The sequence below is a fragment of the Leptodactylus fuscus genome, chromosome 2 (genome assembly GCF_031893055.1).
Source record: "Leptodactylus fuscus isolate aLepFus1 chromosome 2, aLepFus1.hap2, whole genome shotgun sequence".
In the NCBI taxonomy this organism is placed as follows: domain Eukaryota; kingdom Metazoa; phylum Chordata; class Amphibia; order Anura; family Leptodactylidae; genus Leptodactylus; species Leptodactylus fuscus.
In genome coordinates, this window is record NC_134266.1 from 73,710,250 (window position 1) to 73,833,512 (window position 123,263).

The 123,263-nt window shown below is 40.9% G+C and overlaps 2 protein-coding genes across 2 annotated transcripts; both read left to right on the plus strand.

The window, feature by feature from the left end:
* Positions 1–553: 553 nt before the first annotated feature.
* LOC142194712 (amine oxidase [flavin-containing] A-like) lies at positions 554–62,081 on the plus strand. Its single transcript, XM_075264021.1, has 15 exons — positions 554–678; positions 10,232–10,326; positions 16,662–16,799; positions 21,674–21,778; positions 23,384–23,475; positions 27,946–28,087; positions 30,695–30,844; positions 31,910–32,069; positions 32,724–32,820; positions 46,382–46,435; positions 47,787–47,844; positions 48,388–48,485; positions 49,328–49,439; positions 53,467–53,529; positions 59,881–62,081. Exons 1-15 carry the CDS (start codon positions 633–635, stop codon positions 60,034–60,036), a joined length of 1,566 nt encoding a protein of 521 aa, XP_075120122.1. The 5' UTR covers positions 554–632; the 3' UTR covers positions 60,037–62,081.
* Positions 62,082–71,275: 9,194 nt separating this feature from the next.
* LOC142194710 (amine oxidase [flavin-containing] B-like) lies at positions 71,276–116,984 on the plus strand. The gene is made up of 15 exons (XM_075264018.1): positions 71,276–71,410; positions 83,375–83,469; positions 84,131–84,268; positions 88,773–88,877; positions 89,907–89,998; positions 91,446–91,587; positions 96,935–97,084; positions 101,250–101,409; positions 107,033–107,129; positions 108,245–108,298; positions 111,210–111,267; positions 113,773–113,870; positions 114,858–114,969; positions 115,453–115,515; positions 116,700–116,984. Exons 1-15 carry the CDS (start codon positions 71,365–71,367, stop codon positions 116,877–116,879), a joined length of 1,590 nt encoding a protein of 529 aa, XP_075120119.1. The 5' UTR covers positions 71,276–71,364; the 3' UTR covers positions 116,880–116,984.
* The last annotated feature ends 6,279 nt before the right edge of the window (positions 116,985–123,263 follow it).

Here is a 123,263-nt window from a genome sequence, read left to right on the forward strand (position 1 = left end):
TGTGATATATAGTGCATAACTGATATATAGCTGTGTGTGACACGTATAGTGCAGAGCTGTGTGTAAGTGTGTGTTATATAGTGTAGTGCTGATATATAGGTGTGTGTGTGACATGTATAGTGCAGAGCTGTGTGTGATATATAGTGCATAACTGATATATAGCTGTGTGTGACACGTATAGTGCAGAGCTGTGTGTAAGTGTGTGTTATACATGCACAGCTGATATACTGTATGTGTGTGTTGGATAGCTATGGTGCAGAGCTGTGTGTATACAAAGTACAAGCTCTTGTATACCGCTGAGGTCTTTCTGTACCAGTAGGAGATTCTCCTTTCCTGTTACTTTCACCACAACTCCCCTCTATCTGTGCACAGCAAACTTTGTGAGGAGAGACTCCCACTCAAGTCACCCGTATAGTTCACTCAACTGCCCGAAGAGCCAATCCCTTCCATCATGTGGCAGCTAGGCCAGCCTGTCAGCACACAGAGAGGGGAGGCAGCTAAGCCTCTGACTGGAGCCAAACCAATGCAAACACTGGGAAGGGGAGGGGCTGTGCTGGCTTGTCTGTAGTCAGCCTGATGTGCAAATGCTAGCAAGGCTCCTTACGGCCACTGACTGAGGCAGCGCAGCAGCCATGAGCACCGTATATGATGTCATTGTCATCGGCGGAGGCATCTCAGGTCAGATCCTTCTTCCCGCACTTTACTTGCCATCAGCCAGCACCAGCTTTCCCCCACAAGCCCTCACTATTGTTCTGACTGTTCCAGGTTTCCATGCAGCTGACGTACACAATGCCATGGAGAGAGCCATGACCTCTGTGTGCCCAGCTGTCATAGAAAGTCTATAGCAATGTAGTTTACATCCCTATAGTGCAACCACTACCTGGTCTGTACGATCTGATTGTAACAATGCGCTCTTCTAAAGCCATTATAAGGTGCTATGTGGTGCTGAAATGTGGTTGCATCTACTAATGTCTTCTGCTACTTTATGGACTGGTAGGTGTCATGGGAATGTGCAGATCACATATGGTATGTATGGCTTGCTTCAGTGCTTAAGCTATAGCAAGGGATGTAAAGCATTTGTAGTTACTAAAATCTGACATATTTACACGTGTTTTTGGCTACAGTCCGACAGATCTGGCACATTGCCCAGTGCATTGCTGTAATAGATTGGCCTCTTTAAACAGACATATCAAGACACAGTTACTGGAATCCCTGGAGTTTAGATTCTGTGTATACTTAGAATACTGTGTATACTTATTTTACTCAGATCAGAATAGCATGCTATAGTTGCAGTAAATATAGCGTTGGGCACATGGGGCGTTGTTTATTGCACGTATTATGACTTGACTGAACATATTTACTAACTTTTCATAGTTAGGCTGGGTTTGCATTGTGAATTTTTACTGAAAGGGACCCTGTCACCATGTTTGGGACCCCTAAACCAGCCGCACATCATTATGCTGCTACAGTTCAGGGATCCAAACATGGTGATCCTGTCTACTGGTCTCTTTACCTGTTTCCAAAAGTTCTAGATTGCTGGAGAAGAGTCAGGAGACAATCCACGATGCATTCAGCTTGCACAAGTCAATGGGGGTTATTTATGACGACCGGCATATGGCAATGGGGGAGAATGCACGCCATTTATAGCGAGGAGCACATCATCTATGAGGCACATTCTCCGGTCGGTACTGTCAACTTGGTGTAGTCTTCAGACATAATTTAGTAAACTGTAAACTGCAAATATTTCAAGGCCAGCGGCCGACGCCCCCTTTTATTAAAGCGGTGAGGCTGGCACAAAAAAAAAGAAAGTCTCAATTTTTACACGGAAAATGATTTTTGCAAAGAAATTGCAACATTTTTATGCCTTCGCCCCATTGTGTGTACACGGCACATTATGTTCACAAAAGCGCCTGCGGACCCGAAGAACAGAAACCCAATATGCTTAAAAAGGGGTTACCTGCGGAAACCCGTGGACCCTATAGACCATAAAGGGGTTCACCAGGTTTCCGCCTGAAAAATGTGAACAAAAGAAGGAATGTGGGACTGAATCCCTAAATTGTAAGCAAGCACAGATGTGAACACAGCCTAATATCATTATGCCCGTGCAGTGAAGCAAGACATCTCAATACTTGCTACTGTTTTAGGGACTCTTAACCCAGACTCCCTTTAAGAAGTGCATACAGTTTTTAATTCCAGTAGTGAATACCAGACAGTAGGTTGGGTTCACATGGTGCAGTTGTGTTGCTCTTTCCAATCAAAGCATCTCATTGCTGAGGCTGCTTTTTTAGATCCACACTAGTATTTGAGTTACTGTCGTACGGGAACTTGAAAGATGGAGACCCCGTCTATTTAAAAAGTGTTATCCGTCGAGATCTATAGACTTCTTGCAGGACTTTTTACCAATTTTAAAGAGGACCTTTCACCATTTTGCCCACAGGCAGTTCTATATACTGCCGGAAAGCTGACAGTGCGCTGAGTTCAGCGCACTGTCGGTTTTCCCGATCTCTGCCCGGTGTGAAGAGCTTACGGTCCGGTACCGTAGCTCTTCTATGGTCAGAAGGGCGTTTCTGACACTCAGTCAGAGACGTCCTTCTTCACAGTACAGCCAATCGCGCTGTGCTGTGAGAGTCGGGAGGAACGCCCCCCTCCCTCCCTGATAATGCTCGTCTATGGACGAGTACTGCGAGCAGATGGAGGGGGCGTTCCTCTCGGCTCTCACAGCACAGTGCGGTTGGCTGTGCTGTGAAGAAGGACGTCTCTGACTGAGTGTCAGAAACGCCCTTCTGACCATAGAAGAGCTACGGTACCGGACCGTAAGCTCTTCACACCGGGCACAGATCGGGAAAGCCGACAGTGCGCTGAACTCAGCGCATTGTCAGCTTTCCGGCAGTATAGAACTGCCTGTGTGCAAAATGGTGAAAGGTCCTCTTTAAGCAGATTCTGTGGTGGAGTCTCCTACGGACAAGTCCAGCCTTTTTGCAGATTTTGCTGTGTTTTTGAGGCCTTTGGTGAGTCCGACATAACCAAGAGGAATATTAATGTTAGTCTTGGTCTGACTCCTCCCACGATGGTCATTTTTGGTCACTTCAAGGGATTCCCGGGGGGACTTTTGGGTTTTGTCACTGAGTTCTGCATAGCTTACAATGGAGCCAGATAGTCTTAACACTGTTTCCCCAAAAAATAAGTCATCCCCCGAAAGTAAGGCATAGCAGAGGTTTTGTTGAATTGCCTAATATAAGGCACCCCCCGAAAGTAAGACATAGTAAAGTTTTCGTTTGAAAGCATACCTGAACAGAACACACACATGCAGCTGGGATTCTGCTGCAGTGGCGTAACTACCGGGGAAGCAGCGGAGGCAGCTGCCAAAGGGCCCAGGACATTAGGGGGCCAGGCAACAGCCGCCACTGCTGCATTTTTTTTTTAATAGTCCGTTACCGGCTGGAGTTACTCCAGCCGGTAACGGGCCCTACTTACTTACCAATCCTGGCAGGGGCTGGGATCTGTAAGTGACACTACGGGCCCCGCAAACATCATTATTATACTCAGGGGTCTTTTCAGACCCCTGAGTATAATGATCGGTGGCCCGGGAGAGGTAAGTGAACATAACAAACAGTGTTACTTACCTCTCCACGCTCCGCGAAGGCTTCGGGGCCTACTTGTGTGACATCTCAGACGTCATATGACCGAGGCCTGCGTCATTGGACGTCATTGAAGATAGCCAACAGCGGGGAGCGCAGGGATAGGTAAGTAACAGTGTTTATATTTGTATTTATAAGATATATATAATATAATAATTGTTAATGGGTGTCCACAATGGAGCATAATACTGGGTGATGAGGCATAATACTGGGTGATGGGGCCACTATGGGGCATAATACTGGGTGAAGGGGCCACTATGGGGTATAATGCTGTGTGCAGGGGCAACTATGGGGCATAATAGGGGAATGCGGAGGGGGGGGTTAGTCGGGGTCTTCGACGTCGATCGGGGGGGAGCCCCATGTTAAAGGTTCGCCAAGGGGCCCCGTCATTTCTAGTTATGCCACTGCCCTGCTGCGTTGTACCGTATGGGTATGCTGTGGTTAGTGTATATAATAAATGTTCATTTTTTTTTTCAGCAATAAATGTGAATTTTTCTTCATTGAGAAAAATAAGACATCCCCTGAAAATAAGACGTAGCACATCTTTGGGAGCAAAAATTAAAATATAAGACACTGTGTTATTTTCAGGGAAACACGGTAGGAATATGAGAATTACAACATAGTTTAGACATGAAAGGTCCTCTTTAAGGCCAGCTGTTCAAATGTGGCAGATCGGATTTACAAAATTTTCACTGTAGACTTCCCACAAAATTATTATTATTATTATTATTATTAACATAAAAGGCATTCTGCTAATCTTCAAATTAACAGTATGCCTGTAAAGCTGATGCGAAGAAATTGATGCAGTTGTGAATAGAGCCTTATTTTAATCACTATTTCAATTAAATTTCAACTTTGTGGTTGAAGTTTTATGTAAGAACTTAACAGTGGTTACAAACGGTAAATTTCACAAATGACAAGCGTATCAGATTTTATCTCCTCTAGAAACCTTGGACAATGATCTTTGTTTTTTTTTATTATTACAGCTTATCAACAGAATGGTTTCTTGTAAAAATTGACAGACTTATTTCAGTAACCTTACTGGCGTAAGCTTCAAACGCGGGTTATAGTAGAGGACAGCTAGCAACCTGTAGCAGATAATAAAACTCCCGTATGCCTCTAGGGAGAGTCCAAAGTTTTAAAGACTTACCAGTATTTACTTAAAAAATATGGAGCTGCACAGTAGACTATGAACAGACAGTACAGGTAGTCAGGCTGTAGACATAAAAATCACTAGTGCACTCTCCTTTTGTGCAAGTCTTTAATAAGTGTAATATACACTACAAAGTAAATAGTGGACGTGATCGTGGATGTATTCTCAATGTTTCGGCCTATCGTAGGCCTTTATCAAGGTTGCTGCTATTTATTTTTATCACGTCTTGTTTCTTTTTAGCCCGGCTGTGATATATGACTACAGCTTATCTAAATGATCCAGTCTAGTCAACTTCTGATGTCGTCAGAAAATCGATATGTGTTGGACTGGTTAGAATTTGTCAGCCACTGTTAAAGGTGGTTTCTGGCACTATAAAATTGATGATCTATTTTTAGATCACTCCTTTAATTATTTATTTAATTATGATTTAAAGAGGACCTGTCATGTCCTGCACATGCAATTTTATATACCGCTAGAAAGCCCACAGTGCGCTGAATTCAGTGCACTGTCAGCTTTCCTGTTCTCTACCCTGGGGATGGGGATACTGGTGCCAATCTCTGCCCACTGTTAGAAGGGCATTACTGACAGTCTAGATGGGCTGTGAGGAACGCTCCCCCCCAACAACTTTCCCCCTTCTTCCATAACCTTGTACTTTAAGAGGAGGAGTTCCTCCGCCCCTATGGACAAGTACTGTCAAGGGGGGGGGGGGCATTCCTCACAGCTCAGCTAGATTGTCAGGAACGCCCTTCTGACAGTGGGCAGAGTTCGAGGCCAGAACGAACGGCACGGATATCTCAATCACAAGGGCCCATAACGGGAAAGACGACAGTGTGTTGAGTTCAGCGCATTGACAGCCTTTAAGAAGTATATAAAACCGCATGTGCAGCAGGACAGCAGTTCTTCTTTAAAGAAGAAATTTTTTGACCAACTTAAAAAGGAAGTAACTATCAGGTGCTTACTTCTTCATCGTGTAGATGTTTCCAAGAATTCCATGCTCAAATAAAACCAAAGACAAGAAGCCTTGTAATAATCCCTAATTACATCTATGGCTCAACAATGTACACAATGGATGGTATTGAACATCATTTGATTAAAATGAACGCCTTATATGCACAATGTCAGAAAACATTGAGCAGAAATGTTAAACACAGCTACTGACATTTTTTCTGCCTACTGTTAACACCCTTTACTAATACAAAGAAGCATGATATATGCAGATATCTGTTGGGAAGTTGGACATATGTGTTGCATGTTTTAGTTGCTGAATCACACAGTGCTTTCCACTTGTGAATTGTTGCCACCGTCGCTGTGATATTGCTGCTTTTGTAAATATGCAACAAATTTTGCTCCCTAGAGCTCTAAATTGCTGATATCTCTGTGAAGGAGGTGGAAGGAGAAACACTGATTCAGGTGACCCTAACCTATCCATCTGCAGTTGAGGTATTACTCAGATAAAACACACACAAGTCACCGAGCAGAGCATAGTGTATCACCCTTAAACATGAATATTAGGCAATAATAGTAGAAGGTATGACTCTTACCTTATTGGGTTGTAGAAATAGTTAAAACCACCATAAACCATTGGAACCGATTACCAGAGGGTACCTCTCTTAGACAACCAGCAGCAGGCTCTCACCAACAGCCAGAGGCGTAAACTAAATACAACATAGGGACCAGATGATGACCCCAAAGAGTCAGCAACTTTGACCTTCTGTGATTTTGTATAAATAAAGGATCAGTGGATTTTATCATCATCTCTCAGTTCCTGCCGTTGCTCACTGTTTGGGGTCATCATCTGGTCCATACTCTATCCATTTGCAGGGTTGGGTTGATATGCTGGTTTCAGGTGGCAGACTCCTTGTAAAGCGTACCTTTCTATTAATTGATAGTGCATGTGACTATTAAAAATGTATTAAACTCCTCTTATGTTCCTTATCTTCAATCAGACCATTGTTTACATAAGATTTGTCCCCTTATTCAGCCTCACACACAGGTGGAGTAGGACGTTGCTTCCAGCTATTTATTTGATATATTTCCTCATAATGTGCATAAGGGTCCAGCAGCAGCAATTATTTGAATGTCTTTTGTAGCCACATCTTCATCCTCCCTCCTCTCTTCATAGACAAATATGTAGAACATAAGTCTGTCTGAAAAGTACAGAAGAAAACATATTTCTTTAATAAGATATTGTCAAGTATCTCAGTTTAGTTACTATGCCTTTAAGGGTTCCATGCCAACCTGTGAAACTTCTGCAGTCCTCTGATCTCTCCTGTACTGATTCAATCAGCAGCTGAGGAGGGATATTTAAAGGGGTATTCCCACGTCGCATACTCACCAGTCTTCGTTGCTGTAAAATCTTCTGTCTTCCTGCTTTGTTGCGTCATTGGTGGGCGGGGTTACATATGCAAAGCCAGTGGTGAGATGCCGCTGGCCCTACGTTGCAAACTCATAGATGGTGAGACCAGTCTAGCCTTCACATTGCCAATACAGACCCGGCATCCGCTGTAATAGAGAGGCGGATGCCGGGGAGGGTTAGATGCCGGTACAGGTGCCTGCTACGCTCCTGCCCTGCATGAAGCCAGCAGCGGCAGGAGTGATGCTGCTATTCCGCTCCTCCGCCCCCCCCCCCCCCTCCGGAATAGAAGCATTGCTCCTGCCGCTGCTGGCTTCATGCAGGGCAGGAGCATAGCGATGTCGCAGGCACCTGTACCAGCGTCTAACCCTCCCCGGCATCCGCCTCCCTATTACAGCGGATGCCGGGTCTGTATTGGCGGCCCCTTCCCCCCAAAGGGTAAACTACCCCCCCTCCAGGCTCGCTCCCGTGCACTTAGCCCCTCCTCCCTCCCCCCTGAGAGCAGAAGATACATCACTTGACTTTTGAGCAGATAAGTCAGGGCTGTGTCAACAATGAATTGAATAAAGTAAGATAGTGGACAAACAAAGCAGTTTTGCTGAAGCAATATATTTAGGAAAAGTCTTACATCCACATTAACTAGCAGTATAGATAGGATCCTTGTGATGGGACAACCCCTTTAAATCCTGTTCCAGCTCCCTCAGGTTTATTTCTTTTACCAGTTTCTGTGAGTTTAAGTCCATCTGACTTTGCGCTTGGGTGCTTGGATCTACCTCAGCACTGCGTGAAATTTAAACTGCTCGTTCTATTGTTTTTTGTCAGTTCCTGCTATTTCTGTTATTTGCTCTGGAGACACTATAACAGATATATTACAAAATGTCATTATATATTAACCTGTACTATTCATTTATAGAAATGTACACACTTTAATTTCTAGAACAAACTGCAGAACAACCATCAACAAGTTATTCAAAGAGCCACATTTCTAGTGTATGGTCAGTTTTAGAGTTCCTCCTATAGTGTCACAAGATTATAAGACTTAAAAGCTGTCAGTTTCATTTGCTGATATTTTATTCATGTACAGATTTAGTGATGCTGACTATGCTCATTTTGTAGTGGGCCACTCACTTGCTTTGGATTAAAGTGACTGCTGCATGCTACATTAGATGCAACACTATTAGCATTTTGCACCTGTGGTTACTGTTAGTGCTGCTATATCTGTACACATAGAACTTGTGCAGGTAGGATTCTACAAATTAGTTAAGTCTTAGGTTTTTACACATTGATCTAAATAATGATGTTATCAACAAGCAAACCTCTGTAACTGTTCTGTGATTTGTAGAACTAATCTAATGAACAATGCATTCCATCTTTTCAAAACTGTCCTGAAACACCACTGAATAACTAGGACAACAGAAAGAACTTTGGAACACGCTCAATACTACAGAGGAGTGCTGCTCCTTAGTTCTCTTTTACTTTTAGTACAAATTTACTTGTATAAGAAGAGGACGCAAGCAATCCATAGTGTTTTGTAGGACCCTAATCCAAGTGCAATTGTGGAATGAAATATTTACTTTTCACAGTTTCTGCTGTTTTAGATATATTATTTCATTAGAGATAAATACTATATACATTATTTACATATATTCCTGTTGATGTGTTTATTTGTATGGACAGAACACTCATCTACCCAGTCAGATTGTTGCAAAACTTAGGCTTAGTTCACATCTGTGTTGGGAAATTCTGTTCCCCTCTCTGCATGAGAAATGTGGAGAGAAAAGCGCTGCAAGCAGCACTTCTCTCTGGGCATTTTTCATGCAGAAATCACACATAGTGTATGGGGTCTGTGGGTTTCCTAAGGTAACCGCTTTTTTATGCGGATTAGGTTTCCTTTCGGGGGAGGGTCCCCAGGTGGACTCCCCAAACGGAAACCTGAACGCAGATGTGAATCAAGCCTCAGCTTGCAGTTATGTTTCAGGCAGATATGTAATTATTTACTGGTGTGGTATGATTAGACCACAAAAGGTGTATAGTTCCCCTCTGTCCTGTAAGGGTATGTTTACATTGAGTTTTTTGCAGGCGGATTTTAAGGTGGAATCCGGCTCAAAATCCGCCTGCAAAATCGTGTCCCATTCATTTCAATTGGATGTACTCGCTTTTTTTTTCCTGCAAGCTTTTTTTTTCCATTCACCTGGGCCTAACTAGGAGCGGGATTCCGCAACAGGATGTTTTATCAATGGAGAGAGTGGTGTCTCTGCAAGACAACTTTGGCAGAGGCTTCTGTATCTCCAAGAAAAACAAAAGGATTAGCATTGAAATTCCTCAGATTATTTTTTCCTGACATTATCTGTCATAGGACAGTTGACCAATCCCACAGTAACTGGTCGTTTGTGGCTGACATTTCTCTAACGTGTATGTTATCAAATGCAATAATATGTGTTCCCAAAAAGATGTATTTAATGAGGACCTTTTATCACTTGGGGCACATGTGGTTTTATATACTGATAGAAAGCCGACAGTGCGCTGAATTCAGCACACTGTCGGCTTTCAGGATCTGTGCCTCCGGTGAAGTACTATCGGTGCCAGTACCGTAGCTCTTCACCGTCAGAAGGGCGTTCCTGACAGTCAGTCATGAACGCCCTTCCTCACAGCGGCGCCTATAACACTGTACTGTGAGTGCGGTGAGGAACGCCTCCTCAGTACTCGTCTATGGACCAGTACTGTGAGGATAGGGAGTCTCCAGACAGCATGCCCCCAGTGCTGTCTTGAGACTCATTTGCATTTATTGAAAACCGTGAATATCATTGGAATGGCGGCGGGGAGAAGACATCTAAAAGGGGAAGAACAGCCTTTCTTAAGGCTATTCCGACCTGGTAGGCCTGAAAAAAAGGAGTCTAATGATAGAATCCCTTTAACATGTGTCTCTTGCCAAAAAATCTAGCTAAAACCCTCCATATCATATTATTTACCAGTCTGATTATGCATGTGTATTACCAGCACTGCATGTCTATGTCTAAAAAAGTGTCATTTTGTTGTTAGTTTGTTTATACACAGTATGTTGTAACAACGCTACTCTTACTATTTCAGGTCTTACAGCTGCTAAACTACTTGTGGAATCGGGACTGAATGTTGTGGTGCTTGAAGCCAGAGACAGAGTTGGAGGGAGAACTCATACCATAAGAGTAAGTATTCTTGTTGAATAGAAGCCATATTCAGGATGCACCAAGTGAAAAGGTTTTGTCCATAACTTTATTTGTGGCATTTCAACACCACTTCTGTATAAAGGAAACCTATGAAGTTGAAAGTACTATGTAATCCTAGTGTAACCCTATGACTCCTAGTATCTTTTCTATCTGCTATTCTGAGCTTTGTACTGTATATACTTGAGTATAAGCCGACCCGAATATAAGCCGAGGCCCCTAATTTTACCACAAAAAAACTGGGAAAACTTATTGACTCGAGTATAAGCCATGGGGGGGGGGGGGGGGGGGAATGCAGCAGCTACTGGAAAATTTCAATAATTAAAATGGCCGTAATTTTTGGGTGCAGTAGATGCTGGGTGCTGGGAAAGGGGAGGGGGTGTTTTGGTTGTCTGTATTCTCCTTCCCTGAGCTTGAGCTGAGTTTCCCCCCCCCCCCCACTTTGAACTCAGCCTGGCTGAATATAGGATATCTGCAGTGCTCCTATTAACCCCTTCCCGATGGAATAGGAACACTGCAGATAACCTATATTCAGTAGACCGGGCACTTTCAGACACAGGGATACTTATTTTGTATGTGTTTCACAGTAATTTTCTACTTTGAGGGCGGGTTCACATCAGCGCCCTTTCTCCTTTATACAGGTTTCCGTTTCCTGCCCGAGAAACTGGGCACGAGACTGAAACCGCCAGGCAGTTTTCAAATCCATTCATGAGTTTGAAAAGTGTCTGCTGGTGAGCATCTTCTGCTCTCCGCGGCAAAACCGTTTTTTTTTTTTTTACCAGACACAAACTCGGACATGCAGGATTTTGTATCCGGTAAAAAAAAAATGATTTCACCTCGGAGCGCAGAAGACGCTCACAAGCGGATACTGAATGGGGCGGTCCTTCAGTAGGAGTCCAGTGGGCGTTCCTACTTAGTGATTGATAGTATGTTCACAAATAAAGGGGAAGGCTGAATCACTGGGTCTACTGGACTCCCAATCATGACAAATAAAAGGTTTACTACATGGGATTGAAGTGTGCTACCAATTATGAAACAACTTTTCATATATGAATAATACATGTGAATATAAGAAACTTCATACATCATATTAACCCCTTCCCGACATGCGCCGTAATAGTACGGCGCGTGTCGGGTCTGTAACTATGGCGACCGCCCGGGAGCCGGGCGGCCGTCATAGCCGCCGGGTGTCTACTGCTTCAAGCAGTAGACAACCGGCTCTAATGCCTCCGATCGGTCCCCGGACCGATCGGAGGCATTAACCCCTCCGGCGCTGCTGTCAAAGGCGCCGGAGGCGCCATCTTCCCGGCGGCGCATGGGCGCCGCCATTTTGGCAGGGATCGCCGGCTCCTGGAGCATGCTCCAGGGCCGACCCCCCGTTGCCATGACAGCCGGGAGCCTTGTTAAGGGCTCCCAGCCAGTCTGCAAATTCTCTCTTTTGCAGGCTGGTGTATACAGCCTGCAAAAGAGATGATGCTTTTTTGCAATGCATTAGCATTGTAATGCATTGCATTAGTGATCAGACCCCCTGGGGTTCAACACCCCTAGGGGGTCTAATAAATGCAAAAAAAAAAATAAAAAAAAAGTAAAAAAAAATATAAAAAAATATAAAAAGTATTAAAAGTTCAAATCACCCCCCTTTCCCTAGAACAGATATAAAAGTAGTTAAAAACTGTGAAACATATACATGTTAGGTATCCCCGCGTCCGAAATCGCCCGCTCTACAAATCTATACAAATATTTTTCCTGTTCGGTAAACGCCGTAGCAGGAAAAATAGTCAAAAGTGCCAAACCGCCGTTTTTTCACTGTTTTAATTCTGCTAAAAATTTGAATAAAAAGTGATCAAAGCAATAACATTTCCCGAAAATGGTAGAACTAAAAAGTACACCCGGCCCCGCAAAAAAAGACGCCCTATGCATCCCCGTACACCTATGTATAAAAAAGTTACGGTCGTCGGAATATGGCGACTTTTAGAAAAAATTTTTTTTAACACCGTTTTGGAATTTTTTTTAGGGGTCAAAATGTAAATAAAACCATATAAATTTGGTATCCCTGGAACCGTACCGAAACACAGAATACAGGGGACATGTCATTTTGGCTGCACAGTGAACGCCGTAAAACCAAAGCCCGTAAGAAAGTCGCAGAAATGCATTTTTTCTTCAAATCCACCCCATTCTGAATTTTTTTCCTGCTTCCCAGTACATTATATAGAATAATTACTGGTGGCATCATGAAGAAAAAATTGTCCCGCAAAAATTAAGACCTCATATGACTCTGGGAGCGGAGAAATAAAAAAGTTATGGGGTTTAGAAGGAGGGGAGTCAAAAACGAAAATCAAAAAATGCCATCGGCGGGAAGGGGTTAAAGATATATATTTCATTCTTTATCAAGCTGAGTTACTTTTTACATATTAGAGAGAGAAAGAAGAAGCAGCTGGAAAACACACACAATTAAGTGCAATGGTTACAATCTGCTATTCTGTGAGTCAGAGAACTCTTTTAACACTGCTGTGTTTCAAGATATCAGTCTACCAATGCACAGAATGAGGCAATATATCAATTAAAAACCTCCTACCTCCAAACTCTCTGTAGAGTTGTGTGTGAGCTGAGTAGGGATAGGAGTCTGTTGGAGGGGAGAAGCCTAAAAATTGGAGAAATAAACAGATTTCCTTAGGTAGGATTATCACTACCGTTGGTGTTCCCTCAGAAAAAACAAAAAAACGGACACAAACGAACAGTAACGGATGGCTATCAGTTACTCACCATTGCCTATAGACTTCAATGTTAAAAAAATAACGGACACTTGCTGTTCGTTTTTTAAAACGGACAGAAAAGTCCTGCATGTAGGATTTTTTTGACCGCTTGAAAAAACGGACATGGTTGTAAAGGACTAAAAATCCCATTGAAATGAATGGAAATTGCAAATGGACCAGCTAGTGTCTATTGCTAAAATCTTGTATGGACAATAGCCACGGACACTGCTGAGCAGACATCTACAGAAGTGTGAACAGCCCCTTAGTAAGATACATTACAATGTTTCTTATATTCACTTGCGCTAGTCATTTATATACTTTTTTTTTTTTATAATTGAAGGTACACTTAAAGGGGCTCTATCACTGGCAAAAGTCATTTTTATCTAAACACATCCCTGCATAGGCTTTAGAAATGCTCTTTCACACCTACCTTTAGTATGTAGATTGCCTCAGTGGTTTCTGAATAAGTCCGCTTTTTATTCATATGCTAATGAGCTTTCAGCCAGTACAGGAAGTTCCCAGCAGCCTCCTCTCTCCCATTATCTTCTATGTGTGTGAGGCAAACAGGAAGCTGAGTCATCATCATCATCAGCAGCAGTCTCCCATAGGAAACAACAGGAGAGGAGTGCATGATGTATCGTGCACCAGTCTAATTAGCATATGAATAAAAACGGACTTATTCAGAAACCACTGAGGCAATCTACATGCTAAAGGTAAGTGTGGAATAGACTTTCTAAAGGCTATGCAAGGATGTGGTTAGTTAAAAATGACTTTTCCCAGTGATAGAGCCCCTTTAAAATTGATGCACCAAGGTTTAAAAGGTTGCGTTTTGTATTTTTTGTGGTTCTCAATGTGTTACCATAATTCTAATGAAATCAGTACCTCCAGTGGTTATACAGATAATGACACAAACCAGACACTTCTTAAAAATGAAACAGTCATAGAGTCCTATTCAGCGAGCTTCAGAATGCAAATAGGAATTTATGAAGCAATGTTGCATTATATCTTCGAATTCAAGATAACTGTGCAGATTTAGCTGGTATCATCTCAATGGCTCTTGAAACATTTGCTTAGTATCACGAGGATACATATTCAGTTATTCATACAGCTCATAGATAACAGATTTGTTATCACTTGGCTGATTTCTTTCAGCAATGTGTTACATTCTGTATGTAAGAAATATGTTTGGACCAGCCATTAACTTTCCTAGGATATACAATTTACGAAATCTTTACAGTATATATTATCTCAGGCAATCCATTATGCAATGTAGTTTCAAGGCAGCAATATAAGCAACATTTTGTAAAAGAGACATTAGACCTTGAAAAACAAACAAAAAAAACATGCCAAGTTTACAGATATGTCTGAAAGGATCTCTAAAAGCTGATGCAACAAGACGTTCAGCAGAAATCTTGCAGGAAAAGAAAAACCTCCTTTCTCGCAGCCTCCCCCATCTTTGACTGGGGGCTGACTAAGACCGGGTTCACACGATGTATTTTGGCACGTAATGTGGCACGTAGACGCCGTATACGCTCCCATTGTTTTCAATGGGAGCCGGTACTGTATACGCGGCGCTATTTTGCGGCCGCCGCAAAATCATGGCCGCAAAATAGCGCCGCGTATTGAAAACAATGTGAGCGTATACGGCCCGCAAAAGCTCCTGCTGCGTCTACGTGCCACATTACGTGCCAAAATACATCGGGTGAACCCGGCCTAATACGGCAGTTCACATGCATGAGTTCAGCTGTTTGCCTCTTCAGTACTTACCAAGTACAAGGCACATACAGTATGTGCAGCATCTTTGCTTAGTATCGTAGCTCAACCCCTTCACTTGAATGGGGCTGAGCAGCTATAGACTCTGTGACCAATAAATTGCCCGTGAAGTGGAAGTGATGCTCAGATAGCACTGATGCTGCTTCCGAAAGCTAATCCATGTGGTCTCAGGTGTCAGACCCCACCGATCATCAATTAATGACCTACCTTAGAGTCATCAGTTTAAATCATAGAAAATCCCAATAAGAATGGATTCACACAGAAATTTCTGCAACTGAAAATCATTTGCTTTTGTCTCGTTTCATGAAATTGTTTTGATAAGTACTTGAGTTTCTGCTATGTCACGTACGGGGCATCCTAGTATGTGATGCAGGAGTGTCTGTCAGCGGGCGTCTCACTCCAGTAAGTCAATCTCCACTCAGGCTGCAATTTGAACGTAATTCGCACCCAAACACAGTCCATGCACCTCAAATTTATGCCGCCACCACCTGTGATTTGGCTCACTCACATATGCAAGCATCTCAAATACACCTCAAAAGGTAATGGGTTCATAGAGCAACACAAAATAACCTTAAATTTAACAATTTAATACCCAAAAGGTTCAGTGAGACATATAAAGAAAAGTTAACAAGAATGACACAACATTGCAAACAGCTTTGCAAATAAATGGAAGGAAAACAGAATAGTACATAAAAGAGTCTTTGGTTCCAGCCTGGAGCTTGGAGACCTTCTGTAGTGAGAATGGGCACACCCAACTCTCTTAGCTGACTGCATAGATGTGACAAAAGCTGTAGGTCTAGTCTACACCTCCTTGCCAGGGTGCCCCCCCCCCACTCCTCCTATTCTCAAATGCAGGATCCTGCAAAAGAAGAATGGTTTCCTGGCTGCAGGAAAGCTGTGTATGGGGCTCCTGCACACAGTATTATGTCCCACTGTGGACACCCATAAACAATTATTATACTCTGGGGTCTTTTCAGACCCCAGAGTATAATAATCGGAGACCCAGGGGGAGCAAAACATTAAACAAACTCTGTTACTTACCTATCTCTCGTCTCCTACGCTGTCGGCCTCCGAAGTAGTCGATCTTCAATGACGTCAGACATCACATGAAGCGGGACGCAGGACGTCAGACGACTAGGCCGAAGTCTGCACAGATCGTGGAGAGGTAAGTAACAGTGTTTTTTATGTTTCTTACCTCTCCTGGTCCGCCAATCATAATACTCGGGGGTCCGAAAAGACCCCCGATTATAATGATATCAGCGGTAGCGGCTGTCGCCAGGGCCCTGTGGCAGCTGCCTCTGCTGCTATGGCGGTAGTTACGCCACTGTTTGTATATAAAACAACAAATATTGAAGAAAAATACATAAACTGGGGTTCGCATCATCACATGCTAGTTCTGAATGAAAGAGGTGCTTGAAATTCTGCAACTAAATTTGTGTGAATCTACCAGAAAGGAACACTGATACACTAAGATTGTGCTTTGTGTGGGGTCTCCGGGAGCGGCAAGTGACACTGGAATTTTTTCTCACACCCTCAAGATCTGTACTAGGGATAATATAATTTATCATTTTTACCCGATGTATACCTTTAAATATTTTTTCTGATTTTTATTTTATTATTTTAACCTGCATTGCAGCTAAGGATTATCTTTTTTTATTATTTGCTTGCCTGTTCTTATAACCTCAAATGTTCTTTTATGATTATTTATTATATTGTTAGTCATGTTGACATCATGAATATATTATAGACGCTGTATCGAATAATAGTTCTGCCTTTCAAAATTTTGCACAGAACAAGGAAGTTCAGTATGTGGATGTTGGCGGAGCATATGTAGGACCAACACAGAATCGCATTCTACGGGTAGCAAAAGAGCTGGGTATAGAAACCTACAAAGTGAATGTGTCACAGCGAGTTATCCATCATGTCAGGGTAAGTAATCATTACAAGTATGATGTATTTATTCTTTTTCTCAGTTTTCCATTCATATCACTTTGTTATTTTCAGGCTAAGAAGTACTGTGGCTGTCAGATAGTGTTTGCATGACTATTATGAGTAAAATCAGAGGTTGTCAACCTAAGTGAAAGACACAATCTCAACACGGAATTGCTAATTGCAAGAATAATATTTCTAGGTTTTGTTATTAATGATTGAACGTGTCGGCTCTGTACACAGCATGGGAAAGTGAATTATTCATCCAAGCACTGCTATCTTGTTATCTATGAAATGTATACAGTTGAAGTATTCTGTTTATAGAGTGTTTAAACACAATTGGTGGAAGCGTTCATTTCCACTGCTGTGTTAATACTGATAATGGGCGACATTTTCTAGCTTGTTTATTCAAGGAGCCAATTATATTTGGTTTCAGCCAACAGATTGGAGATGCAGCCATGTTAAGTCTAGTATTGTGTATAATAGGAAAAACGACAGGTATATGCATACAGCTCCCAAAGTGTAGTAAAAGTTAACAATATACAAAATCCAAGTAAAAAAAGGTATATTGCACTCACAGAGCCGTTGTTTTTGTGTATATAGTCTTGTATAGGATCCGTAAGCCCGGGTGTCAGGATGATCTCCCGCAGCAGAGACTTCAGTTATCATTGATGAAAGGATATCCAGCACTCCACAGATCCAAATCAATGAAAGTTAAAACATAACTTTTATTGGGTGAAGTTCAAAGCTTCTTATTAAAATTTCCAAAGTGCAGACATGGGAGAAAAATCCTACGCGTTTCAGGGTCTGATTACCCCTTAGTCATGGCTCGTATAACCTAGTAAGCAGTAGCATTTATATATATTATATATTATTATTATTATTATATATTATTATTCCTATATAAGTGCTACTGCCTGCTAGGTTATACGACCCATGACTAAGGGGTAATCAGACCCAGAAACACGTAGACTGTTTCTCCCATGTCCCATGTTTTAACATTGATTTATTGATTTGGATCTGTGGAGTGCTGGATATCTTTTCATCACATTGATAATTGGGTATAATAGTTTACAATATATTTTTGAATTGAAGAGGACTTGGGTCACGTAGGGCATATTAATTTATTTTACTTTTTTACATGTATTTGGTATTGTGCAATAAGGCAAATATGGACTAAATCATTGTCATTCAGAATTTTTCACCCTTTTTTTTTGGGCCGGACACAAAGTCTTATATGAATGGGTTTTAAAACTGACCGCCGGGAAGCCGTCCCCTATGTAGTTTCTCTGGGGAATAGGACGGAGACCTGGTTAGTGGACACGGACGCAAGTGTGAACGCCCTCTAAAACGTGTTCTAACAAACCCAGGAGACGGCTTCCCGGCGGTCAGTTTTAAAACCCATTCATATAAAACTTTGTGTCCGGCAAAAAAAAAAAGGTTTCTCCACAGAGAGGCTGCATATGGACACCAGGGGTTTGCTTTTAAAACCCAATCAAATGAATGGGTTTTAAAACTGACCGCCGGGAAGCCATCCCCTATGCAGTTTCTCTGGGCAAATAGGACAGAGACCCAGCGGGTGGACACGGGCCCAAGTCTGAACATTAAATTGTACATTAAATTAAGGTGTATCGAAGACTTAATGCCTGACTAGATACATTTCTCTATTTAGTCCTGATATGGTATTTTACCTCTATCTATATGCCCTATTACTGCTGATATGGTAGACATCATAGAGGGATGTTTCTCACATGGAATATCCCATGAATCAAAGCAGAGACATGCTCTCATTATGGCAGTCTTTGAGTCCAAGTGTTTGCAGAAAGATTGAAAATAGACATAAGCCAAGTACATAGGAGCCTGCACCGATTGAAACTGGAATTTCTCTCAAAATCTAATATGGAAATTAACCACTGTCTAGGCTAAAAGTCAGAGATGGAGAACTTATTCTGCACAAACATCATTTTTTGCTAACCTTTCTGTCTTCTTCCTTTAACTTGTGGTTTCTCTTTAAAAGCAACATGCAAGTTGTTTCCGTCTTCTGGTGATTTCATAGAAGAAGTGCAATCTATTTTATAAGGAGGTTGAAAAAAGTTCATTTTTCATATTCTCTCCCTTTCATAACCTTTCCTCTAGAGCTCTTTGTGAGGAAGATAAGAAGAAAAGATTGCTATGTGAAGTATTATAGTTCACAGCAAGTTTTCCAAGATATAATGATTAATGGCTCCAATATACAGCCAGCGCTTTTATGGAAACAACAAGCAAAGGCAGTTTATTATATATGCACTGTTGTACTTAAGCTCTGTCACGTACACTGTGGATTCAAGTAGCCTGTCATCTATCATTTCTTTGTCTCCAGTGTGGTTAGATTTCAGCATTCAATAATAATTAACACTTTCAGGAGATAGTCAGTATACTGCACATTGATCCCTGGCTGTCGCTAAATCTTCTTTCCTGTAGAGCTGCATTGACATTTGCTGCTTTTTTAATCAATCACAAAAAGCGTGATTCCTGAACTTGAAGTGGAACAAGACATAACACATTTGGCACAGTGATACAAATTACAGTGTATTGTCCACATTGGGAGACAAACGTTCATCTTCAGAGATGATTTATTGAGCATTTTTACCTCTTTATATTTTTATTCTCCTGGCTAAAGTACAATATATACAGTGAAAGCTACTTTGAGGTAGGAGTGTTTATAAAGGTCAGTGCACGTATTCTTCGAGACACACAAGTGCTTCTACATGGCTGCATTACAGCATATTTTTGAATATATAATACACCCCTCCATGTCTGAGACAGACTTTTTAATATGAAAAAGAAAAGGTCTTATCCCTAGAAACAATTAGGATGATGATGTTATTTCTGTTTGGAAAAATTAGAAAATAAATACGTTACAAGAGACTAAAATAAAACAAACCTGTCACATTGACAATACAGTCTGCTTTACAAATATCATAGTTCTGAGCAGATTCATATATAGTTTTATAGCCAGTAATGAAAGAACATATAAAAATAGGTATACAAAGGCTACATAGTGGTATTGTTGGAATATCAGTACAAGAAATGATATATGGTATCTAGATGTGCTCTCACCTTATGTCCTTGTGATGAGTCAGAATATGCAGATATTACATGTACTGTTGGCTCCATCAACTGGGATGCCAACTCAGAGAGAACATCAGATGTAGAGGCAATGGTTGTATATTGGAGGCTAGAATATAGCCATCCAGGAAAAAATATACACAAGTACTTGGCATCTTCAATCCAAGATGCGCTTTATTTTAGAATTGTAATTTTTATTAAAAATTTGTTACATAGCAAAGCATTAGGGTAATTCAGGGAGGGGGGTGCAGTGGAATATGCAAAATTTATTAGGCAATGTAGACATTTTGAACATAACATTGGCAACCATGACAAATTTAGCTCTGTAAACCAATCTATATTGTCCTAAACTGGTTTTATTATTTATTATGCTTACTTATATAGCGCCATCATATTCCGCAGCGCTTTACAGATATTGTTGGTCACTGTCCCATATAGGGCTCACAATCTACATTCCCTATCAGTATGTCTTTGGTGTGTGGGAGGAAACTGGAGTACCGGAGGAAACCCACACAAGAAGAACATACAAACTCCTTGCAGATGATGCCCTTGGCAGGATTTGAACCTAGGACTCCAGCATTGCAAGGCTGCAGTGCTAACCACTGAGCCACCGTGCTGCCCTTAAGCAACCGCTGCTGATTCAGCTTAAAGCATGCCTCCAGTTATAAACAACTTTATATAAATGAATAGTTCAGGTGAATATAAGAAACTTTGTAATATATCTCATTAAAGAAATCCGTTTCCTTCTTCTCTTTTCAGGCTGAGTTACTTTCTGCATATTAGTCTATGTAGAAGGGGGGGGGAGAGGCTGTTATAAAAGACACTCAAATGGGATCTTGTTACAAGCAACATTATAAATCTCAACTAAATATGGGATTTATATTATATGGCCCGCTGGCCATGAGAAAATGGCCGCTGACAATACTGTGGAAGCGGCCATTTTTCTTGTGGCCATGGGCATGCGCAGTCGGCTTTGTCCTAGGTCCGAGGCCTAGAAGTTAGAAGACACCACCAGAAGAAGACGCAGTGAAGACCTTGTTGCAGAAGAAGATGGAGGCGGTGCTGGAGAGCTCTCTGGCAGCATTGGGGATGCCCCCAGTGTTGTTTTAGTGCTAGGGCCTGCCCCCAGTGCTACGAGAGAGCTCATTTGCATACCGAGAAAAAACGGGATTGCAGGCGAACGGTGGTGTGGAGAAGACAAGGAGAGGTAGGAGACGAATAGCCTTTCTTAAGGCTATTCTGACATGTTAGGGAGAAAAAAATGTGTTTAAAAGATAGGATCCCTTTAATGTCTCTGTGACTAGTTGAGATAAATTTGCATATGCTAATCTAAGGTTTTAAAAGCTTTTAATGTGACTTTCCAGCAACAGAAAGCTTAATAAGGGAGCACTATAGGAGGTGCCATAACAAGAGCTGATCGAGTATGTAACAATGGATTCTGTTAGAGGATGAATGATTATTACTATGACTGATCGGTTCATATACAGTTTACATGTTGTCAGCTCTGTATGACCAATTAACATGGGAATACATACAATTCACAAACATGATTTTTAGGTTTGCATTAAAGAGCCTTTGCTAGTATGTTGGTTGAAGCTTTAACAAGGACACTTGTTTCGATGAGTTTTCTTGCTTTCATTTTCAGAATATTTTTGTTCTGCTTTCTCAATTGCTTAATTATAGAAACGTCTGCATATGTTCTTTAATATAAAGTATTTTCAGTCATATTGGTCTAGCAATTCTTCATTCTGGTTTTTATTTTTAAGGGGAAATCATATGTATTCCACGGAGCTTTCCCTCCGTCGTGGAACCCTTTGGTTATTTTGGATTACAACCATTTATGGAGGACAATTGATGAATGGGGAAAAGAGGTAAAGTATCTTACTAATTCATGTTTTATAGTGTATGATGCATAGCAATACAGATCATACATGCTAAGTTAAAGAATTTTTAATAAGTGGTTATAGGTTTATATTTTTTTTACAATTATTTGAGGACACATCCTTTGTATTGCCACATGTACATGTTATCCAGCTGCTGTACTTTTAAAGCAACTTAAGTCCGGTTCACATCTGCGTTCAGTATTCCATTCGGGGAGTCTGCTTGGGGAGCTTCTCTCCTTTTATGCTAATAGCAGCCACTGAATCAGATGCATTATTTGCTGCAGGAGATGGTGCATTGTCATGCATGAATATGATTTTGCTATGGAAGGCACAGTTCTTCTTTTTTGTATTATGGAAGAAAGTGGTCAGTCAGAAACTCTATATACTTTGCAGAGATTATTTTCACATTTTAAGGGGGCCTACCTGTTCTTTCCCCATGATTCTGGCTCAAAACATGACTGCCTCCTCCTTGCTGTTGTCACAGCCTTATTGTGACATGGTGGCCATTCGGCAACAGTCCACTGCCCCATCTATTTGGACCATCCATGGTTCACATCACTCATCATTAAAGACGACTACTTTAAAAAAACAAACAAAACAAATTGCAACAACAACAAAAAAAACTTCTTTGAGTCAACAGATTCTGATGCTGGTAATTTTTTAATATATTTCTGTATACAAGGATGCATAAGGTATCCTTTTTTGCGTGGCAAGATACCTAATTTGTGTGCGTGTTTATTAATTTTTATATGTATTCTAGGGAGAGGGGGTGATTTGAATTTTTAATTATTTTCTTAATTTATTGTTTTTTCATTTCTGTTTTAATTTTTATATGTTTTACTTGGCGCATCAGCTTCAATACCAAGCACTGTTCTTTTTCATGCATTAAAGAGGCCACAGTGGTCTCCCAAATGCTGCAGTCAGTGGGGATCCTGAGTGCCAAACACCACCAATGTGATAGTAATGATCTTTCCGAAGGATAGGTCATTAATATAACAATCTCGGAAAATCAGTTTGAATAATAAAATCTGACTGCCTTCACCCGGCAGTGGGGGGATCTTACTGACATAGTTTGTCTACGCCTCCCACTGACGTGATCATCCTTAATCTGCCTTTTTGTAATCTTCTATCTTCTAGCTAGTAGTAGTTAAAGGCATCAAAATATGAATTTATTTGCAATTCTTAAAATTTGTCTGTTAAATTTCATCATGCTCAATTTTGTTTTTAATGGAGATAAGTTGTTGTTAGAAGTGTCAGGGGGCAGCTTACTCTCAGCCAGAGTGACTGCTACTAATTTGAACAGGAAAGCAATATACTTTGTTGGCATTCACATACAAAATCCAGTACAACATTATCTTTGTATAGTACAGTACTCAGTGGGATCTTCTGTTACTTTTTTTTTTTTTTCATGTAAAAGTTTTAAAATCCAATGAAATCTTAGTAACAATGTATCAGCGTTGCTTGTAACAGAATGATTGACTAGTAGTCCCTTGTTATCAGTAACTAGGAAAACCAACAGTGCAGAACATACTACCTATCATACCTGTTATACATAAAACTTTTTTTAACCCTTTTAAATCTTTTTTTATTTAGATTCCAGTTGATGCTCCTTGGAAAGCACCACATGCAGATGAATGGGACAAAATGACAATGAAGACGTTTATAGATAAAGTTTGTTGGACAAAGTAATATTTAAGTGTTCCATAAATGGAAAAACATGGTTATTTTTAGAAAATTTATAATGATCGGTATTTAGAAAGCAATTCATTCCATGTGAAAGGGTTAATATCTGTATAGCTTAACAGCAATTGTATTCATGATATAAAAACGTAACAAACAATAGTTACAATTTTTGAAGACTCTGGTAACATTACTGGTGTTTGCTTTACCTGAGGGGAACGCAAAATGCTTTATATTAGCTGCAGGCAGTAGCATGTTGTTTGTAGAACATTAACTGGTTGCTGGAAGGTTCTGGAATATAATTATATCTTACTTTCTACAATCAAAAATAATTAAGACGTTACTACAAATTACATATAAAATAATACAAACAATGTTATAAAAATACATAATTTACTTACTCTAGATTTTAAGGACATGTTGATCCAGGGTTTTTATACTGACTGCCAGATTTTGAGTCAGGAAGGAATTTTTTCCCCTGAAATAGGGCAATTGGCATAAGCCTCATGGGTTTTTTTTTGCCTTCCCCTGGATCAACACTGTAGGGATTGTAGGGTTATAGGTTGGACTTGATGGACTAATGTCTTTATCCAACCTCAACAACTATGTAACTATGTGTGTATTTACAAAATTCCTCGTAGGAAACAAATTCTTGATATAACATTATAGGGCTTGAGAAGGAATTTACAGGGTGTCAGAATGTTTCTCCATCCCAATCATCTGCCCAAGTACTGGAATTCTTGAACAACCCCTTTAAAACATGCTAGCTAGCTTCTCTCTTGTGACAAGCCTCAGAAGCATGCTAGAGAAAGCAAACTTGTTCCTGTGATTGTCCATGCAGCAAAAAGCCCCCAAAAAAGATATTTGCAACTTTAAAGTTACTGGTCACTTTTACATCATATCCGGCTTATTTCAGAACAAAAGACTTTCTGTGCAGTGGCTTAACTATCGCTCTAGCAGCAGATGTTGTTTTTTGGGTTGTTATTATAGGTCCTATTTGCTTACAGATCCCCGCTCCTGCTCACAGCCACCTCCACGTCCCCTTCTGTGCTCCAGTGGACCCTGCTGGAGAGACCCCCGAGTATATTAATGGCAGCTTTAGTTTCCTGCGGCCTTACTTACTGATCCTCGTTTCTGCTTACGGCCACCTCTGCTTCCTCTTCTGTCCTCCATGCAGCCCTATGCTTTGCAATCTGATATCGGACACACGGAGGCAGCCGAGAGCAAGAACGAAGATCGGTAAGTAAGGCTTCGGGACACTGAAACTGCCATTATTATACTTATGCGTCTGCCCAGCAGGTAACGGGCCATAATTACTTACAGATCCTATTATGGCGTAGGTCAGGTATTTCAAAATGGCAGGCACTCAGGAGCCAGCCAGGAGCCTAATGTAGGCATTAACTTTTATTTCAGACTGCTGTAAGTGCCATTAACTTGTAATTCATTGCAATGCAGTAGCATTGTAATACTTTGCATTAGTGATCAGTCCCCCTGGGTTTTAAGGGGTCTCTGCCGTGCAATTTGTGGGATAATCCCCAGATTTGCTAGTGCTGCTGCAACTATTTTTCTTTGAAGTATATATATATATATATATATATATATATATATATATATATATATACAGTCCTATGAAAAAGTTTGGGCACCCCTATTAATCTTAATAATTTTTAGTTCTAAATATTTTGGTGTTTGCAACAGCCATTTCAGTTTGATATATCTAATAACTGATGGACACAGTAATATTTCAGGATTGAAATGAGGTTTATTGTACTAACAGAAAATGCGCAATATGCATTAAACCAAAATTTGACCGGTGCAAAAATATGGGCACCTCAACAGAAAAGTGACATTAATATTTAGTACATCCTCCTTTTGCAAAGATAACAGCCTCTAGTCGCTTCCTGTAGCTTTTAATCAGTTCCTGGATCCTGGATGAAGGTATTTTGGACCATTTCTTTCTACAAAACAATTCAAGTTCAGTTAAGTTTGATGGTCACCGAACATGGACAGCCCGCTCTCAAATGATCTGAAAACAAAGATTGTTCAACATAGTTGTTCAGGGGAAGGATACAAAACGTTGTCTCAGAGATTTAACCTGTCAGTTTCCACTGTGAGGAACATAGTAAGGAAATGGAAGACCACAGGGACAGTTCTTGTTAAGCCCAGAAGTGGCAGGCCAAGAAAAATATCAGAAAGGCAGAGAAGAAGAATGGTGAGAACAGTCAAGGACAATCCACAGACCACCTCCAAAGAGCTGCAGCATCATCTTGCTGCAGATGGTGTCACTGTGGTAGGAGTAGGAGGTTATGGACTAGCATCTTAGTAGTTTCAGGGTTTAGGAAGGAGCATTAGATGTAGATTTAATGCTAGCCTTAAAGAGAGAGCTGGATGGTATTTTGGATGTAGCATATCAGAAAGGCCTTATTGTTAGATATGAATTGACATACAGTCCTATGAAAAAGTTTGGGCACCCCTATTAATCTTAATCATTTTTAGTTCTAAATATTTTGGTGTTTGCAACAGCCATTTCAGTTTGATATATCTAATAACTGATGGACACAGTAATATTTCAGGATTGAAATGAGGTTTATTGTACTAACAGAAAATGCGCAATATGCATTAAACCAAAATGTGACCGGTGCAAAAGTATGGGCACCCTTATCATTTTATTGATTTGAATACTCCTAACTACTTTTTACTGACTTACTGAAGCACAAAATTGGTTTTGTAACCTCAGTGAGCTTTGAACTTCATAGCCAGGTGTATCCAATCATGAGAAAAGGTATTTAAGGTGGCCAATTGCAAGTTGTTCTACTATTTGAATCTCCTCTGAAGAGTGGCATCATGGGCTACTCAAAACAACTCTCAAATGATCTGAAAACAAAGATTGTTCAACATAGTTGTTCAGCGGAAGGATACAAAAAGCTGTCTCAGAGATTTAACCTGTCAGTTTCCACTGTGAGGAACATAGTAAGGAAATGGAAGACCACAGGGACAGTTCTTGTTAAGCCCAGAAGTGGCAGGCCAAGAAAAATATCAGAAAGGCAGAGAAGAAGAATGGTGAGAACAGTCAAGGACAATCCACAGACCACCTCCAAAGAGCTGCAGCATCATCTTGCTGCAGATGGTGTCACTGTGCATCGGTCAACTATACAGCACAAATAGAAGCTGTATGGGAGAGTGATGAGAAAGAAGCCGTTTCTGCACGTACGCCACAAATAGAGTTGCCTGAGGTATGAAAAAGCACATTTGGACAAGGCAGCTTCATTTTGGAAACAAAAATTGAGTTGTTTGGTTATACAAAAAGGCGTTATGCATGGCGTCCAAAAAGAAACAGCATTCCAAGAAAAACACATGCTACCCACTGTAAAATTTGGTGGAGGTTCCATCATGCTTTGGGGCTGTGTGGCCAATGCCGGCATCGGGAATCTTGTTAAAGTTGAGGGTCGCATGGATTCCACTCAGTATCAGCAGATTCTTGAGAATAATGTTCAAGAATCAGTGACGAAGTTGAAGTTACGCCGGGGATGGATATTTCAGCAAGACGATCCAAAACACCGCTCCAAATCCTCAGGCATTCATGCAGAGGAACAATTACAATGTTCTGGAATGGCCATCCCAGTCCCCAGACCTGAATATCATTGAACATCTGTGGGATGATTTGAAGCGGGCTGTCCATGCTCGGCGACCATCTAACTTAACTGAACTTGAATTGTTTGTCCAAAATACCTTTATCCAGGATCCAGGAACTGATTAAAAGCTACAGGAAGCGACTAGAGGCTGTTATCTTTGCAAAAGGAGGATGTACTAAATATTAATGTCACTTTTCTGTTGAGGTGCCCATACTTTTGCACCGGTCAAATTTTAGTTTAATGCATATTGCACATTTTCTGTTAGTAAAATAAACCTCATTTCAATCCTGAAATATTACTGTGTCCATCAGTTATTAGATATATCAAACTGAAATGGCTGTTGCAAATAACAAAATATTTAGAACTAAAAATGATTAAGATTAATAGGGGTGCCCAAACTTTTTCATAGGACTGTATATATATATATTATGAAAATAACATTTCTAATCACTCCCTTTCCATAGAACGCATATAAAGGTAAAGTGAAAGTGAAAAACATACACATTATTTATCCCTGTCATTTTGGCTGCACAGGGAATGTCGTAAAAACCAAGCCTGTAAGGAATTTACAGAAACGCAGTTTTTCTCTAATTCAACCCTATTCTGATTTTTTCTCCAGCCTCCAAGTTCATCATACATAATATTATATGTTACCATTTCGAAGTACAATTTGTTCCGCAAACATTAAGTCCTCATATGGCCTTCTGAACAGAAAAGGATAAAAGTTATGGAGTTTGCAAGGCAGGGAGACGAAATCAAAAAATGTAAAAATGCTTGCGGCAGGAAGGGGTTAAAATGGCATGGGTATATGAAAAATTAAACAGCTACATTTATTTTTAACAGGGCAGCGAAAAGATTTGCCACACTTTTTGTGAATGTGAATGTCACCTCTGAAACGCAGCACGTTTCTCTCCTGTGGTTCCTCTGGTACACAAAACTTTGTGGTGGAACACAACGAATGTTTTCAGTGGAAAATGGAGGACAGGTAATTGATATATTATCATTAAAATGGCAGTTTCAATAGATGAAGGCACTAAGTAGGAAAGTAACAATGACAAGCGTAATTGCTTTGAAGCCGTGTCATCTTTTAAATAGGAGCCTTCTCTCTTAGCTAGCTTTTGTAACCCCTGTTATTTACAGGAAAGTCACGTTTAGCCATACAAAGGATATACACCATTTCATGCTTGCCATTCACGTAAATGACCAACCATTTAATGCAGGGACAGGCTATGACATTCATATTACTAATATGAGTAATAGAGTAAAAGGAAAATGCTTTTTAAGGCAATTATCTTTAAAAGGGGCATATGCTATTACTGGCTTTTCTAATATTCGTCCTGATTTTACCTCTTACCAGAGTAGACTTTCACTATCTTATGTCGTATCCAGAATTTGTGCCACTCGTTAGAATAGACAGATTGGGTCCTTTAGCACATGTTCTGAATGTCACACAACAAAACTTATTTACAGCATCTCTCCATGTGATCTCTCTAATAGGTACTGTCCTTTCAACAAACTTGGCATAAATGAATAGTACAGGTGGTCATAAGAAACATTATAATATGACTTACCAGTAGAGATGAGCGAACAGTAAAATGTTTGAGGTTCGATATTCGTTTCGAGTAGCCTCTCAATATTCGACTACTCGAATCGAATATCGAACCCTATTATAGTCTATGGGGGGGAAATGCTCATTTCAGGGGTAGGCAACGTTCGATCAAATTATACTTACCAAGTCCACGAGTGAGGGTCGGGCTGGATCCTCCGAGAAGTCTTCTCCTTGCAGCGTCCCCACGGCGTCTTCCGGCTCTTCATGCACTCTGCCAGGGATCGGGCCTGGGCAGAGCCGACTGCGCATGCCCGCACTACAAGCGGACATGCGCAGTCGGTTCTGCCCAGGCCCGATGCCTGGCAGAGTGAATGAAGAGCCGGAAGACGCCGCGGGGAAGCTGCACGGAAAAGACTTCTAAAGGTAGGAGAAGAACCAGCATTGATTGGCCGACTGTATAGCATTCGGCCAATCAATGCTGGTTCTGCATCGAACTTTTACATTCGAACAGCGAGTGGTGCTCGATCGAGTACGAGTATTTCGGATACCGTAGTATTCGATCGAATACCTACTCGATCGAGTACTACTCGCTCATCTCTACTTACCAGTGAAAAAATCTTCTTTGCCTTACAGAACTGTTCCTTCTCCCCTGCCATTGCTAAACTGACTTTCATTCTGAAAATCTCTGCTATATCCATCTTTAGGGACAGATTACACATATAGAGGTGTAAGGGGAAGGGAGGGGGAAGAATGAACACAAGCAGAAAGAAACAGAAGCAGAAAGAGAGGCTTAGACTGTTCCTGGAGGTAAATAGTATCTTTTTCTCGCCAGCAAAGTATTTTCCACATGTCCATAAAGGTCAGTACATCTCTGTATAAGTCTTGTATGATCCTGGGACTATGTACTGCGTGCAGTGTATGGCAGCTAATCTCCACCCATCAGGTTAGAGAGAGAGGCAAACTACAGATATAGTCAGTAGAAGTGCTAATTGTTGACAATTCTTTTTTCTTTCTTTTTTTTTAACTAATTTTTATTAAAGTTTTTAAAAATTTGTTACAAACAAGAACAAAAACATGACATGGGGTATAATAAGCATAGAAAATCACAATCAATAAAACAAAAAGGAGGAAGACATGAGACAAGACAAGGGAATGAAGGGAAGGAGCTGGGAAAACAGGGATGGATGGTGCCCCAGGTTCAAGAGATGTGCGTAACACAGTAGGCATCACAGTGCGACCAAATTGTTGATAATTCTAACCCTAGGTTTACACCTGCATTCGGGTTTCCATTTGGGGGTCCGCTTGGGGACTTCCCGAACAGAAGCCTAATCTGCTTAAAAAAAGCAGTTACTCACGGAAACCTGTGGACCCCATAGGCTATGCTTCCATATAATAAACTGGGTAGATTTTTTTTTAAATACCCAGGTAATGATTACATAGACACAAGAGGTGGATGAGATGATATCTATGATTATAGTCCGGTCAACCATACCTGGAGCCCACTTTTTCACCATTGTTGTTGGACCCCAATCACCAAGCATCTTCCTGCAGCCTGAAGTTTGTTTCCACGTCAGCATTTATTCCTGGCTCACAGTGCCAAGAAGAAAGGCAAGAGTCAACAGACTTCTGACAGCGCCCTTCATAACATTAACAATCCAAAGGACTAGGCAATAAGTTACTACTGAAAAAAAGATGTGGCACAGTTTTAAGAACTATTTGCAAATAAGAGTGAGGTGATATTTGCACCAATCACTGGCCTTAGCTGTATCTTATAGCCCCTATAGCAAAAACTCAAGTCATCAAGCATCATAGGCAGGGAGAAAAGGATTTTGTTTTTTTTAATTCAGTAATTGTAAATACCTTTTTGTTCCCTATGTATAAAAGCCAGAGAACCCCTTTTATAAATGAAATATGGTAAAATGTTTACCTAAAAATTGCAGATCTGTATTTTGTAAGTGGTTTATTATGTTATAAACAGATGAAGTGTAACCATTTTTCTCTTATTTTCCATTTATTTGTTATATTGCTTTGTTTTTTTATTAGGAAAGAAAGTTTATCGGGGGTGCTGGTACGGTTAGTGAGAAGTTATTGGAGATTCTTGAGGACCGAGTTAAATTACAGAGACCAGTGGTCAGGCTTGATCAGACTGGTGAAAATGTCATTGTGGAGACCTTAAATCACGAAGTTTATCATGTAAGTAAATTGTTTTTGTTTTAGTGTAGTGCTTTACAAGATCTGGTTTGTAGTAATATGTAGCATAGATCTTCATAGCATAGATCATTTCCTGTATTGTGCCAACATCTTTCTAGAAAGTTATCCAACTGTATTTTCAAGTGATCTAACTTAGGCCCCATTCACATCTGCATTCGGGTTTCCGTTTGGGGAGTCCAAGCAGCACTTTTAGTGCGGAAACCACATGGACCCCATTCAGTATATGGGTTCAGCGGTTTTCCTTAAAGGGGTTGTCCCATCACAAAGATCCTATCTATACTGCTAGTTTATGTGGATTTAAAACTTTTCCTAAATGCATTGCTTTATCAAAACTGCTTTGTTTGGCCGCTTTCTTAATTTATTCACTTCATTGTTTACACTCTGTTTATATGGCCCTTGGTATTATCTGCTCATTTCTCAAGTGATGTAGCTGCCTGCTCTCAGAGGGGGAGGGAGATGCTGGGAGCAGCTCTGAGCTGTCTGAGAAGCTCCGCTACTTAAATGACACAGATAGGGGACGTGAGAGCTCTGGGATTTCTGAGCTCTTATCAGTCGGTTTAATTGAATTTGGCTGATAAGGGCTGAGATAGGGAGTCCATTACCTCTGTATGTAATGCAAACTGACTCAAATCCAGCCTGCTACATCAGCTTCACACTGTGGTAATTCATTTACAACCAATCCCGTGCAAGTGAAGCCCCGCCCACCTATGTGCCGAGAGAAGCAGGAAATGAAGAGAGCACAACAGCCTGCAGGTTAGTGAACAAGTGTCATGGGCATACCCCTTTAAAGTAACCGCTTCATAATGCGTATAGGTTTCTATTCGGGGGGGTCCCAAAGTGGACTCCCCGAACGGAAACCTGAGCATATATGTGAACTGGGCCTTATATGTGTCCAGACGTACTCTAGTCAAGATCATTTATTATAGTGTATCTGTTTAGGCAAACCTATGTCAGCTAAACATGCAGTTCCACAAGTTTCATTATAGAACTATTAGTAGTGTTGGAAATGGTATGAGTATTAGTGAGCGATGTGATTTTTTTTTTCAGGCCAAGTACGTTATAAGTGCTATACCACCAGTGTTAACTGCAAAGATTCATTATAATCCTGAGCTGCCACCTATAAGAAATCAGTTAATTCAGAGGCTTCCAATGGGATCTGTAATAAAAACCATGATGTATTACAAAGAAGCATTTTGGAGAAAGCTGGGTATTTGCACATTCAATTAAATTGACGAATATTGGTTTTATGTTTATATTAATCACAGCCTTCACAAATGTTGATATTGCTAATTACATTATTTCAGGTTATGGGGATAATATCACTCCTTAAGGAGAGATCACCTTCGCAGGCGTATGGAGACTTGCAAAGCCATTTTCGCTCCACTGGGGGATTATGGAAAATATGAAAATCTGTTTTCCAGGATGTATTTAGGAAAACAATGCCTCTGCTTGCTGCCCTCTCGTGGCAGCCCCCTTAAACATCATGTAAAACTTGTGCAAGCTCCGGGAAACATAATGGGAAAATTGACTTTCTAGCATTATATAAAACAACATATGCATGAGGACATGAAAGATCTTCTTTAACCAAATCAAAATATAAGGATAACACATCTGTATGTCACCTTACCTAAACCCTTACCTACAGAACTAAATCAACATTTTACTAATTTGAACCTTTTTGCTTTAGGATGCTGCTTCATTTCAAAGCTTTTACATATATCAAGAATAACAAAGCTATTCTTATTATTTGACAAAACAGTATAAAATTAGTATTCACAAACTTATTCATAAACTTGTTGTTAACAGAAAATAAATGCTTACCTTTTGCTAAAATTCGGATATTCTTTGTCTTCCTCAAAAGATTACTGTGGAGCTATGTTTATTGATGATGAAAACACTCCAGTTGAGGTTGCATTAGATGATACTAAGCCTGATGGTTCATGCCCAGCTATCATGGGGTAAGAAAATTCATCTAACACAGTAACTATAGAAACACAAAATTGTTTAGGGTATTAATAACGTCCACTTCATGTAACTGAACAGTTGACTAATTATCTCTCTGTATCTTATTATTATTATCAAATATTATTATTAGAGATGAGCGAACACTAAAATGTTCGAGGTTCGAAATTCGATTCGAACAGCCGCTCAATGTTCGTGTGTTCGAACGGGTTTCGAACCCCATTATAGTCTATGGGGAACAGATACTCGTTAAGGGGGAAACCCAAATCCGTGTCTGGAGGGTCACCAAGTCCACTATGACACCCCAGGAAATGATGCCAACACCTCTGGAATGACACTGGGACAGCAGGGGAAGCATGTCTGGGGGCATCTAACACACCAAAGACCCTCTATTACCCCAACATCACAGCCTAACAACTACACACTTTACACACTCAATACCACCTCTCTGACAGTAGGAAAACACCTTGAAACATGTGTATTTGGCACTTGCAGTGAGGAGAGCTTGTCACCAGCAGTGAATTTGGCCCTTGTAGTAAGTTGAGGTTGGCACCAACATTTGTTTTGAAAATCAGGGTGGATTGAGCCTCTAACCAGCAGAGTTTGGGCAAATTCATGGTGGAGGGAGCCTCTAAAAACCCCAGTTTGGACCAATTCATGGTGGAGGGAGACTCTAAAAACCCCAGTTTGGACCAATTCATGGTGGAGGGAGACTCTAAAAACCCCAGTTTGGACCAATTCATGGTGGAGGGAGCCTCTAAAAACCCCAGTTTGGACCAATTCATGGTGGAGGGAGCCTCTAACCAGCCCAGTTTGGACCAATTAATGGTGGAGGGAGCCTCTAAACAGCCAAGTTTTGGGAAATTCATGGTGGAGGGAGCCTCTAACCAGCCCAGTTTGGACCAATTCATGGTGGAGGGAGCCTCTAAACAGCCCAGTTTGGGCAAATTCATGGTGGAGGGAGCCTCTAACCAGCCCAGTTTGGACCAATTAATGGTGGAGGGAGCCTCTAACCAGCCCAGTTTGGACCAATTAATGGTGGAGGGAGCCTCTAACCACCCCAGTTTGGGCAAATTCATGGTGGAGGGAGCCTCTAACCAGCCCAGTTTGGACCAATTAATGGTGGAGGGAGCCTCTAAACAGCCCAGTTTGGGCAAATTCATGGTGGAGGGAGCCTCTAAACAGCCAAGTTTGGACCAATTAATGGTGGAGGGAGCCTCTAAACAGCCCAGTTTGGGCAAATTCATGGTGGAGGGAGCCTCTAAAAAACCCAGTTTGGACCAATTCATGGTGGAGGGAGCCTCTAATTAGCCCAGTTTGGACCAATTAATTGTGGAGGGAGCCTCTAACCAGCCCAGTTTGGACCAATTAATGGTGGAGGGAGCCTCTAAAAAACCCAGTTTGGACCAATTCATGGTGGAGGGAGCCTCTAATTAGCCCAGTTTGGACCAATTAATTGTGGAGGGAGCCTCTAACCAGCCCAGTTTGGACCAATTAATGGTGGAGGGAGCCTCTAACCACCCCAGTTTGGGCAAATTCATGGTGGAGGGAGCCTCTAACCAGCCCAGTTTGGACCAATTAATGGTGGAGGGAGCCTCTAACCAGCCCAGTTTGGACCAATTAATGGTGGAGGGAGCCTCTAACCACCCCAGTTTGGACCAATTCATGGTGGAGGGAGCCTCTAACCAGCCCAGTTTGGACCAATTCATGGTGGAGGGAGCCTCTAAACAGCCCAGTTTGGGCAAATTCATGGTGGAGGGAGCCTCTAAAAAACCCAGTTTGGACCAATTCATGGTGGAGGGAGCCTCTAATTAGCCCAGTTTGGACCAATTAATTGTGGAGGGAGCCTCTAACCAGCCCAGTTTGGACCAATTAATGGTGGAGGGAGCCTCTAACCACCCCAGTTTGGGCAAATTCATGGTGGAGGGAGCCTCTAACCAGCCCAGTTTGGACCAATTAATGGTGGAGGGAGCCTCTAACCAGCCCAGTTTGGACCAATTAATGGTGGAGGGAGCCTCTAACCACCCCAGTTTGGACCAATTCATGGTGGAGGGAGCCTCTAACCACCCCAGTTTGGACCAATTCATGGTGGAGGGAGCCTCTAAACAGCCCAGTTTGGGCAAATTCATGGTGGAGGGAGCCTCTAACCAGCCCAGTTTGGACCAATTAATGGTGGAGGGAGCCTCTAAACAGCCCAGTTTGGGCAAATTCATGGTGGAGGGAGCCTCTAACCAGCCCAGTTTGGACCAATTAATGGTGGAGGGAGCCTCTAACCACCCCAGTTTGGACCAATTCATGGTGGAGGGAGCCTCTAACCACCCCAGTTTGGACCAATTCATGGTGGAGGGAGCCTCTAAACAGCCCAGTTTGGGCAAATTCATGGTGGAGGGAGCCTCTAACCAGCCCAGTTTGGACCAATTAATGGTGGAGGGAGCCTCTAAACAGCCCAGTTTGGGCAAATTCATGGTGGAGGGAGCCTCTAACCAGCCCAGTTTGGACCAATTAATGGTGGAGGGAGCCTCTAAACAGCCAAGTTTTGGGAAATTCATGGTGGAGGGAGCCTCTAACCAGCCCAGTTTGGACCAATTAATGGTGGAGGGAGCCTCTAACCACCCCAGTTTGGGCAAATTCATGGTGGAGGGAGCCTCTAACCAGCCCAGTTTGGACCAATTAATGGTGGAGGGAGCCTCTAAACAGCCCAGTTTGGGCAAATTCATGGTGGAGGGAGCCTCTAAACAGCCAAGTTTTGGGAAATTCATGGTGGAGGGAGCCTCTAACCAGCCCAGTTTGGACCAATTCATGGTGGAGGGAGCCTCTAAACAGCCCAGTTTGGGCAAATTCATGGTGGAGGGAGCCTCTAAAAAACCCAGTTTGGACCAATTCATGGTGGAGGGAGCCTCTAAACAGCCCAGTTTGGGCAAATTCATGGTGGAGGGAGCCTCTAACCAGCAGAGTTGGGGGAAATCAGGGTGGAGGGAGCCTAGTATTAGCAGAATTGTGCAACGCTTATGGTGGATGAGTATGAGGATGCGGAGGAATTGGAGAGGTTGAGTACAGACATGGAGTTTCATGTTGGGGTGCTTTACACAGGTGGGCACAAAAATGACGGCTCTACCCAGTGGTGGTTCATTTTTATCAAAGTGAGCCGGTCGGCACTCTCAGCTGACAGACGGGTGCGCTTGTCAGTGATGATGCCACCGGCTGCACTGAACACCCTCTCAGATAGGACGCTGGCGGCAGGACAGGACAGCACCTCCAAGGCATATAGGGCAAGTTCAAGCCACAGGTCCAACTTCGACACCCAATACGTGTAGGGCGCAGAGGGGTCGGAGAGGACAGGGCTGTGGTCGGAAAGGTATTCCCGCAGCATGCGCCTATACTTCTCACGCCTGGTGACACTAGGACCCTCCGTGGCGGCACTTTGGCGAGGGGGTGCCATCAAGGTGTCCCAGACCTTAGACAGTGTGCCCCTCGTTTGTGTGGACCGGTGAGAACTTGGTTGCCTACTGGAGGAACTGCCCTCCCTGCCGCCAACGTCACATGCTGGAAACATCTCCATCATATTCTGCACCAATTGCCTGTGGCAAGCATTGATGCGATTGGCCCTCCCCTCTACCGGAATAAAAGACGAGATGTTGTTTTTATACCGGGGGTCAAGGATAGCAAAGATCCAGTACTGGTTGTCCTCCATGATTTTGACAATACGCTTGTCGGTTGTAAAGCACCCCAACATGAACTCAGCCATGTCTGCCACAGTGTTAGTTGGCATGACTCCTCTGGCCCCACCGGAAAGTTCAATCTCCATTTCCTCCTCATCCTCCATGTCTACCCATCCGCGCTGCAACAATGGGACGATTCGAAGTTGCCCGGAAGCCTCCTGTATCACCATCACATCATCGGACAACTCTTCTTCCTCCTCCTCCTCCTCCTCCTCCTCCATTAAACGCAGTGAAGCGGACAGATGTGTGGACCTACTCTCCAGCTGTGACGGATCGGATGCTATCCCTAACTCCTCTGTGTGATCTGAGTTATCCCTGATGTCAATCAGGGATTCTCTCAGAACACACAAGAGCGGGATTGTAAGGCTCACCATCGCATCCTCAGAGCTCACCCTCCTTGTGGACTCCTCAAAGACCCGTAGGATGTCACAAAGGTCTCTCATCCATGGCCACTCATGGATGTGAAACTGAGGCAGCTGACTTTGTGGCACCCTAGGGTTTTGTAGCTGGTATTCCATCAAAGGTCTCTGCTGCTCAACCACTCTATTCAACATCTGAAACGTTGAGTTCCAGCGTGTGGGGACGTCGCACAAAAGCCGGTGTTGTGGCACATGCAGGCGTTGCTGGAGAGATTTTAAGCTAGCAGCGGCTACTGTCGACTTGCGAAAGTGGGCGCACATGCGCCGCACTTTCACCAGTAGCTCTGGAACATTGGGGTAGCTCTTTAGGAAACGTTGCACCACTAGGTTGAAGACGTGGGCCAGGCATGGAACATGTTGGAGTCCGGCAAGCTCCAGAGCTGCTACCAGGTTCCGGCCGTTATCACAAACGACCATGCCTGGGCCCAGGTGCAGCGGCTCAAACCATATTGCCGTCTCATCGAGGAGGGCATCCCTCACCTCGGAGGCAGTGTGCTGTCTGTCCCCCAAGCTGATCAGCTTCAGCACAGCCTGCTGACGTCTACCAACGCCAGTGCTGCAACGTTTCCAACTCGTAGCTGGGGTCAATCTAACAGCGGAGGAGGAGGCGGTGGCGGAGGAGGAGGCGGTGGCGGAGGAGGAGGCGGTAGAGGAGGAGGAGGAGGAGGGGGGTGTTCTTCTCGTGTCCCTGCCAGGAATGTTAGGCGGGGAGACGAGGTACACCGGGCCAGTTTGGGAAGCAGTCCCAGCCTCAACTACATTCACCCAGTGTGCCGTCAGTGAAATGTAGCGTCCCTGTCCGCATGCACTTGTCCACGCGTCGGTGGTCAAGTGGACCTTTGTGCAAAGCGCGGAACTAAGGGCCCGCCTGATGTTGAGTGACACGTGCTGGTGCAAGGCGGGGACGGCACACCGGGAGAAGTAGTGACGGCTAGGGACGGCATAGCGAGGTGCCGCAGTTGCCATCAGGTCCAGGAAGGCGGGAGTTTCAACAAGCCGGAACGCCAACATCTCCTGGGCCAGCAGTTTAGCGATGTTGGCGTTCAAGGCTTGCGCGTGTGGGTGGTTAGCAGTGTATTTCTGCCGCCGCTCCAATGTCTGAGAGATGGTGGGTTGTTGTAAAGAAACGCCTGATGGTGCCTTTGATGGTGCAGGAGAAGGAGATAAGACAGGACCAGGGGAGGATGAGGTAGAAGTCAACAAAGTGGCGGAGGCAGATGAAGTGGTGTCCTGGCTCGTCCTCTGGAGTGCATCGCCAGCACAGTCAGCAGTGGCAGTGGCAGAGGCAGAGGCAGAGGCAGTGGCAGTGGCGTGAACGGCAGTCGGCCTTTGTCCTGCCGTTGCTGCCTGCCACTGATTCCAGTGCTTGGATTCCAAATGACGGCGCATTGAAGTGGTGGACAGGTTGCTCTTCTCAGAGCCCCTAATCAATTTCGAGAGGCAAATTGTGCAGACAACACTATATCTGTCCTCGGCGCATTCCTTGAAAAAACTCCACACCTTCGAGAAACGTGCCCTCGAGGTGGGAGTTTTTCGGGGCTGGGTACGAACTGGAACATCTTGGGAGATTCCGGGTGTGGCCTGGCTTCGCCTAAGCTGCTGACCTCTGCCTCTGCCTCTAGCTACCCTTTTTGGTGCTGCACCTGCCTCAACATCCACACTACTTTCCCCGCTTGACATCCCCCCTGTCCAGGTCGGGTCAGTGTCCTCATCATCCACCACTTCCTCTTCCAACTCCTGTCTCATCTCCTCCTCCCGCACAATGCGCCGGTCAACTGGATGCCCTGACGGCAACTGCGTCACATCATCGTCGATGAGGGTGGGTTGCTGGTCATCCACCACCAAATCGAACGGAGATGGAGGAGACTCTAGTGTTTGAGCATCTGGATACAGATGCTCCTCTGTTAGGTTCGTGGAATCGTGACGTGGAGAGGCAGGTTGAGGGACAATGAAAGGAGCGGAGAACAGCTCTGGGGAGCAGGGACAGTTTGGGTTATTGTTCTGTAAAGCTTCGGAATTTTGGGAGGAAGGAAGACAAGACTGTTGGGTAATAGGAGGAGAGGAGGCAGAGTCTGACTGGCTGCTGGACAATGTGCTGTAAGCGTTCTCTGACAGCCATTGCAAGACCTGTTCCTGGTTCTCGGGCCTACTAAGGTTTGTACCCTGCAGTTTAGTTAATGTGGCAAGCAACCCTGGCACTGTGGAGTGGCGCAATGCTTGCTGCCCCACAGGAGTAGGCACGGGACGCCCTGTGGCTTCACTGCTACCTTGCTCCCCAGAACCATTCCCCCGACCTCGCCCACGGCCTCGTCCACGTCCCTTTCCGGGAGCCTTGCGCATTTTGAATTCCTAGTTAGAAATTGGCACTGTATACCAGTAGTAAAAATTGTGGGTGCACGTAACCCCAATATATTCTTTGAATTCCCAGTCAGACACTGGCACTATATGGCAGTAGCAAGAAATGAGGGTATTTGTATTCCCAATATACTCTTTGAATTCCCAGTCAGACAATGGCACTGTATACCAGTAGTAAAAATTGTGGGTGCACGTAACCCCAATATATTCTTTGAATTCCCAGTCAGAAACTGGCACTATATGGCAGTAGCAAGAAATGAGGGTATTTGTATTCCCAATATACTCTTTGAATTCCCAGTCAGACAATGGCACTGTATACCAGTAGTAAAAATTGTGGGTGCACGTAACCCCAATATATTCTTTGAATTCCCAGTCAGACACTGGCACTATATGGCAGTAGCAAGAAATGAGGGTATTTGTATTCCCAATATACTCTTTGAATTCCCAGTCAGACAATGGCACTGTATACCAGTAGTAAAAATTGTGGGTGCACGTAACCCCAATATATTCTTTGAATTCCCAGTCAGACACTGGCACTATATGGCAGTAGCAAGAAATGAGGGTATTTGTATTCCCAATATACTCTTTGAATTCCCAGTCAGACAATGGCACTGTATACCAGTAGTAAAAATTGTGGGTGCACGTAACCCCAATATATTCTTTGAATTCCCAGTCAGAAACTGGCACTATATGGCAGTAGCAAGAAATGAGGGTATTTATAACCCCAATATATTCTTTGAATTCCCAGTCAGACAATGGCACTGTATACCAGTAGTAAAAATTGTGGGTGCACGTAACCCCAATATATTCTTTGAATTACCAGTCAGAAACTGGCACTATATGGCAGTAGCAAGAAATGAGGGTATTTATAACCCCAATATATTCTTTGAATTCCCAGTCAGACAATGGCACTGTATACCAGTAGTAAAAATTGTGGGTGCACGTAACCCCAATATATTCTTTGAATTCCCAGTCAGACACTGGCACTATATGGCAGTAGCAAGAAATGAGGGTATTTGTATTCCCAATATACTCTTTGAATTCCCAGTCAGACAATGGCACTGTATACCAGTAGTAAAAATTGTGGGTGCACGTAACCCCAATATATTCTTTGAATTCCCAGTCAGAAACTGGCACTATATGGCAGTAGCAAGAAATGAGGGTATTTATAACCCCAATATATTCTTTGAATTCCCAGTCAGACAATGGCACTGTATACCAGTAGTAAAAATTGTGGGTGCACGTAACCCCAATATATTCTTTGAATTACCAGTCAGAAACTGGCACTATATGGCAGTAGCAAGAAATGAGGGTATTTATAACCCCAATATATTCTTTGAATTCCCAGTCAGACAATGGCACTGTATACCAGTAGTAAAAATTGTGGGTGCACGTAACCCCAATATATTCTTTGAATTCCCAGTCAGAAACTGGCACTATATGGCAGTAGCAAGAAATGAGGGTATTTATAACCCCAATATATTCTTTGAATTCCCAGTCAGACAATGGCACTGTATACCAGTAGTAAAAATTGTGGGTGCACGTAACCCCAATATATTCTTTGAATTCCCAGTCAGAAACTGGCACTATATGGCAGTAGCAAGAAATGAGGGTATTTGTATTCCCAATATACTCTTTGAATTCCCAGTCAGACAATGGCACTGTATACCAGTAGTAAAAATTGTGGGTGCACGTAACCCCAATATATTCTTTGAATTCCCAGTCAGACACTGGCACTATATGGCAGTAGCAAGAAATGAGGGTATTTGTATTCCCAATATACTCTTTGAATTCCCAGTCAGACAATGGCACTGTATACCAGTAGTAAAAATTGTGGGTGCACGTAACCCCAATATATTCTTTGAATTCCCAGTCAGAAACTGGCACTATATGGCAGTAGCAAGAAATGAGGGTATTTATAACCCCAATATATTCTTTGAATTCCCAGTCAGACAATGGCACTGTATACCAGTAGTAAAAATTGTGGGTGCACGTAACCCCAATATATTCTTTGAATTCCCAGTCAGAAACTGGCACTATATGGCAGTAGCAAGAAATGAGGGTATTTATAACCCCAATATATTCTTTGAATTCCCAGTCAGACAATGGCACTGTATACCAGTAGTAAAAATTGTGGGTGCACGTAACCCCAATATATTCTTTGAATTCCCAGTCAGAAACTGGCACTATATGGCAGTAGCAAGAAATGAGGGTATTTGTATTCCCAATATACTCTTTGAATTCCCAGTCAGACAATGGCACTGTATACCAGTAGTAAAAATTGTGGGTGCACGTAACCCCAATATATTCTTTGAATTCCCAGTCAGACACTGGCACTATATGGCAGTAGCAAGAAATGAGGGTATTTGTATTCCCAATATACTCTTTGAATTCCCAGTCAGACAATGGCACTGTATACCAGTAGTAAAAATTGTGGGTGCACGTAACCCCAATATATTCTTTGAATTCCCAGTCAGACACTGGCACTATATGGCAGTAGCAAGAAATGAGGGTATTTGTATTCCCAATATACTCTTTGAATTCCCAGTCAGACAATGGCACTGTATACCAGTAGTAAAAATTGTGGGTGCACGTAACCCCAATATATTCTTTGAATTACCAGTCAGAAACTGGCACTATATGGCAGTAGCAAGAAATGAGGGTATTTATAACCCCAATATATTCTTTGAATTCCCAGTCAGACAATGGCACTGTATACCAGTAGTAAAAATTGTGGGTGCACGTAACCCCAATATATTCTTTGAATTCCCAGTCAGAAACTGGCACTATATGGCAGTAGCAAGAAATGAGGGTATTTATAACCCCAATATATTCTTTGAATTCCCAGTCAGACAATGGCACTGTATACCAGTAGTAAAAATTGTGGGTGCACGTAACCCCAATATATTCTTTGAATTCCCAGTCAGAAACTGGCACTATATGGCAGTAGCAAGAAATGAGGGTATTTGTATTCCCAATATACTCTTTGAATTCCCAGTCAGACAATGGCACTGTATACCAGTAGTAAAAATTGTGGGTGCACGTAACCCCAATATATTCTTTGAATTCCCAGTCAGACACTGGCACTATATGGCAGTAGCAAGAAATGAGGGTATTTGTATTCCCAATATACTCTTTGAATTCCCAGTCAGACAATGGCACTGTATACCAGTAGTAAAAATTGTGGGTGCACGTAACCCCAATATATTCTTTGAATTCCCAGTCAGAAACTGGCACTATATGGCAGTAGCAAGAAATGAGGGTATTTATAACCCCAATATATTCTTTGAATTCCCAGTCAGACAATGGCACTGTATACCAGTAGTAAAAATTGTGGGTGCACGTAACCCCAATATATTCTTTGAATTCCCAGTCAGAAACTGGCACTATATGGCAGTAGCAAGAAATGAGGGTATTTATAACCCCAATATATTCTTTGAATTCCCAGTCAGACAATGGCACTGTATACCAGTAGTAAAAATTGTGGGTGCACGTAACCCCAATATATTCTTTGAATTCCCAGTCAGAAACTGGCACTATATGGCAGTAGCAAGAAATGAGGGTATTTGTATTCCCAATATACTCTTTGAATTCCCAGTCAGACAATGGCACTGTATACCAGTAGTAAAAATTGTGGGTGCACGTAACCCCAATATATTCTTTGAATTCCCAGTCAGACACTGGCACTATATGGCAGTAGCAAGAAATGAGGGTATTTGTATTCCCAATATACTCTTTGAATTCCCAGTCAGACAATGGCACTGTATACCAGTAGTAAAAATTGTGGGTGCACGTAACCCCAATATATTCTTTGAATTACCAGTCAGAAACTGGCACTATATGGCAGTAGCAAGAAATGAGGGTATTTATAACCCCAATATATTCTTTGAATTCCCAGTCAGACAATGGCACTGTATACCAGTAGTAAAAATTGTGGGTGCACGTAACCCCAATATATTCTTTGAATTACCAGTCAGAAACTGGCACTATATGGCAGTAGCAAGAAATGAGGGTATTTATAACCCCAATATATTCTTTGAATTCCCAGTCAGACAATGGCACTGTATACCAGTAGTAAAAATTGTGGGTGCACGTAACCCCAATATATTCTTTGAATTCCCAGTCAGAAACTGGCACTATATGGCAGTAGCAAGAAATGAGGGTATTTGTATTCCCAATATACTCTTTGAATTCCCAGTCAGACAATGGCACTGTATACCAGTAGTAAAAATTGTGGGTGCACGTAACCCCAATATATTCTTTGAATTCCCAGTCAGACACTGGCACTATATGGCAGTAGCAAAAAATGAGGGTATTTGTATTCCCAATATACTCTTTGAATTCCCAGTCAGACAATGGCACTGTATACCAGTAGTAAAAATTGTGGGTGCACGTAACCCCAATATATTCTTTGAATTCCCAGTCAGACACTGGCACTATATGGCAGTAGCAAGAAATGAGGGTATTTGTATTCCCAATATATTCTTTGAATTCCCAGTCAGACAATGGCACTGTATACCAGTAGTAAAAATTGTGGGTGCACGTAACCCCAATATATTCTTTGAATTACCAGTCAGAAACTGGCACTATATGGCAGTAGCAAGAAATGAGGGTATTTGTATTCCCAATATATTCTTTGAATTCCCAGTCAGACAATGGCACTGTATACCAGTAGTAAAAATTGTGGGTGTATATAGCCCCAATTCTATTGCTAGGGGACTTGCAGGGTATTTCTGGGGTGAAGGTGGGGGGGCACACCGTTGGAACGGGTATCGGGGTATATATCGGGTATACGGGAATACACTGACAGTGTATTCCATTCAGGATCCTGGGAAAGCTGGGTTGCGGCGATTGAGCCCGTCAGTGCCACGTTACACTGACAAGCTTCTCCCTGGAATTTAGCTCTTATAAGAGCTGTTGGTTGTCTTCTCCTTCCTATCCTAGCCTGTCCCTGCCTACCCAGAATCTAAGCCCTAGCTAGCTGGACGGAAACCTCCGTCCTCGGTGAATTGCAAGCTCAGAATGACGCGAAGCTGGGCGTCGCTGTTCTTTTAAATTAGAGGTCACATGTTTTCGGCAGCCAATGGGTTTTGCCTACTTTTTTCAACGTCACCGGTGTCGTAGTTCCTGTCCCACCTACCCAGCGCTGTTATTGGAGCAAAAAAGGCGCCAGGGAAGGTGGGAGGGGAATCGAGTAATGGCGCACTTTACCACGCGGTGTTCGATTCGATTCGAACATGCCGAACAGCCTAATATCCGATCGAACATGAGTTCGATAGAACACTGTTCGCTCATCTCTAATTATTATTATTTATTAATAAAATAGTATTTTTGTTTATTACTTGAAAAGGCAACACAAATGCACTTGACATTACACCACATTTATTGTTTTAGACACTTGAAGCCTTGTTTGAATAAAGGGAGTTTGGCAGGGAAGGTGCATGGCTTGAGGTGTTTTTTTCACCACCGCCACTTCTTTGCATCCTTAATAAGCACTAATCCAATGATTTTGGTGTAGTTGATATATTTCCTCTAGCATCCATGATATGCTAATTAGTGTCACTATGGTCAAGTGGGTAGTCTTGGGCAAGATTAGACAAGAGTGTGTGGTTCTTATTCTGACATTTCCTGCCTGATTGGACAACGTAGAGAGATCTGTGAGGGATATTATACACATGAGTACATTGATCTCCCCATACAACAATGCAGCAGCCCCTTGTCTGGAGTCTTGATGTTACTGTCAGTTTACAAAGAACACATGACAATATCTCATGAACAGAAGGCCTCAGTTCACAGAAGCATTCAGGCTCCAGACTTGAGAAGTCTGTGAAAGGATCCTTGTAAATGTAGCGTTAGTCTCTTATTCTGTATATATGGACACGGCATAGAACAATATCTGTCATGCTGTTTACTTGTTATAATCCTCAGTATCCAGTCTTATTTTCCATGTTTAGACTCTGCACAGTATCTCTTCTCTTGTTCTATAAATATATAGGTACAGCACAGAACCACTTCTCTTATTCTGTATATACAATATGAACACTGCATTGTACCACTTTGATACATTATACTGGGTGTAATTCTCAGTAATGTCTCTTATGAATGAGGACGGCATTCTCCAGATGCTCCCTGTTGCAGGGGGAAGGGACTGTCCTATTCTGCCTGTCAAGTGGACAAATGGACTTTGTAGCACACAGGCACATAGGAGCAGGAGGACATCGCAATGACGACAGTCTCTCACTGTGTAATTGTTACTGATGTTTTTTATCTTTTTTTATTCTTCAAATACATTTACATAAAAAATATCAACAGAAAATAAAATATTTCCAAATCCACTTTTTTGGTAGAGAGTGGCCCAATTTTGACTTTTGTTATGAGGCTCCATGATTTCTGTGTATGTCCATTGATATTCTTACTTTAAAGCTTCAAAGCTCTACCTCTTTGGTACTTTATCTGTATTCATTTAAAGCTCTATTTGTTTCCTTGCTTCTGTAAAATGTTGTTTAAAGGGAATCTGTCAGCACCACTTTCCCCCATAAACCAAGAGCAGTACAGAACATTTCACCTGTTGTCCAGTGCTGAAGCGAAATGTTCTTTCTCAACTTTATCTCATCTTTGTTCATGTGCTAAGGGCTCAAAGAAGCATCTAAGCCAGCCGTCTGACTGAGATACTTCTCTGAACACCAGGCACGTGCACAGTGATGAAATGAAGCTGGGAATGCATACTTGACTTCAATACTGAAGAAGGAACGGGTATGTCACAAGGGCTAGAGGCGGTACATTGCATCTTAAGGGAGGTGATAGGGCATGGACATATAAGCCAACTCTTTCTCTCCCTTCAAAGCCCTCATTTGCATATTGATGTCACGCAGACATTAAACAGACAGCGTTTGGCAACAGGTGAGTTGCCCTATCGAGTAGTCCTCTTGGCTTATGGAACAAAGTTGTGTTGATAGGTTCCCTTTAAATTGCAATTACAAAGTATAAAAATAACATATTATGAACATTGATCCTATAATAAGATTGCACAGATATTCTGTGACATTATTTTTTCTTTGTTTTAGTTTTATTTTATCCAGAAGAGCATCTGCACTTGCAAATCTTACTAAGGAACAGAGGTAAGGGTCTCTTTTGTATATAAAAAAAGCTTGGAATGGAATAGAATTAATCAGTTAGTAGAATGATTGGTACAATATCAGAAAGACATTGCCCCAAACAAATTCAAAAGGTTAAAAATGTTAATACAGTATGTCACGTACAGACCATCCTAGAATATGAAGTGGGTGAGGCTGCCATGGGTTAATTCACACCATCCCCTCAATCTTGTACTTATCCTAAGTACTTATCACTAATGCTGCAAACTGAGTGTAAATTATACCTCAATCCTGTCCACGCAGCCAATATGGACACCTCCACCACCACTTTAAGGGAATAGTGGGAATCCTATTGGTGTGAATTAAGCACACATCTCTCTAACAGTCAGACACAAACGCACTTTAAAAGGGTAATGGGTTCATACGGTATACGCAAATGACCATTGATTGAATAATTTAATATCAAATGTTCAGTGCTTTCATATAAAAAAAGATAAGCAAAAGGTAACAAAACAAGCAAAATAGTTGAAAACATAAAAGGGAGAAAAACAGGAAAACCTTTTTCAGTTACAGTCTTTCTGGTTCTGTGGAGCTTAGAAGAATGAAGATGGCTGGCGCCCAACTAGGCTGCCTCCTCTGGGGTGACAAAGTTCTTCTTTAATCAGCAATATTTATGATGATGAACTCTGGCTCATATTCAGACAAACCTTCACTGTTCTTGATTCATACAGTTCAGATGCTTCCTTGTCAGGGCAATCCCAACATCCTTTTCTTGTTGAGGTGGATGAACTTTCCTTACCTGGGAAAGTTAGGGGATGAATTGTTTCATCCCTGCCTGGGAAAGTTGAGTTCTCACAGACTTCTGATGTCAGAAAGTCCCTGTTACAACTACCCCTCTTCTTATGCCTGACTACTACAATGAAGGTTCACGCCTGTGCCTGCTCTACGTTCGGGGTTTCCGTCCCCAAACCTACTTAAAGGGAGCCTTCACACGATGTAACGCTGCGCTCATTCTGATCATAAAAACACGTTCAGAATGAGCACGTAAAAAGCAGCTCCCATTGACTTGAATGGGAGCCGGCATACGTGCGCTCTCCATTGAAATCAATGGGAGGCTTTTTTCCCTATGCTTTCAATGTATTACGCGCGTATGACATTGAAAGCATAGGTAAAAAAGCCTCCCCTTGATTTCATTGGGGAGCGCACGTATACCGGCTCCCATTCAAGTCAATTGGAGCTGCTTTTTACGCGCTCATTCTGAACGTGTTTTACGATCAGAATGAGCGCAGCATTACATCATGTGAAGGCTCCCAAAAAATGAGGAGAGAAAAGTCCTGCCAGCAGGATTTTGATTTGTTTGTTTTATTATACATAGAAAGAAGAGAATATGTGAATACTATGCCAAAGCAATGGGCACTGAAAAAGCACTGCATGTAAGTTATCTTTTATTACTATATGTGTGTAATATTTTAAATTATGGCTTTGACTTTGCATGCTGTATACTGCGTTTTATATTTATGCATTTTTAATAACTGCTAACTTTTTAATTCTGACAATAAATACAGCACAAAAATGGCATGAAAATATCTTCTGGACTCAGTGGGGAATATTTATCTCCACACTGGCCGTTCCCTTTACAGCCATGATCAGCACTTTCTTCACGATAGTGGGAACCCAGCTTAAGATTGCAGGCAACCTTCTCTAGAGTTTCTTACAATCCAGCCAAAATACTGACGTAAATGCAGATAAGAAATGAAAAACTGGTCAAATAGTTCACCCTGACATTCACACGCATATGCACATGCATAGGTGCACTTTTACCTACATTTTAATAGTCATTTGAGTAAGGCCTTTGGGTGTACGTTTATGTACACGGGCAATGAGATATTTTTCCTAATGCATTTTTTTACATTTATTATTTATGTTTATTGCATGTCTTTCTACTGTCTCTCAAATCACTTGTTTTTATCGCATAGCCCGTACATTATGAGGAGAAAAATTGGTGTGAGGAACAGTATTCTGGAGGTTGTTACACTGCATATTTCCCACCAGGAATCATGACACAGTATGGAAGGTAAGGTGGAGCAAAGCATTATAACCTGATAAAGGTATTTCCTATTGCGCCTATGTGAGTAAGCTGAATAAATCCAGTAGATGAAACTGACCATGTGCTAGACTGTCCTAGTGTCCACCTAAAATCGCCAGATAAAAAGTCCTACTTGCATGACCTTCTCATTGGGCACTTTCAATTGAAAAGAACTGACACCAGACAATATATATAGTCAATGGAGTTTGATCATCTTTTAATCTGGTCCTCCCACAAACTAAAACAATGGATCAACATAGATGTGAACCAAGCATGAGTCTTCATGCACATGACCAAGTGTGCAATCCAAGTGTCCTCTGATGTTCTTTTCTAACATATTTACATCATATCCTATGAGCACCCATTGAAATGAATCCTTTGGAAAAATCCACTGCATGTTGGTTCTTTAAACATGGCAGCCGATCAACGCATCTTTTAATCAGTGGCACATGTGCACCACCATGTTGGTTGAGATCGTGCCCCGTGACGTGATCCAAAGCAGTCCATTTCCTTGACAGATGGGAGCCTGTAATAGAACAATATGGATTTTCAAATACACTGCACTGCATTATAGTGCAATCCAATATTATTGTATTGTTCTTGTGATGGGACCACCTAGAGTTCAAGACCCCATGAGGTATAAAAATAATAGTTAAGAAAATTATTTAAAAATAACTAAAAGTTCAAATCACCCCCTAGATAACTTTTTGTGACATAGTGGCAAACACCGAAGGCAACTGAATTTCTTTTTTTATTTTTGCCATTCTTTTCTACATTTAGTGTTCCTTTAAGTTCCTATAGATTACTTAAAGTCTCTTCTTTTTACAAAGTGTCATTCGGCAGCCCGTTGGGAAGATCTATTTTGCTGGAACGGAAACTGCTACCCAGTGGAGTGGATACATGGAAGGAGCTGTGCAAGCTGGAGAAAGAGCAGCCCGGGAGGTGCGTATTGTCTACAATAATTTCTTTGTATATTTTGTATAATGTAATTATTAAGGTAATTGAAAATAAAACAAAAACACTTTGTTGAGATGGAAACACCCAATACCTAGAACAGAAGCAGAAAATGGTAGCAGATGTTTCTGAAGATGAGCCGTGCGATGAGCTTGTCTCTCTAATTTATTGCTAAAACACCATGAAACAATAGCGGACAACTTCATCCACATAAGATCTGTACAGGCATCTCTGGCCTGACCCCAGTGTTATGAAAAGTAGTTCTTGTAGAATGTTTAGGATGCTGATTAAAATTAAATGAAACATATGAATGTACAGACGTTGTTTCTCATTATCCAAATCAAGTGTTTTAATGAGGATCTGGTTCCATTTAGATGGTGAATTTAAGTTCAATTTTTCAGATACATTTCTCCCGATAGTTACCATAACTTTGTAATGCTTTAGAGCCCTCTAGTGGAGCATGCAGGCAATTGCACATTACGTTTGTCTTTGCTTTCTTATTTCTCATGCATAGAAGCATTTTTATTGTCTATTCTGTATACAAATGTTACCTGATTAAGGTCATGCATTATTTTATAATACAGCCCAAACATTCATATGCTTATATAGTTATGTTTTTCCAACGTTTTTGTATTTTGCTGTATTAGCGCTTCTCCAAAGAAGTCATTTGAGTCTGAAAAAAATCTATAATATTGATCTTTACAGATATAAATAAAAGGCTGCTCATTTTCTACATCTATAAACTTTTGTTAGAAGCTACAACCAATATGTGAATTTCTGAATTGACTAACATTGTCTCCCTATTTACTCCCTATTACAAATGTACAACTAATATGTTTACAGAATAGAATGAGACCTTAATCTGACCCCTCTAGGTATTCTCTGCTTTGAACTTATCAATGCACCCAGTAAACTGCTGCCGGAATCAATATGGCACTCATCAAGCTTTGGCTGATGTACTACTAACCTACCCCGTCCTCACAGAGCAGCCACCAAGTCACACGATCCCCCTTTGTTGTAAGGAACATGGTTTGCTTGGTTTCTCTTATTCATTATGGAGCTGTGTGAGATCACTAATACAATATGACCCTATTAGCCACCATGTTATAAAATTCCCCTAACTCTCGCTAACTATTTATACTCTCTGTGTGCAGAGTCTCCAGTGTATTTCTGTGAGATGCAAATGCACACAACTCTACCATGCCTCTTTCTTGTAAGAGCTGAGGGTAGATGCAGGAGGCAGGTAAGATAAGCTGTAGATGCATCTCATACACTCCGCAACATTTGAAATTGCAACACCAAGAAGGAAAAGCCAAAAGTATTTTTTTATTGTAATTTTTATTGAAATTATTTTTCACAAAAAAGTGATGATTCTAAATAAAAATCAAAATACTACAAAATACTAAACAGATATACCGCTTCACCAGTAAACAGTGATTGATTCTTCCAGTGTAATTGGAGAAGAATCTACTTCCAGTGAATACAGTTACAGCACTTTTTCTCAGATTCCACAGGAATAACATTTTTCAGAGCTTAGACTGGAACATTTCGAACATCTAGTGAATGTGAAGTGGCGAGAATTTATATTCCTATTACACTCATTGACCAAAAAATAATGCAGCCGGAAAGAAATGTCGCATAGTTGTTAAACTTGGCATAGACTGAGATGTGTAAATGATTTTAGGTGTGGTCCAATTAGACCACTGGGTGTAAAAGGGGGCTTTAGGCTAAGGCCCCAAGGGACGACCCGCAGCGATAAATCGCAGCGGAACACATCACTGTTCTTCCCGCAGCGCTTTCAGCGCTTTATACAGATACTTCATGGAGTTTTCGTCCGTGGACTTTCTGTTACAGTTATATCTATGGGAAAACTGCAGGTGTTTCCGTAGATATAATTGACATGCTGCGATTTCCAAAACCGCACCGTTTTTGGAAATCGCGGCATTTTTACTGCACCGAGTTTTTTACCTCAAGTTGGGCATGGGATTACTGTAAAAAGCCGCGATTTTTCCAGCAGTGTTTCTGACCCGTGGGTCCCCGGCCTTAAAGTGTTTTCCCTGCTGCCCTATAAAAATGGCTCTCAGGAGCTATTTTTGGATAGTATACCTCTTATTTAGAGACCAGTGACTGCTAGACACACTTATAGACATTTTGATAATTTGACAGACTTTGATAGCCAGCACATCATTGGACTGAGAGAAGCAGAATGATCGTTTTGACAAATTCCCCACCATCTAAGCCATCTGATCTAGGTGTTAGGAAGTTTTGAGAGCAGTGTGTGCATGGGGGCATACACACACAGTGACCAGGCTCTGGACAGCCCAGACGAAACACCAGCAGAGAGGATCAATAAGCTGTCGACAAGCACAAGCAGCTCCCACAGTTCCTTCACACACCATCCAGACATGTCCTTCCATTGGCAACCAGTTACTGTTGCCTTTGTTTGCAGTGGTGACGTGAACAAGAAGTCTGGACTGACTACAGACTGGCACAATATGGTCTTTAGCAAAAAATCCAGGTTCAATTTGGAAGTTGACAACCGTACGGAGACCTTGTGTTGAGCACTTCGATCCCATCTTTGCTGTGGAGTGACACAATGCCCTAGCGTGGTGTGATGATGTGGGGAGGCATTGTATACAACAGTATATGACAGTCTTGACTAGTGGTGAGACAAGGGAAGCTTTCAGCTCAGTGATAAGTGCAGGACACGTTGCAGCCCCTTTTGCTTCTCATGTCAGGACTTGCCTCAAGAAGGGTTTCCCAGGAATATCTGCCAGATTGCAATGTTTTCTTGGCCTGTCCAGTCACCACAACTATCTCTAATCTAGGATTTCAATCAGGATAGCTGGCATGCCAGCTTTAGCAACTTACAAGTGTGGTCAAATATGCCACAGACTACCATAAGGAACCTGTATGCCTCCATACCCAACTGTATCCCATCTTGTATTAGGCTAGAGGCTACCAAACAGGGTACTAGAGCCTTCTTTCAACTTATCCCTTTGCTGTAATATTGTAATCTTTTACATATAGTATCATTATATTTACAGAACACAGGCTGCCATAAACAGCTGTCTTTATTATCTGACAGGTCTGAAAGCATAAACCTGGAATGTAAATTTCCACAACACATAGTTGCTCTGGACCTAATGTTATATTAAATGGTTTTACTGGATGATCAATTGGTGGGAGGGCTGTTTTAACACTGCTCTCGGCATGGCGAGCGTGTGCAGTGGAGAACCATCGACTTTCATCATTTGTCATATTCTGGTGTAAACAATGCCTTAAATTTACAACAGTTATGAACATGCATAATTTTCAGTTAGGGCAAAAGTCTGGCAAAAGATGTACCTGATTTATGATATTTATGTTTCATTATTAATCAGGTTAATCCTTAGGCAGACATGTAATATGCTGGTCTTGATAAATCCCCCCAATACTCTTTTTCACCGTACCCCTGCAGCTCCCGTTAGAATGCTATCTGACTCCCTGCTGGTCTCTACTTCCTGGTTTCATCTTGACACACAGGAAGTTCCAAGATATGCCCTCTCAGCCAATCATAAGCCTCAGCAGGGCTCGGCTCAACTGAGTGTTGGGAGGTACTAGGAAGCAGAGGTCAATGGGCATCTAGGTAGTGCCAGAATACAAGCCGTGGGAAGGTGAGTACAACTTCTTTTGTTATTTTATAAGACTGTGAGACTTTAAAAAATTTTTTTAAAAATCATCTAAACAACCCCTCTCAGAAATTGTATTATGTAAAATTCCCTAATATATTTGTTAAAGTTGCTGTAAATGTAGAGCTTTATTTTAATTGGGATAGGAAGGGTGATTTGTTTTATAGGCTAAGCTTGAAGATCTTTTTTAAATATTCTCCTAGAAGTCATTTTTTATTCTGCTAATCTATAATTTACATTTTCAACCCTAATCAACATTTAGTAGAAACCGTTCCATTCAAATCATTATGTGCTTTCATACTGTGAAATTATAAAACTGTAAAATGCATTACTAATACTTACAGATAATGTGCAAAATGGGACTCATTCCGGAAAGTGAAATATGGTTGCCTGAACCGGAGTCTGTGGTAAGTTCTGCATTGCCTTCACTTCGTATAATTAATGGTTGTGCTTAACTCAAGACAAAAAAAAAAAAAAAAGAAATTCTTTCTGCAACACCATTCTCTGCAGTTCATTATGTGCAGATTCCCTCTAGCTGAACAATATAAGCTGCGCTCTGCAGGGACAGCTGATGAAAATTGAAGCTGGTGGGATGCAGCTGTAGGGAAATTGGGCTAATGATTATCATTTGTAAATAAGATATGACTTCATCATGTGCTCGCAACTCAGTATTATACACAGCTAGCAGCTGATCTCTTTTACGTTTAATAAATTCTGACCTTACCCAGGATGCAGTGCTCCACATTTATACTTCTTAATTCCTTTCTGGTTCAAGTTTGGCATCAAAAGACTCTACTGATATATAATGGAGTCTAATGGGGTTGTGGTAATTTTGATAGCAAAACTAATGATGTATGCTATGTTAGTTTTCCATTGTAAGGCCCGGTTCACATCTGCGTTTGGTATTCCGTTCTGGATGTCCGCTTGCGGATTATAATGGGATCTGTGTGGTTTCCACATGAAACATGTGGAGAGAGAAATTCTGCTTGCAGTACTTTTCTCTCCGCATGATTTTTTGCGGACACCGAACGGAAACCTCACGGACCATTATAGTCTATGGGGTCCGTGTGGTTTCTTAGCTAACCTCGTATAGCTTTTTAATCAGGGGTCCCCAAGCGGACTCCGCAAACGGAATACTGAACATAGATGTGAACCGGGACTAAGTGACAGATAAAAGCTCACAATGATAGTGTAAAGGGTAATTAAGATTTGTGTGTTTGTTGAAATTTTTGCACAGCAGAAGGGTCGATGACCCACATACATATAAATAATATAAGTTCAAACCACTGAAGTAAATAAGTCGTGATGCTAAAAGAGATTGTCCAGGGCTTCATCAATGACCTGTAGCCACTGGTCTGTAACATCTGCAGATAAGGTTGAGTCTAAATCCTAGTAGCTCCGCCCACACCAGAGTCCGATCACATGGTCATAACGTCATCAGAGGTCCTTTAGCACACTAGGATTTAGCATCTACCCTGCAGATGAGTGGCCAGGATTCATTGTGTCTTATGGAAGATGTCTGTTGTATGGAGGAGAGGAAGCTACAGTAACGTGACACACACAGGGACCTTCCTTTAGTTACTCTGCCTATTAATGTCAGGCATTTGGGGTTATTCATTTAGTTTCAGTAACTCCATCTGCCTCACATTAATAACAGTTAACCCCATCATGTCCCTCATATTAACCCCTGTGTGCCCCATATAAGGGTTACTAATATGTGAGACACATGAGGGTACTAATGAAGGACTTTAATTATGAAGATACCTAATTATTACCTCCATATGTCCCACATATCAGTAACTCTTATGTGAGGCACACAGGGGGTTAATGTGAGGGACATGATGGGGTTAACTGCTATTACTATCATTCCTATGGAGTTACTAAGCTGCAATGCACATGACCCTCAGCTTATACTCGAGTCAATAAGTTTTCGCAATTTTTTGTGGTAAAATTAGGGGGGTCGGTTTATATTCAAGTATATACAGTAACTTTATAGGAAACAAACAAGAGGCTAATAACTGTTCTTGCACAGGGACCTTTCAATGTCTTTGTCAGCCACTGGCCCCATATGAATCCCTCTCCTGCCTGTCGTCATTTTCTTCATTAAACTGGACATCCCCTTTAGGCTAAGGCTACGTGTAGCGAAACGCAGCAGAAAAACACGTCGTAAATGCATTACAATTTTTCTGCAGCATTTTACATTGCGTTTTGCAGAGTTTTCCTCTGCAGATTTTCCTTCCCACTCGTATAATTCACACGCTGTGATTTTCAAAAATGTAAGCGTTTTTGAAAACGTAGTTTTTCTGCTGCTGATTTTTTTCTGCAATGTGTGATGGGATTAGCCAGGTACTGTAAAATGCAGCATTTTTTGCTGCAGCCTTTCTGCAGTGGGAAAAAAACTACATTCTCGCAACATGCGTCTTCAGCTTAAAATGCTATTAAAAATGCTGAGAGAAATGCTACAAAACTCTCATTATGACATCAAGCCCTTTCCGATATCCAATGTATTATTAACACAGGTAATGTACACTGTAATGTACAGTCCACTCTGATCGTGGGCATTGCGAACTGTGGGCCTGAAATTGTCCCAAAACAGAGAATACAGATGACATGTCATTTTGGCTGCACAGTGAGTCACCAAAAAACTATAAGAAAGTCGCAGAAATGCATCTTTTCTCGAATACCAGCCCATTCTGATTTTTTTTTTTTTCCAGTTTCCTAGTACATTGTACAGAATAATAACTAGTACCATAATGAGGAACACTTTGTCCCATAAACATTAAGTTCTCATATGGCTCTTTGAATGGAAAAATGTAATAGTTATGGGGTTTGGAAGGCGAAGAGTCAAAAACAAAAAATTCCACCAGCAAATAGAGGTTAATCAACACTGACTATTGAACAAAAAAGCAAGATGATGATCAGAAAAATCAATGAAGTTTTTGGACTATATTCAAACATCACACTTCCATATAAAATATAGACTATGGAAAGAAAATGTCACCACTATATTCATGGTTCTTTATTGATATATGCCACATTCAGAATATATCTGTTAATGTTTTAGACCATACGTTAAACATCAGACATTATTTATGCAGCCTATAAATAATAATACTGTTCATGTCACATGAAATAACACCGTAATGAGTAATAAATCATAATAATGATCATAAAACCACAACTACAAGACAAATAAAATTGGATGTACAATAATTGAAACACAATTAATTTTACGTTTTTCCTTTTGATATGATTGTTATTTTGGCTACAATCATATATACAAAGTATAAGGCCAAATATTATCTACAGCAATAAATCCCATAAAAAAGTAACCTCTGAAGCAGAAAAATAACATTGCGTTAACATCTGTGTACTCTGCTATTAAAGGTGTAGAACTGTAGTTGTGAGATACTTGAAGAAAAAAAAAGAATCTTGAAATTCGTATTTCTTTTTGTAATTGTTAATTTGCCGAAGGGAATACATTTATTTAGTTCATGCCAGGTATAAGCCTGCTTGTTCTTAATGGGTGTGTTCAATTTATAGCAATCCTATAATTTATATAAGCTTTAACAAATCTGAAATACTATTAGCTCAAGCACAGCTTTCATTGAGTATAAGTATCATATATGAATTTGTATACCTAATTCACAATAGTTGACCATATGAGATAAAACCTGAAAGTGTTTTATTTGGTGTCTTGAATCTGGAAATGTTTCATGGACCTTTTTTTCTTTTTATTCGTACACAGAGCTGTATGAGGGCTGGGTTTTTTGCGGATCAAATTGTACTTTGGGATTCCATATGATGTACTGGGTAGCTGGAAAACAATTTTAGAACGGGGTAATATTAGATAACAAAAACGCATTTGTTCCATTTTCTTATGGTACAGTGTTGTGAGGAAAAAAATGACATGATCCTTATAGTCTTCGTATCATCACAATCACAGTAATGTCAAACTGATATACCGTATTTTTCGGACTATAAGACGCACTAAGGTTTTAGAGGAGGAAAATAGGGAAAAAAAAAATTTTAAGGAAAAAAAATTGGTGAAATATTTAATAACCTAATAATATAATATTTCACCAATGTAAATAGAACCGGGGGGTTTCGGACACAGGGATACCAAATGTGTATGTGTTTCACAGTAATGTTTTTGTTTTCTATGTATTCTAGGGATATGGGGGTGATTTGAACATATCTATCTAATCTATCTATCTATCTATCTATCTATCTATCTATCTTATTTCTACCCATGTAATATCTCTAATATGTCTCTCTGCACCCCATATACTTCCCTCCTCCACGTTACATGATGTAGGATAAGGTTTGCATGTTGCACAGGATGCTGGGACTTGTAGTACTTGGAGCAGCCCCCTCCATTGTTCCCACCCTATGCAGCCTATGTGCTGGGGTTACTCAGGGACAGTATATTGCATCTATCTATCTGTCTGTCTGTCTGTCTATCTAATCTCATCCATGGATGGAAAGAGACACCCTGCAGTGAAGCTATGCAAGAACAGAAAAAGGGGCGGGCCAGACGGGTGAAGGAGGTGTGGTTTTCTAAGCAAACTTGAAAACACACCTCTTTCACCCATCTGGCTCGTCCCTCCTTCACTGCCTCTCAGATCTGGCTCCTTGCAATGAAGCCACACAGGCAGGGAAGTAGGGGCGGGCCAGACGGTTGAAGGAGGCGTGGTTTCAAGCTTGCCGAGAAAACCACGCCTCCTCCTCCCGTTTGGCCCGCCCCTCCTTCCCTGTCTGTGTGGCTTCATTGCACGAGCCAGATCTGAGAGGCAGTGAAGGAGGGGCGGGCCAGACGGGAGAAGGAGGCGTGGTTTTCTCGGCAAGCTTGAAACCACGCTTCCTTCACCTGTCTGGCCCGCCCCTACTTCCCTGCCTCTCATATCTCGCTCCTGCAAACACGCGACACAGACAGGGAAGGAGGGGCAGAGCAGGCAGGCACCGTGCTGCTCTCCTTTTGATTCTCATAGACAGGACACAGACGCTGCACGCTGCATTCGGACTATAAGACGCACACACATTTTCCTCCCATATTGGGAGGAAAAAAAGTGCGTCTTATAGTCCGAAAAATACGGTAGTTTTTATGTTTCAATACCTGTACAGAAATATGAAACTTAAAAACAAAAAAAAAATATTTTAGGTGCTATATTCTGATACATATAATTTTTTTCAATGCTTCTGTGTATGGACTTGTGTATGGTGTCACATGATGAAGTTTTTATGCATACCACTTTGGGGAATGTCCAATGATTTGTTCACTTTTTTTTATCACATTTTTTCGGGAAGGCTATGGTGTTCACTGTATTAGACACAGGGATATATAATGTGTTTGCTTGTGTTTTAGTTTTATGTTAACCTTTTTTAGCATCCCGCCACCTCCTAGTGGGCTTAAACCTGCTACTGATAAATTGCTTGTACCATAGACATCAATACAACTGTATTGCAGTCTATGGATAAAATGCCATTAAACTTATAAATATGGTTATAGTGTCATACGAATGATGACATTCTCATCTTTGATATAGTACAAAGACTATTTGACACAAATACTGACAGGCATTCAAAAGTTGTTAAAAAGTTTACAACAGTGAATCGCTCCAAAGCTGTAAGTTCTATCATCAAGTTCTTGGTAACATTTTAAAGATGAAATTCTCCACTTTAAAATGCATTTTAAAGCATCAAGATATGTTGATGGAGTCCATAGATATTGGCATTAGAAGGGAGGACGTAGTAGCTGCATAGAGCTACGTGCTTGGCAGTGAAAGGGTTAAAGGGTTTGGTCACTTTCAGACCAATATTGTACAACAAATGTTATCCTTTGTATAATAAAAAGATATAGAATTTTCCAATATACTTTTCTGTATCAGTTCCTCATGGTTTTCTAGATCTCTGCTCTCTGTCAGTCATTCTGTTACTTCTAGTGGCTAAAAGTCTGACCATGGTCATGTGATTTACGGTCCATGGTCATGTGATGAGTACACAGGTGCACACCTGATTACCAGGCAGAAGTCTGATTATTGTGCTGTGACTATAATGAGCTGTGCACCTGTGTGTCCATCACATGACCATGGACTGTATATCACATGACCATGGTCAGACTTATCCACTAAATGTAAGCTGAAAGAATGACAGCAAGTAGATCTAGAAACCTGTGAGGAATTGATACAGAAAGTATATTGGGAAATTGTTCAACTTTTTATTATACAAACAATAGCATTTGTCTTTCAATATGGCTCTGGAAGTGGCCGACCCCTTTAAGGCCTGCTTCTAAAAAGCCATTATTCTGCAGGAGATAAAATAAACATAATTGAAAATTGACAGGGAACCAGATACTGTCAATGTGATGTGTCTTTGACTATCCGGATGGTGGTACGTGGTTAGGTACATCAAGCTCGGCTTTATTTTACTCACAGTAATGACTTTGGATGCAAGGATAAACACAAAAAAATGATTGTATCATAGGAATGATTTCTGTTTATGCAGAGCTCCAGGCTCCTGGGTGCATTAGGTGATTAAATTAAAGAAGACCTTATAAGAACTCCAGTTCTTAGCATCGCATCTGCACTGTGAGCCTGAAGCTGGCTATATACATTAGTGTTGGATCCTTTGTTCTAATGTTGAAGAAAATCAATAAGATGAAATTGTGGTGTGAACATAGCCTGATGTGATCAATCAGTAATATTTTATGAGGATCTGTGGGTACCTTGTCACCTAACACTGTGATCTTTCCCTTACAGGATGTTCCTGCACTACCATTTAATAGATCATTCTTGGAAAGACATCTGCCATCAGCTCAAGGATTTGTTAGGTTCCTTGGCTTCTCCACGTTCCTTGCTTCAGCAGCGGCTCTTGGGCTTTTTGCATGCAAGAAAGGCTGCATTACTCGAGTTTAATCCGTTCACAACACTATTACTATTTTCCTGAATGATGACAATCAACTCAATTTGTGTTGCTATATTAATTATCATTATTTTCTTTTTGTTACACTAACCAAAAGCCACTCTTCACTTCAACTTTATCTCTTATAGAGAGTTGATGAATTCTGATTGTGAAAGTGTTATTTTCAGAAAAGTGAAATATACGCAGTAATGATCATAACATTTTTGACAATATTAACATACTCTGTACAGATGCTACTTCCAGAAATCACCTCAGGTCTATATACTGTAACCAGAAATTCTGTAAACTATGCAGATCGATAAATACTGTAAGCTCAGGATCAATAAGGGAATTGTGTTCTGCACAGATGTCCTTGTTTTAGGCATGGTTGATTACATTCAGTGCATTAGTTAACAAGGTTCATTATCAGCTTAAAGACCCCATATACATAGGGGAGCTTACAGTCCAGCTCACATATGACACATGATGTCAGAAGAAGAAAGGACTGAGAAGGATGAATCTTATCATGCATGAACCTTTGTTTTACCTGAAGATAAGCTTCTCCCAGACGTTTCTGTCAGTGGCTTATTTCCTATCCCCTTTGAAAACACATGTACACTCGGCCAATCTGAGCTATTATAAGGGAGTTGCAATGAATAACTGTTGAATCACTGTCCACCATTAATAGATGTTGCATGAACATCTTATGTTAGGTGCTCACCAGCGTTTCCTCTCCATTGTTTGGGTCCATCAGGGGAGGTGGAACACTAAACAATAACACGCGGATTCTGACGGATGCCCGTCATAATAAAACTGAAACCGATGGAGAAAAAAATGCTCTGTGCAGGACTTGTTCCTCAGTTAACTTTCAGCGGATATCGGAGACTCCTCCCCAGATGTGAATGTAGCCTTACAGGGGTAGGGAATGGCAAAAAAAATAAAAGTTCTAAATACCTTTAACAAGTGCTTAACAAGGCATCCATCCTATTTCATAATGCCGTAAAATATAAATACACGGGGATGCGAAGGAAGGATGTTCAGTATTACCCCCATCGGACGTATGCTCTAGGTTTGTGATCATTTACAATAATGGTCCCCCTCTGAGACAAACCAAGCGCCTGTACTTCAAGGCTGAGGCCCCACATTGCGGAAACGCAGTATTTTTTGTTGCAGATTTTGCTACGGTTTTTTGAACCAAAGCCAAAAATGGCTACAGAAGGAATGGAGAATATATAGGAAGGTCGTATACTTCTCACTTCTGCTCAGTCCACTCCTGGCTTTGGCTCGAAAATCCGCCACAAAATCTGCAACAAAAGAAGCTGCTTTTCCACAGTGTGGGGCCTCAGCCTAATGGTTTGAGTAAAATGGTCTAAAGTACATAATTTAGCATATATTGGTGTATCTGTGCCCTGTGCTGCTACTGTAGATCGCAGTTGGTTAGCTGTTGACGAGTATGCAACTGGTAACCCACCAGGATTCCTCCACATGTTGCGGTTCCTTTTTTTTTTTTTTTTTTTTTTTTTTTTTTATGCAACTGGAATTTCCAAGGTTATCAAAGTGTTTAGAGAAGTAAAAAACAGATACCATATTGTTTCACTACTTATGATAAATCTACCTAAGTAAAATGGTATAGAAATATAGATGAAGGCATTTGTGTGCAGTTCCCCTTTAAATGTGATTATTAGATTATATTGTAATATTACAGAATTTGCACAATTCATTAATTAAGTTTTTTTTTATTACTAAACCCCTGTCTACACATGTGATTTTTCAGAATAGGATATATAGAACAGAACAGACAATACATGCTTCCACCAGGTCTACCAGGTTTACTTGAAGATGATTGTGACTCAAGATTTGTTTCTTATTTCTAATAGATTTCACATTAGAGTTTAATAGAGGTTGACACATAATAGAGATTTAATTTTTTTACTATTTTAAATATATTGTATTAAAGTCTCACAATGGTGATTACCGTCAGTATATCAGTATATACTTCACAGTGTTATAATAGTGTGTTTAAACAACAGTCATTTCAATAAAAAATTCTATCATAACATTTCCATATTCTGGGTTTTTTTCACCACTATGCAGATTGCTAATATACTGAATTTAGGGACAATGTAATGACAAGTTGGGTTAATATACTGTATGTTCAGATGTAACGAATTTGTTTCAGAATCTGCACTATAAAGTCAGCAGCAACATATAGTATGCCTTTTTTGTGCTTGCATAAATCTCAGCTCTGGTTTCCAAATGATATCCTCAAACGTAAACTCATTTAGCTAGAGGTTTTGTTGAAAACTCCCCATTTACTAATACACGCCCTGTCATGTGCGTTTTTTGGCGCGTTTTATACATGTGTAAAAAATGTCATTGAAGTCAATGGGAGTCTGATTTTTACACGTGTATTCTTTACATATGTCTTATGCAAAAATGAGCATGTTATAATTTATAAGTTGTAGGAAGTACTGGGTTGAATGTGTTGTTATTAGCTAAATGTTTTAGTGTTCAGCTGCCATCTCAGTCCCCACTGTTCTTTCTGTCCTCTACTGCTTGTAAAAGGTCCTATTCTTCTGGAACACCTTTTCCTGACCAGCTGACTGTCCCTAAAGAACTCTGACTTTGATGCTACAGTAGCATGAATGAAGCGCTCGATCACCTGATGAGTTGCCCGTATATAGATAATTCGGTAAACCCATTAACTTGAATGGGTTTGCAAAATGACTGCTCGTGTGCGTCTTCTGCCTCTCCGTGGCAAAACCGTTTTTTTTAAGCCAGACACAAAGTTGGACATGCAGGACTTTGTGTCCAGCTTAAGAAAAACGGTTTTGACACCATTGCATCAGGGACAAGTGACGCTAGGTTCACACTAGCGCCCGGAGTCCGTTCTGAGCTTTCCATCACCTGCATGCAGAAGACAGAAAGCTGTCAGACCAGGTCCGGCCGTGTGCGCCGGTGATCGTTTTATGCTCTCCTCTGCGAAACGTTTTTTTTAAAACCGGACACAGAGTACTGCATGTCCGATTTAAAAAAAAACGGTTTTGTGACAGAGAGCATAAAATGCTCACTGGCGCTCACGGCCGGACATCTTTCAAACCCATTCAAATGAATGGGTTTGAAAGAGTCGTATAGGTTTCCGTCTCCTGCTCAGTTTTGTGAAGGAAACGGAAACATGCATGAACGGAGGCCGGGCGCAGATATGAACGAGCCCTGAGGATGAATTTTTGCCCTGAGCCCTGAGGTTGTCCATTTTTGCCTGGATAACCCCTTTACTATATAACTTATATTCACTGTTATACATCCCACCTGCCCACCATATCTGGAATACCTTATAATCTTATGTATGATATAAAATTGTATAAATGGATTTGCATACTTCCCTTTACAGTAGTAAACAATACAACAAAGTAATTCAATATGCACTGATAAGCCTCAAATCCCGTCTCCATTCATGACCCACATTTGTGTAGTTATTGTAGTCTTACAAATGTAAAAAAAATTGAAACCTTTTGTGCAAGTACAAAGTTAATATGAGGACCCATCTGAATGATCTCACCTCGATGTTATATATTATACAGACATACAGTATACACATATTCTATATATCTTAGCACTTATATTGAGGTTTTCCACTCTTTCCCACCCGCCTAAATTTGCATTCAGTGACAACATTTAAGGATGTGTGTGTCTATACAAGAGCTAAATAGTAAGCCCCAGTAAAGAGGCCCAGTCTGCCTTACATGCAGATGGCCCAAATAATGATGGTCTAGATATACACAATAACCCTTTAATGTATACAATGTATAGAAGTATACTAATGATCCATACAGTCTCCTGGGCTCAATGCCATGTTCTACCAAAAGAAAACAGTGGCTTTAGTCTGCTTTAATTGTTACATTGAAACACTTGCTATCAAGCGATCCTCAGCCTTTCTGTGTCTTGTTTCCAGGACAACGTATACGCTATATGACATTTGACATTTTCCATAGATTCACTTCAGTATCAAAGCACAATCCTGACAACTGTGTGAATGATGAATGTTACTATAACAACAGCTTATATGATAACAGGCTGGTGAATAGCTGTGATAACAGTGCCGCTGACTTTTTACTGTTATGCAGAAATAAAACAATTTAGCTATATTATTATTAGTGGTGAGCATATAATATACAAAAAAAAAGTAATATAATATGATAATATAATAGCAGCAAGCATATCAGACATCGCCTCTCCAGCTCCAGCTGTTGTACAACTACCACTCCCAGCATACATACTTGCTCTGTTGTTTTTAGAACCCCCATGGAAGTGAATGGAGCATGTTGGGGTAGTTTCACAGCAGCTGGAGAGACAAAGGTTGCTGACCCCTGACCTAAAGACTCACACACTGATAGAGAGGAAAAGAGGGTCCTATATATATATATATATATATATATATATATATATATACATATTGATGTGTATCAGCTACCTAAACATTGTTGCAGATCAAGAACAACTACAATTAAGACAGCAGCATTGCTTAAAATAATTCAAGATTACAGGTCTGAATACAAAGCCCTTTCAGAGCCCTCTGGCTCACCCCACTGCACTGAGCCTAATTTGCATATTTAATTAAAAAGTCTTTTTCAAGGAAATGGTTGGTATTCACTAATTATGGCCATAGACTCTTCCTGTTTAATACAATACAACACATACAGGAGGTTCACAATGGGAATGATAAAAGATTATGCTTTGCCAGCTTTGCATGAGTAAAACAAGTTAAGATAAGATAATCCTTTAATAGTCCCACAGTGGGGAAATTTCAGCATGTTACAGCAGCATAGTAATACAGATACAGGATAATACACAGTAATATATTACAGACGTAGGCACACATATGCTGAGAAGAGAAGATATACTAGGAGTCCATAGCAGCTAAGGAACAGAAGAAGAAAGAAGGAAGACTTCAGTATCATAATCATTCAGTTTTCTCTGAAGAGTGATCTTCCCTTGGACTGATGTAGATTATACAGCCTGGTCGAGGTTGGAAGGAAGGACTTGCGATAGCGCTCCTTCTCACACTTGGGGTGGAGCAGACAGTCACTTACATTGCTGCCAAGTCCCATCAAGGTCCCATACATGGGGTGGGATTTGTTCTCCAGCATGGAGCTCACCACGGACAGTATCCTTCTGTCACCCACCACCTGTACTGGGTCCAGGGGGCTCCCCAGGACAGAGCTGGCCCTTCTGATCAGCCTGTCAAGTCTATTTCTGTCCCTGGTTGATATACTGCTCCCCCAGCAGGCCACACCGAAAAAGATGGCTGAAGCAACCACAGAGTTGAAGAAGGCCCTAAGAAGTGGCCCCTGGACTCCGAAGGCCCTCAGCCTCCTTAGCAAGTAGTCTGCTGTGGCCCTTTCTGTGCAGCGTCTCCAGGTGATCAACCCAGTCTAATTTATTATTGAGGAGCACACCCAGGTACTTATAGGTCCTGACTATCTCAATGCATGTCCCTTGGATCTCCACTGGGTTTGAAGTACTTCTCCGTTTACTAAAGTCCACCACCATCTCCTTGGTCTTCCCAGCATTAATCCTGAGGTGGTTCTGCTGCCACCATTCCACAAAAGAAGCACATTTTGAAGCAGGTCCCAATGATAGAAATGAACTCCTTTTCTACATTTGTGTGGCCAAATGTCCCCATGTGAATCCTTCATGTGAATGAAAAACAAGTGCATTCCATGACCAGTACTCTAGCGCTGTGGCTAGGGGATATGTTTCTGTAATGACAAAATCCCATTAAGGAGATTGCCTTTGCAGCGCACCTTCAGTTTGCAGAATCTTACTGAACATACATGCTTTGTTAAGAAGTTTGTGGCAAGAGTATATAAATAAGTCCTTGTTGGAAAAGTCCTTGCAGTTTGCTCATGAGGAGTGGGCCAAAATATCTGCTGAGAGGTGCAGAAGTCTCACTGACAGTTATAGGAATTGTTTGATTGCAGCGATTGCCTCAAAAGGTTGTGCAACAAAATATTAAGTTACAGGGAACCATCATTTTTGTCCAGGCCGGTTTCATGAGTTTTATTTAAAAAAAAAAAAAAAAATTCTGTTCAAGCGAAAAGCAATGTCTGACTTTCATTTGTTCATTTTCATTGAATTGTATTTATTATTACTTTTGTCAGATTCAAGTTATTTCTGTTGCCATTGTGGGTTTTAGTTTCATTAAACGAGGGATGCCAACAATTTTGTCCACGTGTTTATGTCTTCACTCCTAACTCCTGAATTCAGCGCACTGTCGGCTTTCCCGATCTGTGCCCCGAGTGAAGAACTATCGGTGCCGGTACCGTAGCTCTTCACTGTGAGCAGAGGGAGGGGGGCGTTCCTCCCTGATCTCACAGTACAACGCTATAGGCGCTGCTGTGCAGAAGGACATTCCTGACTGACTGTCAGAAACGCCCTTCTGACGATGAAGATGATGAAGACACAGATCGGGAAAGTCGGCTTTCAAGTGGTATATAACACCGCATGTGCCCAAATCCCTGAAAGGTCCTCTTTAAAAGGGTATTCCGGGGCTTTGAAGCCATTAACCCCTTCCCGTCGATGGCATTTTTTGATTTTCGTTTTTCGTTTTTGACTCCCCTCCTTCTGAACCCCATAACTTTTTTATTTCTCCGCTCCCAGAGTCATATGAGGTCTTAATTTTTGCGGGACAATTTTTTCTTCATGATGCCACCATTAATTATTCTATATAATGTACTGGGAAGCAGGAAAAAAATTCAGAATGGGGTGGATTTGAAGAAAAAATGCATTTCTGCGACTTTCTTACGGGCTTTGGTTTTACGGCGTTCACTGTGCAGCCAAAATGACATGTCCCCTGTATTCTGTGTTTCAGTACGGTTCCAGGGATACCAAATTTATATGGTTTTATTTACATTTTGACCCCTAAAAAAAATTCCAAAACGGTGTTAAAATTTTTTTTTTCTAAAAGTCGCCATATTCTGACAGCCGTAACTTTTTTATACATAGGTGTACGGGGATGCATAGGGCGTCTTTTTTTGCGGGGCCGGGTGTACTTTTTAGTTCTACCATTTTCGGGAAATGTTATTGCTTTGATCACTTTTTATTCAAATTTTTATCAGAATTAAAACAGTGAAAAAACGGCAGTTTGGCACTTTTGACTATTTTTCCTGCTACAGCGTTTACCGAACAGGAAAAATATTTTTATAAATTTGTAGAGCGGGCGATTTCGGACGCGGGGATACCTAACATGTATATGTTTCACAGTTTTTAACTACTTTTATATGTGTTCTAGGGAAAGGGGGGTGATTTGAACTTTTAATTCTTTTTATATTTTTTTATATTTTTTTTAACTTTTTTTTTATTTTTTTTTTGCATTTATTAGACCCCCTAGGGGTGTTGAACCCCAGGGGGTCTGATCACTAATGCAATGCATTACAATGCTAATGCATTGCAATGCATTGCAAAAAATCATCATCTCTTTTGCAGGCTGTATACACCAGCCTGCAAAAGAGAGAATTTGCAGACCGGCTGGGAGCCTTTAACAAGGCTCCCAGCTGTCATGGCAACGGGGGGTCGGCCCTGGAGCATGCTCCAGGAGCCGGCGATCCCTGCCAAAATGGCGGCGCCCATGCGCCGTCGGGAAAATGGCGCCTCCGGCGCCTTTGACAGCAGCGCCGGAGGGGTTAATGGGACCGAACGGAGGCATCAGAGCCGGTTGTCTACTGCTTAAAGCAGTAGACACCCGGCGGCTATGACGGCCGCCCGGCTCCCGGGCGGTCGCCATAGTTACAGACCCGACACGCGCCGTACTATTACGGCGCATGTCGGGAAGGGGTTAAGGATGTGGATTAGTTCGAATCCTGGTCCTTTTTCAGTTCATTGTCAGATTTTAAAAGCCATGAATTTGTAATGTTGATGTAGCCTTTTCTATTGCACCATTATGAGAAACATTTCGCTTACTGATAAAATTTTGTTAACTCTGGAAAAAATTTTATGTTCTAAATTTTGCGTAGTGCACAGGGTATCATAAATAACATGCTACCTTTATATTGCCAGTCTTATGGTAATTTATAAGTTTACATAAGTTTTTTCATATTGTACTACTTTTGCACTTATTTTCCGAAAATTATTTGTTTTAGTGTCACCATATTCTGAGAGCTGTGTTTTTCAGGGCTTGGTTTTTTGCAAGGTCAGCAGTTTTTTCTAGTCGTACCATTTTGGGTTATAAGTAAATTTTTGATAATTTTTTGGATGCAGTGTGACAAAAAAAAACCCCTGAAATTTTGTATCTCATTTCTTTTTAGAATGCTCAATATAAGGCATAAATAATGTTCTATTTTTGTAATATGGATTGTTATGGATGAATCCATGCCAAATATTGCTATATTTATTATTTAAAAAAAAAAATAAGAAAAAATATCCATCAACCAAAAGCCAGAGAAACTTTATAAAACTTATCTTTTAATTTACCATTTGTAAAAGGTTAATTCATATTCAATCAGGTTGAAAAAGTATCCATGAGTTATGGCAATGAGCCGCTTACGTGTTTCAATACTTGAAGCCATTTAATCATGTTGATGTAGATGAATGCCACATGCATTTGAAAATGGTGTACAGCACCAGAGCCCAATTCATGTATACAATGTGTAACATTTCTGCCTGTTCAGGTCACTGCGCCATCCTCTGCTCACATGTGGCGGTGCAGAAGGCGTGTGCAGTTTAGTTCCTTGCTTAGAGTTTTTGGTTGCACTGTGTGAACACGGCTCTAGTTCTTTAATTGAAGTGCACCACACCTGTCTTCTGCCCTTGTCTGCCTCTGTCCATGAAGTAGTTATTTGGTCTTGCCCTGTGATTGACAGCCTGCCTTCCTGTCAGGTCCAGGGCGGGTTCATCCTCCCCTATTTAGTCTTGGCTCACATTCATACTGGTGCCTGTTATTGCCTCGTGCTTGCTGGCATTTTCTCTTGCTGTTTTTTTACTTGAATTCTTAATCCTGACCTTGGCTTTTCCTATTGACTATTCTTTTGGACTTCGATTAGGCACTGTTACCGAACCCTGGCTAGCTGACCTCCCTTTGTTGTTGTTTGTCTTGTCTGCGTTTTGTGTTTCACATATATAGGAAGGGATCGTCTCCAAGTTGCCGCCTATTACATAGGATAAGGCCTGGCAAGAGGAAGGGAAAGTGAGGGGCTTCAGCTTAGGGGAATTGTCATCAAAACAATTTCCTAACACAATGCCTCTATTTTAAGGCTAGCCACGTGTTCCAAAGTAAATATATGTGATAATCCCTTGTGTAATACTAATAATGTCTCAGACAATTGGACATACTTTCATAGGATTTAACTCCTTATGTACTTTTGGTAAGCAATAAAAAGTGGTGATCTGAGGGTGGTCTCATATATGTCAATTCATATCTAACAATAAGGCCTTTCTGATATGCTACATCCAAAATACCATCCAGCTCTCTCTTTAAGGCTAGCATTAAATCTACATCTAATGCTCCTTCCTAAACCCTGAAACTACTAAGATGCTAGTCCATAACCTCCTACTTAGGCCCAGTTGGGGACCCTCAAATGGAAACCTATATGCATTAAAAAGTGGTTACCTGGGAAACTCGCAGACCCCATAGACTATGATGGTGTCCGTGTAGCTTCCGCCCGATATCTGCACGAAACATGTGGAGAGAAAAGTATTGCAAGCAGCACTTTTCTCTTTGCATGTTTTATGTGGACACCGAACAGAACCCACACAAACACCATTATAGGCTATGGGGTCCGCGTTTTTCCTGAAGGTAACCACTTTTTAATGCATATAGATTTCCATTCAGGGGGTCTTCAAGTGGACTTCCCGAATGGAAACCTTAACACTGATGTGAACCGAGCCTTAGACTACTGTAACACCCTTTTCCATGGCCTCCCAGCATGGCTTCCCCTCCAGTCCACCTTAAACTGTGCTGCTCGCTTAGTACACCTCTCCCCCTGTTCTTCATTAGCCACTCCCCTCTGCCAGTCCCTTCACTAGTTACCCATTCCCCAGCAAATAAAGTTCAAAATGCTAATGCTTACATATCTAACCTAATATCTTGCTACCTGCGCACAAGTAACCTCCTATCCTCCAAAGACCTCCTTCTCCACTCTGCTCTTATCTGCTCTTCATACAACCGCCTCCAAGATTTCTCCCAAGCATCCCCCATACTATGGAACTCACTACTATGACACATAAGATTGTCTCCCAGAGTAACAAGCTCCAAGAAGACCCTGAAGACTCACCTATTCAAGAAGGCCTACAACCCCTGATAACACTACCGTCACTACACCACCATCTGATCAGCCTCTACTCTCTTCCCTTTGTTAAGTCCTTGTGGGCAGAGACCTCGAATAACCCTGTGCCAGTTTGTATTGTATTTGTTTAGTATATTTTGTGTACCGTATGGATTTAACGGCCTTCTATAAATTATTATTATTATTGTTAATAATAATAATAATAATAATAATAATAATAATAATAACACTCAATAGTCTATACTCTAGAGTTTTGATATAAAAGAATAACTAAACACATGTAGGTGATCCATCAACGCAATGTTGCCTCCCTTATCTGATGATTTGATGGCAGATTCCAATGCCAATAATTTGAGTATTATTCAGATTCTAGATACTCATATTTGTAGCCAGTATTTTTTGAAATGCTCATTGTGACCATGTCCTCAAAAAAAATATCTCGTCTCAAAAAAAGGTGGCATCTTGGAGCTCTTAGGGTGGAGATTTGTGGACTTGTGCCATGTTTATTTATATTCTGTTGCAACAATTTTAGTGTATATCAAAGATTATATTTTATCAATTTATTGGACAGTTACACGCCCGTCACTGAATTGTTCGGATGCATTCACTGTACATGTACAGAAGATATTGGGAAGAGGTTAAAGCTAAATCAACCCTTTAGTTTACAGTGTCTTTCATTTCACAATCGGTTGGAGAGCAAGTAACATAAGCAATGTGGGAAAGCTGAAGTGAATGTTAATTATTAACTGTGAATTCACAATAGGGTTCATTGAATAGAATCTTACATAATATGAAGATTTCATGCAAACTAAGCATTTCCAAGGGATTTCACATGTTGCAACTGGGCAGATAACATACTCCGTACATTGTTTATATAGGAAAGCTTCCAGATCCAAGCTTGCTCCTAACACCCACTCCTATGACAACCAATCCCAGAGCACTCTCGGCTCCTGAGCTGTAAGTGAAAGCTGAAATAACAGACATCACTCCCTTCTGAACCTCAGCTTGGAGAAGTCATTCACACAATCTAACCAAGGTTCCTAGGAAGAGAAAACCAGAGCCATGAGGGACACATATGACGTGATAGTCATTGGTGGAGGCATTTCAGGTCTGTTGCATTATAGATTTCCTTTTATGTATTGTAGCTGCTAATGGTTACATAACTAATGGACATATTATAATAATAGCTGAAAAAATAGCTATATAAGTACAACATACCATAATACATAAACCTTTAGTAATAACAGAAATCTTTAGTGTTAGGATGAAATATGGAGGAAAGGTGGGTGTGTCTGGTTGATACGCTTGTGGAGAAAATCCTATACTTCTGCCATTTCTCACCGTACTGCTTACTTATAGCTGTACACTTATAACGGTAGCGGAGCTGCTGATACCATTTAACTATTTGAGCTACATACTGCACTTTGGTTGATTTAAATCTCTTTAATAAGTCACATTATTATACATTATTACTATATTAAAAAAAAACATTTATATGTCAAAAATTGCCAAGAAATGGATTCTATCATATTCCTGACCTTTACATGTGATTTTCAGTATATTTGCTTTATTTAGGCATTGGAAACGTGAATGTTAACAAACTGACATTCAGTATGCATAACTTTTATGTTTGAGTTAACACAGATGCCGCAATGTTTCTGCAAAGAGTTGGAATACAATAAAAGTAATATCTCTAATATAAAGCTGGTGACAGATAACACAAGGATCCAACAATTGAAATGACAGTTGTGGTGATAGCTCAGCTTCACGAACCACTTTCCTCTCCTTACATAGTGAACAAACCCAGCTATACTTAGAAAGAAGACAGATAATCGTCCACCACTACATGGAATTTCAAACTCAAAACCAATGCTATAGCATGTACAATGTAATAAAACATAACTTTTATCCTGCCATATCCTGATATCACAATAAACCAAGCAAAAAACAACACATAAGATGGAGAGGCACTTTTACAAGTAAAGATACATTAGCTGCCTGAAAGTACTGTAGACTATGTAGGCCATCTATAGGCTAACACTGAGCTGTGTGCTCACACACATGGATGTAGACCCTGGGCGTGTGTGGTATCCAGCATTAAATAGGCTGAGAGATGGCTCCACAGCCACGGCCCTTTCCTCTGACATTGCCCCCTGATGGGCTCCGCCTCGAGGTGCAGGAACCAATTGGACTACGTGAAATCTTTTGAAGGGCGTAGCTAAGGGCAGAGGAGCACTGCTGGTAACCAGAGATGCTCCCAAACATGCACAGCTGTCCCAAACTTGGGGTAGCTTTCACAATCTCAACTAAAGGATGACAAAGTCAGCCACTGAGCACAGATAGACAACTGATAAAAAGGCATCAAAACTATCTAGCAATTGATGACGAGGGATCAGTGTTAAGTGGATACAGGGAGTTTAGAAGTTACACATTATTAAAGGAAAATGACATATTCTTTAAGTAACCAGTGACACTTAAACAATCAAGTAATGTGTGAACAGTTGCTATGTATCCACTAACATTTACCCGAATGAATTCGCCACGTGGAAGCCGTCGTGTCACGGCAAAGGTATGGCGCTGGTTGGGACTGGCCCTCGGGGAACTTATTTTTACTTTAGGAGTGGCCTCGCTGAATGCAATGCCCATGATCAGAGCGAACTCTGATCATGGGCATTATCTTTGAGTCTCCATTTTACAATACAGTGGAGACCCGGTGATTATGGCGGCCACTGTGCTTCAGAGTGGGGGGGGGATAACTTGCTGATTTGTGGGTGTCCCATTACCTTGGATCTTGAGAGCTGGAATAGTCAGACACATGTGTGTTAGTAAAGTTCATACAGAAATGTTTACAGCTGACAGACAGCTTAAAAAATCTAACACAACCAATTTTAGTTGTGACTCACTTTAGATGATGATGATTGACTGTATCGAATGAACTTAGATTTACGTATGAACAATTAGTCGCCAGACAATGAAAACATGCTTTTTCCACAATCTAAAATGAATTGTGTATGGCCTGCTTTAGTTTATGCGCTAGTGTTAGGCTAATCGGCTCTCAATGTGCCAATATTCCAAATTGTCCGGTTTATATTGAAACCAAACAATTTGGAATTTGTCTTGGGCTAAAGGGCCTTCGCAGCATGATTTGTGGTAAATTATTATACTTTATAGCATAGAGTATAATAGTTGTAGACCCAAGGGAGGTTTAAAAAGTAAAAAACATTTATACATATATTTCTGAAATTTTCTCGGCCTCCTTGAGGCATCTGGAAATATATTCCTTCCTCCTCTGGGATTGTGACGTCTCAGAAGAGCACCAGAACTATTATGACATCATGGTAAGAAACAGATCACTGGATGCAACAAGGAGGCCCAAAAGAGGGGAGGGAAGGTGAAAATAAATATATATTTTTTTTTCACCTCTATTGGGCCTACTCCTATTATACTCTGAGGTCTGAAGAGACCACAATGCATAAAAATTTCACATCCAATTCTATCTGAACACTGGACAAAGCAAACGTTCAGAGTTATGCCCATGCTTAGTTTCTGGGTATCTACTCTCTCTGGAACTGTCAAAATAGCTGGCAACTATAATCATAGCAACATATAAAAAAGTACGTTTTTTTTCATTGAGAGTAGGAAAGGGGTACATTTACTGCGCTCCTATTGTTGATACAGGCCATGTTCTTCATTTATAATATTAAGCTTGCTTATTAATGTTACATAGAAACCTGAAGGGGAGAAAGTTAAACATTTTCAGAGTTGCAGAATACCAGAGCTAAATTACATCTACAAGTTTTTGCAAGTCGAACATAAACCAAGTTCTTGGCTGCATTTACTGCATGGTATTATGCTAAAAATAACAGATGTAATTTGTTAGACTTTTTTTTTATCCTTGTTTGGAAATGATATGTAATTGTGATCAATGGGAGATAAAATTGTCCATACTTGGGCTGTTCTCATTTTCATTCCAGCCATGCCAGGTTTATAGTCAACACCAGCACCTTTCTATGCTAGCATTTGTAGCTAAATGATACCATTTCCCAATCATTGCTGATGGTTCCTGTAGCAACTCGTCTTTTTGACAGAAGAAACTGCCATGGCCATCTATGATCCTTCTTTCTGCAGCAATAACCAGTCTCTGTACCCATTGTTGAGAGATTGTTGATTGCTAGGACGGATTGATGGGCTATCTAGCAGACCATACACATAACGTGCAGTGGGCATATCATCTGTCAGATGGGATAGGGAGTAGTTACCGCATTTAATTGTTTGGAGCAGACGGCAGTAGAAGCAAATGAGTATGCATGACACCCCAACACACTCCCAATACATATTAATATAGGTGTGGAGTGGCTCTGCAGGGTATATCTTGCAGTTCGCCCTTGAGACCACTCAGTTATTACATGCGGTCACGAGGAACAATATTAGAGGCCTCTTATTGTTTGTTTTTTATGGGGACACGTCATATATATTTTAGATAATTTAAATAAAAGCTACGTTTTAGCCATTTATTTTTTCTTTGGGGGGGGGTACCCTTTTTTCATCCAAGAATACCTTATGATACTACCACACCCAGTGAATAACATTGTTGATTGCTAGACATGACTCTATGATGCCCAATTGACAGACTTTGAGAGGGGCCGCATCATTGAACTGAGAGAGATAGGATGGTCGCTAACTAAACTGCGCGCCAGTCAGCCTGCAAAGGACTTCTCTGTTAGGGAGTATTGGACACAGTGGTTATGTGAGGTTACACACACATATTGGACAGGGTCCAGACATCAAAGTCAGACCACCAATAGAGAGGATTGTTTGATCTTCCAGCAAGCATGAGCACCTGCCTTCATCACCATCCAGACATAGGTGATACTTTTATTACACAACGCTGTATTTGCCTGACCATTGTTAGTTGGCTAGCAGAAGGAAATGTGGTGTAACAGCAACCATTACATGTCCTGCCATTGATAGACAGCCACAGTCACCTTTGTTTGCATTTGGGGCATGAATGAGAAACCTGGACTTCTAGGGACTAGAACCATATCGTCATACATAGCAATGAATCCAGGTTCTGTTTGGGAATAGATAGCGACCAGGTTACAAAATGAGGCCTCATGGCTGTTCAACACTGCCTTTGCTTTCGAGTGACAAACCACCCGAACTGCGACTGGGATGATCTGGGCAGCCATTGTATAAGACAGTCGGAAACCCCAGTAGTGATACAAGAGACACTAACAGTTCAGTGATATTTACAGCACATCTTGCATTCACATGTATTGAATCTTATGGCAGGGCTCCAAAAATTCTTTGCCCTGCCTGCTCACCAGACTTATTACCCATCGAGCATTTTTGGGATAAGCTTTGATCCTTCAGAATCCTATAAGTGTGCAGGATCTACAGGCCCAGAGCCGCAAAATATTATATGGATCCTCAGTGGCCAAACCACTCGTATTATAGTAAGCCACTGATTATGATAGTAAACAGAACTTATAAGATTCGGATTTACGAATACTCACAGATACTGAGCAACAGAAAATACATTTTAAAAATTCCAACTGTAAAATGATATCTCATTACCGGTGATTTGTACCTGCTATTTATTTCTTCCGTGGTTTCTGCCTGGCTGCCTTTTATCTCATTTCCATGATGGCAATGCTGTGGTCTATGACTATAGCTGAGCCATTGTGCTTCCAGGGAGTCTCGGACATATGTCCTGTCTCATATTTGATTCAGGCTGCTGCTCTCTCTTGACCCTTTGTAGCTGCGCCTCATTACATGTTACATATAAAAAAAAATCTTGAAAAGGTTATCCAAGACATCAGTGTATGGGAGCTGATATAAAACATGGATCACTAAATCATCCGTGAAAGAAATTTATCAGGTAAATGTTGTACATAGACTCTAAAAGCTGCGGTAATATAATCCGCACATTGCAGACAGACTAACAACTGCAAACCGTTTCAGTCAGGGGCGGATCCAGGGCTGGGCGAGCCAGGCAACTGCCCGGGGCCCCGCGCTCACGGCGCGGCCCGGACCTAACAAAATGGTCCCGGTCGGCATGTCCCAATGAGCTGAATACATAGGCGTTTAAAGCATAAGCTGTCAGCTCCTGCTTTAACGCTGAGCTCCGGCATTTGTAGCCGCGATGTGATGAAGTCACATTGCGGCTACAATATGTGTATGAGGGAGAGAGCTGCAGGGGAGCGAGGGAAGGTGAGTGTTTTTTTTTTGTGTGGTAAACATTTAGGTGGAAAATAATGTAGGGGGCCCATGAAACTGTGGGCAGTTGACATGAAGGGGGGGAGAATGCCATGACACTGGGGCAGATGAAGGGGGGGGAATGGCATGACATTGGGGCAGATGAAGGGGAGGGAGAACGGCATGACACTGGGGCAGATGAAGGGGGGAGAACGGCATGACACTGGGGCAGAGACGGGGGGACATGAAACTGTGGGCAGATAAAGGGGGAGAATGGCATGAAACTGGGGACAGAGATAGAGGGGGGGACATGAAACTAGGGGTAGATGAAGGGTGTATATGAAAATGGGGGAGAGATGAAGGGGGGACATATAATTTATGGGTGACTGTAGGAGGATTATACTGTGTGGAATCACATGAAATATGAATGAGAATGGGCGGAGTCAACATAAAAGTGGGTGGGGCCTAATTTGCCGCGGCGCGCTGCGCGTGCCGCACGTTTTGTTCCCTCTTTCTAGTCTTCAACAGTTGGGAGGTACAGGTTAGAAGTGCGAGACCCCCCGGTAAGTAGGGCCCCGCCAAAGTCAATTGCCCAGGGCCCCGCAAACCCTGGATCCGCCACTGGTTTCAGTCTTGTGTGTCCTTATGTTTTGGTACATTCTTAGCCTGTGTTTTTCACTGCTCTTCTGCAGCATTTATTCCTCAGCTTTTTATTTATCTTTTTCACATTGTGCATTGTTAGCCTTAGAAAGGTTGAGCGTGGAGAATTGTTTTAATGACAACATGTGAGAGCTGCTTGTTTCAGCGTTATCTTACTTAATCGCCATATATAGCCATATCGCCTAAGGCTAATAATTAGTCTCAGTAGTCATCTGAACCTTGAGGCTATTGGCTCTGTTAGACCCGGCAGGTAGGTTGCTCTAAATACTTTCATAACATGTTATGGTGAGGGAATGCAACAAATTTTTATTGCAGATTTCACCCCTGTACTGTTGGAAATCGGCTGTGGACATGCAGCACAATGCAGTTCTTTTAAGGATTCGAAGTCACTGTCATGGATATATAGTAACTATAACTGGTGGCCTCCTGTCTATGGCATAAAAGTTGAAAAAAATTCTAGTAGCTGAATGTGTAAAAATAGCAAAAGAAACAATATTTATCTGATAAATCCCTGTTGTTCCAATTAGTAGTAATGACATCCAATAAGCCCAAGCTGACTTTGTCTCCCCGGAAACCAAAAGGTGCTCCTCTGAGCTCGGATGTGCCAATGTGAGCCATGTGCTAATGAGCACACAAAACAGAGTTATTATGGTGGGCGTTCTGTGGACTCCTTGTCTTAGGAGCCTGGAGGGAAATACTTCTATAACTTCTATAGCAAGGGTAGAGAACCTTCGGCTCTCCAGCTGTTGCAAAACTACATGCATGCATACTTGCTCTGCTGTTCTTGGAACTCCCATGGAAGTGAATGGAGCATGTTGGGAGTTGTAGTTTTACAGCACCTGGAGAGCCGAAGCCCTGCTCTATAGGTATGCCACTGCGACCATATAATATACACTTTCTACCAATAAGTATTTGGACACCTGTGGTAGAATAAACATTTCTTCATATTCAATAGTTGACACAATACTGCGCCTGTTGAAACTCCTGGTGTATGTGAGCCATCAGTTGGGTGCGGTTTCTCTTCCCAGCACTCGTCGGTCTCTTTCTCCCAATTTTCAGGGGTCTGGCGACTCGGGGCACATTCCAACAATAACCGTTCACCTTCCACTTCATAATCACATAGGCCACTGTCGATTTTGGGTAATTCAGTTGGCTTGCTATGTCTCTTAACCACTTCTGGACCACCATAGACTTTATACATCTGGGAAGTGGTTGCCTGATTCTGACAGGACATACCGGTACATCCTGTCAGAACACAGCAGCTGCACAAGATCGTGCAGCTATTGATACTGGGAGCCAGCTGTAACTTCAGCCGGAGCTCCCAGAGATAAGACAGGGAGGGTTTATTACCTTCCCTGCCTTTTTGATCGCTGTTCATACAGCACTCAATAAGCACTACCATGATGTGGCCGCCCTCTGACCCAGCGGTCACGTAATCCGCCTGTGTCTTACAAGAGCTGCTGGGTCCTACAGGGCCCAGATCAGCTCTAGTAAGGTGTGTATACAGTGTGCAGGAGGCTGTGATCAGATGTCTCCAAAGGTCTCTTATGACACCATCTGAAAAAAATATAAAAAAAATTATAAAAAAGAAGAAAAAAATAAAATAAAATAATTAAAAAAATAAGTAAAATAATACGCCAATAAAATGAAGTTATAAAAGGTTATAGCTCCACCCCCGACAACACCATACAAAATAAAAATTATCATAACAGGAAAAACTATTTTATAAAGTTTTTCAGTAGTACTTTGTGTTATTAAATTTAAAAAAAAGTGAAAACCAGACACAATTTCCCTCCTACTTTGTTTATATTTTCCCGAATATAAAAAAAAAATAAAACACATTCGCAAATAAAAACAACATAAAAATAAAGCCCTATGTGTCCCCGACACAGTATCGACCATTTCTGTGGTACCCCACAAATACCCCTTTCTCGAAATCGGAAAACTCTACACTTCGTAGCATATTGCATTCACCTAATGCCAATGCTGTTTCCTATTTAACGGTGGAAGGCGTGACATATATCACGACCGCAGATATCTTCATTTGCATAGGTGTTCAAATATTTATTGGTAGACAATGTATAGCTGGATAACTCTTCTGGAGCAGAAACCTCTTCAACTTCCATATTCTGAAATAGGACTTCTCTGCTGTACAAGACACAAATCATAGACAAAAATCATATTGTTTTGAAGGGGAAAAAAAGCTGGCACTTTTTAATCTCATACAATCCTTTCGAAGTCCAAAATTTCAGCTTTAGGGCAACCTCAAACATTGAAGAGCTATTACTGAAAACGTATCTCCTCTTCAGTATGCAGAGCATTAATATAACAAAAGTTAAAGAGGACCTTTCATCAGATCGGGCACATGCAGTTCTATATACTGCTGGAAAGCTGACTTTCCCAATCTATGCCTGGTGTAAAGCGGTATCGGTCCCGGTACCGTAGCGATTTACAGCCAGAAGGGTGTTTCTGACACTTAGCCAGGGACGCCCTTCTCTACAGCAGCGCCTATCGCGCTGTACTGTGGAGCGGGGAGGAACGCCCCCTCCCTCTGCTCACACAGCTCGTCCATAGACGAGTATTATCAGGAGGGGAGGGGGCGTTCCTCCTCGCTCCACAGTACAGCGCGATAGGTGCTGCTGGGCAGAAGGGCGTCCCTGGCTAAGTGACAGAAACGCCCTTCTGACTGTAAAGCCCTACGGTACCGGGACCGATAGCGCTTTACACCGGGCACAGATCGGGAAAGTCGATAGTGCACTGAATTCAGCGCACTGTCAGCTTTCCAGCATTATATAAAACTGCATGTGCCCGATCTGATGAAAGGTCCTCTTTAAAGTACATATGAGACTTGCATTACCTAATAAAGATGGCAGTTGGTTGTCCTCTGTACTCATCAAGTAAATAAAACCTTTTATACATTTTCTTAAAATAAGAGTTTTCTCTTCACAGTTCTAAATTGTTACAGTAGTTTAGTAAATTACATACAGTAAATCAATAGTTTTAGAGAAAGGTCATAGCTAGGGAAAATGATCACTGCCCAAAGTCTACAAGGCATTCGGACTCTGTTTGTCTGGATATAGGTCTAAGGTAGCAAATGGTATCTTTGACCTAAATCAGTGGATCTTAACCAGGTTTCGATCGAACCCTAGGCCCTATGCACGGTTCATTTTGTGTACCAGTAAAAAAACATATAGGGTTCTTCTGTCCGCTTGAGAAGTCGGACATCTTCACTTGCAGACAGGGGAGGACGGGCACGGAGTGCAAAAGAATGCACCCGATGCCCATTGAAATGAATGACAGGTGTCACGAACACAGCTAGTGTCCGCTCCTAATGTCCGTGACAGATTTTGAGCGGACACTAGGAGCGGGCACTACCTGTCGGACACCGACGGTAGTGTGAACGCCCCCTTACCATTAAAAGCACTTAGAACAAGTCCACCTCTTGTGTCAACCCCTCTACCCTATAGATTGTAAGCTCTTGTGTGCAGGGCCCTCAGTCCCATTGTGTGAAGTGACTATCTCTTTGTAATGTATCTTTTTGTCTGTACTTGAACCCTACAAATTGTACAGTGCTGCGGAATATGTGGCATTATATAAATGAAATATATTATTATTATATACTGTATACATGCAGGAGTGGGGACCACTGAGCCAATGGGCAGCTGTTTCGGCATCTGGTAGTAAAGGTTTCCACGCGTTCTATGCACATCTAGGGTTTGAGAGATACACACTGGATTATTTAGTTCTCCTGTCTGCAGCATATCTGTAAATCTGATTGCATTATTATATGTACTAATAAAAATTCAATTATTAGGAAAAGAATAATAAGCCAGTTAAAAAAGAGAACATTTCTTACCCACCTCTTATATTGCAAAAATATACAAAAAAATTATGCATCTGAATACATTGATAGAAATTGTGTATTTGTATTTACTTACAATATAAGGTGTGTCTGTACATATACATGCTCATGTGAATGTATGTACAGAGAATACAGTAGGTTTGGGGATGTCGGTAGTAACATTTTTGTCTTCGTTTGTTATTACTTTGGTATGATAATATATACCCTGCAAGTTGCTACTACTTATGCAATTGTTATGCAATTTTTAATTTCTAGATTTTGTGTTCCTTTAAGGCAACAGTTTGGGTTGCAACTCACTGGGGTGGGGAGGAATCAAATCAAGACTGCTGGAGAGGTCGAGAGTAGAGATGAGCAAGTACTGTTCGGATCAGCCGATCCGAACAGCACGCTCGCATAGAAATGAATGGACATAGACGGCACGCAGGGGATTACCAGGTGCATCCATTCATTTCTATGGAGCGTGCTGTTCGAATGGGCTGATCCGAACAGTACTCGCTCATCTCTAGTTGAGAGCCATCAGTAGTAATTATGCTGTGCAGCACTGTACTACAGTCCCAATTTGGATGCTGATAAGGATCCGCAGCCACATCAGTAGCAGAGCATTGCACAGCCTTCAGCAGATGGGTACAAGGGAGATGAGTAAAATTAAAAAAAACTAATACTCATCCCTTCTGGGCATCAGGCAATGATCAAGCTTTCTTTTCAGGCCTCTCATGACATCTTGTAGTGTCACACACCCTGGGGATCACCAGCCGGGGCTTGTGATTGGACCTGAACATTAACATGGTGCACTCTGATGTCATAACGGTGAGTCAGTACATCATGAATTTAATGCACCCCACATAACCGGTGAGGCCCAATCATAGGCTTCAACAGTGACCCCTCCCCATGTCACAAGAGGCCTGAAGAAGAAGAAAATGGGATGACAACAGCAAACCTCCAGACACTAACAGAATTGCCCAGGAAAGGTGAAGCAAGATGAGTAAAAGTGTTTATAATTTTTTCTCCGCTTTCCTGAGCCTCTATTTATTATACTCTGGGGTCTGAGGAGACCCCCAAATTCAATAATTCAATCTCTGCTTGTGAAGCATGCCGAGCCATTGTGGAGCATTATACTGTGTAGGGCCACTGTGGAGCATTATACTGTGTGGGACCACTGTGTTGGGCCACTGTTGCCCTTTATGTGGTGGGAGGATACTGTGGTGCATTGTACTGTGTGGGTCCAGTGTGAAGCATTATACTGTGTGGATCTATTGTGGAACATTACACTGTGTGGGGATACTGAGGAACATTATACTGTGGAGGGTCACAGTAGAGTATTATACTGTGTGGAGAAAATGTAGTGAATCATACTGTGTGAGGAGGCCAGAAAGCTAGAAGTAGCTGGTGGCTAGAAACTCAGCCAGCTCTTCAGATCTCCTACTGGGCTTTTTCAGTGCTGATGGGGCCAGCAGGTTACCTGATGATGGTGTTTTACTATGTAATACATAGTTACATAGTACATGTTGCAAGTAAATACAAAAGATGAGGCAGGAGATCGCTGGCTCAAATAAACGGAATCTTTATTCCAAAATGGTGCACATTGGAATACTCAGTTTGTTTGGACCAATGCTCTACTGTCTCATCTTTTGCATCTACTTGGATTATCCTGACATGTATCCTTCACCATGTTTTTGTGGCCAGCAGCTGCTTCCTGAGGTCCATCTGGAAATTATTCTTACATCTTAAAGAGTGGTTGTGAGCTAATCACAACCACACAAGGTGAGCGGCCAATCAGCCTTATTTAGGAGTCTAGTTCCTTTTTTGTGACTCCATTTTTGATATGTGGAACAGTCCCATTGTGATAGCAGTACCTTGTTTTAATATGAATTACCTTACAGTATTACATTATTAGTGTTCTGCACTGTTTTTTTCTTTTCTTGGCATGTACTTCCTAAATCTGATGGAGGTTGGAGTACCTATCATGGTTGTGCAGGAATAAGACTTAGGATGTGAAAGATTTGCAGACATTGCTGTTTATAAATCCAGTCACATCTTATCTCTATAATAAAGATGTGTATGTAAAAAACTTGATACTAAAATAGTATACTGATACCATCTTAGATTAAAAAGGTAAGCAAAAAGAATAATGTTCAAATAATGCCTGGCACTTAGGGTGTTAAGAACTGAATCTATAAAAAATAATGACAAATGTTTTACCAAGTTGGTCCTAAGGTTATAATTCTTTTACCATAAACTAGGATTTACAGTATCACATACTAAATGTAAAAGGTATAATATGTATCTACATTTGACAGTCCCTGGTAACTTGTCTATGCATAAAATTGCTAATTATCTTTTTTTTTATTTTAGGACTTTCGGCTGCAAAACTGCTAACAGAGAAAGGACTTAATGTAATTGTTTTAGAGGCTCAGAACAGAGTTGGCGGGAGAACACATACTATACGAGTGAGTTTTGCTTAGGGTATTCATACACAATTTTAGCTATTGTAATTATTAAAGGGGTTGGACACTTTCAGACCAATATTGAAAGACAAATGTTATTGTTTGTATAATAAAAACTTGTACAATTTTCCAATATACTTTCTGTATCAATTCCTCATGGTTTTCTAGATCTCTGCTCACTGTCATTCATTCTGCTTATCTTCAGTGGATGAAATTCTGATCATGGTCATGTGATTTACGGTCAATGGTCATGTGATGTACACACAGGTGCTGCTCGTTATAGTCACAGCACAATAATCAGATATCTGCCTGGTAATTAGCTGTGCACCTGTGTACTCATCACATGACCATGGACCGTAAATCACATGACCATGGTCAGACTTTTATCCACTAGAAGTAACAGAATGTATGACAGCAAGCAGAGATCTAGAAAACCGTGAGGAATTGGTACAGAAAGTATATTGGAAAATTGTACAACTTTTTATTATACAAACAATAACATTTGTCTTTCAATATTTGTCTGAAAATGGACAATCCCTTTAAAGGGACACCTAATACAGTATGTATTATTTAACAAAAATGCATTATTTAACAATGCCATAAAACAGTTCTAAGCATGCCTTGATTTACTTATTGATGGATTTGTTATATTCCTCCTTAAAAGAACAAGGAAGTTCAATATGTGGACGTTGGAGGTGCTTATGTGGGGCCTACACAAAATCGATTATTACGGATGACAAAAGAACTTGGTATAGAAACCTATAAAGTATACTTAAATGGTCATCTCATCCAGCGTACAAAGGTAAGACAAGCATTATCCTTTACGTAGCATTCTTTGTAGATGTGAAATGGTCCATCTGGACAAATGACCAAAAACTGAAATATACTAAATGGAGTGTCATTATACCTGTATGAAGTAAACATAACATGAAGGCAGTGGAAATGGAATGCTTAACCCCCTAACAGTCACATTAAAATTGCTAAAACCATCACAAAAATGTCACTTTTTATTGCAAATTTTGAATTTTTTTGTCTCAAATAAATATTACTGGCACATAACTCTGGTGCCTTATGTGCATTTTAATCTATTAGCAATACATCATGTTATAGCCTTAAACCAGTAACATGTTATCCCTCTCTGCATTCCCACTTTCATAATGTATTACATTTTATTTCAGTATAGCTTTACAAGACCTTGAAATTTGTGGGTACGTAAGACTTTTTGATAATTTTTTTTATTAATTTTTGTTTTTGAGAGGTGAGATGAATTATGGCACCTGAATTTTAGGTTTATCACATTTATCATGTGGAATAAATAACATATTCATTTTATTTTAGGGGTTGCTACAGATAAGGGAATACCAGTTGTGTGTTTGTTTGTTTTTTCATTAAAAAGGGGATAGCCACTTAGGTGCTGGTTCTGGTGGTTTGGTTTCAAGACCAAAATTGAGGTTCTGGTGTTAGACGTGTGTATACTGACTACTCCTATACTCCTATACTATATACTTTGCCCAAACTCTAAGGTTAACAATAGCCTTTCAGCAGGATTTCCCATACTTAACTAACCACACAATTTTGTAGGACACTCCATACAGATTCAAATGGTGACTTTCTTGTTCAGATGCAATGCTCAAATGCAGAGAAATTGACAATTTTAGTAGTATGTAGATAAGTCCTACATAAGACATTTATTTTATGCTGAAGAGTCTGGGCTTTCTTTCAGACCACCCGCCCCTCACCTGTTTGGTGCCCGAATCTCCACCTCTTCTTAGACCAATCCTTTCCGTCTTCAGTACTGTCTTTAGTATTTTGCAGTGCCTCCATTTTATCTCTAATTCCATCAGAGTTAACTCTATAGTGCATGTAGGAGAGGTTGGAGTATGTAAGAGCCATTTACACTGGACAGAGGGGTGATTGGTAATTGGCAGAGGACTGGGGGTCTGGCAGAAAGCCAAGGCACCTGGGGCTAATTTTCATATTTATTGAATGGTCAATTTGAAAGACTCTATTTAAGAACTTCCTTCCTTTGTGTAGTGGGAGCGAAGCATATAAATATCATTCAGAACTGACATATAATAACAATAAGAATACAAATACATTTTATTTACCATATACACTGACAAGTAAAAGGGTAACAATGTTTTGAACTTTTGACTTTCAGGCTCTATATCTCACCATTCACTATAGCTTTGAGCGTGAGATTACTATCATCATTTTAAGACAATCTTTTTGGCTAGCTCATACATAAATTTGACTTGCAACTATTTAGCATATAATTAGTTATGCAGATTCTTGTCATATATCTGCATTGTTACTGTTTTGAGAGTGGAGGTGAAAAAATCTTTTTCTTCTTGTATACAATAAATTACAACCCGTTCTCACATTCCCTAATAGCTCAGTGTGTTATTAGGTTGATTCCCAAGTGAAAGGTCACTGATACAAATCGAGGCTCGGCCATGAAAAAGATTTCCCAAGAAATAAAATCAGTCATTGAGTTCATTGCAAGTAGAGATGAGCGAACAGTAAAATGTTCGAGATTCAATATTAGTTTCGAGTAGCACCTCAATGTTCGACTACTCGAATCGAATATCGAACCCTATTATAGTCTATGGGGGGAAAAGTCTCGTTTCAGGGATAGGCAACGTTCGATCAAATTATACTTACCAAGTCCACGAGTGAGGGTCGAGCTGGATCCTCCGAGAAGTCTTCTCCGTGCAGCGTCCCCGCAGCATCTTCCGGCTTTGAATTCACTCTGCCAGGCATCGGGCCTGGGCAGAGCCGACTTCGCATGTCCGCACTACAAGCAGGCATGCGCAGTCGGCTCTGCCCAGGCCCGATGCCTGGCAGAGTAAATTCAGAGCCGGAAGACTCCATGGGGAAGCTGCACGGAGAAGGCTTCTAAAGGTAGGAGAAGAACCAGCGTTGATTGGCCGAATGTATAGCATTCGGCCAATCAATGCTGGTTCTGCATCAAACTTTTCCATTCGAATAGCGAGTGGTACTCGATTGAGTACGAGTATTTCGAATACCGTAGTATTCGATCGAATACCTACTCGATCGAATACTACTCGCTCATCTCTAATTGCAAGTGATCTCATGGCCAGTAAAGAAGCCAAACTTCATCATGAAAGTGTCATGATAGTTGGTAGAACATGAAATGAAGTCCATTCATCCATTCAGAAGCCAAGAAGTGGACGTCCAGATAAAATATTTGAGTTAACATATCGGCTCATCACAAGGTCTATCAGTTCTGGCATGACAAACACGGCAGTAGAGGTTTGTAATAGTGAGATCGCAGACATCAATGCAAGTACAATGTGACACGCATAACAAAAGTCTGGAATGTTTGCCCGAACAAAGGTGAGGAAGCCTCAACTTCAATATCACCATAAGAGGCACTGGCACAAGTTTGCAAAAAAAAGCGTGTAACCTGAAGAGTAGAAGATTGGAAACCAGTGATTTGGAGAGACAAAATAAAAGTCAACAAACTGGGCTCTAATGGGTACAAATGGGTCTCAGTGCTGAGTTATATGTGAGTAGTCTACAGTATGAGTTACTTCATACACTCAAGTACTTTGTGTGGGAAAATGAACAACATAGTGCTCCAGCAGAACAAGGACCCAAAGCATACATTGAGATTAGTGAAGAAATGTTCCAATGACAATGAAGTAGAGGCACTAGATTGGCAACCACAGTCCCCAGACCGCTACCCAATTGAGCAATTTTGAGTAGAGTTGAATAAAAAGCTGTACTTGTACCTTAATGAGAACAACAAGTATACACCAACATTGGGATCGTGTAGAAGACACCTGAGGTCAGATTTTGTTTGAAATACCCAGAAGGATTCAGACATTGTTGAAAGCCAAAAGTGGGTTAACAAAATAATAAAATTTAAATTTAGATTTTTAGGAACAAAACAGTAACAATTAGAGATGAACAAATAGTATTCGATCGAGTAGGTATTCGATCGAATACTACGGTATTCGAAATATTCATACTCGATCAAATACTACTAGCTATTTGCAGTAAATATTTGATTCAGAACCAGCGTTGATTGGATGAATGCTATACAGTGTATAGAATTTGGCAAATCAACGCTGGTTCTGCAGCAGGCTCATCCTTGCTAGGACAGGACAGGAGCAGGCAGCTTGCTGTTATGAGGGACCTGACTTTTTCTCATAGGAATGAATTGACCAGCGTTGATTGGCCAGTGTACAGCATTTGGCCAACAACGCTGGTTCTGCCGGAGGCTCATCTGTGAGGAGACCGAGTCTAAGATTGGACCACAGCAGTCTCCATTGTGGTCCGATTTTAGACTCCGCCTCCTCACAGACAAGCCTCCGGCAGAACCAGCGTTGATTGGCCGAATGCTGTACACTGACCAATCAATGCTGGTCAATTCATTTCTATGAGAAAAAGTAAGCTCCCTCATAACAGCAAACTGCCAGTTCTCTTCCGACTAGCAAGGATGAGCCTGCTGCAGAACCAGCGTTGATTTGCCACAGGCTCGTCTTTGCTAGTCGGGAGAGCTGGCAGCTTGCTGTTACGAGGGAGCTGACTTTTTCTCATAGGAATGTATTGACCAGCGTTGATTGGCCAATATACAGCATTCGGCCAATCAACGCTGGTTCTTCCGGAGCTTGCGGTTACGAGCGAGCTTACTTTTTATCAGCGCAACTGCAAGCGCTGTGCAGTTAAAGCGCACGGACCCCATTATAGTCTATGGGGTCCGTGCGCTTTAACTGCATAGCGCTCCTCCTAAACACTCTCTTCCTGCTATTCGTGGACTTAGTGACTCTCCTTTAGTCAAATAGTGGTTTCCCCTGAAATGAGCATTTTTTCCCATAGACTATAATGGGATTCGATATTCGATTGAGTAGTCGAATATTGAGGCTCTACTTGAAACAAATATCGAATCTCAAATATTTCACTGTTCGCTCATCTCTAGTAACAATGCATTTACATGACAAGATTCTTCATAAGTAATTATGTGCTAACCACTTGCAAGTCAAATTTATTAATGAGATAGCCGAGATGATAGCCTATAATATGATGATAGTTTTACTCTTGAAGCTGTAGTGGACGGTGAGATATGGAGCCTGGATGTCAAAAGTTCAAAACATTGTTGCCTTTTGGCTCATCGGTATATAGCGCCAACATATTCCACCTGGAAAATATAGGTAGGTTAGTCATAGTTCAACTTCAGTGCATATTTCTATCAAGCCATAGAACATTTGTTTATTTCTGATAACCACAGTGAAAGTTATTTAAGTAAAACATGCTAATAATCTAAATTTTATTTTCAGGGTAAATCCTACAAATTCTATGGAGCTTTCCCATCATCTTATAATCCTTTGGTTTTCTTGGATTATAACAACTTCATGAGAACGATGGACCAGTGGGGTAGTGAGGTATGATATCAGTATATCTAGGTCTGGGTTTGGACGCTTTGCTTTTGGGGTATACACTTTTATAAGTTACAAGTGTAGTATGGCGCAGAGATAAATTGTTAGGCTGACAACTATTCTAAACGTATCGAAAAACTTTAAAGAGCCCATAAGAGCTCTATAGAGCCCCTTTAAGTTAACCTGGTTGTGGGTACTGCAGCAGTGTACATTTGATATCTATGGGACAATGCTGCAATACTCACAACTGCTGAATGAATAATATGGCAAGTGAGCAACACGTAGCAAGTAGACTATGGTGAGCATTGCTCTTTCACCTGGACAAACAATTGCTCTGCAGGGTCGGACTCGCACTATCAAAACTTGATGGTCAGTCTTAATGGCTGGCCATCAGTTTTAAAAAGGTGGATACCCCTAAGTTTCTACATGATGAAAAGTAAAAGAACTGTTAAAGGGACACTCCATGATGATACTAGGTAAAACGAGGCATATGGGAATCTTAGCAAGGGTTCCTACATTTCTGATGCCATCATTACAAGTGATATACTCAATAAAGCATGCCTGGTTAATTCTAACAGCTTCTTCTTTTTCATCAGCAAATGTCAGCTGTAGTGACAGAACTCACTTCTACAGTGGATACATTACATTTTATTTTACCTTTGAACAATGTGCCCTGTACTAGGGTTGAGCCGATCTTGAGCTTTCAGGATCGATTTTAAAATCCGATTTCCGATCATTTTGCAGCCAATCCTGATCGCGATCGTGAAATTTGCTTGATCGCCGATCGGGATCCGATCTTTCCTGATCCCAATTGCTCAACACCAATTGTATATTATATATACAGTAGGGTTGAACCGATCTTAAGATTTCAGGATCGATTTTAAAATCCATTTTCCGATCATTTTCCAAACGATCGCATTGTGAAATTTGCTCGATCGCCGATCGGGAAAGATCGGATCAACCCTACTCTGTACGCTTTGTATTGTACTTAGGATTTTCTATGCTGGGTTAAATTTAATAAATATATTCTATCAGATTCCTGCCGACTCACCATGGAAAGCACCTCATGCTAAAGACTGGGACAAAATGTCGATGAAAGAATTCATACAGAAAACATGTTGGACAAGGTAAGCTGTTACTTTAAAGTTCTAAACAGTGCATAAACTAACAATGCATAAAACATGGGTGGAAGCATAAGAAATATCTTAGAGTGCAGAACATAGCTAAATGTCCTGTCAGCTATCTACTACATCTGTACTTAAAGGTTGGTACAAAGGGCAAAGATATTGCCGGAATAATTTTTATATCTGCATGCAGTTCTATATCAGTCTATCTGTATTATGCATCTGATGAAAGCTGTTGCTCAAGGGCTTCAGAGTATTGCACTTAAACATATGTAATCAAAGCCCTGCTTTTAGACTATGGATGGCAACTTGCTTTCACCCTTATTACATTACTATAACCTTTAGGCGGCGTTTACACTTCCATTGGATTATGTCAGCAGTGTCCGTGGCTATTGTCCGTACAAGATTTTAGCTGGTCCGTCTGAAATTTCCATTCATTTCACTGAGATTTTATCTTGTGTCCGTTTATAACCATGTCCGTTTTGTCAAGCGGACAAAAAAATCCAACATGCAGGACTATTCTGTCTGTTTGAAAAAACGGACAGCGAGGGTCCATTATTTTTTTAACATTGAAATCTGTAGGCAACGTTTGTGTCCGTTATGATAGGTGTCTGTTTTTTTTTTTTTTTGTTTTTTTTTTAAATGGACACCTTCTGAATGGAATCCAACGGTAGTGTGAACCCTATCTTACTCAGTGAAAGCAAATGGACCCCATAGACTATAATGTGGTCCGTGTGCTTTCCGTACAGTCTCCGCATGAGCCATGCGGACAGGAAAGTAGATCATGAAGTACTTTTCTGTCCGCATGTTCCATGCGGACACCTCGTGAAATGCACACGGACTCCGTTATAGTCTATGAGGTCCGTGTACTTTCATAAGTTCACTGCTTGTCAATATGTTTGGTAGTCCTTTTGGGGGGGGTCCCCATGTGGACTCCGCGAATGAATTACAGAACGCAGACGTGAACCAGGCCTAAGACACCAAATAATAATTGGAGATTGGGACCTGTGTAACAACATCAACAAGAAGGGATGGAGGATAGTGGTCAACCCACCTCTGCATATAGAAGTTTTCTCAGCTGCCAAGTGCATCTGTATAATATAAGCTGGATAGTCTAGATGATCTACCTGGTTTATTATATGGACACATACACCGGCTATGATTAGGGAGGGGGGAACCTTTTTAATATTCATTTTGTTTTGGGTTCAGGTGGTTCGGGTCCTAGATTTGTTTCTAGTTGAACAAATGTTCTATGAACCACACCTTAATTTGGCTTAAAACACATTGTGTAACACTCTCAGGGATTCTTGGAACTTGTAAATCCAATTTCTAGTTCTCTAAGGCAAACATATCCAAAGTTATAGTGTTTACATTTATAAACATGTACGTCTATAGAAAAAAACCCACTATCATTAAATTAACATTAGATTTCTATATTTTTTTAAAATAGTGCAGCCAAGCGGTTTGCTGAGTTATTTGTGAATTTGGTTGTTACTGCAGAGACTCAGCAAGTTTCGACACTATGGTTCCTTTGGTATGTAAAAATCTGTGGTGGAACGGCAAGGATTTTCTCAACTGACAATGGTGGCCAGGTAAATGCAAAAATGACTGTGTATTTTTTATACAACAATACATTTTATTGAATGTTCCAAGGCAGGGTACAATTTATAAGTGTGACAGCATATCCACTATTTGTTCATGACATGTTTAGTTGGGACAGATGTGTGAATTCATTTTTAAGACTGAAAATGTGTCAACATTATAACTAATTTACAAAATAGAGTTGGGACAAGGCATTTTGGTTCCTTATACAGAAAATTCTAATGTGCCTCAATGTGCCAAAACTCTTTATGTCAATACTGTAGAGACTTCCACGTCACATGGGATGTGGGTATAGGACAAGGGGGGATGGGGGGGGGTGAACTCGAACTCTGTCGCAGCAGTGTGAAATGATATAAGAACAAAAAATGCTCCAACAATCCCAAATGTGGGGAAAGGTGTACCTTACAAATATGGTCAAGTAGTCAAAGGATAAAGGGAGTGGGGAATAGTAGAGGTTAAGAGATAGGGGCCAAGAAGGAGGAAGTTAAATGAACCTGTAGGAGGTGAGGAAGAGGTTTAGGGGGGAGGGGAAGTGGATTGGAAGGTGGCAGAGTAGTAAAACATGTTCCAGAGGAGCTATACTTGGTGTGAACTGTCATCCTGTTTCAGCTCGAAGAGTAGGTCCTCCATACAGTGTATATGCAGAACCGCCTGTAACCTGGATGTCAGTGAGTGGAGGATGGTGAGCCTAGGTATGACCAATCTGGCCACTACCAACAGGAACTGTAGGAGTTTGTGGGTGTGTTTTTTGATTTTAAGAGGGAAGATAGAGAGGAGACGAGGGGCTGGATCATCTTCCATCTCAACTCTGGTAACCTCCTTAATAACTACCCGGACATCATTCCAGACAGGATGGTGTAGAGGGCATTTTCACCAAATATGTAGCATCATTCGCTAGTCTGCCTGGCATCTCCAACAACGATCTGGGGATGAAGGGAAGGTCTCATGTAGTACAGAAGGGACTTTGTACCAGTGGGAGACAATTTTCAATTTTTTTTTCCTGTGCTTTACATGAGATGGAAAATTTATGAGTTGCCTTAAAAGTGGAGAACCAGGCAACCCGTGGAAAGACGACATCCAATTCCCGTTCAGAGATTGTTATGTATACCAGTACTAAGTTATTAGATGGATATACAAACAGGCTGTATATAATTGAGATAGGGTGGGTTGGCACTGAAGTCTGTTCATTGAAAATCCCAGAAAGAGAGCAGGAGAGACTGACAACAAATAGACAGATAGTGAGAGAAACAGAAGGCAAGAAAAAGAGAGAAGCAATAGAAAATGCACAAACAGAGTCATGCAAATACTTGATCACTGGCAAAATGCAGGAGTGGTTCTTTAACCTGCCGCATCATCTTTGCTCCAGATGTAATAAATACATAAGCCATTAAAGGGTGAAGCATATTAAATCAGCAACACAGTGAGATAGGTCAGGTTCATCTGAATGTAATGCCTTTTTCCCCACGAAAACTCCTATATCCGTTGACAAGATAATAATTTATTTCACATTATGCCAATAAGTAGTCTGGAGCACCACGTGCAGCTGCTTTGATCCAAACTGCTACTCCCCCACACACTTGTGCAAGTGCCCTAAAAAAATCTGAGTTACAGTCCTATGAAAAAGTTTGGGCACCCCTATTAATCTTAATCATTTTTAGTTCTAAATATTTTGGTGTTTGCAACAGCCATTTCAGTTTGATATATCTAATAACTGATGGACACAGTAATATTTCAGGATTGAAATGAGGTTTATTGTACTAACAGAAAATGCGCAATATGCATTAAACCAAAATTTGACCGGTGCAAAAATATGGACACCTCAACAGAAAAGTGACATTAATATTTAGTACATCCTCCTTTTGCAAAGATAACAGCCTCTAGTCGCTTCCTGTAGCTTTTAATCAGTTCCTGGATCCTGGATGAAGGTATTTTGGACCATTTCTTTCTACAAAACAATTCAAGTTCAGTTAAGTTTGATGGTCGCCGAACATGGACAGCCCGCTCTCAAATGATCTGAAAACAAAGATTGTTCAACATAGTTGTTCAGGGGAAGGATACAAAACGTTGTCTCAGAGATTTAACCTGTCAGTTTCCACTGTGAGGAACATAGTAAGGAAATGGAAGACCACAGGGACAGTTCTTGTTAAGCCCAGAAGTGGCAGGCCAAGAAAAATATCAGAAAGGCAGAGAAGAAGAATGGTGAGAACAGTCAAGGACAATCCACAGACTACCTCCAAAGAGCTGCAGCATCATCTTGCTGCAGATGGTGTCACTGTGCATCGGTCAACTATACAGCGCACTTTGCACAAATAGAAGCTGTATGGGAGAGTGATGAGAAAGAAGCCGTTTCTGCACGTACGCCACAAATAGAGTTGCCTGAGGTATGAAAAAGCACATTTGGACAAGGCAGCTTCATTTTGGAAACAAAAATTGAGTTGTTTGGTTATAAAAAAAGGCGTTATGCATGGCGTCCAAAAAGAAACAGCATTCCAAGAAAAACACATGCTACCCACTGTAAAATTTGGTGGAGGTTCCATCATGCTTTGGGGCTGTGTGGCCAATGCCGGCATCGGGAATCTTGTTAAAGTTGAGGGTCGCATGGATTCCACTCAGTATCAGCAGATTCTTGAGAATAATGTTCAAGAATCAGTGACGAAGTTGAAGTTACGCCGGGGATGGATATTTCAGCAAGACAATGATCCACTTCTGGGCTTAACAAGAACTGTCCCTGTGGTCTTCCATTTCCTTACTATGTTCCTCACAGTGGAAACTGACAGGTTAAATCTCTGAGACAGCTTTTTGTATCCTTCCGCTGAACAACTATGTTGAACAATCTTTGTTTTCAGATCATTTGAGAGTTGTTTTGAGTAGCCCATGATGCCACTCTTCAGAGGAGATTCAAATAGTAGAACAACTTGCAATTGGCCACCTTAAATACCTTTTCTCATGATTGGATACACCTGGCTATGAAGTTCAAAGCTCACTGAGGTTACAAAACCAATTTTGTGCTTCAGTAAGTCAGTAAAAAGTAGTTAGGAGTATTCAAATCAATAAAATGATAAGGGTGCCCATACTTTTGCACCGGTCAAATTTTGGTTTAATGCATATTGCACATTTTCTGTTAGTACAATAAACCTCATTTCAATCCTGAAATATTACTGTGTCCATCAGTTATTAGATATATCAAACTGAAATGGCTGTTGCAAACACCAAAATATTTAGAACTAAAAATGATTAAGATTAATAGGGGTGCCCAAACTTTTTCATAGGACTGTATTAGCAATGGCAACTTGTCATGACTCATTACTTTATCAGACAAATACTTTTAATAAGATTTTTTAAAGTAAAATTCATGAGCAAAGCTGTTTTTATTGGCCAAGAATTGAGATCAATGATGGTGGCAGCGAGAGCTGATGTCCTCTGTCAAGAACTTGCACAACATCAACCGGGTGGCAATAAATTATTAGGTTCTCATTGGAACATGACATTAAAGATAATTTGTAACAAGGTTAGCATTGATTTTCTGCACCTCTACAAAGCAATATTGCAATAAAGTTTAATGTGCAACGTGGCTATATCTTTAAGTTACATCAAAGAGCTGTTTTATTACTAACCTTTGTGCTGAAATCAATGCGTTTTTATACTCTCATAAAAGTTTATAAGAAAATGTCCTTTACTAATATGTTTCTGTTCCCATCTGCAGCTTGAAGGTATTTTGTCAAAACATAGAAACAAAATTCTTATTTGATAGAACTTTTTACTTGGCACAAATGTTCTATCCTTCAGTCTTAAAAATGGACACATTTATGACTCTATTAATTGAATAGATGGGATCCATAAGAGCCAAAAAAAAAAAAAAGTTTTCAAATACATTTTGCATTCAAGAATTATGTATGGATTTGTAATATGTCACCTAAAGAGTTTCTTTAAGTTACACTATAAAGTATCAAGTGCTTCTGATTTTACTGCCATTGAAAAGATTATAGCAGTATGTATCACTTTCCATGATACAAAAATATTCTCTCTTAGTAGTACTGCTTTAGAGCAGAATACACTGCCTATTCAAGGTATCATTCCACGCAGTGGCATAACTAGGAATGGCGAACTAAGAAAGGCATTCCTACACACACTATTATGCCCCATAGTGGCCCCTGTACACAGTATTAATGCCCCATATTGGCCCCTGCACACAGTATTATGTCCCATAGTGGCCCCTGTACACAGTATTATTCCCCATAGTGGCCCCTGTACACAGTATTATGTCCCATAGTGGCCCCTGTACACAGTATTATGTCCCATAGTGGTCTCTGCACACGGTATTATTTACTGTAATACATAATACTTACTATAATAAGTTTGCTGCCTTGGGAAGAAGGGGTTACAATGCCACATTCAGAGTCAGTGAAGAATGATCTCACAATTCTCACTTAAAACACTCTTCACTGACACTGAATGTGGCACTTGTAACCCCCTCTTCCCCAGGCAGAAGAAAGAGCAGCAGGCAGCTGCCAGCATAGTACTGTGTGCTGTACAGTCTGCCCTGCACACATGGGTTCACCTCACCAGTCTCCACTCACTCTCCAGAAGGCCTCAGCACTGTGCTGCTCTCTCCATAAAATGAATCCCCCAAACATTTATCTTCTTCCTTCGCGATGTCTCCACTCCCCCCTCCCATTTTCAGGATGCATGCTGAAGCCCTCTCCCTCCAGGACTCCGACACCTTAGGGGCCCCGGGCCTCAAAAAGTAAAATGCATTTTTTATTTCTTTTTTGAGCATATTAACTATTGAGGGGGCCCAGGTCCCCTAAGGTGTTGGGCCCTGTGGCAGCTGCTACCATTGCTACTGTGGTAGTTATGACACTGATTCAATGTCACTGTTTCATGGAAAGCTTATGGGCCTGTAGAAAAACCCCATAGATTTGCTCATGTACAGTACATTTAGTTGTATGACAAATAATTGACTTCAATTGTTCTTCATTTAGTACTGATGTTTTAAGAATTAGGTGTACAAAATTGTCAGTATTACAAAAGTACAAAAAAGTAGCTATCCTGAAGATACATTATAGTCTATATAAATTGGTAAATATAAAATATAATATAGAAAATATATTATAAAAATAAATATATAAATTTAGCATATTTTTTTTTTTTTTTTTGTAAAACATTTGCATTTATTGTATTATTTTCTTGTACCGGATCATCAGTTTAATGCATGATCTGCTTTTATGTTTTTACTTTGTGAGTCTATGGACATTTCCTTCAGTCTTTAAAATAAAGACAAATGTTTTTTTAAATTTTAATGAAAAATTGGATTCAAACCCTGGTCTATGTTTTTAGGAGAGAAAGTTTGTAGGAGGATCAGGACAGATAAGTGAAAAGATAATGGCGCGTCTCCATGATCGAGTGAAGTTAGAGAGGCCAGTAATCAGGCTCGATCAGTCTGGGGAACTTGTCATTGTGGAGACATTAAATCATGAAGTCTACCAGGTAAATAAGTCAATTTTTACAAATACAACTTTATTTCATAATGTTATTTATAATCTAAGAATACAAATATCATACAGTGGTGAAAACTAATTAAATATATATGGTAAGGGTACATGATATGGTTTTCAAAAGTTTGATTTATGGAAAAGTGTATTTTTTTTCAATCACAAACTGTATATTACAATTGTACAATAAAAAGCTTAAACTTGTGATCTGAAATGCAAACATTTGATTTGTAAATACATGGAAAATAGGGAGATATATATCTACATAGGCTTACTAACTCACCCTACTGGTTACTAACCTATAACATTCTATTTGTATATTATTTACATATGAAATGTGATTGGTAAATCAAATACTATGGCAATAAAAGGCGAAACCCCAGTATTACTTAAAGGGGCTCATTCAATGGGAAAAGTCATTTTCAACTAAGCACATACTTGCATAGCCTTTAGAAAGGCTATTTCACATGTATCTTTTGTATGTAAATTGCCTCAGTATTTGAATGAGTCAGTTTTTATTCATATACTAATTAGGCTCCAGCGTGCACTGGAAGTTCTCAGCGAGCACTCTCTCTGCTATTCTCTATGTATGTGTGTGCAAGCAGGGAAATGAGTCATCATCGTCATCATCATCATCAGCCTTTGCTGTACACACACATAGCTGAGAATAGCAGAGGGTGCTCACAGACACTTCTGGGGTGCATGCTGGGAACTAATCAGCATATGAATAAAAACAGGCTGATTCAAAAACTACTGAGGCGATTAGCAGATAAAAGGTATGTATAGAATAGCCTTTCTAAAGGCTATGCAAGTATATTCTTAGATAAAAATGACTTTTCCCAATGATAAAGCCCCTTTAATGACTAATTGTCGAGGAGTTGATTTCTTACACAGCATCCCAGTTGACCTATGTGTCGGTGTGTTGCTTGACTCACTCTCCCTGGGTCAAAGGGAATGAAATGTACTAAATATAATTTGAATCCTAGAGACAAAGTAATGAAGTCCCCAAAGTTTTATGACTTACCAAAATCTGCAGCAACACCTGAGATGAAAGCATTGGTACAAAACATTTTAATATCTTAAAATTAACACAGTTATAGGGGCTCATTCTATGGTCTGTTGGGTTACATGAGCCACAAGGGAAGGTGCATTTCGAAAAGTGCAGGCACTAGAAACTTGAAACTACTCATCCACAGGGACCTAAAGCAAATTTCAGTTGTTAATCGGAACACTATTCGGAGTAAGTACTTCTGCATTCGGTGGTCTGTAAAGGAAAGTGCCATGAGTATAATTTCTGGCACAAGACTGTTATATGCCAATATTATTCCCTTTTTTACAGGGTACTGCCAAGTGTGTGGATCTATTTTATTTTTTATTAATATATATATATATATATATATATATATATATATATATATAAATATATATATAAATATATATATATATTTTATTATATTATTTTATATTTTATCTTATTATATTTTATTTTTCTGGAAAGCTGCTATATAATACAGTCAGAATCTTGCAGCAGTGTATCAGGCACTGGTTCTGTACATGCAACATGACAGCACTATATTATTATGTGGTTGTGTTAGATATATGCTCAGAGTGACGTTATAGTACAGCACATAAAGGGAAGAGGTTACAATAGGTTGTACTTGTTTGCACCATAATGAAAGGATCTCTTCAGCCTAATAAACCCATTTTCATATGCTCTAAAAGCAAATTCAGAGTTAATACATGCGAGCCTCATCTGTTAGTCTGAGTAGAGAGTGGTTACCAATTGCATCTCTTGTTCTAAGGAAACTGCATTACACAGACAACATATTGGCCCACATTTATTAATGCTTACAAATGTAAACAGACCAGGCAGTGAAAATGTGCCAGATTTATTACAGTGGCTAATGGTGGATAGAAAATCTGCTGCATCTTTAGACTGTTTAGTCTACGTTTACACCACTTACAGATGTAGCAAAGTTATAGCTAATGTTTACAAGCAGCAATCAACAAAGCTCAAATGGGTTGCTCAGTATTACAAAATAAGGCTGATTTCTTCTTAGAAAGTGACATCATGTCTGTTGGTCACATGGCCATACAGCAGCTCAGGCTCAGTCACTTTAAGGGGAAAATGCAAATATGTTTTTCAGGATGTAATTAGGAAAACAATGCCTCTGCTCACTGCCTCTAGGATAGCTCCCTTAAACATCAGGCATGACTTTTTAGATAGCCTAATACCATGATGCGGGTTTATTACCAAACTAGTTGTTAGGAAATTGCTTTGATGACAATTCCACAGTAGCTGCTGGAAACCCTGGAGGAAGGGGCACAAGAGACAGTGAGCCCTAATCTGAAGCCCCCCACTGTCCCTTCCTCTTGCCAATCCTATCCTAGGTAATAGGTGGCAACTTGGAGACGATCGCTTCCTATATACGTGAAACACAAAACGCAGACAAGACAAACAACAACAAAGGGAGGTCAGCTAGCTGAGGGTCCAGAAACAGTCGAGCAACGCAGTGTCAAAATCGAAATCCAAAAGAATAGCCAATAGGGAAAGCCACAGGTCAAGAATCAGAATACAAGTAATCAAACAGCAAGAGAAAGCCAGCAAGCACGAGGCAATAATAGGCACCAGTGTGAATGTGAGCCAAGACTAAATAGGGGAGGATGAACCCGTACTGGACCTGACAGGAAGGCAGGCTGTCAGGGGCAACACGGTGGCTCAGTGGTTAGCACTGCAGCCTTGCAGCGCTGGAGTCCTGGGTTCGAATCCTGCCAGGGATTCGCCTGATGTTTAAGGGGGATATCCTAGAGGCAGTGAGCCGAGGCATTGTTTTCCTAATTAAATCCTGGAAAACAGACTTGAATATTCCCCAGAATCCCCCAGTGGAGCGAAAATGGTTTGTAAGTTTCCATACTCCTGCAAAGGCACTCTCTTTAAGGAGTTTTCTTATTCACTTTAAGGGGACATAACTGTAGCATTGCCACACTGAACATCCCAGAAGAGGCAGGACTCTGTGAACTTTTAGTTGGGATTGTCCAAACTAGATAACGACTTTAATATCTTTAGAAGAATTGCACAACATTTTTCATATCGTCATTCCTTCATTTTTTTTATTTCTTCGTCATTCCAGTCCTATGAGGGGTTCTTTTTTTTTTTTTTTTTTTTTATAAAGTACTAAATTTGTAATGGAACCACTTTGAAATGCAGATGGAAATGTGACATACAATGTTGTCAGTTCATGGGAAAACCCTTCCTGCAGTGTTTCAATACTAATACTGTAGGGTGGGAACAGCGCCGCACCTCCCATGAGGTGACCTGAAGCAACCGATTCAGGCGGCACTATGCCGGGCCCCCCGGGGGGGGGGGGCATTTTTGCTGACCTAAGCCAGTCCAGGAGAAGCTGTCCTGGGCTGGCTTAGCGTCATCATCTCGGCAGCCCGGCACGGGAAGCGAGCGGTGGATTGGGGAGGCCCTGTGGATGCAGTGCTGCTCCACCAGCCTCCCCTCACGCTCAGGCAGAGAGCAGGTCCTCTTCCTGCCTGCTCTCTGCCTGCTAACGCCGCCCCGACCGCTCCGCCCCAACCCCTTTCGCTCCGATCCACCCCCTCATATCCGGGGGGGGGGGGCGGCTTTCTGTCGTCCGCCTCAGGCGGCATAAAAGCTAGGTTCACCCCTGGGTAGGAATTAAAGACTCATGTAAATGGACGAAGTACATATCGATATTGTGTGAACTATAGAAGTCTATAAGCCCATTCTGTACCTCATCGTGAATAATTTCATAAAAAGCTGTTGATAGGTTTTCTTAAGGATTCGTGGATGTGATTGAACAACGCAGTGTGGAAAGTCACCATACTGTGTCATATGCAGTACCTACAACTATGTACCGAAGAACCATACAGGGGAAGTATATGTGGATTTGCTATGTGCATGAGGCTACAGGGGGTTGAACAAATGCCAAACTTCTCCTGTATCATTTTGAAAGTAGACAACCACAGTAAATGTAATGTTTTGCAGTACATTATTACTAAAGATGGACCAAGAACACTGATTTTACACAGAATGTCTTAAGCAGTGTTTGATCAAGTATTGCCCCCTAATACTATGATAGAACCCATAAAAAATAAATGTTATTAACAATGTTTTGTTTGTCTTTTTTCAGAGCAAATATGTCATCAGCGCCATACCCCCAGTACTAACCACCAAGATCCACTTTACTCCAGAGCTGCCATCACTGAGAAATCAACTTATACATCGTCTTCCAATGGGATCTGTGATCAAGTGTATGGTGTATTATAAGGAAGCCTTTTGGAGGAAAATGGGTAAGCAGTATAGATAGTATAACAATGCACCATATTTATCACAGAGACCTATGCAGTATGACAGATCTGGTGCATCTTTCGGCCGGGCCCCATGTGGCGAAAACACGGTGTTTTGGCCGCGGCAGGAAACACTACTACAAAAATTACATTACCTGTAAGGGGGATGGGATCCTGGCTAATCCCATCTATACACTGCAGAAAAAAAATTGCAGCGGAAAAGCTGTATTTTCAAAATTGCAACTTGTCAATTATACCTATGGAATCGCTGACGTTTTCTGTATAGGTATAATAGGTGTAGAAGGTCTTCAGAGGAAAACTCTGTGAAAAACACTGAGGAAAAAATGTAATGCGTTTTCACTGCAGTCATTTGTTTTTTTTTTGCAGCGATTCACTGCGTTGCCTTAGCCTTAGGCTTGGCTCACATATGCTGATGTGTTCCGTCTGTAAGAGTCCGCATGAGGACCCGTACGGACGGAACACAAGCACAACTGCAAGCGCTGTGCAGTTCAAGTACACGGACTCCATTAAAGTCTATGTTGCCGTGCGCTTGAACTGGACAGCGTTTGCAGTTGCGCTTGTGTTCTGTCCGTAGGGGTCCTCATGGGGACTCTTAAGGACAGAACACATCAGCACATGTGAACTGGGCATTAGACACATTTGTCTTGCATTACCCCATCAATATCTTGCTTTAGTTTACGTTAAAAAATGAAACAAAATTTTAGCACATTTTATGCTAAACCATATCAAACAGTAGCTGGTACCCGCGACTTCGTCTGCGGTGATTGTAGAAGTGGGTAAACAGGCGCGGGTAAGGTTTTTGTACTGTGTATAAGGTATGGGTTATGAAATGTAACTTTGTATCTTATTGTTGCTGTAATTCTGAGAATACATGAGACTTTTGTGTTGAAGTTAATTTGTATTTCAGCTGCTATACGGTGTTGTTATAAACTGTACATAGTGTCTTTGGGATAGAGGTATTTCAAGTGAATATACTTCGATATACGACATTGTATGATTTGTTATTTTCCACCAGTACATGTAAGTTTTGGGCACAGGATACTCTTGAGCAAGCAACATAAAGTCTGGCCCTGTGCATGACAGTTTAGTAACTCCATGCGCCTCTTATTAATAGCAATTAACCCCATAATGTCCCTCACATTAACCCCTGTGTAAGAGTTACTGATATGTGAGAGACTTGGAGGTAATAATTAAGTATCTTTATTATTGAGGTCTTTTATTATTACCTCCATACACTCACCGGCCACTTTATAAGGTACACCATGCTAGTAACGGGTTGGACCCCCTTTTGCCTTCAGAACTGCCTCAATTCTTCGTGGCATAGATTCAACAAGGTGCTGGAAGCATTCCTCAGAGATTTTGGTCCATATTGACATGATGGCATCACACAGTTGCCGCAGATTTGTCGGCTGCACATCCATGATGCGAATCTCCCGTTCCACCACATCCCAAAGATGCTCTATTGGATTGAGATCTGGTGACTGTGGAGGCCATTGGAGTACAGTGAACTCATTGTCATGTTCAAGAAACCAGTCTGAGATGATTCCAGCTTTATGACATGGCGCATTATCCTGCTGAAAGTAGCCATCAGATGTTGGGTACATTGTGGTCATAAAGGGATGGACATGGTCAGCAACAATACTCAGGTAGGCTTTGGCGTTGCAACGATGCTCAATTGGTACCAAGGGGCCCAAAGAGTGCCAAGAAAATATTCCCCACACCATGACACCACCACCACCAGCCTGAACCGTTGATACAAGGCAGGATTGATCCATGCTTTCATGTTGTTGACGCCAAATTCTGACCCTACCATCCGAATGTTGCAGCAGAAATCGAGACTCATCAGACCAGGCAACGTTTTTCCAATCTTCAATTGTCCAATTTCGATGAGCTTGTGCAAATTGTAGCCTCAGTTTCCTGTTCTTAGCTGAAAGGAGTGGCACCCGGTGTGGTCTTCTGCTGCTGTAGCCCATCTGCCTCAAAGTTCGACGTACTGTGCGTTCAGAGATGCTCTTCTGGCTACCTTGGTTGTAACAGGTGGCTATTTGAGTCACTGTTGCCTTTCTATCAGCTCGAACCAGTCTGGCCATTCTCCTCTGACCTCTGGCATCAACAACGCATTTCCGCCCACAGAACTGCCGCTCACTGGATGTTTTTTCTTTTTCGGACCATTCTCTGTAAACCCTAGAGATGGTTGTGCGTGAAAATCCCAGTAGATCAGCAGTTTCTGAAATACTCAGACCAGCCCTTATGGCACCAACAACCATGCCACGTTCAAAGGCACTCAAATCACCTTTCTTCCCCATACTGATGCTCGGTTTGAACTGCAGGAGATTGTCTTGACCATGTCTACATGCCTAAATGCACTGAGTTGCCGCCATGTGATTGGCTGATTAGAAATTAAGTGTTAACGAGCAGTTGGACAGGTGTACCTAATAAAGTGGCCGGTGAGTGTATGTCTCACATATTAGTAACCTTTATATGAGGCACACAGGGGTTAATATGAGGGACATGATGGGGTTTATTCTTATTATTAATTAATGTGAGGCACATGGAGTTACTAAGACTAAACTAATAACCTCAAATGCCGGACATTAATGAGAATAGTAATCCTATGTACCTGTGTGTTTTTCAGTTTCACTTTGCTAGCAGCTTCCTCTCCTCCTCAGGGAATCTTTGCAGGATGCAGACCACTATAGCAGGCACAGACCTGAGCGATTAAGCTCCACCCCCTGGGTTTCCTGCACCCCTCTCAAAGGGGAGTGTCCTTATGCCTCAGCTCTAGCAGAGCACTGAAGGGACCTCGGACTTCATTTAACTCTTGCAGGTCCTGTGCTGCTGGTGTGCCAGTGAAATATGGCAGGAGTGCCACTCTTGGCACGTGTGCCAGGGGTTGCTGACCTCTGCTGTAGAGGGTAATATGAATTTTGTGGCTTGCTATGGTCCAAAGTGTGTGAGATTGCAGAGATAGTGATGTGAGTTTGGGTTTTGTGGGGGTCCTGGGAAAAACGTATGTGCGCTATTGTGACGAAAAGTAGCCTATTGCGCAATCGAGTGTAGTAACTATGTTTGTAGAAAATTTCAGCCAAATCGGTCGAGCGGGTTTTGCGTGATTGAGGAACAAACATCCAAACACAAACATCCAAACTCACAAACTTTCACCTTTATAATATTAATAGGATTACCAATCCTGTCTCTCTCTACCATGCCCCTTTCTGCTGAGATACGCTCCCTTTGTGGACCAAAAAAAGTTTCTAAAATAAACACTGGTTTATTTGATGTAAATTACACTGTAATTAGGGCTAGTTCACACGTAGGCAAAGGGGCGGATTTTGACAGCGGATTTCGCTTCAAAATCCGCCCCTTTACAATGGTGGTCTATGTAGACCACCGGGCTTTTTTTTCCGCTAGCGGCGGGCTGCCGCTAGCGGAGAAAAGAAAGGACATGCCCTTTCTTCAGGCGGAAGCCGCGCTGAGCAACTCCCTCCTATGTCGGCTCATTCATATGAGCCGACAGCGGAGGGGAAAGCCGCGACCGCGATGGTCGCGGCAGGCGGGTTTTGACAAGAGAGAGACGAGGCTCGTCGCGTCTCTCTCGGTGTCAAAACCCGCGCGGGCAGTTCACGTGTGAACTGACCCAAATTCTGAAGCATTTTTATTAGTAAATCTGGCCTATTGTATAAATAATACAATTTTTTTTTATTTATATAGCGCCAACGTATTCCACAGCCCTTTATAAATCAAAGGGTAGACAATATCAGTGTATTATATATATTTCTGCTGCCTCTATAGATCTCACATATGGCTTCATGTTGTACATAGTTTGCGATCTCTCTCATTTAGTACTTGTCCCCCGAAGGATTCATAATCTAGTAAAGTAAATTGCATAAGAATTCAATTAACCTGTTAGTAAAGTGACAACAAGCCTATTAAAGCTATGTATCATTATCGAACAACACCATACAATCTTGGTTAACTGGCTAAAATTCATGGAACTCATATTATAGAAAAACAAATATCTTTGATTCACTTTTGTCCCTGGAAATAATAGATAATGTACAGCTACCTCCAGTTTAATATGAATATAATGAAAAACTTATTATCGCACTATAATTGTTTGTCTAAATGATTGTAATTAGGGATATACAATAATATTTATCACCCTGCAATGACCGCCTGAAGTCAATGCTGTGGGTTGTATTTAATCTCACTTGGCATCATGCGCTGTAATAATACGCTGCAGAGCCCAATGTCTTGAGGCAAAGAAGCTGAATAGCTGTGTGGGGACCTCGCATAATGGGTGCTAGCTCTGTACTGTTATAGTGGGTGTTAAACCCTTAGACAGCTATGTGCATGTCTGGGGGTTGCCATCTGTTCTGGTCAGTGACCCCAGCCCTGTCTGTGCCTGCTGTTGATGCCTATGCGCCCAGTGTACTCCACGTAGCTTACATATTCCCTTTTCACCATCTGATGTGCATTAATATCAAGAAAACTAATACACACTACGTCCGTTGATAAATACTTTTAGGGGTGCAGTTTTCAAAATACGGTCACTTACTACGGGATTCCACTTTACTGGCACCTTTGAAGTGCAAATATGATGTGGCATCCAAAAATCAAGCAACAAAATATGTCCTCCAAAAGTCAAATCGTAGTTTTCACTTTTTAGAGTTTTCAGCTGTACTGGTTCTGTCCTGCCGGAGGAATTTTTTGATTTTCAATGTTCATTTTTGACTCCCTCCTTTCCAAACCCCAGACTTTTTTATTTTTCCATTCTCAGAGCCATATGAGGGCTTAATGTTTGCGGGACAAATTATTCTTCATAATGCTGCCATTTATTATTCTGTACAATGTACTGGGAAGCTGGAAAACAATTCAGGATGGGGTGGATTTGAAGAAAAAGTGCATTTGTACAAAACTTCAAAAGTGGACTGGCAAAAATGTTGGCACCTTTTCTAAGTGTGAATAAATAACTTTGTTTCAAGCATGTGCTATTCATTCAAACTCAACTGTGGCAAGTAACAGGTGTGGGCACTATAAAAATCACAATCAAAAACTTCAAAAAAGCAAGTGAACACAGCCTAACTCACTCATTTGTAGCAATGTCCCTATTCTGATTTGGATCCTTTGCTCCTATGCATGGATTTCTAATGCCCTTGACTGGAGATGGTATCCACACAAGACAAAAAAAACAGCAAAATCCAGCAAGATCAGGAGATGATCCAAAAAAGCTTTTATTAAAACTTAGCTTTTATCTCCAAATAGGTAAAGAATTGGTGTGCAAAAAAGACCCCATCAATTCAAGTAATTCATTAGACTGATAAACTATATTGTTTTTCACAATACTTTTGTGTATATTGAAATGCTTACCTTAAAGCAAACTTGTGGCATATGCACATAGAACTGTTTATTGATTAGGTGCTTGGTTTCCTTTGGCTTTGAATTTGGAGGCCTTTGGACAAGCTTATTAAAACTAGAGGCGGTGCACTCTTTATAAAAAGTGGGTTACAATAAGCTGATGGCTTACATATCTCTAAACTTCAGATAATAATAAATGGCATTTTACAGGTATAATCATTTCTCCTATTTTTCTACACACATTAAGGATTCTGTGGATGTATGATGATTGAAGATGAAGATACGCCAATAGGATTCACACTGGATGACACCAAACCTGATGGTTCTGCACCTGCTATAATAGGGTATGAATAAATGAGTTATGGAATTAGGATAGTTTATTGAAGTACATATTGCAGTATGAACATTGCCGAAATAAAAAAACATATTGTATTGTATTTTACACTGATCGTCACATACAGCCTGTATTAAAACCCAGAGCTGCATTGATCAATTAAGGCTAGACTGACGTAAGTCATCATTACAATGGATACTAGGTACAAAACTGTCCCACTGCTAGAGGATCAGTGGTGAACCTAGCCTCTCTGCTGACTAAGGCGACGCGTATAAAGACACCACCTCCCCCCCCCCCCCGGGAAAAATAAATAAACAAAGATTTTTTTAAAAAACTGATCCGACAAGTTTTGGTTCTCTGAAGGGGCCCCCTAATTGAAACTGCAGGCCACACCCCTCCATTCGCAGATCAAAAAATCTCATTTGGTCCACACATAGTATAACTCCTCCTTTACTGACTGGCCCCCACAGCATATTATCCCCTTTACTGGCCTTGCACATTAAATTGACCCCTTTACTAGTCCCCACACAGCTTATGGTCCCCTTTACTTCTCTCACGCAGTATATTGACCCTTTTTTAGGCACAACACAGTATATTGCCCTTTTCTTGTGCGACCTCACATGGTATACTTCCCTCTGTTTGGCCCCAACAGTGATATTTCAGTTTTAGATTTGACCAGAATTTTCCAAAAGTTTTGGGCTCAGCCAAACCCAAAAGCTTTTGGGGTTTGTCACCCACAAAGCACCATTATACTCTGCAGTCTCTTCTGAGGATGCAGGAGAACAGCCAGATACCCAGGAGAGGTGAGTATAACTATTTTACTCACCTCTCCTGGTGCCGCACAAGTTTGGCCCACACCTGTTTGATTATTCCAATATTTTACTGGTCAGACTGGACAGGAGCAGGGATCTGTGAATAAAATATCTGTTGAAGTAAAGCAATAGATAGCAGCTGAGTAAAATAATGCCACCTCTCAGTTTGTGCCAAGAGGCACCTCAGGTCACCTCATGGCAGGAGTAGCCCTGTATAGGATTAATCTAAATTGGACTGTTTCTGAATTGTGTAGGAAATATCTGGCTTTATCAGGTTTATTTAATTTTAATTGTCATTTTTTAATTATTATAGATTCATTTTGTCAAGAAAAGCTTCCGCATTTGCAAATCTAAGCAAGGAGGAAAGGTATTTTGCTTTAGTTTATTATAATTTAGTATATGTGGTCTATAATATAGTTCATAATAGTTTTTGACGGTCATTTTGTATCACGTTTGAGTGTAGACTTAGGCTACATACACACAAAGGTGAAAAAAAGAACCTCAAAATCAAATGAAACTATCAGTTTTTAACGTTAGTTTTCTGTAAATCTATATTCACGTGACAGTGATGTCAGTCTTTATTAATGGACATCACATGGCAGTATTGAACTCAGTTTAAGTGAATGGGAGCTATTCACATGGCCATTATTTTGACACGATTTTATTTCAAAATATAGGTCATGTCCTATTTTTGCCCGTTTTCACTCTGTACACTCAAATGTATGGGGAATCTGTGAAAATGAGTGCTCCTTGAATGCAAGACAGCCATAAAATAAGGACATTTTTCACAGCCATTTTGCATCTTGGTCATGTGAATGTAGCCTAAATGTGTCAGTTATTTTTCAACTGTTTTCTGGATGTCTGACTGTTTTAATGCCAGATTTTCATCAGTAACTCATAGCTAAAAAAAATGTTTTTTTTTTTTGTTTTTTTTTACCTAACCCACTCATCCGTATTTAACGGACATCATCAAGATGAAAATATGTTTTAATGGACATTAAAAATTAACCCATGAGTCCATCCATCTGTGAAAACGGACAAAAATAGAACGTGTTTAGTGTTCGATAGAGTCATGGCCATTGAATAAGTTTGTCACTTTGTACTGAAAAATCAATGCAAATACCAAAGTCCCCTTCACATATCCACCATTGATTATGACTATAGACCATGTCTGATTTTTTATGTGTCCTACTACACTGGTTCAGAAACAAAAAATCTATCATACACTATTGCAAAGGGAATATAATGTATGTTCAGTCTAAGTTCTTTGTCAGGCATAAGGGTATGTTCACATGAGGTTTTTTGGTCTGGAACCAGAAGTGGAGGACCAAAAAAACGGGTAGCCTGTGCACTGCACCAGCATCCAGTCTCACACTCCGCTCTGGATTAGGCCCAATAAATGGGCCTAGTTGGGAGGAGGGAGTGTTATGGTCTGGGGATTCTTTACCACGGACTGGCCCCTGACTGATAACTTCTCAGTACAGTACAGGAAAAACACACCAAAAGAAAACAAAATCGGAAGTATGAGCAGTTTGGACTTCTAGTGTGGATCCTCCTACACCCTGCCTCGCACAAATAGAAGTAGCAGTGGGCCCGACTAACTTGCCTGAATGGGCACGAGCACAGCCGGAGAAGTAGCTAACCTACCAAGGGAAATAGAGCCCCTGTCTAGCTTCACGTTTACGAAGGAGAGGCAGATAAAGAACAAGCCCCCCACGGATGTCCAGACGCGGACTAACGGTGAACATGAGAACATAAAAGCATAGGAAGAGAATAAACGTGAAAAACAGAATAACTGAACTAAGCAAGGGATAGGAAAAACAGAACTTAGGATCACACACAAAAATCCCCTACCAAAATTCCAAACTTCCAAACAGAAAAATACCTAGGGCTCGCTGCGCCCGGAACACTATGTCTGGATACAAGCTCAATACTTAACGAACCAGTCCTGTGTGAACAGGAGCAAGAAACCGGATGGGCCAGGATGCAGATGGTAGCAGCTTCAGACAACAGACCATTACTGGAGAACAGGAACAGACGTTTAAGACCGGCATCAGATAGCATGTACAACAGCCTTATATAGTAAGAGAAGGCCTTGCCCATGGCCTGTAAAGTATTCAGCACTGCAGAGAACTTAACCCCTTCAGAGGCCAAGACACACCAGGCACTGATCCACCAGGCCACTCACCACGTGATCCACGCCCGAGTGCCAGAGCAGAAACAGCATGTCTGGTGTGAACATTCCCCTGCCGTGCATCAGATGATTCACGCGCTGAATGCCGTCCGGACACTCCGCGCCTGAACCTAACAGGCCGAGACTGCTGAGACCGGGTCATAACAGGGAGTGTCTTCAGGCCGAAACACTAGGCGAATTTGCCTGAAGAATGAGCATCTCGCTTCTTTTTTCTAGGAGCCAGAGGAAACAGCTCCCGGAGAAAAGAACTGACCGGCTCCCATTGAAATCAATGGGAGCTGTCTTTTTGGTCAGGATTTTGAGGTGGATACTACCCTACCTTTAGATGCCTTCTCCTTGCTGCCGTTCCTTAGATATCCTGGTTTTCGTACATATGCTAATTCATTTTTTTGCAGCACTGGGGGAGGTCCCCAGCACTCAAACAGCACTGGGGGCGTCCCCTGTGCCACAAGTAAACTATCCAGAACCGCCTTCTTCTTGTTCGCTGCCCCAGCCTCTTCTTTCTTGTTCAGCCACAGGAAAATGGCCAACTGTGCCCATTGCTCATGTCTGTCGGCCATTTTCCTGTGGCCCCTCCTGTTTGGCCACAGGAAAATGGCGATGGACATGCGCAGTTGGTGCTTTTTGAAGAAGACGTGATGGGACAAGAAAGAAGAGGAGGAGGAGGCGGACGAAAAGAAGGCAGCGCTGACTAGTTTTCTCGCAGCACTGGGGATGCCCCCAGTGCTGTTTGAGTGCTGGGGACCACCCCCAGTACTGCAAGAAAACTAATTAGCATATAGACGAAAACCGGGATATCTAAGGAACATCGGCGCGGAGAAGACATCTAAAAGTAGGGGAAGAATAGCCTGTCTTAAGGCTATTCTGATGTGGGTTTAGCTAAAAACAGGATTCTAATGATAGAATCCCTTTAATAGACACTGCGGCATAGATTCTGGCACAGTTGGAATTTTTTATCTAGTTCCCACATTCTCAATCAATAAGTGCTGTTACTTTTGGTGCATGATTTTCTATTTATTTCAATATAAAGTCTTAAGAGTATGAGAAATTAACATTTATGAGCTAACAATCCTTTACGCAATAGGAAAAGGAAAATATGTGAATACTATGCCAAAGTCATGGGAACTGAAGAAGCTTTGCGTGTAAGTAATTATTGTTGTGTATAATAACTGTAAATTGTGAATCAGTCATGAAATGTTTAGCCATGTAAGCAGGAAATAATTAAGAAAGCAAAAAACATCTCTACTATTTTCCATAATGTAATAGAAACATACAATGGAGTTTCTGGTGTAGATGTGTGAAAATTTGTTGCCTCTTTGACACAAGGCCCTCTCTTGCAACTTCGATGTGGCCCAGTGGCGTAACTACCGTAGAGGCAGCGGAGGCGGCTGCCACAGGGCCCGGGCCATTAGGGGGCCCAGTGACAGCTGCTACTGCTGTGGTTTTTTTATTTTTAATAGGCCGCAGGCCCCACAAACAGTATCATTATACTCTGGGGTCTGAAAAGATCCCAGAGTATAATAATTGTTTATGGGTGTCCACAGTGGGACATAATACTGTGTGCAGGGGACACTATGGGGTATAATACTGTGTGCAGGGGCCACTATGGGGGATAATACTGTGTGCAGGGGACACTATTGGGGATAATACTGTGTGCAGGGGCCACTATGGGGGATAATACTGTGTGCAGGGGACACTATGGGGGATAATACTGTATGCAGGGGACACTATTGGGGATAATACTGTGTGCAGGGGCCACTATGGGGGATAATACTGTGTGCAGGGGACACTATTGGGAATAATACTGTGTGCAGGGGACACTATTGGGGATAATACTGTGTGCAGGGGACACTAAGGGACATAATACTGTGTGCAGGGGACACTAAGTGACATAATACTGTCATACTGCCACTAAGGGACATCCCTTGTTCTGCGCCTTGTTCTTCCAAGAAAGTGGGTGGAGCAGAGCAGAGAGAGGGGCCATCTGGAACAGGGACACAATTTTTATGCCATGAGTTATACCAGAAATCTATGCTTCTCTTAACTGGCATAGGTGCGCACCTGATTTATAAAAAGGGCAGAGCCTCCGCTGCTTTGTGCCTGTCTTATCCTTTCTTAAGACGGATGACTGAAATACCAGTTTTAATAAATCTGCCCCATTGTATTATGATTACTCACTATTTCATATATTACCAGAACCCAGTATCACTAAGTTATCAAAGAAAATTGGCTCATCAGTAAACTGGAATCAGTTAAAAGATAAGTGATTTCATTGTTAAAAATAGGGGTCATCAGGAAAGCAGTGGTAGGGATCTAATCCCCCTTCGTGATCTCTGTAGCTTCTCTGCTGATGTCCCTGTGCAGTAGAGCAGTGGAGCTCTCCTCCATCAGGACATCTTGAGACCAGCAGCAGAGATCTCTTCACTGAGGTGGCAGTGTGGTTGACAACACGGGTAATCCCTGTCTTTGCAATCCTGAGCGTGTCCCTGAGTGGAAGTTACAATGTTAGTGATGATATATATTATGTTCTTACCCATAGTCTGGTGTTGTTTTTGTCTGTTAGATTTTAATAGTAAAATCAAAGTGTGTATGACTAGTGTTTGGGTTTTCATTCTTCAGATTCGCTTGGGGACCCGATAAACAGAAAGCCTATCTACTTAAAAAGCAGTTGCCCACAGAAACCTGTGAACCCCCTAGATTATAAAGGGGTTCACTGGGCTTCTGCTCAAAATTGGCCGAGACAAAGGTCTCTGGCAGGCCTTTTCTGTCCACGTATTTGAAGTGAAATGGGGGATGGAGTCCCTGAATGGTCTATAAACACTAGTGTGACCACAGCCTGAGCTGTTGAATAGTGACAACATATCGTCTTAGTCTTGTGTATTCTGCTGTTGCTTCTGTGATATGCTGCTTGTTTCATGAAATATTCCCTCTGCTCCTCCCTCCAACAGATTACAGTTTGTTACTGTCTGTGACATGCATATGGTTAAAGGGTTTCTACCATGCACATGACCTTGTTTAAATGTGTAGAAAATGAAAGGTTAAACGTTTTGCAAATGTAAATAGTTAAAAAATTTGCAGTTTTATAGATTTTTTTTATAACCATCTTAGTGGTGAATGTATGTTGTCTTGATTGTTTGCCAATGGATACAACCCTAAATGTTGGAATTATCTGTGGTTTGAGACTTAACAGAAACCCTACCATGAGTCGGGGCGGGTTCACACCAGCGCCCGATCTCCTTTTTCAGGTTTCCGTCTTCTGCAGACAGAAGACAGAAACCTGGCAGACAGTGTCTGGCCGTGAGCGCTTTGTGGTCTCCTTGGTGAAACCGTTTTTTCTAACCGGACGCAAAGTCCTGCATGTCCAACTTTGTGCCCAGTTTAAAACAAAACCTTTTCGCCGCAGAGAGCAGAAAATGCTCACCGGCGCTCACAGCCGGACACTTTCCAAATCCATTCTTTTGAATGGGCTTGGAAACTGCCTGCCGGTTTCTGTCTCCTGCCCAGTTTCGGGCAGGAAACGGAAACCTGCATAACGGAGTCCAGGGCGCAGATGTGAACCTGCCCTCACTTATTTGTTTTCACTTGTAAAATGGGGAAAATATAAAATATAAATTATATTTTAAATGAATCACAATATTCTTTAACAGCCAGTACATTATGAAGAAAAGGACTGGTGTAAAGAACAATACTCAGGTGGATGCTACACAGCATACTTCCCTCCAGGAATTATGACTCAATTTGGAAGGTATAGTATGAATGTGTAAAGGCAGAGGCATAAATGTACTACCATAGATATTGCATATTGTATTTACTCTATTCTAGTCACATCCAAATTCTATGTATATTTTCCATACAAGGAACTTTATGTTAACCACCTAATCTCTACTAATCTAATTTAATGTGCTATTCCTGCCATCTGTCTATTCTGTCTATTCAATTCCTTTTTAAGTTTCAGCTAATTATTATCCCTTGCTAATACACTTACATATAGAGATACCTGTGCATTATGTATAATACACCACCTGTTGTCTTACATGTCCTACATACATATCCACACTGAATGGGATTAGATAGAGAACTATATACACTGCTCAAAAAAATAAAGTGAACACTCAAATAACACATCCTAGATCTGAATGAATGAAATATTCTCATTGAATACTTCATTCTATACAAAGTTAAATGTGATGACAACAAAATCACACAAAAATCATCAATGGAAATCAAATTTATTAACCAATGGAGGCCTGGATTTGGAGTCCCCCCCAAAAAAAATTGTTGCCCTCCACATCTCCTGGTGTACTGGCCTGTCTCCTGGTAGCACCTCCAGCATGTCAGATTGCACCACAGACTGTCCAGGAGTTGGCAGATGGACATTACATCCCCCTTGGATCAGCCTGTAGTGTGTTATCCACTTTAATTTTGGGGGTGAATCCAACTCCAGGCCTCCATTGGTTAATAAATTTGATTTCCATTGATGATTTTTGTGTATTCAATAAGAATATTTCATTGATCCAGATCTAGCATGTATTACTTGAGTGTTCCCTTTATTTTTTTGGGCAGTGTATAATATATATATATATATATATATATATATATATATATATATATATATATATATATATCATACCGCATGCAGATTTAGTGGCCTTCTATATACATAAAGTATGTAATATCCCATTATTGTAAAATTTTGGACATTATTGTAGATATGTGTCATATGTTCCCACAGTGTGATTCGACAGCCTGTTGGAAAGTTGTACTTTGCTGGTACAGAGACAGCTACAGCATGGAGTGGATACATGGAAGGTGCTATAGAAGCTGGAGAAAGGGCAGCCAGAGAGGTGAAGTAAATTTATGAGATGTATTGTATGTAATCTATAGAGAGAATATTATGTCCTTCTTCACAGCAGCGCCTGGATTATCAGCAGGATTATCTTATCTTATCTTATTTTATAGCTCTGTACTGTATTAGCAGGGAGGAACATCTCTCTCCCTCTCCCTCCCCGCTCACACAGCACAGTGCTATAGGCGCTGCTGTGAAGAAGGACGTTCCTGACAGAGAGTCAAGAACACCCTTCTGACTGTGAAGAGCTACGGTACCGGCACCGATAGCTCTTTACCCGGGGCACGGATCATGAAAGCCAGCAGTGTGCTGAATTTAGCGCACTGTCGGCTTTACAGTGGTATATAAATCCGCCTGCGCCCCAAACCATGAAAGGTCCTCTTTAAATAAAGAACCAAATTCTAACTAAGTTCTAATCTAGTATCCAAATCATATCCATATTATCTGATGAGAATATCACCTTTATAAATCGTTTATGCAGGTTATGTGCAAGATGGGACTAATCCGCGAGGACCAGATATGGGTACCAGAGCCAGAATCTGTGGTAAGTTAAAGGAGGCAATAAAAGACAAATAATACTAAAAAAAAATCTAGATCCTGTATAAAAAGGAAGCAATGATATTTTATCAGAAAATGCTGTATAACTATTTATAACAATTCTAATGAGAATTCCTACCCTCAAACAGCTTCATTACAAGTACACAGATACTTATCTTCATTGAATATAACATAAATCTGTTCTGTGGAGATATTCTCATTGTACAGAGACTGGTTGAACAGTAGAACTTATAAAACATGATTTTACACATCTTTTATGGTGCAGTTTTTTTTAATCAATGTTACAACAGAATATACAACATATAAAACACTGAATTCATGCATTTTGTAGAATTGATTTTTGTGATAAATCTGTTATGATTCACTAGGAACCTCTAGTTAGGAAATAATTCTTTACTAGATGGGACATGTAGAATTGCCACAGGGACTAAAGGAATTTGTTAAAATATTTTGAAATAAACTACCGTAATCATTAAAAAAATATCAAAGATTTGGTTGGAATAAGGTTCCAAAATTGGTAAAATTCACATTGGTCCAAACTGGATGTTCTGGGTAAGTTGTTTATTATACTCTTAGGTCCCTTCAGGCCCCATAATATAATCATGGAAGGTCAGAGAAAGTGTTTAACCACTTCCGGACTGCCCATTGGTTATATATGTTATGGCAGTCCACTCTTAGTCCTGCAAAGATGTACCTGTACGTCCCCAGTTTAGTGGAGAAATCAGCAAAAAGAAAAAAAAAAGTTAAAATGCCCCATAAAGGCAAAAAAATAAATAAAACAAAATAAACAAAAATACAAATTTTAAGAAAATAAATGGTAATTACCATAAATAATAATGCCACTACCATGACCTCATCACAGGTGCTAACCCCACCCTGGTGACAGCATATAAACAAAATAATTCTAATGATGTCACGTACAGGCATTATGACATACTAGTAAAATAATGGGGGGATACCCTAAATCTTAGTTGAAATGAGCCCCTTTAGTTTTGGGGTTGTCTACTAGAAGCTGTCTACTATCTTGGTGCTTATAGCCATGTCCTTTGGGTAAACTATAGTTCTTGTTAAGCCATTATTATGACAAATTGCTGTTTGATAACTCACACTGTGTCTAACATTTGGAATTTGTTTAAAAGCTAGCCTTCTAATTGTGTTTCTTTTATGTAGGATGTCCCAGCTCTGCCAATCACGACAACATTTTTGGAGAGATATCTGCCCTCCTCTCAAGGCCTACTGAGCTTCATTGGCCACACAGCTTTCCTTGCAACAGTTGCTGCTGGAATTGTAGCCATCAAGAAGGGTCATCTGAGCTTGAAGTGTAGTCTTTATAATAATCTAAGATCTTGAATTATTCTAGAAATGTTTATTAAGACATAACTTTTTGCCAAAGCTGGCAGATGTGGAATGTAATTTAGCATCTGACAATAGTAATCGCGGATTACTGTAGTAATCTCAGGTTTAAGTTCTATATTGTAATAAACACATCTTAACTACATTGATCTTATTTGAACTGTTCTGTGAAAAAGCAATACCACAAGTGTTTATAGTGCAGCTAAAGCCATTGCAAATCTACCACAAAGTCGTGAAGTTTAAACTACATTGTGTATATAGAGTTTTCACAAGACGCATCCACTTTAACTCCTACAGCCCAACTAGAGATGCCAGTCTGAGGATGACACCGTTTTAATCTAAGCCAAATAAAAAATGGTATAAAGTTAGACTCGACAGTCTGAACATACATCAGATTTAACAAACTGCTTTAGATACTTGTTCTCATAGGAATGCATTGACCAGCTTTGATTGGCCAAATGCTATACAGTGTACAGCATTCGGCTAATCAACGCTGGTTCTGCCGGAGGCTCGTCTGTGACGAGGCAGAGTCTAAGATCTGACCACAATGGAGACTGCTGTGGTCCGATTTTAGACTCCGCCTCCTTACAGACGAGCCTCCGGCAGAACCAGTGTTAATTGGCCAAATGCTGTACACTGTATAGAATTCAGCCAATCAACGCTGGTCAATGCATTCCTATGAGAAAAAGTCAGCTCCCACATAAACACAAGCTGCAAGCTCTCCCGATTAGAAAGGACGAGCCTGCTGCAGAACCAGTGTTGATTTGCCGAATGCTATACAGTGTATAGCCGGTTCACATTAGCGCTTGCCTCCCATCCGGAAGGAGTCTGCAGGAGGACCCCCCCCCCGAACGGAATATCACACAACTGCACAGCGCTCCTCCTAAACAGTCTCCTCCTGCTATTCGTGGACTTGGTGACTCTCCTTTAGTCGAATAGTGGTTTCCCCTGAAATGAGCATTTTTTCCCCATAGACTATAATAGGATTCGATATTCAATCAAGTAGTTGGATATTGAGGCTCCGCTCTAAACGAATCTCGAATCTCGAATATTTCACTACTCGCTCATCTCTAATACTGATGTGTCTCTTCAATGTGAAACGGTACCCCCTCAAGATCGCCAAAAATATAGTGCTTATGAAAGTGTAAAAATGAATACAGCAACATGTATTTAGAAATTTCTGCATGAAGTAGCGCCAAACGAATGAACTGGTACACCATTTTTTTATTTCCTGGCTTTCTGAGTTGTTTTTGAAGTATTGTTTTTGGCATCACGACTAAAATTACATAGCAGATGAGGTTGGAGGAAGACACAGGTCCATCAATTCCAACCTATAACTGGTGCCGACTGCCTCATGTCAGGGGAAAAAAATTCCTTCCTCACTCCAAATCCGGTAATCAGTATAAACCCTGGATCAAGTTGTCTTTACCAAAGATCTAAAAGCCATATCCTGTAATATTTTTCTGTTCAAGAAAGACATCCAGATCAATGTATTCACAATCACAACATCCTGGAGCAGATAGTGATCTGGGGCTTTGATTTACTCCTCTGGACTGTTCCATATACATAAATACAAATACATGGACATGATGAAGAAACAAACTCATTTAGATATGTCACAGATTATCAGTTAAAGATATTTCTGCAACAGATCTGCCACATCTGAACATAGCCAAACTTTTTCTTGTATTCACTTTCTGAACCTTGCCTTGGTATATGCCCCTGCTGCATAGCTGGAGGCACCCTGGGTGCTGAAACCAGAGGGGGTGCCAATAAGTCACTTTACCTTGCTCAAAGTATTTAAATACAGGGTTAGAGTCGCAAACTTATCCTTTGCCCCATGTGCAAAGTCTAACTTCGGTTCTCCGCATATATTTTTATTGCTCAAAAATTGTATTTGCCACCAAAAATCCGATTTTATATCACCACAATATGTTCCTTTTTTTAATGTGTATGTGAGTAATATAAAAAGTAACAAGATTACACTCCACATAAAAAGCGACACATGTTAAAATCATATTTTTATTTTGTGATTTGTTCAGTTCTGAAAACCAGAAATAACTATTCCAACAACATAGTTTCACGAGTTAGCTCATCACACTGCCACGGAGGCGCTTGAAGAACACATGATCCATTTAAGGCACAATCTACTGCATTACAAAAAATAATAGATAGGGTGTCTCAATGCAATAGAAGACATACCACACACTGCACAGTCTAGCAATGAGTATAACAAGTATTGAGAAGGACTCTTCTTTAGTACTGGGAATACATTCTGGAGATTACTTATTGGAATTTTACATGGAGGGTATATACTGTGAATAAAGATACTTCATTTAGTAAGTATATGCTTTACTAATCTCATAATAATATATTAAAACAATAAAAAAAATGTTCTTTGTATGCAGCAACAGCAAGACAGTATTAACTCAACCACCAATACATTGGCCTGTCAGGGCCCTATTTCCATGCTATTAGCTTTTCTCAGTATTCTTCTCTACATTTCGAGATCAGCTTTATTCCGGTTTGAAAAAACCATAATAAGCATTTTATCTACTAGATTATGGTTGTAATTGTAACACATGGACCCCCTTTCTATTGAAGTATCACATCTAGACAGAGGTAATTTAGTAAGTTGTTTTATTACATATGTCACAGATCCCCATTAGTATGTATCTGTCTGTTCAATCAGGTGGGACTGTACACATATAGTGACAGCAAAGTTTTCAAAGGAAAATTTTCTTTACAGTTTATGTCAGGGGAAGGAAAATCACACTTATTCAATCCATCCTACTTTGTTCTCCCAAGAAATAACTCACCACCATTAACGTCTGTCTGTGGTGTATATTCTGCAACTCATTGAGAGCACATGGATGCTTGGATGAAGCTATTGTACTTGTGTAAGAGAAAGTCAGGAGGAATAGATTGAACAGATTTAACACTTATAGTACATGCCCTCCAACATCTGAAGAAGTTGTTCCATTAATGTTACTAGCAAGTGCCTGTTTTGAAAGACTAGTCACTTATATGAGATATGTAGGAAATTATATACGTCATCTTTTGTACAATATCTACAGTATAATATACTATTCCTTAGCTCTCACTGTTTCGCGATAATTTCACTTCACAAACATGGTCAGGTGTGGAGCAGGAGAAACTGGTGGACTATCAAGGGTGATGTGTCCAGTTGGCAACAAAGGGACAACTTCAAAGTGGATCATTCTAGATATCAGTAACATCCCCCCCCCCACACACACCTCCCATCAGAACATGGATTTTAATAAAGGTCACTACTTTTCATTCTTGTATGGTAGGGGAATCCAAGAATACCAAAGATAGAATCTCTGTGTCATGTATCACCTTCATTACACATAAGACATTTTATAAGTTTTGCTTAGTTTCTTCTTTCCCTGAAGGAGTTGTATACTGAAATGACAGCTTTTCTATGAATAATTTAGCTAAGTCAATACATGTGTATAAGAAAAATAGTTATTTTCAATATTTTAGATGATTTAGCCCCTGAACCAACCAAGACAAGGTCACAATTATGTCCTTCAATATTCTGGGAAATTCAGCACAAGGTGAAAGAGCTTTGAACATTATATTCAGAAGACTTGTAAGATGTGGAGATGGAGCAAAGTTTCGCTTCTTCTGATTTGAATGAAATTTCGCAAGCCATTTCCAATAACATCCACGCAATGGAGTGAAGTGTAATGGCCATTTCTTTTGTAACAGACATTGGCTGATGCTAAACTTAAATATTGTATCTTATAAAACAATATTAGCCTTATCCTCAGTATCCAACAGTCATAGTTTATTTAAAAAAAAACCATACAATTCTAAATCATCCAGTCAATAAAAACATAAAAAAATAAAAATGTACAGTCAATAAACATAAGAAATGAAAGCCTAACTGTTCTGAATACATGACAATTCACATAACACTGCAGATAACCTATGACCTGATGTCTTTCTACATCACAATCAGGAATTATAGGGACGACCCTAAAAACTATATAAAAAAAAAAATCTATATGCCATCTTCTTCAACCTTTGTCAGTGTGATACGGAGTTCTGGGAAGACAGTGCTGATACCCAGTGCCTGGGCGAGCAGTAAAAGTTAAGTGTATTAAATGTAGATGTAGGAATAAAGGGAAATGGTGGCAGTTTACATTATCTTCACCAACACTCTCCATCCAATACTGTATTTCAATACTTGAACATTTTCTCACACGTTTAAAGATCTCCTAAATCATGACATCAACACATTGTACAATAATCAACAGCCAAACATTAATAGATTCACCAGCATATCACACACGTTCTAACTTTTCATTATATTGTAGACTTTATTTTTAAAGCAAATGTAGTTAAGAATTCGTCAAGGTAATTATAAATAAATATTAATATATTTTACTTCTATTTGTCACAATTATTATGTCCTTATATAGATGTCTGGGGTCGAAATCACATAGTTAAGATTATGTATAAATAAATATGTATACACACACACACATACATCTGGCAATACAGTACTCATTCTATTATCTTCTTGTCTTTCTATGGAGAAGTAAACATGGAGGAATATGCCATGGATTTGGAGGCAGATTCCACCCCTAAATCTGTGGCAAATTCCGTGGATCACAGCAGGACACTGAAGAATTAAGCTTGAGACTCATATGGGCCTAATCAGCAGCGGAAGGCCCTGCATGACATCCCACTATGGCCGAATAATGCCTCTTAATTTTCCACTGTATGAACTTACCCTAAGAAAGCTCCAGTTTATAATGGAAAAATGGTTCAGAAACATGTGACCAGCAAAGTAGGTCTTAACAGTCATCATTAGCCAACAGCCGAATTTAAGTTTAACCCCTTAAGGACCAGGCCATTTTTTGGTTTCGCATTTTCGTTTTTCCCTCCTCACATTTCAAGAGCCATAACTTTTTCATTTTTCAGTTCACAGAGTCACATGATAGTTTATTGTTTGCGGGACAAATTGTACTTTGTAATGGCACCATTCAATATGCTGTGCAATGTACTGGGAAGCTGGAAAAAAATTCAGAATGAGGCGCAATTGGAGAAAAAATGCATTTGCGCCATTTTCTTATGGGTTTAATTTTTACAGCATTCACTGTTTGGTACAAATGACATGTTACCTGTGTTCTACGTGTCAGTACAAACGCGGTGATACCAAATTTATATAGTATTTGAAATTTTTTGATACTTTTAAAAAAATGATAAACTTTGCAAAATAGAAAAAAAAATTTGTGTCATCATGTTCTAACACCTGTAACTTTTTCATATTTCCATGTATGGAGCTGGTTGTGGTGTCTTTTTATGCGGGACAAGATGACGTTTCTATTGATACCATTTGGGGAAAGATCCGATGGTTTGATCACTTTTTATTCAATTTTTTATAGGAGGCAAAGTGTTGAAAAAAACGCTTTTTGGCTGTTTTTTTTTTTTTTTTTGCCGCTACGCCGTTCGCAGTATGGGATAAATGTTTTAATATTCTAATAGTTCAGGCATTTTGGAGCGCAGGGATACCTAATATGTTTATGTTTAATGTTCTTTAATTACTTTTATAGCTGATCTAGGGAAAGGGGGGTGATTTGAACTTTTATATTTTTTTTATTTTTTTAATACTTTTAAAAACTTTTTTTTTTCTTCTGTTACATTTATGATCAGACCCCTTAGGTACCTTGAAACCTAGGGAGTCTGATCGCTCATACTATTCACTGCAATACTACAGTATTGCAGTGAATAGCAAAATCGCAGCACTTCTATTAGACGATGCCTCTGGCCTCTGGCATCGTCTAATAGATCTAGTGCAGAGACAAGCCTGGAAGCCTTCAATAGGCTTCCGGCTGTCATAGCAACCGATCACCGCCCTCTTGTGACGTTCAGGAGGGCGGCGATCGGCGAAACATGGCGGCGCCCATGCCGCCTGCGCTGTTTACACGCTGCGGTCACGTTTGACCGCAGTGTGTAAAGGGTTAACAGCAGCGATCGGCTCGGGCACCGACCGCTGCTGTTAGTGGCAGGTCCTGGCTGTATTATACAGCCGGCATCTGCCGTGTATGGAGCGAGCTCAGCGTGTGAGCTCGCTCCATACATCCCCATGCGACCCATGACGTACAGTTACGTCAAGGGTCGCTAAGGGGTTAAACAGACAGTTATATCATCAGTAGCATCAAGACTAGAGATGAGCGAATGGCGTTCGATCGAATTGATATTTGATCGAATATCAAGCTGCTCGAGATATTCGATTCCAATCTAATACCATTCGACAAACACACTAAAAATTCGTATCCCCTCCCACCTTCCCTGGCACTTTTTTTCCACCAATAACTGTGCAGGGGAGGTGGGACAGGAACTATG

Bases quoted from the DNA above. Each gene is read 5' to 3' on its own strand.
- LOC142194712 (XM_075264021.1), top strand. From the start codon at position 633: ATGAGCACCGTATATGATGTCATTGTCATCGGCGGAGGCATCTCAG. The intron at 679-10,231 runs GTCAGATCCTTC...TTACTATTTCAG, and splicing joins CATCGGCGGAGGCATCTCAG to GTCTTACAGCTGCTAAACTA. The intron at 46,436-47,786 runs GTAAGGGTCTCT...TATTATACATAG, and splicing joins AATCTTACTAAGGAACAGAG to AAAGAAGAGAATATGTGAAT.
- LOC142194710 (XM_075264018.1), top strand. From the start codon at position 71,365: ATGAGGGACACATATGACGTGATAGTCATTGGTGGAGGCATTTCAG. The intron at 101,410-107,032 runs GTAAGCAGTATA...ACACACATTAAG, and splicing joins AGCCTTTTGGAGGAAAATGG to GATTCTGTGGATGTATGATG. The intron at 113,871-114,857 runs GTATAGTATGAA...ATGTTCCCACAG, and splicing joins ATTATGACTCAATTTGGAAG to TGTGATTCGACAGCCTGTTG.